A 120,111-nucleotide genomic window follows, 5' to 3' on the forward strand; every position below is an offset into this window, starting at 1 on the left:
GCTGGGTTTCAAAATCTGAACAGTATAAAGGTCATTGTTGATAATAGCAATATTTTTATGACTGATTCTTTTGGCTGTCTTCTAGGGTTTCAAATGGGTGGAAAATTTCCAAAAACTTTCCATTCCATGGGAAGTTAAGATGGGGGAATTTTGGGAATATTCCAAGTTAGAATTAATGGGGAAAAAAATTCCCAGAATTGTGCCACCCTATTGTCTTCTCAATATGATGTTTTACAGTCTGCTTTAGAAGAAAGCTGGGATCTTGTCAAGAAAATAGAAGAGAAATGACCCCCCCCCCCAATAGTAAAGTAGTCTGTTTTATGGAAAGGCCTTAATAAATTAGAATGACTGAATACTTTTGGCATTAATTCAGTTTCAATTTAATACTTCATCCATCATCACAGGGTCTTAAATTAGTTCTCGTATTCAAATGAGCTAATTAGAGTGGTCTGGGGAACAAGGGCTGATACCGTGCGCAGACTCGGCCCACGAAAGGCAGAACCTATAACCTCTCACATGCGTTCCTGCAGATGTAAACACGTGCCCAGAATTTGGCTACTGGCCTTGTGCTCTTTGGTTAAGTCTTGGTTAACTTTCGCCAAGTTTCATCATAGTGATAGCATTATCCAACTATCAATCAAAAGCAACACTGGCAGGAATTTGTTTCTATTGCACAGTTCCAGAAACACGTGAGAGCTGGGAAATATGGAAACTGTTTTACAACCATAAAGATTGCAGTCTATTAGTGATTAGACTTTATCTCTACTGTCAGGTTACTTATTAAACATCACTAAATGTGAGGCAGACAGTGACAAGCCCTTTCACAAACACCTCAGACTAAAGAATGTCCTGACGGTGTTAGTTTATAGAATATAATTGGCAGCCTTGTTAATGTAGGCAGTGGCATATGGAAGTAAATTGATAACAAAAGTCGTTGATGAAAAAAAACACGTTGAATTACACTTATCGAATAAAAACGCATTGCATTAATGCCGCTTTGAATTTTTGCCAACTACAAGGTTTACACACCAAGAGTTTAAATCAGCGTGATAAATTTATGATAACGACAGTCAGTTATGAAAGCTAGTCAGTTGTCGAACCGCGGATTCAGGAGGAGCAGTGTGGTTTTCGCCCCGGCCGTGGAACAGTGGACCAGCTCTATACTCTCCGCAGGGTTCTGGAGGGTTCATGGGAGTTTGCCCAACCAGTCTACATGTGTTTTGTGGACTTGGAGAAGGCATTCGACCGTGTCCCTCGGGGAGTCCTGTGGGGGGTGCTCCGGGAGTATGGGGTGCCGGGCTTCCTTTTAAGGGCTGTTCGGTCCCTGTATGACCGGTGCCAGAGTCTGGTCCGCATGAGCGGCAATAAGTCGGACTTGTTTCCGGTGAGGGTTGGACTCCGTCAGGGCTGTCCTTTGTCACCGATTCTGTTCATAACTTTTATGGACAGAATTTCTAGGCGCAGCCAGGGCATTGAGGGTGTCCGGTTTGGTGACCTCAGGATTAGGTCTCTGCTTTTTGCAGATGATGTGGTCCTGTTGGCTTCATCGGACCGTGACCTTCGGCTCTCACTGGGACAGTTCGCAGCCGAGTGTGAAGCGGCTGGGATGAGAATCAGCACCTCCAAATCCGAGACCATGGTCCTCAGCCGGAAAAGGGTAGAATGCTCTCTCTGGGTCGGGGATGGGATCCTTCCGCAAGTGGAGGAGTTTAAGTATCTCGGGGTCTTGTTCACGAGTGGGGGGATGATGGAGCGGGAGGTCGACAGGCGGATCGGTGCGGCGTCCGCAGTGATGCGGGCGCTGCATCGGTCTGTCATGGTGAAGAAGGAGCTGAGCCAAAAGGCGAAGCTCTCGATTTACCAGTCGATCTACGTTCCTACCCTCACCTATGGTCACGAGCTATGGGTAGTGACCGAAAGAACGAGATCGCGAGTGCAAGCGGCCGAAATGAGTTTCCTCCGCAGGGTGGCTGGGCTCTCCCTTAGAGATAGGGTGAGGAGCTCGGTCATTCGGGAGGGACTCAGAGTAGAGCCACTGCTCCTCCACATTGAGAGGAGTCAGATGAGGTGGCTCGGGCATCTGATTAGGATGCCTCCTGGACGCCTCCCTGGTGAGGTATTCCGGGCATGTCCCACTGGGAGGAGGCCCCGGGGAAGACCCAGGACACGCTGGAGGGACTATGTCTCTCGGCTGGCCTGGGAACGCCTCGGGCGTTCCCAGGCTGGATGAAGTGGCCGGGGAGAGGGAAGTCTGGGATTCCCTGCTGAGACTGCTGCTCCCGCGACCCGACCTCGGATAAGCGGGAGAAAATGGATGGATGGATGGAGTTATGAAAGCTGCTGGCAACAGGTATAATGGTAAGGGTGCCAGCAACTGACTCATGTAATTTGTATAAATAGTGCATTATAAGTATTAATTATGTAAGAAAACAAATGTTTAGCACGATATTATACACTGATGACGATATGAATGTTCATAAACACGACGCGATATTTCACGGCCCAGCACTGTCGGATGCCGTTTCATCTCCACCGTCTTTTCCTTAATTAATTAGGCATATCATACTTTCAAAGTGCTATTTAGGTCCCTTCTGGTGTCATCGCCGACATCGCAGACCTGTCAGTCCCCAAGTCGACTACTATCCCATCCCAACAACCTAGCTGGCCAGCTTGCAAGATAGCGGACCTTGTAGTTGCCCGCAGGCATCTTACGTTAGCAAGATAAGTTTGGTGATAATTAATGCAGCTAGCGAATTACTTACATAAAAAACTATTATTTGGGGGCGCAATAAGTTATTGTATTGACCAGTGAACGACAAGAAACATAAAACACGATCAACGAAAATCTGTTGCAAAGTCAATCAGTACTTGTACTGATCACTTGCTCCATTTTGATCGCGGTTCCCGAAGAGAACTCTATCTGCAGTCTATCGCTCATCCTGCTATTCCCGGATGTAGAGGGTTGAATTTCGGACCGTACTTTAAACCACTGAAATTGTGGCAGCGTCTTTGAAACAGCGAAAATAACGGGACTGAATATTGTAATGCAGAAATAAGAGGACTGAATGTTACTGCTTAAATAATAAAAATGCGAATAAAACACATGGAATATTTTCAACTGAATTTGTGCTTTTGAAATTTATTTTGAGGCGAAATTAAATGAACTGAATTCATGTGGTTGAATTATAAACATGCACTTTAAAATACGTATGTACCGGGTCCGAACTGAATTTTTGAAGCCGAATATTCTTGTACTGAATATTTAAGCAATGAAATTACAATTGAAATGTTTTCAGTTGAAATGTTCAATGTTTAAATGTATACACATATTAAAGTACAGTCCCCAAAAATTCAAAGCGTCATTAATGCAATGCGTTTTTATTCGATAAGTGTAATTCAACGTGTTTTTTTTCATCAGCGACTTTTGTCATTAATTTACTTCCATAGTGGCATCACATCATGGTGTGTTTTTATGACTGCAATTGCCTGGAAAACATTGCATGGTGGTTATCTTATTTTTTTATACTCTACGTTTAAGGTTTCATAGGAAAGCAGGCACACTTCCATTTTTATGAGTGCTTTTTCAGTGTGGATTACGGTAAGCCTGGAGCATGTCCCACGAAGCACATGACACAGTTTGCAAACTGAAAAATGCTGGGTTAAGGATTTAAGGTACCCCAGTTTAAATGGACTTTACCTTTGTTCATTTAGGTGAACGCAGACTATCTTAAATCCAACATATTATCCGGCTTAAGAATTCTGACTTTTTGACACAGTCCCCTGGGTTAACTGGCAGCTCAGCGCTGGATACATATTGGACAGAACACGCCCTGGGTTATTTTGACCCTGGTTCATGGGTTATGCAGTTTAACCACTGGGTTGTTATGACTACCCAGCTCTGGGTACTGATACTGAGTTGTTCATTTATTATTTGGAATGGATTACAAATATTACTAATTAATCACACAGTTTTCAGTGATTATTTTTTTAAATTAGTGTGAAGACAGACTCAAATTATATAACTAAACTGTCAGTTTTGCCTCTGGGATAGTTGATCAGTTTTATGTTACCATTTATTTCTGTAATAGTATTTCATCAAATCCAGGGTAAGATTTACTGAGACGAGAAGAAAATCACAAAACTAACAAAAATGGGCAAAAATATACATCTTATCATACAAGTTGATTGTTTATTATGGGATACATGGAATAAAGTTTAAAGATATAAAAACAGTCTGTGTCACTGGGTTTTGGCTCCTAATTTGGGGTAGTGGTTTAAAAAAAAATCATCAAATCAGAGCTGCAAATGACAATGTCTACCTGAAAAATAATGTCAACTGCTCTACAAAAAATGGTTTTTCGTAGTTCGTGAGAATGACCCATATTTAATTTTTTGTTTAATGATTTTACTTAAACTTGTGATGTACTGATTATTCATATCCAACAAAAATACCACTAAAATACTGCAAGCAAGTCCCAGCTGAATTTCAGTGCTTTCAAAAAGACTAAAACACATAGCAAGAAAAGAGAGGACATTGTATTACGAGAAGAGATGTTAAACTATTATTTCTTAAAATCTCTCACCATGGCCATTAATAGCATCTACCACATATACATATAACTGCATGTACTCAACAGGTGGATCCAAACATATTTAATCCCGACCATGTAATCCATCTAAAAAAAACATTGGCAAATGGCCATAAAAAGAGAAGTATGATGACCACTGAAAGAACACGTCATAACATAAAAGATCTTAAAATTTTAAGGTATAAACCTTCAATTAAATAAAACAAATATTGCAAATTATGATATTTTTATCCTATGCATGCATCTGTCTGGTAATTTTTTTTAATGAAATATGCCACATGAAATAATAACGTTTGATTTCAGTTCGGATTTTTTTGGGATTCTGTGCAACGTCATGACCTAAACTTTCATGTTGCTTACAACCAGGAAGGAATATTATACGTCTGTTAAAATCTATGTTCATATTATTCTTCAGTTTGAGTAACAAAATAATGCATGCGTTATCGTGATTCCAGAGATGACTTTAAGCTAAGCACGATATATTTCCCAGTTCTTAATTATTATTATTATTATTACTAGTAATAGTAATAGTAGTGGTAGTAGTTTTACACTATATGGACAAAAGTTTTGGGACGCCTGGCCATTACACCCACAGGAACCTTTATGGCATCCCATTCTAAATCCACAGGCGTCAATATGGAGCTGGTCCCCCCTTTGCAGCTATAACAGCTGTCACTCTTCTGGGAAGGCTTTCCACAAGATTTTGGAGTGTGTCTGTGGGAATCTTTGCCCATTCATCCAGAAGAGCATTTTTGATGTGTTGATGATGGACATGAAAACCTAGCTTTCAATCTCCGTTCTAATTCATCTCAAAGGTGTTTGATGGGGTTGAGGTCAGGGCTCTATGCGGGCCAGTCAAATTCTTCCACACCAAACTCACCCAACCATTTCTTTATGGACCTTGTTTTGTGCACTGATGAAAGAATGCTGGAACAGAGAAGGGCCTTCCCCAAACTGGTCCCACAAAGTTGGAAGCATATAACTGTCCAAAATGTCTTGGTGCTGAAGAGTTGTTAAGTCAACAGAACATTGGTGACGTTTATGCACCATCCGCCTCAGCACTCGGTGACTCCGCCCTGTAGTCTGCAACCTCGTAGCTGAGTTTCTGTTGTTCCTAAATGCTTCCACTTTGCAATAAAAAGAAGGAAAAAGAAGTCGCAGCACACTCCCATTCATATCTGTGAGGCCGGAGCGGAGAGAGTGGAAATCTTCAAATTCCTTGGAACTTACATCGGTGAGGATCTGACTTGGACTCATAATACACAACAACTCATCAGCCAGGCGCACAAAAGACTGTACTTCCTGAGGAAGCTGAGGAAATTTGGTATGCAAACCAAAACCCAGTACAGTAGAGAGTGTCATCACCAGTTCCATCACCGTATGGTATGGCAACTGTTCTGTGCAGGAGAGGAAGGCTCTCCTGCGTGTAATTAAAACTACACAGTACATTTCTGGAATAACCTTCCCCTCTCTGCAGGACATCTATAACAGTATGATCATCAAGAGGGCCCACAACATAATTAAAGACAATACACACCCCCAACACATCGTGTTCACACCGCTCCCTTCAGGAAGACGCTACAGGAGCATAAAGTCCTGCACCACAAGACTGACGAAAAGCTTTTTCCCTCAGGCAATCAGACTCTTAAACAATGCTAAAAGCTCAAGTTAATCTGACCCCATATTCATATCCAACTCTCACTGTATGTCATTAGCACTGTGCACTTTATTGAGTGATTCTGTAATTTATTCTATTTTATATCTTTTCCAAAGGGTGAGCAAGCAAAGTAAGAATTTCCTTACATGGTTCTAACGTGTACATGTTGTCTATATGAAAATAAACTTCTTGAACTTGATAATACCACTTACAGTTGATTGTGGAATATCTAGCAGGGAAGAAATTTCACAAACTTACTTATTGCAGAGGTGGCATCCTATGACAGTACCATGCTTGAATTCATTGAGCTCTTCAGAACGATCCATTCTTTCACAAGTGTCGCATATTACCATCAACTTTGAGCTATATTGAGGATTTCGACCTACATCACTGTGCCTATTATGGCCAAGTTTCTACCACCATTTTGTCAGTCAAAAAAAATGACAAATTGCAGTGACACACTTGTGGTTGATGGTGAATGACAAATTGCAGTAGTGACACTTGTGGTTGATGGTGATCTTCCTTTATGTAGTCTTTTTGATAACTTTCAAAACTTCAGGTCAGAAATCTACAGAAATCAATTATCAACGGAAATTCAGCAAGGCTGCCAAACACGATCTACAATCATCTCCGAGTCATCTTTTAATACCTCTGCAGTGGTGCAGAAACAAATGTATTCAGTGGGCTGCCAATTCACCCATCTGACTGCTGCAATCCACTTACTGCATATTTCTGGATCTGCTAGAAATCTATGAAATGTTGAACCAGGCTCAAGATTCAACTGCACAACACATCTCAGGCATATGTAACAAAAATCGGCACAAGATCTAAATACATTGCTACTGTTTCTTCTGCGTTGTAACACGTCGCTTACTGCGGGCTTGTTTGACCAGCAGTATGGAGGCATAAGCAACCGCCACGTAATCTGCGATGTCAGCTCAAATACCTCAATAGGCCTATACCATTTTAAATAGTATGACTTTGCGAATAGTAAATGTTGTTGTAAATATTTATTGCTGTTAACAGAATTAAGTTTCAGAACATGAATATCTAGCAAGCCAGTGAACTTGGCACATTAGTGTCTACAGTAATCACCTGCTGACAAAACATTTTACTGTATTTAACTCGTAGTTAAAAACAACCAAGACCTCTTGCATGAATAAATAAAAGTGTAATTTTTAAAGTGCATATGAACATATAGTGCAAAAATAAGACATAATGCACAAGAAACTCAGCATGATGACATAAATATAATGCAATTTCAGCATTTAATTGTTAATTGTAAAAATTGATATAATGTGTTTATATATGTAAATAACTTTGTTGCGGCATTAAATTAGAAAAAAGGATTATATTCAGATTTGTTCAGGACTTGAGACTTTGTTTTGTTGACTCAGTCTAATATACAGTCAAGTCTTATCTTGACTTAAGAGTTGACTTGAGATTTGCCTTTTTTGATCTAGGACTTGACTTGGAACTTAAGCGGTAAGATTGGTTATTTTAAAATCAATGACTTGTTCCCACCTCTGGTATAGGCTATACCTGTTCATTTCGATATTGACTGTATACATTCATTTATGCGTATGCAACTGAAATCGGCTAAAAGTGTTTTCCCTTTGGTCAGTAAGTTAGATGAGAACTGTATTTTCCTGACAAATTTGTTCATATTTTTAAAACCAAAATCCTGGGTGGGAAAAACACCAGTTTTGAATATTGGGTGGGATGTGTCCCAACCACTCCCCCATGAGTAACGCCTAAGGCTGGGTCAAAAACATAAACCAGAGGTTTGGTCAGGCCCAAATACTGGATCAGAACTCAGAAACCCCCGGCATATTTAGAGTGTTCTGATCTATGTGAGATGTAGACAATGTTGCTGCTGAGTTTTCTGGTTATTGACTTCCATACATGGAGATTGTGTACTTTGGAGATGTTGAGACTTCATTCTCACATCTAACAGTGAGTTCCAGTTCCCATCTGGCATGTGTGATTAGCTTAATTGCAAGAATTCACCATCACTGTTCTTCCCCAGATAACAACATTTCTCAGTGTTGCTTCACTGCTTGACTCCAGGTCTCAGGCGCAAGGACGAGACCTAATGATGATTGTAGGCATGTATCAGACAAAATCATTTTATCATACGGGTGAGTTATTTTTTAGTTAAGTGATGTTTGGTTATAGCGTTGAGACAACTTAAGGTAGAACTTACAAACACCTTAGCATTAAGAAGGTTTCGAGAAACATGGCCCTGGTCAACAACAACTTTAGAAAGATGTGCTGACAGACCAAGCATAGGAAAACTAGGCAAATGCCCCCCCCCCACAATACCTGCATGGTGGAGGAAGTGAAATGACCATCAGTTTTCTTTGTAGAGGGCATCCCAAGTAAAGTAAAGGGGCAGGTGAAGGCTATAAGGAACTAGGGGCAACAAGGAGCAGGTGAGGTGAATTAACGCATACAGCAGGTAAAAACACCAAACTTAATAGAACAAGGATCAAGGAGCAAACACAAGGAACTGTAACTGAAATACAAACACATAATAAACAAAGAAAACATAAAATAACAAATGTTAAACAAAAAAAACCAACTAGTTGAACCGCCAACAAAATGGAGTCAGGATAATGGACAACCGCCCATTAAGCCACATGGCAGCCCTGGGAGTAGGGAAACACACTAGGGACTGAGAGGCTACAAGACAGAGGGGGGGGGGGGGGGGGGGACCAGGATGGCCAGTGACACCTGCTGGCCAAATGGGAACAAGAGACATGGGACAGGGTCAGATGGGCACTGATCCTGCCCAACATATTTCTACTCTTCAAATATGAAACCGAGAGCCTGTGTTCGTCTAGCTACCCTAAGAGGGTATGCTGCACTGCATGAGACAGCTACTTTAAAACAGGCAGTAAAAACTTGGCCGTGGTGAACTTTCATTGCCATAAACCTGACTTTTGACCAAGCAAGACACAATTGCTGATATGATGTTAATGGTAGGGCAACATCAGAATGCATGTCTTGTACATAATAACTAACATCTGTAACCAACAGTCTGAAATATAATTCTTAAACATCAAGTAATAAACCCATTTGTGAAGGTGAGACAGTACTGTTGCATCTACAACAAGAAAAAATAAACTATAGACATTATTAGGCTCTGAATGTTTTCCTCGCCATCATGAATTATAAAATTTTGATTGCATAATGGGCTTCTCATTATTTTGATAATATAATAGCACTTATATGAAATTAAAAGCATTACATTAATATTCAATTGATCTTAGTTAATTTCGAAGAGAATAATAAGCTGTTTAAAATAACTTCTGAGTGTTGAACAATGAAACAGCTTTAAAAACTGTGCTGGAAAGCCGGCAGGGTAATGATACAAGCAGCGTGTCATTATTTTATGACGTTAGCAATGAAGCAGGTACATACACTGTGTAATAGACTGATCATACAAATCAATGACAGAATAGATTGCCAAGGGCATTATTCGAACATTGGACTTTCGTGATAAACACCTGTTCACTTTCTGTGTGTGAAATATATATGGGGAGGGAGAGGGCTGGAAAACTACAGAACCTGGGAGGGTAAGGATGGCGAGCATAATAAATCATTGATCTGCAGCTCTCTATGCAGTCTCTTTGCTGTTTTAGGCGGCGATTAAGCAAGAGAAGCCCGTCCATCACAACTTATGGAAGCCGAATAAAACAGAACGCAGAGCACTCAGGATACACAATTATTTAAAACGTTTTAGATAAAAACAAGACAGATGGATCCAGTTGTAGAAGTTGTAGCTTTATTTCTAGGATTTCTGGGTTGGGTGATGGTGGGGATCACCATACCGAACCGTTACTGGAAGGTTTCAACTGTGGACGGAAACGTTATTACTACCTCCACCATCTATGAGAACCTCTGGATGTCCTGCGCTACCGACTCCACCGGCGTCCATAACTGCCGCGAGTTCCCCTCACTGCTGGCCCTCTCTGGTATGTAGCGGCCTGTGTGGCATGTTAACTAGTTTCCGTTACAGGTGTACAGGTGATGCCATTGATTTTTGCATGATTCTCTATACAAAGAAGCTGCTGAGTAAAAATTTAACTACTGGCAAACCGAAATACAACTCGTCGAGACAACTCTGCTTAATTAATTACTGTCCTTTGTAAATGTCAGGGAAATTTTACATAAAATATAATGCCAATTAATTAAAACACATAAATCTAGTCACTTCATTAACTAGCCTTGGGCGTAGGTTTGGCTATGGATGTTAGGGACATTACCAATATTGGGGTGCCTACCGAACCATCCCTGCCAATATCTCTAAATTTTTTTCACGTTAAGATCGATTCCTTCTGCTGAGATATGTCAAGGACGCGTAACGACAATGTTTCGTCTATCTCACTAACTCACTGTTGTCCTCTTTGAAGTTCACGTAGGAGATGAGGGAAGGGAACTAAAAATATTATTCATGCCGACTGTAATGTGCAGGTTCGCGAGTTGTTTGCGACTGCAGCCACTCGATCGAGACAAGAGCGCAGCGAGCGGCTTCCATAATGGTTCGATTTGTTGGTTATAAGCGCGTTACCGTGAGAATTTCAGATGATTATGTTTGGCACAATTTTTACGCGGTTATTGTTTTGTTACTGCACAGTGTCCTAAGCACAGGGTGACAATCAAGCCTCATTCACTTTAACATTCAACATCCTACTGGAAAGCTCAGCGTTAAAAAAAATATCAAACCAATAGGTTATTTTAAAACATACATGAAATATTTCAATACGACTATGCTTGTGTAACCTGTATGGTTTACGCAAATGAATATTTTGCTTTTTACATACTTATGATAGGCCTAATGGTGTAATTTAATCTTTGCACTAAATTCATCTTTAACCGCTTGTCCTGGTGTGGAGTGCGGGGAGTCTGGAGCCTATCCCATACAGTATAGAACCCACCGCTGGACGGGGTACCAGTCCACATACATCTACACACTCGCCTCTTACAGACAGCATCAAGACACGTAAGTTCATGTCTTCGGGCTGGAGGAGGTACCCAGAGGAAACATGCAGACTGCGCATACACAGGGCGTGGGCGCGATTCGAGCTCTCAGCCTGCAGCTATATATGCCATATACACTTATACATACACGTCATATTTGATGAGTTAATAATATCAAAATGACACGTCTAACAAAGGCGACACCGAGGAGAACAGCTGAACTCTGTGTGAGGCAACTGCTAATCACTGGGTCGTCACATCATTATAATAATAATAATAATAATAATAATAATTATTATTATTATTATTATTATTATTAGTAGTAGTAGTAGTAGTTAAAATGGCAAGCAATAAATAAACCGATAGGCCTAAATAACCATACAGGCCTACAACAGTATAAAATTACACATTTCCTCTCTAAAATTAAGTTCCATCGTTCTATACCCCAGAATCTAGAAATCAAAATTTCCACCATTTGAACCGTCTTTAAAATGTTAATAGCATTGCGATCTGCTTTAATATACGAATCACGTCACTAAAATATACTTGAATCCTATTAACTGCTTTAGTGACAAAATAATGTAAACTTTTTTCAGGTCACAGATTATTTATATTTTTGCATCGTAGAACGCATTTATTAATGATTAATTGTAGCCTATATATTCGCACTATGTGATACTAAGGCATTATCAAAACCTTATCAAAACTTATTTTTAATAATTAAAATACATGCATGGTCGTAAAATGTAGGATTTCCAGGAATACATATATCAGTCGTGTCATAAGAAAGGGGACGAAATAAAGATTTCAGGTATTTATATAAAGTAGTCTACCAGTGCGAGGAAACGGCTTGTGTTTCAAACAAAACGAGCTTTGGAGAAGTGGTAGGTAAATAATTCCCTTAAAAGTAAAGTATAAATCGTTATTGTGCAGAAATAGATGTTTTGCGACATAATTAACATAGACATTTTGGGAGTTAATATTCAATTTTAAGTAACCAGTTAGTCGTTTTGTTTTACTTTTAATAAGAGATTTAAAAAATCGGTGGAGAATTCACGTTAAGATTTCGTTTCTGGAAATAAGCTTTCAGTATGTCACCGTTTAAATGATTAGCTTGAGCAGCGGTTTTTAATTTTATTTTAATTTTTTGCAGGGTACGTGCAGGCGTCCCGCGCGCTGATGATCGCCTCCGTGGTGATGGGGGCATTTGGGATCGTAGCCACTATGATTGGAATGCAGTGCTGCAGAGTTGGAGGCGAGAACCTCACTATGAAAGGCAGATTGGCTGGAACTGGAGGAGCGTTCTTCTTGCTGCAAGGTTATTGCTGGAAGCTCTTTGTCAGAATTCACCACATATATGGAAGTTGCTAAATGTACCATATATGGGAAAACGCTGCCAAACCTGTATTACAATTAATCTGGGAGAAGTACAAGTGAAAACAGGATCAGCCGGTCCCAGGAGCAACTGCTCAAGGGCCCAGTGGTGAAACCACTCTGCTGACCCTGGGATTTGAACCACTGACCTTCTGATGTTAGGCACATCAAGCTGATCCACTGGCCACAGACCAACCTCTTCATAAGTTTTTAAATTCACATGCTGTTTTTAAGCTATATTGTACATCCATATTATTATTATTAATTATTATTATTATACTTTTAATAATTAATACATAATAATTAAGCAGTGAGGATATTTATTGCGTATTGTGTATGCTTCAGTAAATATATAATAAATGTATTCATTTGTGCATGTAGAAATAGCTTATAGGCTTAACTCTTGCCAGCTTATCACTGTTTGGTCTACTTGGTAAATATGGTTTATGAAAAGATTTCTTTATCTGTTCTTTTGTCTTATCTTAGGATTGTGTACCATGATTTCTGTTTCCTGGTATGCCTTCAACATTACTCAAGTATTCTTTGATCCACTCTATCCAGGAACAAAGTACGTGAGTGTAAATGTTACTTTTGCAATACTTTTTTATTTAAACTTTTTTTTTTTTTTTACTTAAGCCTTGTGTTTTGTGTCATCTCTGTGTTACAGGTATGAACTTGGGGAGGCTCTGTATATTGGCTGGTGTTCAGCTATCCTCGCTATCTGTGGAGGCTCGTGTTTGCTCTGTGCCTGCAAAGTGGGAAGAGATGACACAAGGTGAGCGCACCTGCCTGATCACATGCTGCTCGACTTTGCATTTCTGCTTTTCACATCTTTTCTGTACACCACTGTGTTTGTCTCACCTGTATTATCTTGCATATAATTATCTATACTATGATTGTGCATATCCAGGGATTTACATAACTAGTATGCAAGTACACATTTGTGATTAAGGTTAAAATGAGGGTAATTTCTTGTCATAATAGTACAAATGCATATTACTTGCCTACCAGTTATGTCAATCCCTGCACAGATCCTGTAGTTTCACCCTTTCATTCTTTATTTGCATTACATTCAGCTTGTTTAAAAACAGTACATACATCCATATGTTCTGGTTCAGTCTCCTGTCAAGCAAACGAAGCTACTTTGCGGTACGTGTCGTAAACTTGGGTCCTTCCTTCTTGTGTCGCAGCCCATACCCCTACCGGAACACCAACGGCACAGTGTACTCCCTCGGTGCACAATCGCAGAGGAAAACTGGCAGCACCTACGACAAGAATGCATACGTTTGATGTCAGCATCTCCGGGAACCATGTCTATCCGGTTCACCCGTTTATCAGAATCCTTCAGCGTTATATAAATTCTGATTATTCGTTCTTTTCACACTCAGAAGGCATTTTTAAATGCTGTCATATCATATCACATGTATGAACCAAAAGCAAGTATAAACTGTTATATATTCCTGGGTAAGGTTCACTGCTACAAATGTAATATATCTGTGCTTAAGCTTTCACTACCAAAAAATCTGGAAAACAATCTGGAATCCCATGAAATCAACACAAGATGGAAAAACCTACAAACTATAATGTAAATACCAATCTAGGCTATCTAATTTTGAATCTTGTTTTCACTTCTTGTCACTGTTTTGACAAGTGCATGCGTATTGACATGTTATTTACATTGTTCTCCATGAGTACAATGCTAAAACTTGGTGTCAATTTCTTTTTATAAATGCTACACTTTTTGTGTATATTTTACTGCTTGGAGTCTGTGTTTGCATTAATGTTGTCAAACTTTACATACAACTTAAACACAGAGTGTAGCTAGAAGTCCTTGGGTCCCTGACAAAATATCACCATGAGCCCCCGCTTGGGTCTGCACTTTCAGTCTGAAGAAAAATGGGTCCCATAACATATAGAACTTGCTAGAAAGGAAGGGGGGTGGTGGGTAGATTTTGCATAACGGGGGGGCTCCTACAGTACATTTTGTGGCCCCTTAATTACAAAGCTGGGTGCCATGAATCTTCAAGATATCCATGCCTGCCAAACCAAATGAATGAAGGCTGCTTTTTGCAGCAGATAAAATATGCCAGTGCATGTTGATCAGAGGCTATTCAACAGGCAAACGTCTTACCTGTTTTCTGGGTATAATAGGTACAGTATGTGGAATCTTTATGTTGTGGTTTTTGGCTTTAATACATGAACACATAATAACGACCATGTGGATCTGTTCACGATAAGCAGCTAAAATATGATTGGATAGATGGGACATACTAAGGTCTATAAAACTAAGCAGATAGTAAAACAATAAATAGGCCACGTTATACCTGTACTTCATAGAAACCTTGATAACTTGATTGGAGTTGATAACGGACTTTTATTTTGCTTTTTAAATTTTTGTTGTATAGGTCATTCCATTTTAATTGTGTAGAATCGTTTAGTATTTCTACATTTCAGAGGCGGACATTTCAGGTCCAGAAAGTAAATATCCAAACCAGGATTTTGTTTCAACCAACCAGTTGAGCATAAAGAGTCAGAGTACTCAATTGGTTGGTTGAAACAAAATCCTGCTTTGGATTTTCACTTTCTGGACCTGAAATGTCCGCCTCTGCGGCCTTTTTCCCCCTATGTGGACTTAATATGCAGTCAGGCAAAAAGGACAATGTTAAAAACTAAAACGTTCGTCAAGTTTAAATAGCATGTTCTTTATATCGTAATAGTTTTATATCAGTGCCTTATGTATATGTCTATGCTACCAATTAATAAATAATGTTTGTATTTCTTTCATCAATCGACATATGGCGATTTGAAATGTCAAGCGTGCATTTATTAAATACCAATTCACTAGTAACTGCCCTGAGCGCTTCCCTAAAGATACACAGATGACGTCTGAACAGCGTAGCGAGCCTGGGATTCACGGTGGTGGGCGTGTCCAGTATAAGTTACAGTATAGTGACCAATCAAACGACACCACGTTCCTGCGGAAACGCACGCGCAGCAGCCCGTACCACTACAGTGTCTGAAAATAGGTGAGCCGTATCCAGGACGACTTCAAATTGTAATACAGTAAAGTTTTGGTTTCTACTTTTGAAAACTACCGAAAAAAGCCGAACGTGGCTATAAGAGGAGATAAAACAAAATGAAACCAAATTGAATATTTAAAGGAGTTCTATGTTGAATACATAAGTGCATCTTTAGTGGGAACCTTAATGTAAAATTCTAGGCTGCCGCTCGGAAGTTTTTATAGGACGGACTTTACTGATCTGCGGACCGTAGACGTTATGGAAGAATATTTATGTTTTTGAATCGTTTACGGTATATGTGTGCGTTTTGCCGGCGTGCGACAAGGGAATAAACCGAAAATGGAGTCAGGGAGGCGGAAAGGGCTGAGCGGTGTCCTGTCTTCCTTGTCACTGGTTTGCGTCTTGTTGGACCTGCAGCTGGACGGTAGGTTGAGCCCGGAGACGTGGTTTTGTTGTGGTGTTGTTATTATTAGAAATGCAGACATCGATACCAGTCCACTGCTTTGTAAAGACCGTAGCAAAGATCTGCTTTGGCTGATATTTGTAACGCTGCAAAATAGACTCCTGAAACTATAAGCAAGGGCCTATATGTCGTATTAAAGTCACTTTAACTAGTTCACGTGTTGATACTGGTCATCGAATTATCCTTCGTAATGATACTTCTGGATTGCTTTGAATTTGGAGAAGTTGTTAGTGGAGCAATATGAGTCTCTACCCTGCGTCCTGTCAGTGTGGAGGTATGAATGGACAGAGTAACTTGGTGTGACCACTTATTTCCTGTCTCGTGATTACCAGCCTTACCCGTATGGCTGATCTCTCTGTTAATATATATATTTTTTGGTTATAGTCTCTGGCATTGCGCGATCCAGACTAGGGTATCCGTGTTGCTGGGTCAGTCCCAAGGGCACATTTTGATCCAAGTCACACGGAATTCCAAAACGTACAGTTACTAAAATAAATTTAAACAAACGGAAACATGGTAAACTTGCAGCTTCATTATATAAGGATAAACAACAGATGATACTTTATCAGTGTATATTTTGCATTATGTATACTCTACATTGTTTTGTTTGCTTAGTCTCTCTTCGTCCAGTAGCACTTACATTAGTTATTAATGCTATTTTAGAATTAGTCATAAAATTTTACATAAGCAGTCTAATAATTTCAGCCAACTAAACACTATTGCCCCGCACCCCCGCAATACCCACACTCGTGTCTGGCAGGTGTTCTGGGTGCGACGCATGTGGAGATCGAGCATCACCTGGAAATGGGCCGGAAACTTCTGGCAGCTGGCCAGCTGGCTGAGGCCTTGTCTCACTACCACTCAGCCGTGGGTGAGTAATGCGGAGTCGCGTGTGTGCGTGCAGCCGTACGATCTCACTCTCACAGGCACATACACCCACGGACATGTAGAATCACTTTCACCCCTTACTGTAGGGCCAGCTTTTGCACCTGCTGCAGGATTTGTGTATTTTAGACCTGGTTAAACCTAAATGTTAAGTAATAGTACAACATTATTTTTTTAACTAGAATTAGTTAGGAAAAGAAATGCTTTGTATTTTTTTAACCATGGATCTACAAGAAAGCATCATTAGACTTACAGATTGACTTTATATGCTTTAACAATGCGGTGAGTTTTCATAACTTTAGCTGAAAGCTCCAGAAACACTTCACCTGGCTGGTTGCAAATCTATTAACTAACTCAACAAACCAGGTTTTGGACGAGTACAGCTATCCGTCGCTACATTCTGAACTGTATCTGTGAGGCTGCACACTGCTGCTCTTAGAAAAGGATCTTGCAGGCCTGCAGCTATTTTGGGCAAAAAAGTATCCCAATTTCATGGCAAAGAGCTGGATTTCTACATTGCTGTAAGTCTGGTATGTGTCGGTGTATTTATTTAATAGACGCCTGCTTTGTGTTCTGTGGTCATGCATAGAGGGCGACTCAAAAAACTACCTGACGTACTACAAGAGAGCGGCGGTGTTCCTAGCCATGGGGAAGTCCAAATCGGCCCTGCCGGACCTTACCCGTGCCATTCAGCTCAAACCAGACTTCCTGGCTGTGAGTCTCCCGTTGATGTTGGTCGCACCGGATGATGTTCCTCACCATGTGCTGTGCGCTGGCTGGCTTTGGCTGCGTCATGGTTGTCAGGCTCAGCAGTACTGATTTCCTTACTCTAAAGCTCTGCGCCACGTCTCTCCCATGACACCCAGGCTCGGCTTCAGAGAGGCAACATCCTGCTGAAGCAGGGTAACACCCAGGAAGCCCGGGCGGACTTCCAGGCTGTGGTAGGTCGCCGATGCCCTAACGTCACTATCTAATATCTAGGCAGTGTCACTGCAGTATCTCCTGTGGATCTTGCAGTGGTGGGGTTACCTATATCTTATCTCTGCATTGTTAGTCTCTCTAAAGTTCTTTCTTTGCAGCCTCCTTTTATCTTGGTCTCCATCCAGTTTTCCTCCTCCTTCATCGTTTTTTTTTTGTCTTTTACTGGCTTCCTTCATTTCACACGTCGTCTCTTTCCTATCGTCAGCCGGAGATAGGCTGGCCATAGCTAGTGCCTGATCATTTCTGCTTGCTCCTGTTAATAAGGGTAACTGTATTGACCTCACCTGCCATCTGGGTTTGGTGTCGCCGTTGAGTCCAGGGTTCCCCCGACCTCACTTTCAGCTCCTTCCCCTCCTCGCCAGCTGCAGGGCTCTCAGGATCACGCGGAGGCTCACGATCAGCTCCTGAGAGCGGAGGAGCTAGAGGAGCTGCAGGAGGAGGTGCAGAGCACACACCTGCATGGAGACTATTCTGCTATGGTCAATGTGCTGGACCGGATCATCGAGGTACCAAACTACATCCCACGTGTGGAGATGCACTCCATGGTCAGCTCAGTCCTTTACATTGCTGTGTCTGTCAGATCTCCCCATGGGATCCAGATTTCCGTGAGCTTCGGGCAGAGTGCTACATCCGACTGGGGGAGCCCCGCAAAGCCATCCAGGACCTGACGCCCACCACCCGTCTGCGGAATGACAACCGGGCTGCGTTCCTGAAGCTGAGCAAGCTGCACTACAGCCTGGGTGAACACCAGGAGGCGCTCAGGTCACTGGGCCTTGCTGCCGCCCACTCGGCCCCTGTGTGTGTGTGTGTGTGTGTGTGTGTGTGTGTGTGTTTGTTTGTTTATGTCCTCCTCTCCTCTTACAGCCACGTGCGTGAATGTCTGAAGCTGGACCAGGATGATAAGGACTGTTTCTCACATTACAAGCAAGTGAAGAAAGTTAGTAAACAGCTGGATTCCGCAGAAGAGCTCATCTCTGAGCAGAGGTCAGTGTCCCTTCAGTCCTCATTAATAACAGCCCAGTGTTATATATCAGTCTAGACACTATCAGGAAGCCTGAGGTACCCTCATGGGAACTGGTATGATTATACACAGGTTTCTACTGGTATTGATGGGAGATGAGAGGCATAGGGATCCTATGCCATCACTGATTGGATTAACTTGGTAGTAAACAATGACAAGTGGGTGGTAAACTCACCCAGTATGTCTTTGGAAGCCTTGTTTTTCCTGTAACTGGTTCACTGTTAATAAACAGGTACCAGGAAGCAATGGAGAAGTACGAGTCGGTGATGAAGACTGAGCCCGACGTCCCCTTCTACACTAACAAAGCCAAGGAAAGGATCTGTCACTGTTTAGTCAAGGTGGGCTTTCGCATGATGCACCGTGACCACAAGGCCTAGCCGATGGGTTTCAGACGGCCTTCAATTCCTCCATGCTTCTCCACAGAACCACAGGAGCTATGAGGCGGTGGATTTATGTTCTGAGGCCCACCAGAGGGACCCCAGGAACTCGAATATTCTCAGGGACAGGGCAGAGGCCTACATCCAGAACCAGGATTATGAGAAAGGTTCTCTCTCCCTCCCTCCCTCCCTCCCTCCCTCCTCACCTAAACCCAAGTCCAGCCCTTTCCAGAACCTGTTCCAATTGCAGTCCACTGCATAGACCCAGTCCCTACTTCTCTCCTCCTTACTTTCACCTGATTGCTACCACCTCATTCTGATGAGCAGTATGTGACTTCAACTCTCTCTCCCTCACTCTGTCTGGCAGCTGTGGAGGACTATCAGGAGGCCAAAGAGTTCGACGATAAGCAGGAGATCCGTGAAGGGCTGGACCGCGCACAGAAGCTACTCAAGCTGTCACTGAAGAGAGACTACTACAAGATCTTGGGGGTGCCCAGGTACACATTGCCATCTCCCTTCAGTCACGTTTTTAGACGCTACTTAGCTCGGACATCCCAAGTTCCTATTGGTCAATCAACTTGTATCCAGGGTTCCCACAAGCGATGTCACATGAATGTGGTAGCAATGAGCTAACATTCAGTACTGTCATGCATGTGTGCCTCAGTGTTCCTATCATCGCTTTGCAGTGACAGGCACTGTTTGACATTCACCGATTTTGGGTGAAACGTTTGATAAGTGCTCGCACATGTTTTGCCAAACATTTTTGTCTGTCTTGCCAACATTTCAGGAATGCCAACAAGCAGGAAATCATCAAGGCATACAGGAAGTTAGCTCAGCAGTGGCACCCTGACAACTTTCAGTCCGAGGCTGAGAAAAAGGATGCTGAGAAGAAATTCATCGATATTGCTTCTGCTAAAGAGGTGCTCACTAACCCAGGTATGGCCAGTACAGGACTAACAGGAGGAGACCGTGTGTGACATCAGCACAGCAGAAACTGGGTCATGACGGGTGCCTTTGTAATGTTAGATCCTACTTGGCTCTTATCCTTCTTGTTCTCTCTCTCACAGAGATGCGACAGAAGTTCGACGCAGGGGAAGACCCACTAGACCCCGAGAATCAGCAGGGCGGGGGCGGAGGTGGGAACCACGGCTGGCCTTTTGACTTCAACCCCTTTGGATCTGGAAACTTCTACTTCAAATTCCAGCACAACTAGATAGTTTGAGGAAGGGGGCCTGCAGCCCCTTTGAAAGGAGTCGTCGAAGAAAATGAAGTGGATTTTTTTTATTTTTTTTTTTATCTTTTTCACCCCTGATTTATATGGGGACTGATTTTCGGGGAGCCCACTGGACTACAATTTGGGCACTGAGTGCTATAGGTCAGTTTTTCATCACCCTGTTAGGCTCGTGCATCAAGGCTAAACCAGTGACCCTCTGAGGTTCTCAACGAATCAGGTTTAGCTGCGGAGAAGGACCGGGCTACTTGTGCCTGTGTATTGAGACCCCAGCCCCTACCACTTAGTTTGGGATGTTTTATTATTATTTTTTTTCATTTTGTGCCATCATAACCTCCAGCGAACGACGGTTCTCTTGTGGTCCTTTTTGCACTTTGGTCTCTCCATGGTCCCCTCGTTTCAGATACCCTGGAGTTTACACTCCACAGTCAGAAATGTAAAGAGTACTAAAGAATAAGCTGTAGATTCTTCGAATTGCATTCTTGTAAAGGTGTCTAAAATCTGTTGTCATGGAAACAACGGAACGCTGTGACTGGCTCCAGTGCAGGCGTCCGGCCCGCGACGGTTTCAGGTGTGGGACTGTGAAACCTGAGCAACTCTCAGGGCAAGGTAGGAAAAAGGCTTGGCCGTGGGATTAATAGGAGCGTTATCTGAGCGCTCAAGCGCTCCTCATACTGTGCAGTGTGGAACGGGGCTTTGCTCACCAGGAATCAAATGCATTTTTAAAAGGAGCTGGATTTTTCTTTCTTTTAACTTGAAGGCATGTCATTCAGAAATTGCACTTATTTTCTTTTTGGCTGTGTTTACTTTTTTTAATTTGGAACCACCAAACTCTCTGTGGGCCACAGGTATCCTCCTCCATTCTGTTTCTAAAAGGGCCACATTGTATTGCTGACCAAAGTAGTATTTGTCATCACTGTAATGCAAACACTGTATACTACAAATAATTTGATTTTTTTTTAAGTCTTTACATGTTCAAAAGGTCAAATACATTGAACCTTATCTAGCACATTGTTTCTTTCCTGGCTTAAATTGTCCCCTTTTCTGTTCTTCGACACACTTTTTTCAGGGCAATATCAGGGTTTACGACGCCCATACATTCTGTTCTCCTTTGAGCCTCAGCTCACAAGAGTTTGAAAATAAAAGCTATAGATCTTCCTGTGGGTTAGTATAAAAAATTGTTTAATAGTTTTTATCAAGTTTAAATGGAAATACACGAGTATGTTCCAGATAAGACAATTAAAAACAGCTTGAAAACAAAAATGTTCTTGGATTTTTTTTTTTCCCTACCCCCCCATCAATGACGATTACCAAGAAGCTTCTAAAGAAATGGATCGGGATGAAAGTTAGTTTATTATGAAATTCTCCAGTCACATTTCAAAACAATCAGTTCTTTTTGGCATCTTTCCCGGGGGTGATAATGTGCCTGTCTGCGTTTTAAGAGGTTTCTGTGGCCTCTCCTTGCCAAGTTCTTGTCTGAGACAGGCAATGTCGACATCTTTGTCTCCTGCATAAAGGAACAATCTGTTTTGAGGCCATTGGTCATCTTTGGCGTTCCAGTGTAATCCCTTGTCGAACGTGGTGCGATTTGATCCATGCTTACTCCATATCACGATGAACGCCAACTGCCATTTCCATAAAGCATCGACATCTCTCTCTCTTTTGCGGGGGGGGGGGTTATAGTGGATGATGAACAAGGGGGTTTGGTAGGACAGGACTTCTAGTACCTGAGGGTCTTTCAGACATCCAGCACCCAGGAAGATGAGTGAGCCCATGATTGCCATTCTGGTAAACTGGGCACCGTATGCAGGTTTTTGACCGAGTCTGTACTGGAGGTCGTATGTGATACAAGGTCCCCAGCAAAGCCTGTGTGAAGGTGGCTGTGGCTTTGTGGATGTGTGGTCTCAGAGGGTCCTGGAGGACAGACCATGGCAGGAGCCGCCGTGTTGCCTGGTGCGTTCTCAGTCTCTCTCTCCCCCCTTACTGGGTAGCATCCTAGGCGGTGAGCAGGCTCTCTGCCTCCACCTCGATGGAGACTACATGGTGGCCGGGGATCATGGCCAGACCCAGAACTCGAGGCTCACCCTGGGAGAACGAATCTGGGGGACAGAGACATTCACACAAGGGCAGAAACTTAGGTCACATTCACGGTTGGTCTGATGAAAGGCTAAGCAAGCTAACAGGACAACCAAGCTATTCTTCATTTAATTATATCTAAATTTAGATGACATTTGTCTGCAAAGGGCTGTGATCTCCAGGGAGTCCCCCGACTTGTGCATCCCAAGATAGGCTCCAGGCTCTCCATGACCCTTATGGAAGATGGATGGATATACAGCAGGCATTTCTGCATTTTCATAGCTAGAAATTTGATGCTGTTTAAATTCCGTGCTATTGCAGTTGCAGTCAGGTATTCTAGGACAACACTGCAGTGCTCAGTCAAGTACTAATGCTTGCTTTCTGGTATTCACCGATTCCATCCATCCATCTTCTGAAACCGCTTGTCCTACTCCGGGTTGCGGGGAGTCGGGAGCCTATCCCGGAGACTACAGGCGCAAGGCAGGTAGGACAGGGTTCCAACCCATCACAGGGCACACTCACACACCATTTACTCACACACCATTCACTCACACAGACACACCTACAGGCAACTTGGTAACTCCAATTAGCCTCAGAATGTTTTTGGACTGTGGGGGGGGGACTGGAGTACCCAGAGGAAACCACACAACATTGGAAGAACATGCAAATTCCACACACGTAGAGACATGAACCAAGGTCCCAGAGGTTTGAGGTGACAGTGCCAACCACTGTCCCCCCCCCCCGCACCAACCCTCCACCGACACCAAAAAAAATTATTTCAAAATATTAAGAGAAATTATATCAAAATCCCCACCCACCACCACACACAGACATAATGCACCAAGCAGGGCCCTTTTAACCAAAAGGTGAAAAGCCTGAAAAATCATATATGGATAATCCACTAAATAACCGGCATTAAAACCTGCCAACGGGGGGCGCTGATTAGTGATGCCCATTACTATTTTTTGGTCTCTGTGGAAAATGATGGACTGGTGGGCTGGACTTAATTATGATTTAAAGCCTGTTGCGTGCTATTTAAAGCAGTGGTTCACAAACTTTTTACACCACATCCCACCTCAGATAATATTATGCCCCATGTACATTATGCTTGATCGTCAAGAACAATATACTGCATAAGACCTGTTATTTTCACTGAACGAGGGTTATCGTTTGACATTAGTGCTGGCTGCACGGTGGCCTGCTGCAGAGTGCTACTGAGGGCAAATGTGTCACTCTTTCTTATGTTTAGTATTTAGATGTTTAATTAGATTACTTGTGCTGTGAACTTCTTTCGTACCTCGTGCAGTTTGCAGTCTGCTATACCAGCAGGTCCCTGGGTTAAAAACATCTGACTTATGGACAGCTCATACTCACGAACGGACTGCCAAAATGCCTACCACATAAAAAATTTGGCTTAAATACAATGGTTCGTAATAACGAACGCATGCACTACTTTACGATGCTATGGAAACACTGCACGGCTTCAGCTGTTCATCAGCTCAAGGTACAGTACTGTATGTTACATTTATTACTGTATAATAATTATGTAATGTATTATTTTTCTGACTTACCTACAAATTCAACTTAAAGACAAACTTAGGGAACAAATCTTGTTCATAACCTGGGGACTGCCTGTACTGTGGTTTTTGTTCTTTTTGAGGTACTTCCACACCGTACACATTTTGTACTCCTGTTTATTTTGCTGGTTGGCCCAATCCGGTTCCTGATTTCAGTGGAAAAGAGAAACAAACTATATCCAGCCTGGTTCCGCACACCACGGTGCTTTGGGAGAAATGGGAATAAGTGACAGATGTGCGAGGATGGGGCGCCATCTTTGTGTCGGGGGGGGGTTTCAGGCCCTCTGCCACTGACCACTCACAGTTACCTGTGGATTTGAGGAACTCCTGAGCAGATCCCAGGATGACGTTGCAGTCACGGTCAGTGCAGAGAAACAGGCCCACCAGTGTGCGTCCATCCGTCATACGGATCCTCATGCTCTTATTAAGCAGATTCTCCAGCTTCTGGCGGGCCGGCGAGGTTGACAGTGAGGACATCTCCATCTGCTGACATATGGTTAGATCCGGTAAAGCCCTGAGCATACCTCACCCCGTCCCATCACAGGCTGAGGGGCAGGGTGAGATTAAGGAGCCCATCTTTTCCTTCTCTTCTATAAAGCTAAAGAGTAAACCTTATGCTCGATCTGTCCTTCTATAATTCCACAGCTCTCTAGCACACCTTCAGCAAACCACAGTCCCCATTTGTCAGCTACTGGCTCTGCTTCCATATACTCAACTCCTCCTAAATTAATATTCATATTAGTGTGCTTATTCAAAATTATGTTATAAATTATTTTGTACTCCAATGAAATACTGTAATAACAATTACATTGTCAGGGATATTAAGTTTACCATATCAATCCCAAACATCCCTGTGTTAGGCACAATTTATTAAAGAAATGAACTTGTCATCAAATATAATATTGACCGTTTGTTTAGATGAGAATTAGCTTTAAATAGATTAACTTAATCTTCAGCAGTCACTCAGACACTCACCGTGTATACTCCTGTTTCACTGTTAAATAAAAATTGGATGGAACAACCGTAGTGCATTAGCGAAATTAGCTATAAAAAAAATGACATCGTGACTATCGTGTATGTTTGACTAACTTGCTGTTTTGATTTTAAATTTACAATGTATGGAATTCAAATAAAAATTACATTTTTGTAACTTATGTCTTACCGCTGTGTGCAAGGATGTACCATTTTCTTCTTTCGGCGATGCCATCGGTACTTCAATTTGTCCTACTTCCCCACTGCTTTCTCGAACCGGGGTGCAAGGCGAGTTTTAAACCGGAAAAGGAAAGGGAGTTTAGACTGATGTATTGTGGGGTTTGTAGTACGAGTTAAACGACGGCGTTGAAGTTTAAAATGTTTTTAATTGATGTAGCAACATTTAATTAATCAAATTATGTTAACAAATTGCTTATACACAAACGACCTTATATTCTTATATATTGGATTAAAACACACTTAAAGTAGTTTTCAGAGGTCTCAAATTTACAAGAGCACTGTAGCTGGTTGTCTAAGCAACGACGCTTATTTACAGATGTGTCTCTTTAAATTAGGACGCGAATGCGTTTCTTTATTTTGCTCTTTTAAAAATTAACGTTTTTCAACAATAAAATAGATCTTAAACAGGGTGAAACGGGTTCTCTGATGGCAGAAATGCATCGTCCAAAGTATTTCACGCCAAAAGAAGTGTCGCTGCACAATACAATTGACGACATATGGGTGTCATATTTAGGCACAGTGTACAACTTGACACCGCTGGTAAACGAACATAATGGTGAGTGTGAAAACAGTTTTGGTTTAAAATGTTTGTTGTTATATAAAAACATTAAAGCATAAAACTAATAAGTTATTTGTTAGCTGGCTAAACTGCATGCAAGATTTTGCCAGTAAATTTAAAATCAGTTCTTTCTTGAACAGGTAATGCTCTGTGGATTCTTTTTATATAGACTAATACTTCCATATATTTTAAATATTGAATTTTTATGTTATAATTGCTATCATTGTTGTTGTTGTGTTGCTGTTTGTTTTTGATTATATTTTATCTCTTTAGGTGATGTTCTTTTAAGGCCTATTGTTGAGTGTGCAGGAAAAGACATAAGCCACTGGTTTGACCCCAAAACAAAGGATGTAAGTCAAGGTTTTCAGATTCCGCCTTTCTTTGGAATAATGCCCTATATATTACTTTCCCCATCGTGAAGCTGTATTTCCATGAGATGTCTGGATGCTTCAGTGCAAAGCTGAAGCATTCAGCCAAAGTGGGTTAAAATTTTAATGATTTATTGAACCAGATAATTTGCTGGAGAAATTAAGCACTTCTTGGAAACTGAACCAACAAACTCTGGGGTATCTTGGTGTACTTAACCAACCTGCTAATCACTGATGATCCTGCTCCTTCAGGTTCAGACCCACATTGACCCTCTCTCTGGCTGTGTTAAATATTATACTCCGAGAGGTCGTTTTGTTCATATACCCCCTCCTTGTCCACGGACTGACTGGGCTAATGACTTTGGGAGGCCATGGTGGAGCGACGGTCGCTATGAAGTGGGCCTGCTGTCTGCCAGAACTTTATGGATCCAGATCATCAACATGCTCACATACCAGGAGCAGCCTCTGGAGGTCAGCCAACCCACCACCGAGTGAATGTCCAAAGAGCAGGCTTTGCAGAATAACCCCTTTCATTAGGCGCGGTATCAATTTCAAGATATATCAGTCAGATTTCATTATCAGGCAGAACTTTTGCTGCAGAAGCCAACATTATTTGCTCATTTCTAATAGCGCCATGACGTTCCAAGGATGAGCAGCCCTGAATCATATCTTCATGCTGAATGGTTATCTCAAATGCCTTTTGCATTTTCTTATTTGATTGAAATTCCACCACATGGAAGTTGTTTTATGTGTGACTTCATAGATGGATCATTTGTATGGATTTGTTGTGAGTGACTGATTTCTTTCAACAATTCCAGTCAGGGGAGCCTGTGACCCTGTGTTGCCCTCGGTGTCCGCCTTGATGTACTTTTTTTAGATAAAAAGCCAAATGCCTAAACAATTTTGTTTATTTATATATGTTTTGTTGGTTGGAAGTTCAATAATGCTAATTGCAACACATGAAAATCAATGGTAATAACCCACAAAGACAGTAATATAAACATGTAACTGCTGGTGTTCCCGTCTAGTCTGCCAAATGCCCTGTAACCAGATTGAGCGCCACACCGCCGTTCACCTGTCAGAAATACTACATTCAGCTGTAAGGTGTGAAACTGATTTTTTTTACTGCCCTGTGCCGCATATGCAAAGCAAAGAACAGAACAATGAAATTTGTATCTTGCAGGTGTGCTGCGAAGAAACTGTGGAAGAAATTCTCCAGCGCTACCTGAAGTACAACTCTCATGCAGGCAGCTACACCTGGAAACATGACTGCCAGGCGCTGGACATGAGCAGGACGCTGAGCGAGAACGGCGTCGTCAACGACGATGAAAATGGCGACTTCTTGCCCTCCGTCTGCCTTTACTTCAATGATGACCTCACCGAATAGCGGGAAGCAGTTAGTGGGGGTTTTGTGGAGTGAAGATACAAAACTTTAACAGAAAAACAAACATATGGTGCCATGTTGTTCTTTTGTCCTATCAGTTTATATCCTGGTTAGATCCAAATGACCACCTTTTTCTTTTTTTTCCATCCTGCCTGTTTCTAAGGCCTGTTGACAGCTCTTCTTTTTTTTATCATCCTTCATTGGTTTCTGATTCGTTTTTACATATATCTGGGTTACATTTGGACAGCTGACTTCTGGGAAAATCTGCACCAAGATTCAAGCTTTCGGAAATCGAGTTACAGCTGAAGACCACCTCCGCTGACACAAATACACAAAAGTAAATTGGAGTGTATGATAAATCTGCAGAATAATAATAGCCAGATAATAATGACTGGTTGCCATGGTAATGGGTCATGTGAACGTCTTCCACCCACCCCCCCCCCCCCAACTACCTCTTAGTGTTCAGACTGTTAGACTCACACTACAGGAAAAAAATATTCTCGTTCACATTTTATCTTTGTTTTCTGCTTTTTCTTTTCCTCTTACCACACAGTTAAGATCCTTATGTACTGGAAGATGAAAGTAGAGTAATTAGATCACGGTAAATCAGGGGGCTGCGGTTGGCAACAGATCCAGTTTACAGGTTGTGCCTCCAGGCATCAAATTCCAATCCCTGTGCAATTCACTTTTAAAAGAGGGGACAAAACACTTCGTAATGCACTGGTCTCTTTTTTGGTTTTGCAAAGAAAAAAAACTCTAATTTTCCTCCAGTTTACCGTTTATTTCCTGGTTGATTATATTCTCCATTGATTAGACGTGTTAGCAGCTTTAAGTGTCCTTATATTTCAGGCTCATTCTATGAAAATGTTTGTGCAATTTTGCCTCCGTAGTGCGGCATGTGTTTTTTTTTTTTTGTAGAGAGGAGCACAGGTTTGCGGCAGCCGATACACTTTGCCCCGGAATTCTCTACATTTGTCATTGCGATACAGTTTTATTTTTAATCGCGTACTGTTTTGGTTTCATTTAGTAAGTAAAGGGCGTTGTCAAAATGAAAATATTGTCATGCCTGTGTGCAAAAATGACACGAGGCGATCTGTATACTGTAGCTCGCATTTTCATTTCCTTTGTGCGACTAAGCAGTTAATTTTTAAGCAAGACAATCTGATGTAAGTCTGGGCATGGCCGCTGCAGAATTCTCCAGTCCCCCCTCCCCGACACACAACCCCCCGCTCTGATATAATTTTATACTGCGGGTGGGGGCCTTTAAGAATATTTAGGTAGCCATATTTGTTAAATTTGTATTGCGCTCTGCAGTGCGGAGAGCGATAGTTATTAGCAGAACTCGAAACACTGTAGTGAGGCGGACTTGAGTCCCTGACACACCGACGAATAATAGTAAACACGCAACAATGTAATTTACACGCAGTTGAACACCCCTTTTTCTTGTAACAATGTGAATATTTTTGAAAAGGGAGGGAAGAGAGGAGAGAGAGAAAGGAGGAGGAGGAGGGGGGGGCGTTCTGAAATAATATAGTCAGCCATTTTTTATGTAAGGGGATTTTTTTCTTATTGGGGGGGGGGTTGTTAAAAAATAAATATAAGGGCGGCCATCTTTGTTTCTCTGCCTTGTAGTGTAAAATATTCCAAAACGCCCCCCACTTTTGTGTGTCGATTTGAATATTAAATAAATTTCATAATTCGAGAGGGATACATTTTTTGTTTTCGTGCACCAGGTCGGTGACAGGGATATAATGTCATCTCCTCTCCGGGTCTGTGAGGAAGACGAGGGCATGGTGGTTAATTCCGAGGGAGGAGATTTTGATGAAGAAGAAGACGACGGAGACCTAGACGAGAACGCAAGCGACATAAACTCGCCGGCGGCGCCTAGAGAAACTGCAACGCGAGCCGCGCCAGGTACAGTACTGACTCTGGCTAAAGACTCAGGAGCGCGCATACAAAATACAAACCGTAGGCACTTAGAAGCGCTTCGGCTAAAACAAAAGAGTTTAAAATTCAAATATTTTTTATTCGGACTAGTTGTCTAAAGCTGCGAACGACTGGGTTCTATTACTCCGGTTTTCACTGTTCGCTTTTTTTTTTTTTTTTAGCTCCATAAGAGTTAAAATCCAACTTTAGCCAAACTTGGGACTTTGCTCTTCTTGTTGTCCCCCTATAAAGTATTAACATGTGCTGAATAACCTTTAAGATTCCCCATTGCACTCTTTGCGTGTACGTGTATTCCTCATAATCAATAAAGAAATAAATCCAGTTTTCTTGGGTATATATAACCCCACTTGCAGACAACATGGACTCCCCCCCCCCCAGCCCCCAATATTTTTGCCATTGAGTCTTCGGTGTGTTGTAGGATGGTGGTGCAGGCTGAAAGCGTGAGCAACAGAGCAGCAGCTGACTGTGCTTGTGTGACAGACTGTAAATAAACTTGACCCTACCCACTGTCGCACTGACAGAGACGGTTCAGCACAGGACAGCCGACGCTGGACGCTGCTCTCGGCTCGACCGTCTCCCACTCCTGCGTCTGCTTCGGGACGTTTCCATACTCCCCCTCCACCGCCACCACTCAGTTCGTAACCAGAAACACATCCATTTAACCCATTCGCAAATTATTTCATAAAATGTCATTGATCGTGAATATTCCAGTCTTTTTTAAGAAGCGGAGAGAGGCTGAATGCTGTTCTTTTTTTTTTTTTTTTTTACTGGGGAGGGGGGGTGCAATTATAGAAATAAAAAAATGCAACACAACGTACGCGTTAAGCGTTAAAGTTACGTTGCATTGAACTGTAACGCACTTCGGACTCGCATTACTGCTAATGCGATTGCTGGTATAACAATATAAGATCGATGTTGTCTAGGGGATAAAATATTGCGATATTTCCGTGGAACAACCGGAGAGAAGTTGAAACTTACGCTACAGTGGAAGTGTCAGCGTCCTGTCTTTACCTTAATGATCATGTATGCAAAAAACCGTAAGTGTATGAACACGTTTTTAAAAATTTTATATTGTAGGACGGGGGCGGACAGCTGAGGATGGATGTGCACGCCTGCAGCTGATAGTATGGATTTATTTGCAAACGCAAAGATAAGCGTAAGGCCATTTGTGCGGGCATCACTTGTTAAAAGCTCTTTTTTTTCTTTTAATGTGGCACGAAAGCAATAGAAGAGAGGTGGCGTGCGCGCTAGTCTGTCCTTTAACCCCCCAGCGGGCGAAAGCAGCGGGTAGTCCCGAGGTCGCGGCGCAGGTGTGGGAATTAGCAGTGGGTGGGAGTCGCCTCAGTTCACGGCTTCGTTCCGCTCGGGGCCTCAGAATCACCGAGCCCGGAGTGCGTGTCGCTACCGCCCCCGGCTGCGCTTGGCAGCTTCACGGGGAAAAAGGCGAGGAGCGAACACTGGCGAGCACTCCATGCTAATAGCCAAGGAGCGCAATAAAATCTAACTAATATTTCACATATAATGGCGGCCGATGGCAAGACATTTGGTTTTACGGCGTGTTTTTCCCCTTTTTCTTCTTCTTCTTCTTTTGAAAAACGACTTAGAAATGTGCGCGCGCTAGCTGCGTATTTTTTATTTTTTGAGGAAATGTAAAAATGAAATGGGAATTAAAGACATAGCAAAGATAAAGAGACGCGTCGGTCGAAGTATAATACAGAGACGTTTTGTTAATTAAGTTGCTGTTGCGTCTGCCAAAAATAGCGCAGCCCATTGTGTCGTGTTCCATTGTGCATCTGATATAGGTGAAAATCACTTATGTTCCTTAAGATATGGCTTTTATTTAATCCATTTTAAACGTAAATTTTATTCATGCATCACCGTTATAATAATGATATTTCTGTCGTTAACTGGCAGTCACCCCAAACAGGATTTGGCGCTTTAAGAAGTCTTTGTGTGAGTTTATCAAGATAATGTGAAATGTCGAGAAACGTTTCATATGATGCGACTTTTTCAAGTTCATGTTCGAGCAAAAGGCGAAGAAGCATAACTGGATTCAAAATGAGAATAAAACAAATGCATGAAACATGTATGTTTGTCTTGTGTCACATACTTTTACACTAATTAATATTTCATATATTTTGTGCTTTACTACGTTATCCTTTATAGTTAATGATATTCAAAACAGTCAAGACAAATATATCTACAGAGTGATGTGTGCATGTAAACTAAGAGCAAGGAATTCTTCCTGCAGTGTTGTTGACTCAAGTTCTGAGAAGGTCTGTGATGTAGTACCTCTCAGCTAGGTAACCACAGTAAATTGCTGTGGTACATGGTAATTGTCTAGCTCTCTAATTGGTTTAAAAGTGGTCTGAATGTAAATTTTAAGAAGAGAAACTACAAGTGAATGTCCAGCTAAATTAGCCGTCATTGGATTACAGCTGCCTGTTTGTACCATATAGCTTTCCAATGAAAAGTCTTTGCTTGGTTCCTCTCATATAAGGTGTTTATAAATAGATCTAATGAATTTTTTGATGATGATACTCCTTGCTTTGCTTTTTGACAAGACACGGTAATCAGCAACGGGACGGGTTAGTAACAAAGGGGCTCGGATTACAGGCCGAGTCTGCGTACCTACGTTAAGGGCCGACGTCATCACTCACACATGGTGGTCTGTGTTATCTGAGCTGGGGGCTGATGCTGTGATTTAGCGGTAACTCTGAATCCCTCCCTCCCATCCCCCCCCCTACTCTACGTGTAGCTGACTGCGACGAAGAGGGAGATGTGTCCGACCGGGAGGGGACGACGAAAAAGAAGCGGGGCCCCAAGAAAAAGAAAGAGACAAAAAAGCGAGACAAAGAGAAGGAAGGGAAGTCAACCAAAGTACGAAAACACAAGAAGATTGTAAGCTTTCCCTTCTCTTGCCTCGTACTTGTCTTTGTCTTAAATATGTTCTGGGTGGTCGTGTCTGAGGTCAAGTACAACGTTCACCTCAGCATCTTCTTCCTGACTCTCCCCCCCGCTCCCGACTCTTCGGTCCCGCTGCCGACCAGGACAGCGACGTAGAGAGGGACTCGGACAGGGAGTATGGAGAGAACTCTGACAGCACGGCCAGCGACTTCGCCGGCGGGGGCAAGAAGAAGAGAAAGAAGCACAAAGAGAAGAAGGAGAAGAAGATCAAGCGCAGGAAGAAGGAGGAGGGCGACAGCAACCAGGAGGAGACGCCCAAGGTGGCCAAACTTGCTGTGATTTTCCTGCATGTGCAGTTACTACGATACAATAAATGAACTGTATTTACTGAAATAACCTGAGCTGTGGCGTGAGTGAGCTTGTTGGTTACTTCTATAGAACAGTGTTTCCCAATCCTGTCCTCGGGGAACCACAGTTGGTCCACATTTAGCTGAAAGGGAGCAGAAACGTGGTTCCCGAGGACCGGATTGGGAAACACTGCTGTAAAAGATTTAAGTGCCCCGGTTAGATTGAATATCTTCGCACAATGTAATAGTCTATGATCACACTCTCCACCGGGGGGTGAGAAGAATCTTCCACAGAGGGTCAATGTACCTAGATTAAATGTCTTTGTCCAGCCGCTTGTGGCTTTACCTCTTTTTGAAACGAATATATAGGATCCAGGTGAACTTGGGTCCTGACCTAATGGTAACTTCATGAATTAGAGTTGAAGTAGAACAAATTTGAGTTGGTGGTCCTCAGTGAGATGGGGTTCCCTCCGCTCTGGAGCTACATGGATATAACATGTATTTGCTGAGGAACTTTAACGTCTGTGTGAGGATAAAGAGATGTGGAAAGACTGGGTGCTAACCTGGTCAGTCCACGTTTGCATGCACTCTGAGTGATTCTGAGGCCGGTTTGCATGCAGCCGCTGGAGCAGAAAACCTCAGCCCAGCTGGCACGAGACTGGGGCCTGGAGGATGTGGATCACAGCTTCAGTGAAGAGGACTATCGCACGCTGACCAACTACAAAGCCTTCAGCCAGTTCATGAGGTACTCTGTGGCGCACGGGTTGGACGGCCCTGTTCCGTGACTGTGACGGGACAGCGCAGGTTCTTGAGTAGTAGATTTAGTACCTCAGTTCCAGCGTTGTGGGTTTTGGATCTCGCCCCTTTGTGCGTCCCACTCATCTGATTTTTTTTCCTTGTGTATGCCGGTTCCTACAGAACTTTCATGGCGTTCAGAAGAACTCTTGGGCTGTGTTAGGTACAAGTTATTCATTTGTGACTTGGTGTGTGTGTGTGTGTGTGCGGGAGCGTGGACTGGAGTGGAAATCGGTGGTGTCTCTTTCCTAAGCTGCCCGGGTCACTTTAGCTGATTTAAGCGACTCTTGTATATGGAAGGTTGCTGTGGATTTCACACTCGTATAATGGGAGTGGTCATTGATCCAGTTGTGAGTTGACTGTGTTAATGAGGGAGTTGTTTTCTTTGATCTTGTTGAGCTCTTTCCTCCATCACTAACCCAATAGCTCTAAGGTGACACATAAAGATGGGCAGTTTGTCTGGTGTCCAGGACGATGGTGGGTCAGGAGCGGCCTCCTGCTGCCTCTGACCAGACAGCTCCCTCCTCTCCCTTCCTCAGGCCCATGATCGCCAAGAAGAACCCCAAGATCCCCATGTCCAAGATGATGACCATCCTGGGGGCCAAGTGGCGCGAGTTCAGCTCCAATAACCCGTTCAAGGGTTCAGCTGCTGCCGTGGCGGCGGCCGCTGCAGCAGCCGCCGCCGCCGTAGCCGAGCAGGTCTCCGCGGTGACCGCCTCCGTGGAACCCCTGCCCCAACCACCCCCACTCCGCAAGGCCAAGACCAAAGAGGGCAAAGGTCAGTGGGATGGGAAGTTTCCGGATTTCCTGTCCTGTAGGTTGGAGACTGTTTAGAAGGCAGAGGCTCATTAGCGTGTTGCTAGCGCAGATGTCGCCAGTGGTTTTAAGATCCTTGCTGGCTGACCTTCTCTCTGGTCTCTCCCGCTGTTGTCTCCAGGCCCTGGGTATAAGAAGCGCAGTAAGAGCCCTCGTGTGCCCGAGAAGAAGAAGGCCAAGGCCAAGAAGATGGCCCCACTTCGCATCAAGCTAGGAATTATGGGTAACAAGAGGAAGAAGAGCAGTTCGGTGAGATGCTACCTCCACATTTACGTGTGCTTGCTTGAGACGTCTGTGCGTTGTTATTCTGACCCTGTCTCTGCCCCCTGCCCACAGAGCGAAGACGTGGATGAGGAAGACTCTGAGCAGGAAGACTCCAGTGTCCACAGTTCCTCTGTCCGCTCCGACAGCTCTGGCCGGGTCAAGAAGAACAAGCGTGGTCGTCCGGCTAAGAAGAAGAAAAAAAGTAGGTTACCTCACTCTTACTTTAGCTCTCTTCTTCCCACACTTCCTCTCATTCGCCTCTGACATAATTTCCTCTTCCACTTTTTTATTTAAAAATGCGAACAACCAAATATATATATATTATAAAAAGATTCTCTGAACCCTGTACAGGTGCTGCTAGGAAATCATAGACAGGTTGTATTTGGCGAGTACACATGAGTGTTTCTGATTAGGGGTCATGACCTGAATGATCTGATTTCTGCTGGTGGAGGGGGTCGGGTGTTGGTATATGAATAAGACTGAAGGAGTAGATTGGGCTGTGGTCCCTGATGTCTATGGCAGATCTAGTTCATTTCAGTCAGCATGAAAAACACAAGCAATTCATTGCCGAATCATAATAATTTAACCTTTTTAAGTGTGCATCACATACGCAGTCTGTGTGGTCCCTGCATTCTGCAGGTTTTCTTCCGCAGTTCAATATCATGTAGGTCGCTGAATTGGTGTTTCTAATTTACCGGTAGCGTGTGAGTTTGCGCCCTGCAACGGACTACCATCCCAGCCAGTGTGCGTCCTCTGGTGCTGCATGAGAAGTGGTTGGTACACGGGTGGCTTTATACATGAAAAAAGGCCTTAACAGACAAAAAATATTGGTAAAGACTAAAACTGGATTGTTTTTACATTATCTTTGGTCGCTCTGCATTCCTCTGGCTGTGGTGACACTGACACACATACAGTATTGGGTTACAATCATTGCTGTTGATCTTTCGGAGGGGCTGTTACTGTTCACTGTTAGAAAAGGCTGATAATTATCCCTTTCTGTTTCATTTCTGTCTTGGGGATAATGGTGGCTCAGTGTGTGTGTCTTTGGGAAAGGATCCAGCCTGACCAGTAATGGCAGATCAATGCATGGGTATTATAGTTTTCCTCTCACCATTCGTCTTGGAGCGGTGATAGGGGATGAAGATGGTGATGGCTACGAGACGGACCACCAGGATTACTGCGAGGTCTGCCAGCAGGGCGGCGAGATTATCCTGTGTGACACCTGCCCCCGAGCATACCACCTCGTCTGCCTCGAGCCAGAGCTGGAGAAAGCCCCTGAGGGCAAGTGGAGCTGCCCCCACTGTGTGAGTTACTGATCACCTGCTCTGGTGTTGCTGGAGAAGCCTACCTACTCATCCAGGGTCCGTCCAGTTGCCCCCAGATCCCAGCAATCTGGCCCTGCTACATGGGGAGATTTTGTTATATTTACGGGACCAAATAGCTGCAGGATGATTGACACCCGTGGTGTAAATAGGTCCCTTCATAACCGCCCTCTTACCCCTCTTGTCGTATAAAGCACCTTATCTTCTCCTTTGTGCCCAGGAAAAAGAAGGTATCCAGTGGGAAGCGAAGGAGGAGGACTTTGAGGACTTTGAGGAGGAGTGTGATGAAGGGGGCGTGGTCGAGCGTGGGGGCGGGGCCACAGGAGGGGAGGAAGAAGAGGACGACCACATGGAGTTCTGCCGGGTCTGCAAGGATGGTGGCGAGCTGCTGTGTTGTGACTCTTGTCCCTCATCCTACCACATCCATTGCCTCAACCCGCCCTTGCCTGAGATACCCAATGGGGAGTGGCTGTGCCCACGTTGCACTGTGAGTGACAGCGTCTCAGGCCAATCAGCGATGAGATGTCTGGGCTGGTGCAATTGGTGGTGAAGCCAGCAGCTTGTGTTTTTTTCTCTCTCCCCTTTAGTGCCCCCCGATCAAAGGCAGGGTGCAGAAGATCCTCCACTGGCGCTGGGGCGAGCCGCCACCCCCCGTGCCCGTGCCCCCCGCCCCGGACGCTGACCCCCAGCAGCCACCCCCGCCCCCCATGAAGGGCCGTGCCGAGAGGGAGTACTTTGTCAAACTGATGGCCCAGTCCTACTGGCACTGCACCTGGATTACTGAGCTCCAGGTAAGTTTGGGAGAGAGGGATGAATGAAGAGAGGGAGAAGATGACAATGGGAGAGAGGGATGAAGGAGGACTGAGAGAGACAGGTGTGGATGGGTAAGAGGCATGTAGGAACAGAGAGGAACAGGTACAGATGGGGGAGAGGGATGAAGGAAGACAGAGTCAGGTCTTGAGGGATGAAGGAAGAGAGAAACAAGTCAGGATGGGAGGGATTAAGGGGGACAGAGAGAGACAGGTGAGAATGAAAGAGAGGGATGAAGGAAGGCAGAGCGAGACAGCAAATCACAGATATAGAGAGACAGTGTTATATTGTTAGGGGACAGGTGTGGATGGGAGAAAAAGATCAAAGAAAGGGAGAAAAGTATGAGAGAAGAGAGAAACAGACAGAAGAGTGCAGGAAAGTTATGAAAGTACAAAGACAGTGAAAATGTGAGGAGGAGTGCAAGATAAATATCTAGTGCTGCTCAGCTTATCTTCAGCAAGGATCGTGTTTTGGCGTCGAAATGGCACAGCAGGCTGTGAGGCCAGGGGATTCACTGAAACGCTGTCAGTCTCATCTAAGATACATTTATGATTGGAGAGGAAAACGCTCAGCTGTTTATAAATGCTGTTTATTAATCGTTCCATGTTTATGGAGCCATGGTGACCCGAGCAAATGCTGACCTGCGAGCCCTCAGACAGGCAAAGGCGGCTGTATATGGCTGATTTTTGGCCATAACATTTAATAATGTGCTTCAGCTTTTCTTCCAGTCCCATCTGCTGAAATTAAATCATAAAGAACTCCTGGTTTTAGTTTTCATTATCGGTCTTTCTTCCACCCCCCATGGCCCCTGCTTGCCTTCCTGCCCCCAGCTGGAGATCTTCCACTCCGTGATGTTCCGTAATTACCAGCGTAAGATGGACATGGACGAGCCGCCCAGCCTGGACTACGGCTCGGGCGCCGAGGATGACGGCAAGAGCGAGAAGCGGCGAGCCAAGGACCCGCAGTACGCAGCCCTGGAGGAGAAGTTCTACCGATACGGCATCAAGCCCGAGTGGATGATGGTGCATCGGATCATCAACCACAGGTGTGTGTGTGGGTGTGTGTGTGTGTGTGTGTGTGTAAGTGTGTGTGTGTGTGTGTAAGTGTGTGTGTAAGTGTGTGAGTCATCCTGCTCGGGTTCTATAGGTCTATAGGCAGCACATCGAATTTAAAGTAAACTTGTAAATATCTAACTCCATGTGCACCTTCAAGAAACACCTCAAGACCTTACTGTTCCGTGAATTCCTCCACTAACCTGAAGCCTCTTTACGTTCCCCGAACGTTCTAAAATTGCTGTTCTGGTCCTTGAATACTCTTCATAGGTTCTTGCTATGTTTCAAGTGTTTTCTATAGCTCTTGCTCTGATGTTGCTTAGACTAACTGGACATTCATTGGAAGCTCAGCCTAACTGCTCCTAGTCGACTCCTTGACAGCAAGTATGTTTGTAATGAGAAATCTGACTCACTTGTATGTCACTTTGGACAAAACCTTTTGTTGAATATATAAATTAAATGTAAATATAACTAGCGGTGCGTTTGATTTTTGTCTGTGTATGTGCGTGTGTGTGCGTGTGTGTGTGTGCGTGCTTTACGGCAGTGTGGATAAAAAGGGCAATTACCATTACCTGGTCAAGTGGAGAGACCTGACCTATGACCAGTGCACTTGGGAGAGGGATGACCTGGACATACCGGACTTCAATATCCACAAGACCAACTACTGGAGGCACAGGTGAGAGATGCGGCATGCGTCCAGTGGGGGACATCCTGAGTGGCTGTAGGTCACGCTACGTGTCAGGAAGTCTTTGTGCCATCATCAGTTTGGTGTCAGTCTGGCCTTTCAGCCTCCTGGTTCCCCTCATTTTGCCCCCCCCCCTCCATTAAATGCCCCCAAGCCCTGCTCTGTTTAACAGCCCTCCTCTTTTTCCACTTCTTTTAATGCCCTACCTCTTTCTATTCTGTGCCCTTTCCCTTGCCCTCCACTTGGGGGCGCTGTTTGGCTGTCTGTGATGATGTCCTAAACCAGGGTTATTCAAATCACGGTCCTCGAGGTCCAAGCACTGCTGCTTTTCCAGCCTTCCTTTACCTGTGAGCCAGGTGTGAAGCCTCTGACCAATCAGAATCAGTCGTAATTAAACTAACTACCTGGGAGAACTGAAAACAAGGCCTGGATTTGGAATCAAGGTCCAGATTTGAAGAGCCCTATTCTAAACTCTCGTGGACTTACGGGCTGAGACAAGCCGTCGTTTGTAAAAGATCTTATTCGTGATGATCCATGTTTACTTGTGTCTCTGATTTGTAACCACATGTAGAGAGGAGGTGATGAAGGAGGATCCAGAGAAGCCGAGGAAGATGAGGAGCGTGAGGAAGGACGAGGGCGATGAGCCCCCGAGCTATCCTGTTAATGACGTAAGTCCTCCTGTTTGCCTCAACCTGTGATTTTGAACTCTTGCCATTAGCCCTTGGGGTTCGCATTCGCTTACCGTTCCTGTTACATTTGCACACGTTGCGATGCTTTGCCTGCAGCACTCGAGGTGCTTTTAGCATCTGCTTAACACTTGCCTACGCTGTTCTTTAGGGGATAGGCATCATGGGCAGGCTCTGGTAAGGGAACGTCCTTGTTGGAATAGTCTAGATCTGAGCTCTGAAGTGTTTCTCTTTATAGTTTGTAGTTCTCTCCTTTTCTAAGCATTTCTAAGCACGTTTCATGTATAAAATTCAGTACCTTGGATACATGCTGTCACTTTAATTCCTCTTTCTTATTCCTCGAATAACCTCCCCATCTCCCCTCCTCTCCCCACCCCTTGGTTCTCTTTTCATCTCCTTTTCTTCTTCTGGCTGTTCGTCTTCCTTTTCTGCTCCTCCTCTTTTCTCTGGTCTCTGTTGCTCCTCATTTCCACTCTCCTTTTGACCTCAATATGTCCCTCCTCCCTTTACTCTGTGTCTGATTTCCGGTATCCCCCCACCTCTGGTCTTTGCTACTCTCCTTTCTCCTCCTGCTTTGGTCCATGACTTTTCTCATTTGATCGCTGATCTCCTGCTCCTATCACTCCCCCACTCTCTCCTTCCCTTCCCTCTCTTACAGCCCACGGTTAAATACGAGGAGCAGCCTGACTTTGTGACAGTGACGGGGGGCACTCTGCACCTCTACCAGCTGGAGGGGCTCAACTGGCTGCGTTTCTCCTGGGCCCAGGGCACCGACACCATCTTGGCTGATGAGATGGGGCTGGGCAAGACCATCCAAACCATCGTGTTCCTCTACTCACTCTTCAAGGAGGTGGGGCTTCACCTGATTCCAGTATGCTGACAATACACTGTAACAACTAAGCTGCTGTTACTGACAGTGATATTATGTCACTGGTGCACTGTACTGAGTTTCACATTGTTACTGACTGATATAATGTACAGTCGACCCTTTCATATGGGGGGTAGGGGCACAGGCCCCTCGCAATCTGTGGAAAAACATGTGAAATGTTTTTGGTGTCCTTGGTGAGCAAAGACAGGTGAAACTATATGAGATCACTGTGAGATCACAGCGAGATATCACTGATATACAGTGGAAACCGCTTATAGTGATCACAGTTATAGTGATCAACTGCTTATATGGATCAAAAAGCTTGGGACAGAATCATTCCTGTACAAATACTGTTGAAATAATTTGCTTATAGTAGGCAAGTAGTACACTTACTGTATTTGTTTAGGGTTTTTTTTAATATATGCCAACATATGGAAAAAAATTAAATTATGGTAATTCTCCTTTTTTTTTACTTGCCTACTTTGCCTTGCGGTAACCCGCCTGTGTCTGTCTAGCTACCTGAGGCTAATGCTGCGCACACAGAAAGCATGACAGGAAAAAGAAAGTCACTGTCTCTCAGTGACAAATATAAACTCTTCAAAACTTATGATAAACTGCCAAAAAATTAGCTAACGAGATGCAGCAGCGAAACTACAATAAGCTATATTTTATGTACAATATAGTACTGTATTATAGCGTATTTGAATTGCACATAGTTCAGTAATTTAATTTGTACAGTACTGTAATTTGAAAAGCGTTTGAAACAGCTGTACTGTATTTTTACATAATAGTCAATAAAATTCAGCAAATAGTGACGTTGTCCGTTTTATTACCTTATATGCATGTAATAAGTATACAGATGTCAATAAGATGGTAATCTGCCTGATACAAAGAAAAAGAAAAAAATCAGTTATAATGACAATCCGCTTCTGATCAATACTGATCAATTTCACCCAGACAGACGTGATCACCGTAAGCGGATCCCACTGTATATCGAAAGCGTGACGGGGAATGTCTAGTTATCTAGTTAGTTGGTCCCACCTCCTCTAGTTTCTTCGACCCGCCTACAATCTGATTGGTTATCTCTCTGAACGAATCATATTTTGTTCTGCCCTCAACATTTTTGTGCAAGGAAAACTCCCATGAGCAAACCCCAGGATCAGCAGAGCAAGGTCCCTAACCTCTGATTGTTCCAGGACTCTGCTACTCCTGACTTACTGACTAAGACACAATGCTGTAGCTCCTGGCATTTCTGCTGACTGATATTGCAGACTGGAGTCTTTAAGGACTCCGCAGGACCCCGCTATGGGGTCACTCACTGCTGTTTGGTTGATTTTCCCATGATCCCCCCACTCCAGGGTCACACCAGGGGGCCGTTCCTGGTGAGCGCACCACTCTCCACCATCATCAACTGGGAGCGCGAGTTTGAGATGTGGGCTCCTGACTTCTACGTGGTCACCTACACGGGCGACAAGGACAGCCGCGCCATCATCCGTGAGAATGAGCTCACGTTCGACGACGCCGCCGTCAAGGGCGGCAAGAAGACCTTCAAGCTCCGGGTGAGGAAGCGAGTGAGAGGGAGAGATAGCGCCACCTAGAGGGCATGTTAAATAGCTGCGGAGACAACGGACGTGATCGGTGCCGCTGATGCTGCCTGCTGTCCTCGTGTCCTCTGCAGAGAGAGGCGGCCATCAAGTTCCATGTGCTGTTGACCTCCTATGAGCTGGTGACCATCGACCAGACAGCCCTCAAATCCATCGAGTGGGCGTGTCTGGTGGTGGATGAAGCTCATCGGCTGAAGAACAATCAGTCTAAGGTGTGTGAATGTATGCATGCGTCTCTTCATGTATGCATGTATGCATGTATGCGCATGTGTGTGTGTGAGTATGCGCATGTGTGTGCATGTGCGCGAGCGTGAGAGCCATATTCACACCCCAGGGTCTTATTTTCGTTCTTCTGCTTTTTTGTCCTTCTTTCACTGCATATCGATATATGTATGTGTCTGTGAGTGTCAGTGCCGTTCAGCTGCGAGTGATTATAAGTATGATGCTGTTGTGATTATAGATGATATAGGGTAACACTTTACATTAACTGCACCTTCATAATGCATTCATAGAACATTCATTAGCAGCATGTAAGTACTTTAACATCCTAACATACCTTAAAAGCTTTAATATACATCAATAACAAACATTATGTGATAATATATTATTATCATATAATGTTTGTTATTGTCTGTTATTAATGTATATGCTAAGGGATACTTAGATGCTGCTTATGAATGTTCTATGAATGCATTATGAAGGTGCACTGAAAGTTCTATGACTGCATTCTAAAGGCATTATGATATACCTAAGGTGGGCTAACATTTTTAACCTTGATATTATAAAAATCCTGGCTATGACCGTGATGATGAGTATGACTGAATGCGATTGTACTGTGATTGTTAGTGATCCTGGGGGTAATTATATTGTGATCCTGACTATACTCTCATTGTGAGTGTGGTTATACTCTGAGTATGATTTTATTATGACTGTGCTCGCCTGATCTGTGATTTCGGGCTCTGGGTGCCTTTCCTTTGTCTCTCATCTCTTCCCCTTTTCCTGCCATGCAGTTTTTCAGGCGCCTGAACGACTACAAGATCGATTATAAGCTGCTGCTGACGGGGACGCCGCTGCAGAACAACCTGGAGGAGCTCTTTCATCTGCTCAACTTCCTCACGCCCAACCGCTTCAAGTAGGGCCACGCACACACACACACACACACACACAGACAGACAGACACAGACACACACACACACACACACACATACACACACACACACACAGACACACACACACACACATACACACACACACAGACACACACACACATGTACACACACACACGCACGCATGCACACACACAGACAGACAGACACACACACATACACACACACACACACAGACAGACAGACACACACACGCACACATGCACACACACACAGACACACACACATGCACACACACACAGACACATACACGCACACATGCACACACACACACACACAGACTTGTACTCGTATCTTTGTGGGGACTGGCCATACATTTCTATGGGAAAAACTCTAATCCCAACAATGACAACCTTAACAGCTTCCCAACCCTCACAACCATAAGTAACCGAACAAAATACAAGGCTTCTGGCATTTTTAGTTTTTGAGGACAGTCACAGATTTTTAAAGTTGAGTTTCCTCATGTGGGGACTGAAAAAATGGTCCTGACAACGTCAAAATAACAGCTTTTTATCACATTGTGGGGACATTTGGTCCCCACGATGTAATGTAAGCACGACCACACCAGCGCATGCAAACATGCATGCATGTGCATATCTTTGTACTTGTGGGTACTTTCCATTGACTCTTGTCTTTCTGTAAATAACCCTACACTCAAAGAAGCCTAAGATAAAAATGGCAGTGTACAAAAAGTTTTCACACACATTTCCACACCTCATCTGGTCGGTCAATATTTTCATGAAACAGTCCCTTTTATTAGGGAGCCCTGCGCCTCTTTTCCCTCCAGATCCTCTTCAGCTATATGCTCAGAGATGCCATCCTGCACATTGGTGGATACTGAACTATTATTTTGGTACTTGAGGCCTTTCTGCCAGCTTCGGCGAGTCTGGCCGTTCTCCGCTGACCGCTCTTATTTCCAGCTACTGGCAAGATGCTTTTTGTCTCTACACCAGTGGTTCTCAGTCCTGTTCCTGGTGCCCCCCATGCCAGAATGTTTTCATTCCAACCCTGCCTTAATCAGGCTTATATGGTCCTTAATAGGCTAATAATGAATGTGGCAGGTTGAAAGCAGGGTTATACCAGGGTTACCCAACAGGTGGCCCCAGAGAGTAGAGTAGATCGTCACCCCCAGGAAGATTTTATCAGGGACAGTGGCCCTTGGAAAAATAATCAGCTACCCTGCTCTTCACCCAATAATATTTCATACAAGATGGTAGAACCTCCACGTATGACACCAACAGTCACCCCACACTCAAAGTCCCTTAGGTGAGGCGTCTTAGCCGTCATGGTGCTTACCCAGGCCAGGGGAGCTTGGCTGATGGGCAGGGTGCGTGACGGACCAATGGCGCTAAGCCGGTCTCACCCCACAGCAACCTGGAGGGCTTCCTGGAGGAGTTCGCCGACATCTCCAAGGAGGACCAGATCAAGAAGCTCCATGACCTTCTGGGGCCGCACATGCTGCGGAGGCTGAAGGCCGACGTCTTCAAGAACATGCCGGCCAAGACGGAGCTGATTGTGCGGGTGGAGCTCAGCCCCATGCAGAAGTGAGTGGGGGGGAGAGGGGGGCGATCTGATAAGGATGGAGGCTTACATTCTCATCCCCGCAGGCATTAAGCGAGCGCCATATATAGCGGAATAGCGCCAGGCATTCCCAGAGGTCTGTGTGGCTGTTAATTCCCAGGGGGTAGCGTACTGTGTGAGGCGCTACTCTGAAATACACAGACACAGATGAATAAAACGGTTTCAGCTGTGTCTCCCTCTTCTAGCAGATTAAAAATAGCGCTATGGGTGGTGAGGAGATGAAATCTATGTGATCTCCCGTTTCCTCTGTTTTGCTGCCAGATCATTAAACTTGTGATCTGAGGATCACTTATTCTTTAAGAAGGTTGCTCAAAAAGCTAAGCTCTGTGTTTTCTCTGCGCTGTTTATAGAAGCTTGTAGAAGCTGGTTATCCCTCGGGTAAAAACGTTTCATCCGTCGCTCCCTACCCCCATCTGCCTGAACAGGAAGTACTACAAGTACATTCTGACGCGGAACTTTGAGGCCCTGAACTCCAAGGGTGGGGGCAACCAGGTGTCCCTGCTCAACATCATGATGGACCTGAAGAAGTGCTGCAATCACCCGTACCTCTTCCCCGTGGCTTCTGTGGTGAGCACGAGACCTGCCTGTGGTCTTTATCTCTCTGTGTTCCCCATGTCACCTGCCTGTGGTCTCTGTGTGACCTCGCCGTGTTCTCTGTGCTCACCAGGAAGCCCCAAAGACAGCCAGCGGGGCATACGAAGGCACAGGCCTCACCAAGTCCTCCGGGAAGCTGCTGCTGCTGCAGAAGATGCTAAGAAAGCTGAAGGATCAGGGCCACCGTGTCCTCATCTTCTCCCAGGTGACCTGGACCGCGGGCAGCTCACCTATATACACATTTATACGCTTGACAGATGTATTGATTAAATAGCTGCACGTGTGATCCAGAAGCTACAGGTTCAAGGCCCCAGAGTTACTCTTTGTAACCTTTTCAAATTTACATTTATATGACGTTTGCATATAACCCAAAGAGGTTCAGTGATTATATTGTGCAGCTATAAAAGGTCAGGTATAGATTGGGTGAAGGTCACCTTGAGTAAAAGTCAGCAAGGCCATCCTGTAATATTTACTTAGCCCAGGAGGGGTCAGAACATGACTGGAGCATTAATGGGGGGTGTTTTATTGAGGAGGGGGAGTTTGCTTGATGGGAAGGGTCCTACCCTTCTGACATCCCACCTTCTGTCCCACATCACCAGATGACCAAGATGCTGGACCTGCTGGAGGACTTCCTGGACTTCGAGGGCTACAAATACGAGCGGATTGACGGCGGCATCACGGGCGCGCTGAGGCAGGAGGCTATCGACCGGTTCAACGGTGAGCATACCGCCCCCTTCTGTCCGCTTTGAGGGATCCGCCTTTCCTGGGCGTCTTCTTACAGATGTTCTCCATGCCTGCAAATGCATGCTTGGGCCGGCAAACACAGTAGTGGAGCTGAGTAAATGTTACACAGTCACTTGGAAGGATTCTCATTGGATTAACAGCTTCCTGCCAGTTGTATAAAACACGTATAAAGCCTTATCCTGGATGACCCATATTTATTTGTGCTATTAGTCATTGTGCTGTTGCTGTTCTGTATCTGCACTGCTGCCTGGTCTGTATTTTATGGCACCTGTTAGTCATCTGTTTGCGTTAAAGCGTAGGAATATTTGCAGATGCGCAGGAGGTTAAGGCTCTGTGGGCCTTTGAATGCGTCACCTTGGCTGATTTTCCTCCCTTCCTCTCTTTCCTCTCTGTTCCCTCTTTCCTCCTGCCTCCTCTTTCTTTTCTGTTCCCTCTCTTTCTTCCCTCATTCTTTTTCCTCTCTCCCTCTTTCTTCTCTGTTCCCTCTGGTTCCTCCCTCCCTCTTTTTCCTCTCTCCTTCTCTTTCCTCCCTCCCTCCCTCCTTTCCCTCTCATTCCTCCCTCTTTTTCCTCTCACCCTCTCTTTCCTGGCACCCTCTTTTTCTTTTCTGTTCCCTTTCTTCCCTCACTCTTTGTCCTCTCCCCTTCTCTTTCCACTCTGTTCCCGCTTGTTCCTCCCTCACTATTTTTTCCTCTTTCCTTCTCTTTGCACTCTCCCTCTTTTCTCTCACCCTCTCTTTCCTCTCTCGCTGTCTTTCCTCTGTCCCTTGAGCAGCTCCGGGTGCCTGTCAGTTCTGCTTCCTCCTGTCCACCAGGGCCGGTGGCTTGGGGATCAACCTGGCCACCGCAGACACCGTCATTATCTTCGATTCCGACTGGAATCCCCACAATGACATTCAGGTACCCCCCTCCCCTCCTGTCTGTCCACCTGTCCCTCGAGACTGTGTGCAGTGCACAGAATAAGAAACACACAAAACAACACAACACGAAGGAAATAATTCCCCTTGTGGAGTAGCTTATAGACTAGCACCGTGTCTCATATCCCTATGGTTGTGGGTTCAGTTCCCATCCCTAGTCTGTATCTGTGGACTTCCTGTGTTTTTCCTGGGTTTCAGTATCCCGCCTGTGTTCTGCCTGGTTTCTAAACTGCCTGTAATGTGTGATTGTTTAACTCCACTGGTGGACTGGCATCTCAGTTAATCTGCCTATTACACTGATCTGCTGGGACATCGGTCCCAGTGTCACCATGACTCTGCGCAATTATGGAACATGGATGGATAAATGGTTGGTTAGATGGGTAGATGTATGGTTCTTGAGTAGGACCCATATTACTGACAAAGCAGTAGTGATTGAGTGTTTGATATCAGCTCCTTCAGCACCATCAGTCAGAGATAAATGGCCAATACTGCTTCTTTTTTGTCTCTGATCCTGTAACTTCTCATCTTTGTGCCCCCTCCCCCAGGCGTTCAGCCGCGCCCACCGCATCGGTCAGGCCAACAAGGTGATGATCTACCGCTTCGTGACGCGGGCCTCCGTGGAGGAGCGAATCACACAGGTGGCCAAGCGCAAGATGATGCTGACCCACCTGGTGGTGCGGCCGGGCCTGGGCTCCAAGGCCGGCTCCATGACCAAGCAGGAGCTGGACGACATCCTCAAGTTCGGCACCGAGGAGCTCTTCAAGGACGAGATCGAGGGTGAGGGGTGGGGAGGGGAGGGGAGGGTGTGTTGCGGAAACCAGTCTGATCACATCCTCGGATGATGTGCAGTGCAATTCTGTCCTTAAAATCACTTTGGAAGGCAACACTTAATAAACCCCAAACACTGTTGCCATTATACCTTAGGGATAAAATGACTACATATTCCAAACCTGCTCAACTTCACTCATTATTATTATTAGTACAGTCATATGTCGCTAAATGACAGGCATATGTACTGAGAAATGTGTCATTAGACAAACCTAGAGAGCATAGCCTAAATTAAGGTAAAAAGTACAATATAGTAAATGCACTATGTACTGTACATAATTGTATGTACTATACTTTTAAACGACTGGAAGCGCTGTAGGTTTGTTTACATCAGCATCACCATAAGCACGTGAGCGATGTGTTGCCCTGTGTTGCTAGACGATAGGATTTTTTGAGCTCTGTTATAATCTTGTGGGTCTACCGTCGTATATGCGGTCCGTCGATGACGGAAACGTTGTCATGCGCCGCATGACTTTATTTTTCTGTGCTTTGAAAAACATAATTCCATGTGGCTAGTTATTGATAGAAGATGGTAATTAAAAGGTTGAATAGGGTTTTTATGCAGTCGATCAGTAGATTGGTTAACATGTTAGTTTGGTGTATTGTGGTACTGATGATGTTTTCAAAAAGAAATGACAAAAAAAATAATAGCTATGGTTCAATAAAAAAGGAAACTATCAGTAATTAAAAAGCAAAGGTCAGATGAAACGGTCTCCTCTCTGACGCTGACAGTTTGGGTGCTAATTCTTCTGGAGTGAACATTTGTATACTGAACATTTGTATACTGAACATTTGCAAATTCAGGGAGGGGGGTATAAACATAACACCTCAGTGGAGAAACATGGAGACCAAACGTGAAAGATGAAAGAAATATTGAACTTCCTGCACCCTGTCCAGCGGGGGACAACAAGGACGAGGACAGCAGCGTGATCCACTATGACAGCACTGCCATCGAGCGTCTGCTGGACCGCAGCCAGGACGCCACCGACGACTCGGACATGCAGAACATGAACGAGTACCTGAGCTCCTTCAAGGTGGCCCAGTACATGGTGCGGGAGGAGGATAAGGTAAGCCTGGGGTCGAGGAGATGATCTTTCAGCTTGGGTGAGGTAGGGTGGTGGGGCATGTGAGAGGCTGGGGGGGGGGGGCTTTCCCTCATCCTCTCCTCCGTGTGCGGGGCGGTGTCTCACCTCTTCCAACCCCCCCGTATCTCTGAGCTCAGATCGAGGAGATCGAACGTGAGATCATCAAACAGGAGGAGAACGTGGACCCTGACTACTGGGAGAAGCTGTTGAGACACCATTACGAGCAACAGCAGGAGGACCTGGCACGCAACCTGGGGAAGGGCAAGCGGGTTCGCAAGCTAGTCAACTACAATGATGCCGCACAGGAGGACCAAGGTATGCCTAGTGGGGACAGAATCAGAGGGGTTTGTTCCTGTAGGGGTCAGAGATACACTCATCTGAAAGGGGCGGAGCTAGTTTGGGAGGTTGATGCTTGAATGGGAGGCGGAGCTGAGTGTTGTATAGGCCTGAAATGGGGGGTTATAAGGTGCATGAAGCAGAAATCAAAGGTTGCACACACCTGTAGGGGGCAGTAAAGAGCCGAGGTACACATATCTGGGGAGATATAGAGGACAAGAAATACACACAGGAGAGAGAGCCGAATGGTACCCAAATTACAGCTAAGACCTGGAAGCTGAGTTGCAGAATCTAATCATCCTCATGCAGGTGTTTTCTCTGCTGCAATGAAAATGTTTGAAACTCCAGGCGCTGAGACTGACCCAGCTGGACCGTCTCTTTGTTGTGAAATCGTCCCACAGCTGTATTTCTTTGTTACGAAGCCGCTGTATCGCTTCAGCTTCACCTGCTGCTCTTTTATCACTTGCTGCCTACCTGTTCGCTCTGCTTGTTGGAAAAACAATGATATGTTTTTTTTTCCTCCCCCACACCTAAACACCCAAGATTAGTTTATCTTAGAGGAGTGTGGCCCACTGTCCTAGCCTATTGACGGGACACTATGCTGTTTCAGAATGGCATGCTGATATTTCAGATAACCAGTCCGAGTATTCGGTGGGCTCCGAGGAGGAGGACGAGGACTTTGATGAGAGACCGGAAGGTGAGGAATCAGGATTTGGGGGATGGACCCCACGCAGAGCAGTACCGTTTATGGGAATGGAGGGATCAGTGATTCTGAGGTATTTTTTTCTCGTGCCTCATCTCAAGGTCGGAGGCAGTCACGGCGTCAGCTGAGGAATGAGAAGGACAAACCACTACCCCCCCTACTGGCCAGAGTAGGGGGTAACATTGAGGTACAATGATTGCCTCTCCTTATATGCATGTTCCCCTGTTTGTGTGTCTCTCTCTGCCTTTCTTAATATACAGTATGTGCCTCCCAGCCTCTCTGTCAGTCTCTGCCTCCCCGTCTCTTTCTCCCTGCCTCTCTGCCTCTTTCTCCATCTTTACTTTCTCATCTCTGTCTTCCTCTGTCTGTGCCTCCACATTTTTCTCCCTGCCTCTGCCTCCTAATCTCTCTCTCCCTGTCCCTGCCTCATTCTCCCTCTGTCTCTGCCTCTCTGTCTCATTCTCCCTCTGTCTTTGCCTCACCATCTCTTTCCCTGTCTGTCTCTGCCTCCCTGTTTTTCTCCCTCTGTCTCTGCCTCCCTGTTATTTTTTCTCATGCTCTGCCTCCCTGTCTCTCTTCTTTCATCTCTGCCTCCCTGTCTCTCTTCTTTTATCTCTGCCTCACTGTCTCTTACTCTCTGCCTCACTGTTTTTCTTCCTCTGTCTCTGCCTCCCTGTCTCTTTCTCTCTTTGTCTCTGCTTCCCTGTTTTTTTCCCTCTGTCTCTGCCTCCCTGCCTCTTTCTCCCTCTATTTCTCCCTCTCTATCTGTTTGCCTGTTCCTCTTGCTCACTTTGTCTCTGTCCACATATCAGGTGCTGGGCTTTAACACACGTCAGCGTAAAGCCTTCCTCAACGCCGTGATGAGGTGGGGCATGCCAGCCCAGGATGCCTTCTCCTGCCAGTGGCTCGTCAGGGACCTACGGGGCAAGAGCGAGAAGGAGTTCAAGTAAGGATGAGCAGACAGAGAGGGAGGGGAGAGCTGGGGGAAGAGGCCACCTACATCATAGATAACATACCTCAAGCACTGAATACTCTTATTGCTGTGTTTCCAGTCTTTCCCTGCTCTTTCTCCATTTCATTTTACTCCCATCACTTGATCTTTATTTCCTCTTCCATGCTGCCCTCCATCCATCATTTTCTCCATCTGAGTTTAAGCTAAGAGCCCCTTCGTTCAGTTAGTGCAGATAAACAGGGGGTGGTCACACTCAGCATTAGCATCTTAGCGTAGCGGCGTTCGTCTGTAGCGTCTGACGGTAGAGCCCGCTCCATCCCCCGGTCCCCAGGGCGTATGTGTCCCTCTTCATGCGGCACCTATGTGAGCCGGTGGCCGATGGCTCAGAGACGTTTGCGGACGGCGTGCCGCGGGAAGGCCTGTGCCGGCAGCCTGTGCTCACTAGGATCGGCGTCATGTCGCTTGTGAAGAAGAAGGTCAGTGCTTTGGGGCTTGTGCACACGCACACGCACACGCACACACACACACACACACACACAGCCACACACAGTCCACATATTGATATTATTATGGGGAGTCTCCATTCATTCCTATGGGTATAACCCTAATCTTAACTATGATAACCCTAACCCTAACCCTAACCCCCCACCCAGCCCTTTTGGCAATTTCAGGTTTTTGATGGCATTCCAGGTTTTTATAAAATTGAGGTTATTCTTGTAGGGAACAGAACATGTCCCCATAGGGTAACAAGTTACAGGTTTTTATCACATTCGGAGGAAATCTAGTCCCAGCAATGTAACAATTACAAAAATGCCAATTCAAACACACCTTCAGTCATATCCGTACATTCTCTCTTTTTAGAGTAACAACCTTCCAAAGAGGGCTGAATATTTTGTCTAATAATATAATACACATAAAAAAGTAATTATAAGATCAGAAGAAGACCGAGATTTCCTTAACTGAGGTATAATTAGATCTGTGGTCATATGTGCTCATAAACCAGGGATCGGTGTGCCTTTTGCACCACATATTAGAAAACACACATAACTGGCAACCCTGAACATCAGACAGTGGTTATGGAGACCTGTATGTTTGTTGTATAACCTGCCACAATGCACCAGTGGAGGCCTGTCATACATTTACCTGTACAAGTTCACTTTAATATTGATAGTGTTGTATGGGAGAGAAGCTGTGTTATGTATTGACAGCTCGGTGTTTTCTAGAAAGACCCTGGGTCAGACATTGTTCCAGGTTAGTGAAATGTGTGTAGTGATCTCACTTCCTGTGTAGTGATCTCACTTCCTGTGTAGTGACTCACTACCTGTAGGCTTGTCTGCAGCTCGTTAGCCTGCGTTTCCCTTTCTCTGCCGCACCGCCTCTTGGGGGCGCCATAGTGACGGTGATGTCACGCAGGTCCAGGAGTTCGAGCACATCAACGGCAAGTGGAGCTTGCCGGAGCTGAAGCCGGAGGTGAGCATGGACTCCAAGAAGTCGTCCCGCGCGTCGTCCCCCGCCATCAAGACAGCCACTCCCACACCCGAGCCCAGCTGTAACAACACCCCCTGCACCTCCAAACCCGGTGGGCCCTCATCACTGCCGTTAGCCTCATATGCTATTAGTAACAATATAGAGACCAATTGGAGAAGTTTACTGAGGATGTGCATAAGAATATGACTTCGTAACAAAGTAACACTTTACTGTTAAATCGTGCATCTGTATTGCTGTACAGCCTACTTAAATCTAGTCATTCAGTTATTTAATTGTGGGGCTGCAGTTCATTGCATAATCTGTTATAATGGCATTATCAATAATTGCTTTGGCACAGTGTTTTTACTTCCTTTAAAAACAACAAAAATATTTGATTTCGCCTTTGTTGTTGATGCAGTGTTTCAAAAACGATCAGGAAGTGATAGAATAGTTGAGTATTCAACTGAAAGCTCAATCCTAGATAATTATTTTGGAGTACCATACAACCCTGGATTCGGGCCAACAAGCATTGTATTGCTGTATGCTGTACAGTACTGCCCCTCATAGGCACCTAGATGTAGTACAAGATATACTGATACTGTGTATTTTAAAAAAATTCATTGCAGTGCACAGCCACTAGTGGGTGCTCACGCTCCACACAGTCAAGGGCAAGCACCCACTGTTGCTCCTCATCACAGTGCAATGCTGACACTGACCTCTAACGCCCTGCGTATATCTGCAGCTACACCCTCCCCACCTGACAAGCCAGAGAGGAATGGCAAGGACGGAGAAAAGGAGGAGGGAGAGAGCCCACTGGAGGCAGATAAGGAGCAGGAGAAGGAGAGGGAGAGTGGCGAGGGCACGGACTCTGCGGAGGTGGGAGATCAGGGAAAAAAATTGAATGGAATCAATTTATCTACATTTAATAATAAACTGTATGGAGAAAAGTACTGGGACACCTGGCCTTTACACCTACAGGAACTTTAATGACATCACTTTCCTAAATACATAGGCGTCAATATGGAGTTGGTCCCACCTTTGCAGCTATAACAGCTGCCACTCTTCTAGGAAGGCTTTCCACAAGATGTTGGAGTGTGTCTGTGGGAGTTTTTGCCAAATCACCCAAAAGAGCATTTGTGAGGTCAGGCACTGATACTGGGCATGAAGGCCTGGCTCACAATCTCCATTCTAATTCATCCCAAAGGAATTTGATGGGGTTGAAGTCAAGGCTCTGTACAGGCCAGTCAACTTCTTCCACACCAAACTCACTCAACTATGGTCCTTGCTTTGTGCACTTGGACACAGTCACACTGTAACAGAAAAGGGCCTTCCCTAAACTGTTCCCATGAAGCTGGAGGCATAGAATTGTCCGAAATGTCTTGATACGTTGAAGCATTAAGAGTTCCCATCACTGAAACTAAGGGGCCTAGCCCAACCCCTGGAAAAAAACAACCCCATACCAATATCCCTCCTCCACCAAACTTTATGGCGTTCTCTACACCACTCCATCCGATGCTTGCCATTGCGCTTGGTGATGTGAGGCTTGCATGCAGCTGCTCGGCCATGGAAGCCCATTCCATGAAGCCCCCGGCGCACAGTTGTTGTGCTGCGGTTAATGGCTGAGGAAGTTTGAAACTCAAGTTATTGAGTCAGCAGAGTGTTGGCGACTTTTACGCACTATGTGACCTACACACTCGGCGACCCCGCTGTGTTACTTTACGTGGTCTGCCACTTCGCATCTGAGTTCCTGTTGTTCCTAAACGCTTCCACCTTGCAAAAATACCACTTATAGCTGACCGTGGAATATCTAGCAGGGAAGAAATTTCACAAACTGACCTACTGCAGAGGTGGCATCCTATCACAGCACCGCGCTTGAATTCACTGAGCTTTTCAGAACGACCCATTCTCTCACAAATGTTTGTAAACCTGACTGCATAGCTAGGTGCTTGATTTTAAACATCTTTGGCAATGAGTCTGAATGATTAAAAGGTGTTTCCCTATGCTTTTGTCCATTTAATGTATATATAGGTCTGCCTTTTCAGTTTACTACAGTAGGAACCTTTTGCTTCAGTGATAAAGCTGTGATCATGTGACAAGCAGAGGACTGTCCAGCATGCAGGCTGTGTGTGTTTTTATCCAAACCAGAAACTCCTTAAACTCCCATGTTCCACAGGTTGAAGGTGCGGGGTTCAGGTTTCTCTCTGGAGAGGAGTTTGTTAAGCATGATTAACAATGTGACCCCACCATGGAGCTGGTTTCAACGCTTAAATTATAAATTGTTACTGTATCTAGGTCCACACGTCCATTTAACTATTGGCAAACCTTTTAACCTGTGGCTTCCCCTGTTTTCTTGTGAATGCTGTGTTTACTGGTGTGTCGCTGATGCCGACTCTCACCCAGCCTCCGCTCAACGCTAAGGAAGCGCTGCAGGACCAGCCCACCGGGGAAAAGCCAATCGCAGATGAGGGCGTGGCATCAGGGGAGGAGTCTAAAAAGACAGGCAGTGCCTCGGCAACCACGGAGGAGAAGAGGCTGGAGGAGGAGAGGGCCGAGTCTGAGCTGGCTGGGGATACGAGGGCGCCGGCCGAGTCCCCCCCCTCACGGGATGGGAGATCAGGTGCGGGATCACTATGGGAACCGAAGAGGTTGCTTAAAGTTCACAGAAGCAGAGTCATGTGGCCTAACAGGAGGTAGAATTCCATGCAGATAAACATCCTGCTGTGGGGTAGGCTTGGCTGGTCCTTACTGGTTCGTTCTTGTAGGAGAGGCGGAGAAGGCGGAGGAGGAGAAGACGGAGGATTCTTCTGTGTCCTCGGAAACGGGCGAAAGCAAGGAGAAGCCAGAAAGCCAGGCCACAGAGGTTAAGAAAGGTGACCGACAGCTTTATATTACATCTTACTCTCATCCTGGCATCTCTCAGAATGTCCCAAGCTTTGTTTTTGGAATTAGGTTTTGGTCCAGAGCCGATAGTATGTCCTGAGGCACTAGGTGTCATTTGGAATGTGGATGCCATGACGTATGTAGTACTGTGTAGGTTGGATACCAGTCCACCTAGCAGAATGCTAGGTCCAGCGGATGGACACGTCTCTCAGCCTGGGGCCCTTTGTGCTCTGTGGTGCGTGAGGCAGCCATACGCAACCACTGCATTTGCCTCCACCTGCAGAAGACGTGAAGGGAGAGAAGGAGGCAGGGAAGGAGATAAAGGCCACAAAGGAGGAGGTGCCCAGGGGCAACGGCAAGGGCGAGCGCCCCCGCTTCATGTTCAACATCGCTGACGGCGGCTTCACAGGTAAGGACATTGTGGTAGGAGTCTGTGTGAGTTTCACGGGTAAGGATGTAGCGGTAGGAGTCTGGACGGGCTTCATGGGGAAGGGCGTTGAGATAGGGGTCTGGACGGGCTTAATGGGGAAGGGCGTTGAGATAGGGGTCTGGACGGGCTTCATGGGGAAGGGCGTTGAGATAGGGGTCTGGACGGGCTTCATGGGGAAGGGCGTTGAGATGGGAGTCTGGACGGGCTTCATGGGGAAGGGCGTTGAGATAGAGGTCTGGACGGGCTTCATGGGGAAGGGCGTTGAGATAGGGGTCTGGACGGGCTTCATGGGGAAGGGCGTTGAGATAGGGGTCTGGGTGAGCTATCTGGGTAAGGCCGTTGTGATTGGGGTTGCGAGGAGTTTCATGGGCAGGGGCGTAGAGGTAGGGGTCTGGATGGGTTTCACGGGTAAGGGTGTAGTAGTAGGGGTCTGGAGGAGTTTCATGGGTAAGGGCGTGGCAGTAGGGATCTGGACAAGGTGCTGGTCACAGCTGATTGGTTCTTAGCGGAATTGGTCACCTGTGGCAGTGATGGCACGGCGCTTGACAATGTGCCTAATGACATTCTTTGTTGTGGGGTTATGTGTCAGGAGGACGCCAGTGTATGTGCTACCTCAACAGGTCTCACTGTTGTAATCTGGTAAATAACACCAGGCATGAACATCCTAATTAAACAAACTGATGGTGACCATATGGCCCCGCATGTCACACAGACCTATGATTGGTGCTGAGTGCTTCCCAGCAACAGGTTCCTCCCCCCAGTTATTTCAATATTATTCTTGGCCTGTTTTAGTCGTTCTTACCCGTTATCATTACATCAAACCCCACCCACGCATTTAACTGATTCATTGTAAACTGTACAGGCTTCTTGCGAGTTGCAGTTAGTGAGTGTAGCGGATCTGCTTTAAATGTGGTGCCCAATTCCGTGCTGTGTTTGCTCTCCCGGGACGTCTAAGGCAGATTCTGTGCCGCGCTGTTCAGATCCCCCCATCGTTTTGATGATTTCTGTAGAGCTTCACACGCTGTGGCAGAACGAGGAGCGAGCAGCCATCTCCTCGGGGAAGATGAACGAGATCTGGCACCGGCGGCATGATTACTGGCTCCTGGCGGGCATAGTAGTGTATCCTTGACGACCGTTGCTATGGACACTGCCTCTTTTCATCTCCGTGGAGAATGCGGCACTCAGAGAGTCGTGCCTCAGGATTTCGATTCCTGCAAAGTGAACCCCTGCATGCTAGTTAGTGTGGCAATAAGTTTAATATTTTCTTTTTCTTTTCATCCATCCATTTACGAAACTGCTTATCCAGATTAAATCAACAGTTGGAATATTTTGTATTAGCGATTTTGTCTATTTCATTATTGCTTTAGTGTAATTTTACTACGTAGGATCAGGAAACACGCACACACACTCTCACTCAGCCAGCAAGGGTGGGGCCCAAGGCCCCCTGCCGCCCTCCACCACTGACCCTTGACCCCCACAGTCACGGCTACGCAAGGTGGCAGGACATCCAGAATGATCCGCAGTTCGCCATCGTGAATGAGCCCTTCAAGACTCAAGCCAACAAGGGAAACTTTCTGGAGATGAAGAACAAATTCCTGGCCAGACGGTTCAAGGTGCGTGGAACAATGGGGGGGGGGGGGGGGTCAGGTATCAAACAATGTGTTTCAAGCTGCAAAGAATACGTGTGAGTGTTTCTGCGTGCGTGTTTGTGCGTATATTAGTGCGTGACTCCATGCATGTGCGTGTCATTACATAACTGCAGCAACAGGATGAGGAGCAGCCTGAGCGACTGCTGACTGGAGGGATATCAGCAAGTGTAACTTCCTGTTATTGTCTGCCACACATGTTCCACATTCTGATCCTTACATCCCCATTCTCTCTCATTCTGTCACTCTCTCGCTGTCGCTCTCTCTATCACTCATATGAGTGTTTGTGCAAACAGCGGTCTAGACCACCCCGCAGTTAAGGGAAAGGATTTTTAAATATTTCTCTGATTAGTTCCAAGAACACTATGTTTTGGAGAGTGTTTTGAAACAGTCTGTGTGTGCTGGCTTCTCACTGTGCATATTAAGGGTACCTTAATTATCCTGTCAAATGCTCTACTTGATGCTGTTTGCATCTTCATGTGGTTTTGTCACTTGCTGTTACATTTTATAATCTGTCAATTTGTCAGTCCACCACGGGTCCTCGGGCTCTGCCCGACGAAAGGCTTCCATCCATCTGAATTTGTTTGTAATTTTAGGCTGAACTTTGGATCTACGCAGTCTGTTTGCAGTCTGTGGGTTATTACTAGTTGATTTGCTGATGAAGTCCTGCTGTCAGTTTCTTGCAGGGGTCTGGGTCTCCTGCCAAAACTTCATTGGCCATTCCACTCTCTCCGATTTACTCCGCCGGGCCACCTTGCCAGGGTTGACCTCCTCGCTGTTCTCTCCACCCCCCCCAGCTGCTGGAGCAAGCCCTGGTAATAGAGGAGCAGCTGCGGCGGGCGGCCTACCTGAACATGACGCAGGACCCCACGCACCCCGCCATGGCACTGAACGCTCGCTTTGCCGAGGTCGAGTGCCTGGCCGAGTCACACCAGCACCTGAGCAAGGAGTCGCTGGCGGGAAACAAGCCGGCCAACGCCGTGCTGCACAAAGGTGCGTGTCAGGCTGTGTGCGTTCATGTCGCTAAGAGTGCTTGGTCCATATCAAGCTCGTGGAGACCCAGGAGACCCACAATGGTGTCTGGAAATAATAAACCCACTCATGCCAACACCATGTGTCTGTGTCAGCTTGCCAGCGATTCGTGTGTCATTGCAGTGCTGAACCAGCTGGAGGAGCTGCTGAGCGACATGAAAGCGGACGTGACCCGGCTGCCCGCTACCTTGTCCCGAGTCCCGCCCATCGCCGCCCGCCTGCAGATGTCCGAGAGGAGTATCCTCAGCCGATTAGCTAACAAGGGCACCGAGACCTTAACGCCCCCGGTAAGACCACGCCTGCCTACAGCCACTGAACAGCACACAGCTGTGCACAAGCACATTCCACTTATTTTTATAATCGCTCTCAGTGATCTCATCTGAGCTAAAACGAAATGCTGAATTCTTACATGAAGAAACCACATTGTACATTTATGTTCAAATATGGTTAATTCCCTGATTACACCCAGTATGTGGCTCAGCAGGTTAAGCCTCAGTGCCTGTGATCGGATGGTCGCTGGTTTGAGTGCGGCTTTGGCAGAGTAGTTACTTGTCATATGGCCCTTTGAGTGGGGCCCTTAACCCCCAGCTCCAGGGCCACTGAGACAGGTGGCTGCCCCTCGCTGCCTAGTTTGCTCTCACCTACGTATGTGTCTGTGTCGTGGAGAGCAAGATAGACCAGGTGGAATGAGAACTTCCCCATTGATGGAGTGTCATTATTATTATTGATGGGTTACATTGCTTTAGTTAACAGGATAACTACATAAAGTAAACTTCACAGGCCAGTAAAGTCATAGTCTCATAAGGAGTGATGAGAGAATTCCCTTTTCAATTAGCTCTATCTGCAATGCACCGTTTAACCACTGGATGCATGACAGCAACTTTTACAGGGGATGACCCTGCATCAGCCAATCCATTCCAGTCAGAATCACATATAAGCCTGGTCCCCCAAAATAAGAAACACTGAAAATAATTACCTAACCCTTTGTAAGAATTCGACCAATTGTAATGGAAATGCAATTACATCCATATTTGAAATGCACACAAGCACATATATGACAGCATGGGGTCTGCAGAGACACTTCAGCTCCTAATGATGTTGAAGCTCCACCTCTAGCTGAATCTGACAGAGGTCAGGCAGATCTGAACGCCACAGGATGGCGGCGGCCATTGGGCAGAGAGTCCACAGCCCATCCACATGTTCTTCCTTTCTGCAGCCCATCCCCCCGGGACCTTACGCCACGCCACAAAATTTTGGGGCACCCTTTACTCCTGCCCCGTCGGGGGCCATACCTCTGGGAGGGGCCAACTACAGTCAGATGCCTCCTGGTTCCTTCATATCAGGTCAGTTTGCAGGTTTCCATTGCCAGTGTGTGTGTATGGGGGTGGAGGGGGGGGGGGCAGGTGGTGGAGGGATTCCCAAAGCCGGATACAAGGGCAGGTCGAGAGTTGGTGACCTTCAGCAAACCTCATCGATACTGCGATATTCTATTGCATTTGTTATATATCTTACCTGTTTTATGCAGTAAGCAGCAACACTATCCATGTTCGTTAGTAATTGTTAGTGAGGCCCGCTTCGGAAAACCCAGCTGACGCAGTCCGGCATTCCGGTGGGAGCCCACGGTCCTGCCATCGCAGGATGGACCATGATTCTGGAGCAAGTCGCATGCTTTAATGTTGCTTTTCACACTCTGGAGTGCTTTGATGTCGCTTGGATATAATCTCCGTGGAGCTGGTGCTGGGGAAGCACGGGCTGCAGTGGATTTGAGGGGGGGGGGGGCGGGCCCCCCGAGCATGAGGCAGTGACATGGGCGGTGGGCACTGCGGGCGACATTTCGCATCTTCTGGACCGTCACGCCGGATGCGAACCTTGTATCAATGCGACTCCAATTCCAGCTCCCAAATTTGTCAGAGCTGACCTCTGACCCAGTGCCCCAGCCAATGGGGCGGCTTCCTTTCCTCTTTCTTGTCTCCTTGCCTTCATCACCTCCCGTGTTCTCCAGCGCACATACACGGGCTTTATGGTGCAATGTGCGGTTGTATCGTTAAAGCTGTCGAACGGGATTGGTTGTGTGCCCCGTCCCCAAAAGGGGGGGTGATCTGGAACAGAGTTCTGATAGGATCGGAATGTCACATGTCTTTGGGGGGCACCAGAGATCACAAGGGGTGGGGGGGTGTGGGGGGGGGGGGTTGTTGGCTTTGATCTGGTTTCCAATGGTGTTGAACATGGGTGTAGCATTGCTAGTGAGATTTTCTGTAGGAGACGCGATGCTGTGTCTGATGCTGATGTAGCTGTTACTTTTTTTTTTTTGCTGAAATTGCTTTGACGAAATATCAGTTCTATTATCAGTGTAAATGCAAAAAAAAAAGTGTGTTAATCTGGATAGTCAAATTTTATATTTATGGCTACTTCTCATGCAGGTGATTTATGTATTTATATATAAGTGTGGGGATGTTAAATTTTATAGCAGTGATTTATTTATGATATGTGTATGCTATAATTCACACATGTTATGTTGGTTTGCTTGACTCTTTGCTCTGTGAACGCTGGAGAAGAAACACAAAACTTTATTAAAAAAAGATCCACCAGTCCAAGTCAGTGTGTAGCTGAAGGACTAAAGGCACAGCGGCCAGGTGCATTCAGTTGGTTCCCAGGCACAGCAGCGCTGCACACCTGTCAGTATTGTAGCGATTAAGTGACTCCAATCTCAGAATCTCCCCTCTGTTCGTGTTCCAGAGCTTCCTTTGAAGGTCTGCCATCAAACTGTTGCCTTTGTGTCATTCTCCCCCCATCTCGTACTGACTTTGGTTGATTCCCCCGAAACCATGACGACAGCTCTGTCTCGATAAAGGCACCTTACCCCTTAAAGCCAGGATGGCCAGGGTGGAATCGCAAGGCCGAGATAAGAGGCTCGCGGTCCGAAGACGCGCAGGCAGCGCCGCGTAGCAGCCTTCTCCAGCGGCCCAAGGTCTCGTACTATTTCTGCGCCGTGAAGCGAATCCAAACCCATGTGGCCCAGGGGTCCTCGATCTGAGCAGATTGTGCCAAGACCAATAGCACTGGCCGCAGCCTAAAAAAAATCGCGGGGGAGGGGGGGAACATCACGTGAAAACTCTAATTGTGACTGTGGTGACCCGCTCTTAAACGCGGCCAACCGCGAAGAGAACAAGGCATGCTGGGAAAAAAACCCCAACAACAACATTCTGTGACCCTGTCTGAGTGTTCTACTCCCCAACAGAGCCCTTGGCGGACCGACATCCCATCATAATGGGCGCTTGCACATCTCAAGCGACTCGCCTGTAATCGGTGCCTCTTTTTGGCGCCCCCAGGGCCTTCTCTGTGCCGTCTCCTCACGCTACGTGGGTGGCGAACAAAGTAAGTCTGATCCTGCAGCCTCGGCGCTTGGGGCCCGACCCCAAGGGCATAACTTTTTTCCTGAAGCGTGACCTGTTTTGTCGTCGCTGCGTTTTTGAGGAAATGAGGAACAGAGATATTTTGGACGCTTCTGGGAGTGGACAACCAAACAGCCTTCCTATTTTTTATTTTTTTTTGCTTTGGTTTTTTGGAGCAAAATTAGCTCTGGACAATCACCCCATCTCCCCAGCCCCCCCTACCCCCCCGCACCAACCGCCGCACTGGTTGTTGTTACTGAGTGTTGCTTAGTGCTGCCGCCGTGCACCCCCCACCCTCCACAACTCCCCCACCCCCTCCAACTTCCCTCCCTCCCCAGTGCCCACAGTCTGCCGCTTGTCTGCCCCCACAGAGGCCGGCTCCTGCCTGAAGACCAAGGAGCACGATGTCCTGCAGCGCCAGCGTGTGGTGGACCTGTGGAAGGACGGCAAGTCGGAGGGAGCCATTGGGCAGGAGCTGAGAATGCCCAAGTCCACAGTGCACAGCATCATCGTCAAGTACCGCCTCAGCAACACTGTGGAGAACCTGCCCCGGAACGGTCGACCCAAGAAGCCCTGAGAGAGAGAGAGAGAAAGAGAGAGAGAGAGAAGGGGGAACGGAGGAGATGTAGAGGATCAACAAGATAAAAACAGGAAGCCAACGAGGGAACCAGGAGGGATGTCTCCTCCTGCTTCGTGGAGGATGAGGGGCTACCGGGTGGGATTTGGGGGGGGGAGGGATAAACACAAACCGTGACGATACGTATCTGAGATAAACAGCCTCATGCTCAGGAAGCACAGGGAGAATCAGGGGGCCCTTTGAGACAGTGACGGGTCCACTGAGGACATGGAGGAAGCGCCTGTCTGATGGAGAGCAGAGCATCCGAGAGGCATGTGAGGGGGGCCTATCTGTAGCGTTCTTCCTCGCTTGTTTTTTTTCTTCGCTCTACGCCTTGAGAGAACGAAAGGTCGCCCTGCCCCGAGAGCAGGATCCTCACTCGAACCCAGCTCTCTCATTCCTCCGGAGAATTCTCATCAACTACTTTGACCTCTGTCCTTCTTCCCCTGCCTCTCCCTCACACATGCCCTGAAGATATTTCTTTTGCAACTCTGGGATGTGGAATACTGGATTTAAAAAAAAAAAAGCACGTTATTTTTTTAAGAGCGGCTAAACAAAAACCAACAGCTCAGCTCCTGCCTCCAGCGTCTGAAAGTGAGTGAGCGGACAGTGGAAAGGTCCTCACTGGAGTGTCATATCACACCTTTCACTCCGCACTTGGAGACTTGAGGAGGAGGACCGTGCACTGGAAATACCAGCAATTGGGAACCTGAACTGGGAAGGATAGAGAGACAGGACTTCATACAGAGAAATGGCTTTGCTATATGTCAGCGTGTTTGACAAGGGATTAGGGAAATGGTATATTCACCTCTACTGGCTGGAAGTGCGCTCGTGCGTGCGTGTGTGTGTCAGAAAGGTTGGGGCTGTGTTGTGATTACAGGTGTTGAATGGTTATATCGCTCGCCCACACATGTACACACCCACACACCCTGTCTCTTGATAGTAATTAGGGAGAAATATCGTTAGAGGTTTTTTCTCCATGCACTCTGGCTCGGAAAGCCTGCTGGACTATATCGTCCTGGAAACAGCCCTCCAATCACTCAGCTTTCATTCCAGCCCATAGTTCATACGAGCATAGTTCAGATGTGTGCATGTGTTCCATTGCTAAGGGATACGGTGCTGTCCCTCCACATAGAAACACTAAGCATTTACTGCCAGGGGTGCTGTACTTCTCCTTTGATAAACAGAGGGAAAAAGACAATATATTCATGCAAAGCTTTTTCCTCTTTTATTTTGAAAACCAGAGAAAAAAGCACGGGGTCCATATTATTCTTGGAGGCACATGCGTCGTGCTACATTCCACTCCACCTCGCGACGCCTTTTCCGTTTTCGCTTCCTAAAGCCGCCATTCTCCTTCTCACCAACAAACCCCCGTTTGGATCATTCTAAATTTGGAAGGAAGTGAGGGGTGGTGGGGGTTTACACACCTGAGGAGACCAAACCCCAGACTTCGGGTGGGGACCGGCGCATATTCCCTGCCCCCTGACGCCCTCCGGGGTCTTTACCAAGGTGTGGGTGGTCCTGAGGGCGCCCATCCTCAGGCAAATGGGCGCCGGAGTCTGCGGCCGGCCGAAGCCTTATCTCGCTGCTGCACGGTACCTCACACCCACGCCTGCCTCCGCTCCCTCCAAGCTCCTCACGGGAGGCAGGAACGTGTAGCTTTTCCTCCGGAATATTTTTATTGTCCGTCGTCTTTTTTTTTTTTTTATTATTATTGTTTACTTGCTCCTAAATTGTGTCTTCTCAGTCCTAAAGGCATGTGCCCAAGTCTCTCCAGGACCAAACCCAGAACCTCAGTGATCCGTCCATTAGCATGTCCTGCGTGCATGTGTGTGTGTGTGTGTGTCCCGGCAGCAAACCACAAACATGACCTATTTTTATCTTGAGTTTTTTTTTATATCATTATTATTATTATTGTTATTAATATTATTATTATTACTACAGTACACTATATTGTATTCTGAATGTATATGTAAACTTGCTCATTAAAATATTGTCACCAGTGGCTCCTATTCGTATTTCAGTCTGTTCCTAAAGCACCTCTCTGCCCAATTCTGTCGTTTTTTTCCTCATCCCTCCGTTTCTCTCTTGATCTCTGTCCCATGCACTCTTTCGCAATAAAGCGCCGCTTCGCCATTCCCACTGCCTCAATCTGAATCCAGCTCAGGATTAAATCGGGCATCTCCCAAGGACGGGAACCGTGGGGGGGGGGGGACTTGGCATGTTCTTCCTGTGTCCCATGTGAGTGTGTCACATTTGTGTGCATCTGAAACGTTCCCCACGGAGCCGGGGTGCGTGAATGGTTCTGTTGCCATGGTGACATGGCGCCGCTCTCTCGCCCCCACAGTGCTGAACGGCCCCCCCATGCCGGTGAAGAAGGAGCGAGAGTCAGAGCTGCTGATGAGCCGGAGGGAGCAGCGGGCCGGGGAGGTGATCTGCATCGACGACTGAACTGAACCGCGATACTCTGTCAACCCTTCTACCTGCGCACGTGCACACGCACGCACACGCACGTGCACACACGCACACACACACACGCACGCACACACACACACACTGGGTCATACCTGAGCTACATGCAACTGCGAATACATGCGAGACTCCCATGCATGCAGACAAACACACGCACAGTCTGATACTGTATCTACCCTTTACACGTGCTTACACACACACTCGCTACCGCACGGTCACATGACACTAAACTGCAGGAAGCGACTAGTTACCCAGCAACATTTAGGCCTTACGAGTGTCTTGGCAACTTAGTGTAACTCGGGAGTTGACCTGAGAGTTTCTGAGGTCTGCGTCACACACACACATACCTGGACTGGGTTAGTTGCCATGAATCATCCGTCACTGTTGCATTTTTCATTATGTAACTATGTGGTATTTATGGTTCTTAACAATACATATATATAACCTTCCAGTACTTGACACCGTTTTGGTGATTTTGGCGGTTTCTCTGAGGTCTATGAATGGATTTTGCAGCCTTTAAATAAATGACAAGTCAATTATTTATGGTAGAAATGGCACGCGATGCTAAACATCTGAAAACTGTAAAATGACAAAACATGCATCCTGAATGTGCGTTAGTGATTCAAGTGAATTGATGATATTGACCCTAGTTCTACTGAATAAATTAGCACTCCACAAGGAAGTTACGTTTGGGACTGCACACACATACATGTACTGCACACATACGCACACTCATTAACTCACCAAATACTCACTATAAAACATAAAAACACTCCACATTCTCACTGCATTCCCAGTGCTAGGAATACTGCCCATGCACACACACAAACACACACGCACGCACGCCTGTGGCCCATTCTGTCATTCTATTCCTTTACTCCTTCCATCCCTTCATCTTCTCTTCCTTGCCCTCCCTCCTTTCTACTTGTCTGCTTTGAAGGGGTCACAAGCTTTTGAAAGCCAGAAACTGTTCCCCCTGTCTACACGAGGTGGAGCTGCATGAAAAAGCCTATACATTTGTGCTTCATATTATTTGTTTTTTCTCTCTCTGTTTTCTTTTTTAATTTCCGAAGCATGCTCTCCACAGTGTATTATTTAACTGGAGCAGATCTTAGTGTACGAAGCCACGCCTGCAAGCCGTAAGCGTCCACATGCTTTTTTTAAAGGCCCACTGGTCCTTCATTCCTTTGAGGGGTATTAAGATTTGCTGTCCAATGTCAGACTGGGCACTGAGTTTGGGGGCAGGGGGGTGGGGGTATTGCTTTGCACCTCAATATCTAGATTTCATCCGCAGAAATTGTCACACAGTCTCCAGGGTTTTGGACTGATGGCCCGTTTGCTCCAGTGATTCAGTGGCGAGGGAGAGAAATGCAACTAGGCAGTATTTATTGAACTAAAAACACGGTGTGGTCATGCTTGGGAGTCTTTAAGCACTGTTTCGGTGGGAACCCCCACCACGTCTATCCGGGATTACAGTTTTGGGACTGGGGAAGAAGTACTATTTGATTAGGCAACACTGACGGGTTTTTTCAAGTTTTTGAATGTTTTCATGTTCTTTGGACTATAAAAAATACAGTATTAGAGCATCTGCCCTTCTTCTCACCTTTACATCCCTTCATTCCTTACTTCACCTCCATCGATCATCTGTCATTATCCTCTAATTTCATCATTCATCTTCCTTTTTTCTTTTTATGAATTCTGTGATATTCTTTGCATATTTAAACTTGGTTCATCGTTTCCTTGTGTTTTTATTGTTACTACGACTATGATTATTGTTGTCGATGTTGTTGACGTTGTCCTTGTTGTTATTGAAAAAAGCTTCTACCAAAATCCAAATTTAAATGATAATAATATTAATAATTAATGAGCAGTACACTTAGTGCACAGTGCGTCTTTCTATCAGACGTGTTCTAATGAAACCAGAAATGAAGAACGAAGAGGTTGTACTAACTTCAGAAACGAATAAAATTCAAAACAATTTTCTCCTCCTGGTTTACTTTTTAGATTTGGGGTTAAAATAACACTTGTACCATAAATTACTTACATTGTCTTGAATGCATCGAGAGAGTCAAAGATCATTAACATTATTCTACAGCTGCAGTTAACCTAGTTCCCTCTTCTCTAGAAACACTGATCATTTGAATAAAATTCTCCTAACAAAAGAATGCAAAATTTTAGTGAATACTGTAAATTATATAATTATTATCTCAGCAATTATATTTTTCCGGTGTATAAAAAAAATCCCAAGAGACTAAAAATTCAAATTTCATAATACAAAATTAAATGTTAATACTTTTATCATTTAAAACAAAGTGACAGAAGGTTGGGCTGTGTGTCATTCACCTTTCCTGTTTCTGGACACAGTAGTTTCCAGCGAAGAGTTTGAATGTGTTGACTAAACTTTTTTTTGTCAGAGAGGGATTTGTGATCCTTTCACTAATGTTTTATTGAATCAACATGTTTTTTTCTTGCTCTTTTGTTATCCCCCACAATTTTCCTTTCAAATGTTGTGTTTCTTTTTATTTCTCGATATCAGTCAACTTGTGAGTCGTGGTGCCGAAAAAAATCAGTGACTGTGTTGTAATTGAACATGTGCAGGCGGCGAGCGGAACATGGTAATGATGCATCTCCTTTTTTGTTTTGTTTGTAATAAAATACAATAAATGGCAAGTGAGATGTCGTGTATGTCTGTGCTTTGGTGACATGGACGATGGTGGAATGAGTGTCATTTAGCTGAGCAGGCTAAAATTCCACCTGATTTCACCTCCTTATATAATTTGACTTAACACCCAAAATTTAGATATACCATTTCTTCAGTACTAGTTAAGTATCTCGTAACCAGACCCTAGGCTTACCTTGTACATCCATTATCTAGCAGCATAAGCATAAGCATGAGCTGTCACTATCCATCATAATAATAATCGAGTCATCTGTCAATTAAACTAACGATTAATCGATTAATCGTTTATATAATGTATGACCCTCACACATACAGTAATTTAGGCACCTCAGTTCACTTAAGTTGCGTGTTTTTGGAATGTGGAAGGAAAACAGAGGATCCAATGTAAACCCAAGCATACACTGTTAGAACGTTAAAGCTTCATGCACACAGAGTGATGGTGTGTAGCGGGGGCACTAACTTCTGTACCAGCCTCAATGCCAGCGGGCACTAACTTCTATGCCAGCCTCAATGCCAGAGGGCACTAACTTCTGTACCAGCCTCAATGCCAGCGGGCACTAACTTCTATGCCAGCCTCAATGCCAGAGGGCACTAACTTCTGTGCCAGCCTGAATGCCAGGCCTGTATGATGTATGACATAAATATCTATACTGCATGCTACGCACATGCAATTGTCACATCGGAATAACAACAATTAGCTGGTATAAGACTATGTTACACTAACACGTTATACTCTGTCATAGGAAACAAACCTTAATGTTCCTTCTCAGGATTAACTTGGACTAAAAAAATCAGTGTAAAGTTTATTCTGCTTCAGAATTATTTTTTTCTCCTTGATGTTGGACTCGCTCATATAAAGTGTGGGATGTTTGTGAGAAATTTAACAAAAAGGAATAGAAAGGTGAACAAGAACTGGCCACCAAAAGACGTGTCTTCCGCTGTGTGGAAATAATTTGGATTCCACACAGACAATATTGAATAAAAGCAAGTGCTTCGTCAGAACTGCTTTGTGTCAGCACAACTTGCGGGAACACCACTAAACTATTTAACAGACTCTGTTGGTAGATAAGTTCTATTTGGCTATAGGTTTTTGAATTTCCAAACTCCTTTTTCGTTTTAAAAATATCACAATATTAATCACGGAACCTTTAAATATTGGAATGTGAATTTCTTCCAATAATGTTCTGCCCCATACATTCATAAAATAAAATTGTACTCAGTTATACACAACTATCTTCCTTCTGCCATGTGGCCGAACAATCAAGAAGGGAAGTGTTAATCGATGCTTTTTAAAAGTCGAGTAATTGGGCTAATTTGAGCAATTGTGACTGCTCAAGATAAAAACAAACTAAATTTAAAATAAGCATATAGCTTTTACTTACCTCTGTGTTCAGTATGCCTCACCTTCCTGAGCTCTCAATGCACTGGCTTCCTTGCCTTGAAGTGCTGCTGGTCATCTTGTCACCACATAGTTTTTTTTTGGTAAAATCATGCAAATCTAACAACATCCTTGGCACTGTTTGCCCTCCTCATAGCGCCCCCATCTATGACAAAGTAAAACTGGCAGGCAAGTCGATGCCCCCTCAGAAATTGGTGCCCCGCATCACTTAGCTGTTCTGTGGTGGCACTGCAGAGAGTCTCGGACGTGAGCCGGCTGGTGTCGCCGTCTCGGACGTGAGCCGGTCGGTGTCGCCGTCTCGGACGTGAGCCGGTCGGTGTCGCCGGTCGGTGTCGCCGTCTCGGACGTGAGCCGGTCGGTGTCGCCGTCTCGGACGGTGCACGCTGCGGTGTGCTCAGATCAGCCGGCGGCTGCCTGTGTTGCATACAGTAGGGATTCCCAACCTTTTGATGTGAACTGGTTTACGTCGTACAAAAATGTGATGGACCAGTAAAGCAGCTGGGGGGCACTGGTGGATCAACCAGCGATTTTTCAAAAGTTTCATCTTTCAGATGTGAACAAAACTAAAAAAAAAATTAGTTTCACTCATTTCTCAATTTACGGGTAAGCATGTGAGTAAAGGGTCTGGCTCTTCCATGCTCCCCGTTAATGAAGGGCTTCTTTCTTGCTTTATGGGTCTTTAGTCCTGCTTCTAGGAGCCTGTTATGAATTGAACTTCACACCACTTAATGTTTCCCATTCTCTTTGAAGGTCACTTGATGTCAACCTCCTATTCAAGTGTAATTGTCGAATAAGTTGACAGTCATTAGAAAGTTCCTTCCGCCCTCTACCTGGCTGATTTTTGGTTACTGCCAGTGTCTCCTGCTTCACCTTGTGCTTGTGTACTGCTGTTTTTGAGTTGAACCCTGAGATTCACTGGTCATGTCTCCAGCTATGTATTTACATACCCTATTATGCAATGTGAACATTTTTATTTTTACCGTGGCTGTATCTAAGTCAGCTGCTGATGCCCTGTATTGTAAAGAGATTTGTTAACCAGACGCCACAGACTATTTCAGGCCAAAAACCTTAAAACAAAGCAACCCCCCCCACCCCCATTATATAACTATCTGACACATTGCCAGATGTTGATGCTTTGATCTTCATAAATGTGGGGAATGTGGTTGTTTGCAGAAGTTTTTTCTTTTGTGCATTTAATCATTCTGGGTGCAGGGGTGGGAGGGCTGTGGGAAGCAGTGAGACAGCGCTGCTACGAGCTTCATTTGGGTTAAAATGCAGAGGAACTAAACATTTAAAACTAACCCTAAAAGCAGAAGTACTCCGCAAGTAAAACGACTGGATATGAGCTAGAATGGAAGCTGAAGCAGATTTCAGGATATAAAATGGTTCACATGGAAATACAAGCAAGCCGTTTTTTTTATTTTTATTTTTTGGAAATACATAAAGTTATAGCATTAGTACAGTGATTTTAGTTATTCGAATAATGAATAAATGCTACAATTCATGCTTTACCAGAATGTTTTCAAATACAGCAGTGTTTCCCAAACCGGTCCTCAAGGACGCACAGACAGTCCATGTTTTTGCAGTAGGGAGCTTGGAGGGAAAAAAACGAAGACCGGCTATGGGTCCCCAAGGACCGGATGGGGAAACACTGATACACAGGCAATTCTCGACTAACGTAAGTGATCCATTCCACAAACCCTTATGCAAGTCAAATTTTACACAAGTCAGATTTACCTTCCCATACCACTGAAGACCGCTTATAGCAAAAAACGTGCAAACCAAAAATATACTGCCGATATGTACTAGAGAACACCTATTAAATAAATGAAAAGTTACAGTGTAAATTTGCTTATAGATAAATGCCGTCTTCTTATATTAGTGCTTCCGAAAAACTAGATATCTCCAATATTTTCTGGGTACGTCCGGATTTACTTTTTAAAACTGAGAGCTACCTGTAGTTGTAGTAGTAGAGCTTTATTGTCATCTCAACCATATACATTAAAGTACACAGTAATGTATATGCCGACATGACAAGCATAAGAATAATAGTTGCTTAATTTGATGTTTTGTTTCTTTTTTTTAGTTCATCTTATAAAAAATAACACTATACAGCAGGAGTAGCAGGAAGCGGAGAATGGTCGCAGAAAGCCTGCTCACGCAAATTAATTTATTTTCAAAGCAGTGCTTGGTGGCACAGTCTCCCATTTACATCATATCATGTATTACAGCCCCAAACAGTTAATAGAGTAGTATGTTACACAGAGGATAATAAAGGCATCTGCAGTTAATACCAATTGGTCTGAATTAATAAAGGGGGGATATGGGTACACAGGTTTAAAAATGTCAATATGAATTTTAGTCCAATGGACTGTAGTTCGTCCAGATGAAAGTGGCATTTCTAGAAGTGCTGACCCGTTACGAAAATGAATAGCAGTGGACCGAAGCGACCCAGCCCTGCAAATCGGCCAACGGCTCGGTTCAGCGCAGCTAAAGTTTTTCTTCGAATACCGTCCTCAGACCAACTGTGCTCAGGGTGCAGAGCACCGGTTTGAAAGTTTTGATGAAGCAAGTCCTCCGCTTCTTCAGCCTGGGCAGCACACAGGGCCGAAAGCCACCCTCGGGATGGGAAGCGGTTGCATTAACGAGGGCTGAGGCGTTCTGGGTGAAACGGAACATGAAGGCACAGGGTTCCGTGTCAGAACAGAACATGAAAGCACCACAGAAGTTTAAGTCCGATACCGTCCCCTTTTAAGAGGCAAACGAGAAGGTCCAGGGTTGGAGGGAATGTCAACACAGACACACGCACAGGCTCATGCATGAGGAAGGATGCTGAAGATGCTTTTGGGGTAGAGAGTAAGGTAAGTGAACTCAACGGCGGCAGCCTCAGGTGACCTTGAAGAGCCCAAAGTAGTGATTGACAGTGTTCAAAAGGGTGAATTTAGCGCCAGTGGTGACCTTGAGCTCATCCCCCTTCTCCAGATGCAGTAAGCCCGACACTTGGCACGGCTTCATGTAGTGGAATGCATGGGAGCCTGAGGAGGGCGTGGTTCCGTAGCCTTCCTTACACTGGAGCACCTTCACTTTGCCCACCGACACCTCCAGCTTCACGTAGGGGCTCTGGTTCTCGTTGAAGTGCACCTGGGGTGGGCAAGGCGACAGACCACTAAATCACTGACAACCTTTAATCTGTGTACAGTCCACATTGGTTTATGTCCCAAGAGATCAGTTGCGTAGATGTATAGTCATGCATTGCTTAAAGGGGATGAGTTCTGAGAAATGTGCCATTAGGCCAGTGGTTCTCAATCCTGTTCCTGGCGCCCCACCTGCCAGAATGTTTTTATTCCAACCCTACCTTAATCGGGCTTATATGGTCCTTAATAGGCTAAAGCTGGTTACAGACCGAACGCGGCAGGCGCTGTGCTCGCCGCGGGGCTTCTGCGCAAAGAGTAGGCGTGGTTTTCAAAACTCTCTCCTGTCATTTCGCCTCGCGGTCAGTAGCGACGATGTATATTTCGCATTCAAAAAGACTCTACGCTTGTGTGATATAGCTCTGGGAACTCAGACACGGACAATATAAGTCTTTCCTCCATTTCGATTTCTGTGCCCGGTTCGGTGCCTTGTTTCTATTGATCGCGCGACAATGCGTCATAGCGCGCAGCGGTCAAAGTTCAACAAAGTTCATCTTTGACCACAGCGCTGGCACAAGCTCCCCGAGCGGCGCGTAGTGTACGCCGCATTCAGTCTGAAACCGGCTTTAGCCTATTAAGGACCATATAAGCATGATTAAGGTAGGGTTGGAATGAAAACATTCTGGCAGGTGGGGCACCAGGAACAGGATTGAGAACCACTGCATTAGGCGATTTCACTGTTGTGCAAACATCTTAGTGTTTATACACAAAGCTAGACTGTATAGCCTACTCTGGAAGTACAATTATAAATCACCCTCTAATAACTCTAGTTAAGCCACTTAGAATAAATCTCCAGACCTCTCAGTTGGTCAGCAAAGTTCTCTCTTTTATTCGAGGAATCCAGCAAAGCACTCCTGTCACACGCTGGCACCAGGTACCAAAGACCCCGAGCACAATGAGCAACCAGTTGATAGACCATAATTCTCAATTCCAGATTGATTGATTGTTTGTGATTGGTCACAAAACACCAACAAACCAAGCTCAAACGTATAACAAACACAATTCTCTTTGTACTACCATATAACATACTGCGTATGACCTATTGTGACGACTTCATAACTGCAACTCCCTGTGCACCAGTTGGAGTAGCTTCAAACCCCTTCCTGCAGGTGGCTTCCTCAGCTTCTCCACTGCCCGTCTCTCCAAGGTCTTCAGAGCCTGTGAACCCGACTACATGCAGGCCACCGCGAGAGAAGGACACGCAGTAATCAAAACAATCTCTTCTTGCCTAAGACATAACAGACCTAATATGCCTCCCCTCCAGGACCTACCGATTTTCTTTCCACACTACTGCACACCTGGGCTTTTATAGAAGTAAAAAGAGAACACTCTAAAATGATAAAATGTACAATATAGTAAATACAGAAAACAGTAACATTGTTGTTTACAGTCAACTCCGGAAAAACTGGCACCCTTCATGGAAAATCGCAAAAATTAATATTTAAAAGGAACCACACATGCAATGAGCAATATTTTGTGCTTAAACAACTGGGTAAGCCACTTTTTTGTCAAACAGGCTTTTGTAACAAAATAAAGTTTTCCTTTTGTAACGCAAATTTTCAAAATAAGGCAGATTCCAAAAATAATGAGGTCCCCCAAAATGTCAGTGTTTGGTGCGGCCTCATCTGGCGAGAATGACAGCACTCAGCCTCTTATTGTAGTGTTTATCAAAGCCGCAGAACACAACTCTTACATGCAGAATATTCCCAAAGATGTCTTGGGGTGCCTCTTGTGAGGGCCATTGCAAAACCTTAATTCTCTGTTTCTGCAGCCAATACTTTTGGTTGATTTTGGCGTTTGCTTTGGATCATTGCCCCAGTCACAGGCCAGTTTCAGCCTTCTTGCAGAAGCAGACACATTTTCGGCTAAAATGTTCTGATATTTAATGGAACTCATTATGCCACTGACTTTAGCAGAAGCCCGTGGACCACTGGCAGCAAACCAGCCCCAAAGCATGAAAATGCCACCACTACATTTCACTGTGGGTAACAGGTGCCCTGTACAGTTCCCCTTTTCTGGCAAGCATGGCAATGGTGGGCTTGCCCAAAAAGCTCAATTTTTGTCTCATCATAACACATGATTCCAGTTGTATATCCAGTGATGCTTGGTGAAGTTGAGATGCTGGCATTTGTGTGTCGGATTCAGGAGAGGCTTCTGTCGTGCCACTCGTCCATAAAGCTTCTGGTCATGGAGGTGTCTTCTCACAGTTGACTTTGAAACAGTGAATCGCCAAGATTCAACTAAACTTTCCAGTCATGAAACTGATCTTTGGGCTCCTCTTTGCCTCTCTCATTATCCTCCACACTGTACGTGGGGGCAATATGTAGAAGTGTCCCCTTCCTGGCATGTTTTCAACAGTTCCATGACTTTTCAAACTTCTTTATTATGGCCCTGATTGTGCTTACTAGTAATTTTAATTGAATACCTATTTTTTTGTAGCCATTCCCCGATCTATGCAGCTCAACAACTTTTTTCCCTCATTTGCATTGAGAGCTCTCAATTGGTTTTGCCCATGTTGATGGATGACAAAATGATTTTACCTGTTTTCTCATATTTATACCCCAGAAAATGGTCGTAGACAACAGTTCCTAGACACCAAAAGTTCCTACACCCTAAAAGCAACATCAAGAAACTTTTTCCCCCCAAAGATGCAAATTTATTGCAGAGTTATTTATTCTTCAAGGGTACCCATTATATTGCCACATATTGAGATAAACTACTCAAAAGATATAACAACATTTTTGCAGGAATTATTTTTATTAAATCAACAATTTCTCCAAACATTTAAGGAGCATTAGAATCATTGTATGCATTATCTATATTATATTAATGGTTTTGTTCACTTTTTTGAGGGGTGCCAATATTTCTGGAGTTGACAGTATTATCAAGTATTAGGTACTGTACACAGCTGTGTGTGCTATACTTTTATATGACTAGCTTTGTACTTGGTTTGTTAACATCAGCATCACCACAAAAATGTGAATAATGTGTTGCTCTATAATGTCACTAGGCGACAGGAATTTTTCAGATCCATTATAATTTTACGGGACCACTGTCATATATGCGGACCGTTATTGACTGAAACTGTGTTATGCGGTGCATGACTGTACAGTAGCTTGTCTTCCTGTAGGCCAGTGTTGTGTATTCCCTACAGGTTTAAGGTCCTGTAGCCCAATTGTGTGTGTGTGTGTTTGTGTCTCTGTTAGTTTCATAGATATACTCTAGGATTAGAGCTCCTATAGGCCAACTTTGCAGAAATACTGTAGGTTTAAGTTCCTATAGGCCAGTGTTGTAGATACACTGTAGGATTGAGTTCCTATAGGCCAGTTTTGTAGATATACTGTACGTTTGTTTCTGTAGCGCAGTTGTGCAGATATACTGAAGGAATGTGTTCCTGTAATCCATCTGTGTAGATGTACTGTATGTTAAGGGTGGATCGGTACACAAAATTCACAGTTTGGTACAAACCTCAGTTTTTGGCTTCATGGCTCAATGCATTTTTGGTACAGCACGGAAAACAGAATTTGTTTTATTATTTAATTATTTGTTATTAGGGTTTATAAGGGCCAGAAACTTTCCATGAGAAGTTAAGTTGAGGAATTTTGGAAATATTGAACTCCACGGAACTCCTTGCGAGCTGTCAGATATAGCAAAGAAAGCGAACTGTATGAATAATACAACATAGAATATGACTTATAAGCAGTACGATTTGATGCAGATGCTTATTTTGGGATGTTCTTACATACACATAATTACAAGCACTTGGATACACAATAATATCACTATTAGTCCCATATAGAAGTTTTTCCCAGTTATAGGTTAATCTGCAATTTTGCAAATTTCCAGTTTATTCCCATTAATTCCCATGGAAAGTTTCCAACTTTGAAAATTGCCAAAATTTTGCAACCCTATTTATTATTAAAACTGCAAATACAAACACAATTAGGAACAGCTATAAACCAAAAGCAATGTGTCTGCCAATATCCTTGAATGACAAAACCTAAGAGATGCTTATTTGCACATTGTAAAAGTTATACAAGTTAAGATACAAAAATAAGACCGCATCATAACAATCATAATGAACTAAAATTCCATCTAAATCCCACGTTGTCCAATACTGAGTATGGTCATATATCTGTAGTGATAAACACCCCCACAGCTGTAGTTTTTTCCCAGCCTGGTCTGAATTTCCTGGAAAGAGTGCCGTAAATACCATGGGATTCGACCTTACTCTGGTCATACACACACTTGGATGATGTCATCTCAAATGTGTTACCAGGTTTGATGTGGTTTCAGCGGCCTAACAGAGTGGGATATACGAGTAACAGAGCCGATAATCTTCTGGTCTTATCAACTACTCTCTCTGCAGTACTTGTGCAGTTTACTGGGAGACCAACGTTCCCATGAGGCTGATTATAACAGACTGTATCCAGCATCAGTTGCAACTAACTCAGTCACAATTAGCATCATGCTTTTTTGTGTTGAACATTTACTTGTAAATTTAGATTATACCTGTGTCAAGAAATATATTGTTTAACTGTGTGTTCTGAAACAAAAATGATGCAACCAAACAGCACACAATGAATAGGTGTACCGTTACAGCTATACTGTAGCTGTAGGTTTGTGTTCCTGTAGCCCAGTTTACAGATATATGTTAAGTTTGTGTTACTGTAGCCTGTGTTTGCCCTGATGTCCTTTAACAGCTGCCTGCTTTATCACTGTGTGGTCAGAATGTTGTACAATCACCCCTTCAGATTCATGAAATTGACACTCACAGTTTTGGTTATACCCGAGTTGGCCATGAACAATCAAATGGAAATATTCTTGGTGCTTGCTGAAAGATCGTAGAAACTCACAGCCGATGCATAAACCAAAGACTGTGGGAGTGACAGCAGTAACTGCAAAGGCATGGTAACCCTTAAATTATAACCGAGACTGTGGGACTGACAGCAGTAACTGATCAGAAGTTGACTTGAAGGTTCTGACAGAGACTTGAACGTGCAGTAGATCAACAACATAAGATGGGACAAGCCCATTTAAGGCTCTGAAGACGAAAAGTAAAACCTTATATGTGAACCTAAAATTGATGGGAAGCTGATGTACAGAAGCCAGAACTGGTGAGTTACAATATTTTTTCTTAGTGTTAGTCACTAATCCTGCAGCAGCGTCACTCCGTAGAAGCTGGAGTCACCACTGCCTGACTGCCTATGTATCAGGTTCTATGTATAATGCATTACAGTAGTCCATGCGTGAAAAGATAAAATCATGAATAAGGGCGTAGTCACACTTGGCCCACTTGCCTTATACCGTGCTTGAACACGATTGCCCCCCCCACACCCCCATCAGATGGATCCTTCAAAAGCTCAGCATATCCCAAGATTCACTGCGCCAAGGTAAAGTGGGTGTGTCCCAGCTAAATGATAGGAGCGGCACTTTGTGACTGAAGGGGAGGGGCGGGAACAGCTGGTGACACAAGCAGGAAATTATCCATAGGCCAGACCATCCCTTTTCTCAAAGCTTTCCATTCGGCCTTCGAGGAATGCAGCCTACAAAGACTACATCTCCTTAGACCGCATCCTTCAAAAGATGCAGAACCTGAATTCGGACACAGCCATAGGAAGAAAAGTGCTACCGCGCAACAGAATTTAATTCATGATTAATATCCTTGTTATGTGGCTTATTTAGAGTAATTTTGGGCATGATAAACATACAGATTTATCAAGTAGGCGGCGCAGTGTTTTTCATTTATTCGTGCTGTACGACATTTTACCAAATATGGTTTGTGCAGACTAGTGTTGCACAGGATACTGCACAGGATACTGGTAATGAAAAGGTACCATAGTACCTCAAAAGTTCTTCGCGTCGGTATTACATTTCTTTAGTACCTGTACTAATTAGACTATTACAGATATTGCTAACGCTACATATTGCTAACGCTAACTGAACCATGGACTCAATATGTTTGAACCACTGCCGAAACGCCATATGTCAGAATAGCAAGCATGCTATAACACTAAAACATCAGCTAGTTAAACAGGATCTCCCTAGCGTCAAGCCAGTGATTTTTGTAAGGTATCATAGGTCTTAGAACACAGCAAACAGGCTATGTTAACAACATCAAACTAGCACCTGCATCTACAGGTTATTATACCATGCTGTGTTTTAAGCAGTTAAATAATCAAGCATAATGAGCTGTGTGGGGTTTTTAAATATTTATTGAGGAGATGAACGGAAGAAAGCAGCAGATACTGCTGTAACCTTTATGGGTACTTATGTTACCTGTTTGCTATTTTTTTAAGTGGAGAATAATGATGTCAAATTTGATCACGGAAGAAACATATTTTACAGTTTTGTGTGCTTGTGTGTTTTTTTCCCCATTCATCAGTGCAGCAGTCTCTCCCCCCCCCAGCCCCCAATACTCTCCTTACACGCAGTGCTCCACCCCTGTCGCGGGCATTTTTAATAACGATAAATTGGAAGTACACAGCAATCAGGGTGGATATACCCTTTATGAATTTAATAGAACGTCTTACCATTCTCCTTGTAACTGAATGAATGAAAGCAATCGTAATGGGATGCTTGGTAATATTAGTGTACGTGCTGGAGTAGAATTGTTTGTTAAAATTTTAAAAGTACCAATTTAAATGTATTTAAAATAAATGTCTCCTGAAAATCAATGGATGGATGGATTCGCTGCTCTATTGAAGGTAAGGAGGTCAGTATAAGGGGTTGGGGGGGTGGCGTGTCTCACCTGGCAGTACAAGAAATAGACCCCCCTCCTCTCCACTCTGAAGGTGCCTTCCTGGGGGTCATAACTCACAGCCTTGGTGGAGTTCAGCCGTTCCTCAGTCCAGCCCTTGATGACTCCTTCTGTTCCCACTACAACGCCCAAAAAAAGGGAAGAAGATGCAGAGAGATTCAGTGATGTACCACCTGAAAAAATCACGCATTAATAAGTAACCTTTAAAACAATACTTTTAGGAATTATCTTACCTTCTACAATGGCTTGGTCTTTAACTTGTACAAACAGACAAAGATAGTGAATCAGGTTAGAACATGAAGAAGCACCTCTGTATTTTATCATAAAATAAAGATTTGGAGAAAGGGCATTTGTTTAAACTAACTTTCAAAATGAGAAGCCAAATCCTGATTTTTCTTCTTTCTCCTTCCACTTCCGGAATCTTTGGGGGGGAAAAAAGAACGAAAAGTGGAAAAAATGTTGAGAAGGCAGGCAGAGCTTTTCTTTTTAAATATTTACCTCAAGAAAACTTCAAGAAATCCCACACAAGGTAGAAAAAAACAGAGGCTGGACATCTGCACTATCATATCCGCGTGCATATTTCAGGATCTGGCTTTTGCTGAGAGATTAAGTCTACAATCTGATAAACATTTTGAAAAATGACTTTCTTCAGTGTTCCAGTGGAAAATCTGTAAGCATCAAAGGGACTGAATGAGTGGGAAAAGAATGGCTACTAAAACATAATTTGGTAATGCTTCATGATGCATTCATAGAACATTCAGTGCACTTTCATGATGCATTCATAGAACATTTAGAACACCATTATGCATTCCGTATTCAGTATTCCATTCCAAACTCTTTTAATGAACAAAAAATTACTGCTTTAATATACATTAATGACATATGATTATACAATTATAATGTATGTTATTAATAAATATTTCAGTTGTCGTGTACATATTATATACATATTACAAGCAAAGAGCAATAGCAGCAGAGCGTTTAGAAAGGGCATTAAGGTGGTGCAACTGTGCCAGGCCCTTGCCCCAGTGCCGTGACTGATCACCGCCCTTAAATGCCCGTGGTGCTGATGCGTACATCGGGAGATCACCGGGATCCCGTTCTATCCGCCAACTCTAAAAATAAAAAGGGGCTCCCTCATGTCTCACTGCTGAATCAGCAAGCTGCAGGACCTCAAGCGTTTCTTTCCAGTTTTACAGCAGCAGTTACACACACGTTTTTTTTATTCTGCACTACATTCCAACTACCGTTTGACGCTCCCTCCTAAGTAATGACATTTAAACACACTCAAAAAGGTGTGGAAACAAGCGTTCTGCTCAGCGGGCGTGAAAGTATATTCGGGTTTGGAAGTAGCCACCGGAAACAATTAGAAGTGCCCTTTGCATGTGTAAAATAGTTACTTAGCTTCATATGTGAAGTGTTTCCATGCACCCCAACTTCACACAAGAAAAACTGCACACAGAATGATGTACTTAATGCTCCCTGTGTAATTCTGATAGAGCAATGGAAAGAAAATCAGAGAATGTTCTTTGGAATTGGGGGGGGGGGGGCATTACTCTCTGGCAAAAGTAGGTATTATTTATTTCTGTCACTAAGGTCACTGGCCCTTAGCAACGTTTATGGTTACAGTTAAAAAAAAAACAAAAACAAAACCTAAACAAAATTATTTCTGGTTCAGCTCCCAGTGCCTCCCAGAAAACATCTATAATTTGTGAATCTCAATCTGCCTCTGCCCGCTCCTCCTCACTGCAAATAGCAGTGTGCCTGTCTATTTGTGTTCAGAAACCACTCACTCTGAACACGGAACAGCCAATGCAAAGCAAAGGCAATCAGCCACCAGTCTCAGTTTCTGAAACGCTCTCCCCCTCAAACTTCGATAGCTTTGCATCTGCACACAACACTTGGATCTGAAATTGGTGGGAAATTTTAAGAATGCAATTTTCTGGCAGGAACCACCTGTATGACGGTGGTAAGAGAATGATCGGAGTATAGGCACAGCTTTCAAGGATAAGAATAAGCTTCAGTGGATCACTGGCATTAAAACCTATGTCCCAGGAGGGCCCCCTAAACTGAGACTCCGAAAAAGGCCCAAACAGGACCCCTCAGCTGAGACCATGAGGAAAGACCTAGACAGGGCCCTGAAGGCACTGAGACTGACAGATCACAAGACTTCATGTCACAATCATGAGTTGCTGTGGAAACCTATCAATCACATGCTTCACTGGTATGAAGATTCCATAAATATTCAGTACAGGCTAAACTGTCAGGGTAAATGAATATGTCACATGCATGTGTGGTTAGGTAAGTTATGATGAGGAAAAAAGAAACTCATTGTAATGTGTCTTCAGCTTTAACACGGATGAGACCAGGAAGATATTCCAGTGTTTCCTTAAGACTGCAGCACATCGGTTTCAAATATGCTGACAGTAAGTAAAGCAGACAGAGAACATCCTGTAATCTGTGGCATTTACAAACATGGTGGGACAGACCCCTGGGAGTCACTGACTTTGAATACCCTTGTTCCTTCTCTCCACCTGTTCCTCCCTCATCTGCACGTACCTCCTCTTGCTCCTCGGTGCTCCTTACCTGCGTGCTCCTCCATCCCTTCCATTCTACACATTTCCTCCTAACCATTTCCTCACCTTCTCTGCACTAAACATTTTTCCAAAATATCCTCATCTCCCAGTACCTGTCCGTCCCAACTTGTTGAGCGCGTCTCTCTTGACCCTCTGGTAGTCCATCTTAAGTTGCTTTTCCAGCAGAAGGTTCACAATGGCCTCTCGCTGGGCGTTTACCTGGAAGAAGAGAGGGAGAAATGGAGGAAGCAGTAAGGGTGCCAGGAAACTGTCATGCGTTTATAAACTTGCAAGAAAAGGGCAAAACTCACATGATGTTGTTTTGTTTTTTGCAAAACTGCTTCATTCTCTAGATGACTACAGACATGAACAGACTGACACTTTTTTTAAACCACAATTTTCTATTGCTTTGCATTCCTGAAGTCATGTGGGGGTGGATGCAGTGGGGAGTGGGGGAGGCAGAGCCAAAGGCAAAAAAAATCTTATAAAAAGCTGGTCACAATTATGGACACTTGTGTTTGTCTGCGTGGTGTGCTGACCTGCAAGACTTAAACCCATAACACAATCAGATTTAATCTTAGGAAACGAGTCAGACCAGTTTACTCATTATGATTTATTTTCAGCCTACAGCTGTAGCATTTGACATTACTTAACACCAGCTTGGCACGACCTACCCGATACCTTATAAAACTTCAATGGCGGACTGATATCAAAGAAGGCAGAGCAGTTCATTTGGATGGACTGTCAATTTCACTTGAAAATACAACCACAATGAACCAGTAAAAAACTTCAAAGTATCAACTTGTAACATTGTGGGCAAACCAATTAAAACTAGTATGAAATACCAGGGTTTTTACCTAACCCATTCATTTATTGGAAATTAACATCTGGCCAATTGATCAACAAGACCGATCACCAAGAATAACCATTTTCCCTCCATTTCGATCCTCCAATCACAAAAATCCCAGCTACAAAGAACCCGCCTAGCCACATGATTGGCAGTTTGCAGGATTATCCCGAGGATCATCACCATATCTCTGCCAGCAGTTAATCATCTGAAAACCCCAAGCATGTCTTTCTACTCAGACACTCAGATCGGATTGGTCACACCACACAATAGGAAGTAGATGCACAAGTTTGTCATGGGGCTAATGACACCTTTGAATGAGTCAGGTAGCTGAGATGTGATGGAACAGCTGCGCTCGCAAAAAGCCCAGAACACTTTGTCACGTCTGGCTGGAAGGAAGCCATAGCTGAAAAATAAATCTCAAAGCCGATATGAAGCTAGCAAAGCACATAAATGATTATACAGAAACAGCAAGGACATGTGGTCTGTTAAAAATAAAAACTTCAGAGCTTAATTCCCAGCCTTGAGGCCTTCAAACCGAGCAGTGCTGTACCAGATACTGTGCCAACAAGTAAAGATTTGGAGGGAAAACATTATGTTGCTATTTTACTTCTTCATATTGCATTATTTCACTGTGCTGGTTGTGTGACACAACCAGCACATGTGCTCATAGGAAACAATCAGAAGATAATATCAAGATGAAACCACTCCTTTAGTCCGTTACAGTGGTCGCATTTTTACAGTTTACAGGCTAGTATTTAAGAACAGTAATCAATGGCCTGAATTACTTAGCAAGAACATCTGAACATACAATGCAATATACTCAGCATCTTCACCACAGACCTTTAGCTTAGTTCATAATGGAAAAAAGCCGTCGCAGCACCTGACAATATTATATAGCACATGCATGCCGTGCTTCAAAACTGCAATAGGCTAAAGTGTCCGCACTAGCTATAGATCTCCTTAAAACTAAAATGGGAACGAAATTTAACAGCCGTCGAACAGTAGCGGTGTCCAGGCCGAGCAATAAGACTATTCACGGGTCCGGCGCATGTGTCGGACCGCTGCTAACCGCACATGGACCAAATCACAGGCCAAAGTGGAACACATCGGCACTTTATATCGGTGCCATCAGACAAAACTATCTTCATAACCGTATGACCACAGGTCGCTGGAATCGCTGACCAACCCCAGCGAACTTTCTTGTAAACGCAATACACAAAAGTGATTGCAACAGTGACTGACGCAGGCAAATTAAAAAGTCCACAAAACAACTGCCTCCTACTGCTGTTGTTAGTAATAATAATAATGATATAAATTATAATAATAATAATTATTATTATTCTTCTTATTACTACTACTAACAACAGCAGTAGTACGCAGTTGTTTTGTGGACGATTATAATAATAATAAGAAGAATTGACTTACTTGTTCGAGATGATATTGCAGACTTTTGAAAGACAGAGACAGGCTCCTGGTCTGTCCCCATGCCCACGCCGTAAACGCGACGCTGCCAACCGCCAGCATTAAAGCGAGCACAGCCGCGCAGGTCCACACGGACCGCAGCTGACGCATCTGCCGCCTGTCCTGCATAATCCGCCGCATATTCATGCTCGGCTACGCCAGTTACCCAGCTAATTGTGCGCTTTGGTTTCCTTCATTTTAGAGGACTGCATTAACTTTCAGGCGTTCTTAAGGTATGATCAGTTTTAATTTTTGACCTTTAACTTTTTTTGCAACTTCGGTTTATATCCCGTTCGACTTATTTGCAAAAGCTGATATTGTCTCTAAAATCGCAACAGGAAAAGGTGCCCTGCATTACAGTCTTCGGATATTTATTTCGTGCTTTCGCAGAAGACCAGGTTTTCTGATCAGCATGTGAAATTATGAGCACGGGATGAAACAAAAAAAAAAACTACTCGTTGCAGGCTGTCTGCCAAGTCAAGTCGTCTGCTCCGCCTTTAGTCTCTTTTTTCTCAGGTTGAATGGCCAGCTGTGCTCTGTGGTCGTCAGGTTCAGCGACGGGCTGATCCGGAATCTGGTGCTTTGGACTGAGACCACCACATTTTACAAGCTGTCCTCCCTGAACTACGCCGTGTAAAAAAGCCCGCTGACCCCTTGTATTTCCATCGAGCTGCACCCGGCTCGGCCCGGCCCCTTCGCATAAAAAATAGTCAGTGGCGTAGTAATTGTGGAAAGGACTGCATGTTAAAACAGGAATTACGGAAAGTAACGCGCCGTGCATAGCTGTGTTATTAGTGGCAGTAATTTCCCATGAAATGCCCGACTAAGATTTATAGCTGTATACGACGATTACCACGTTGCAGTACAAATTAGATCATATATAAACGACGTTTATATTCTGGTTGATTATTATATTACACATTATGTAATCCCATCTTATATGTGCACATTCATTCATTCGTTTTATTTCACCGTTTGTCATAAAAATTTATCTTGAAACATTGTATTGTCCATTATGCAAACCGCAGCAATATTTAAGTTGCATGCAGGTTCTTTCCTGTTGTCAGTAAATATAGTATACGAATAACAGGCCGAATTAAAACCACATATGTGAATGAATATTTGCATAGTATGGTTACAAAGTTCAGAACTTTATTGTGAACGTGTCACAGATTCAGTTTAAAATACTAATACACAGATCTATAATTCGAGACTATCAGTGAGCTAATATATATATAGGCCTAGGCCACAGAAAGGCTTGGTCATCGCAATCCGAAAGTAAGCAAGCAATGGGGGGTGCGGCCTGAAAGTACAAACTTCACCACCGTGCGCGCGCTAATTGAATAGCCTGTTTACGAGCAGGCCGACAAACATTCTCTATTAAACTAACGCAAATCATATATGCGATTGATTGTAAAGCTATTGTTTTAAAATGCAAAAGAAGACATGGTCTCCATCAATTGGAAAAGCATTTGACATCCGAGTGGATAAAGCCAAAATTGGTCTAACACATCTCAAACAACCCCAGCGCATGACAAATACCTTTGTGTTTTCGGTAAATTTATCTATTTTTGTTACCCAACAAATTGTAGAATTTATAACTCATAACTTTAATCACTATTTAAGCATTGGTTATTTAAATGCTTCATAGTGCTTAATATTTTATGTAAGCCTATGCATTTAAAATATTTAAAGTTTTTACAAAACATGTGCTTCTTACGCCTTACGTTTTTAACTTGTTTTTGATTGTCCGGATGGTCAGTTAACGGCAATTCTGGGCGTTATTTACCTACGTGCACAACTTCATATTAATAGTAGCTTCAGTTTATTGCTCAAAACAATAGCACATTCTTCTGTTTATCTCGCGCTCGCATTCTCTGCGTTTTGCAGGGGCGTCAGAAATCCCACATGGCTACGCCCTAAGCGGTTTAATCCGCACTGTATCTATTCGATCAAACCGTGATTGCATGTGTAACTGCTCGCGTGTTTCCCCCCCAGTATTTACGTATGTAGTGCTCCCCACGCATAATAATAAATTCGCGTCCTTTATAGATTTGTACGGCACTTCTCCTCTTTTAAACATACGTTGTTGTATTCCTTGGTTGAGACTTACAGTTCTGAAGTTATATTATTTTCATGGATGGAATATTAATTTCTTCAAGTAGGCCTATTTCTTTTTTTTGTACTAAACTGCTTATAAACGTGTTGTTTTTTTTTATATCGCGCTTGTTAGTAAGTCTTTAGGACTGCAGTAGCATCCAGTACAGCAGGTGGCAGCAGAACATCACGCCTGAAGTTGCTTGAAAACGCCGTGAACCTAGAAGTTCCGATGGGGGGCGACAAAACGCTCTTTCATTACAAGAAAAAATAAATCCATATGATACTTTTTATCGAATCTAACCTATGAAGAGCAAAAATATCATCAGGGGGTATGATGATTCATTGCTGTCTGAAATTCTTTCTAATGCTTTCCTGAATGTAATGGTAATTTTAATAATATAATATGTGTTACAGTGTTTGATCACTCCAATTTCATGTTAAACATACATGCTCGTTGCTAGGGACACCAAAATAGTACCACACTTTTGCCTCCACTTCAAGGGTAGATGAACTGACACCAACTGTCACACAACTTTGAAACAATAAAATGCAAGATAAATTCTTGACGATGTCTGTAGACTGTATGCTTTCCATTATTGCCACGTGATTGGTTATTTGGAGGCACAGGCTGTCTGTATTAGCAAGCAGGTCTGCCTAATAAATTGGTCACAGAGCATACTTAGCCAAGTGTGCAGACTGAGATATGCTTTTGGACTTTTTATTGGATAAGGGGAGTAGTGGATGGATGATCCCTAATTGAAATATGCATGAAATATTACAGGATATGGGGTGGCATTGTGGTGCAGTGGTTCGCACTGTTGCCTCACACCTCTGGGATCTGGGTTCGAGTGCCCGGCCATGGCTCTGTATGTGTGGAGCATGTTGTCCCTGTTTTGTTATGGGGTTTTTCTCCGGGTTCTCCGGTTTCCCTCCACAGTCCAAAAACTTGCTGAGGTTAACTGGAGTTGCCAAATTGCCCATAGGTGTGTATGTTGTGTGACTGTGCCCTGTGATGGGTGTCCACCCCATCCTAGGTTGTTCCCCACCTTGCGTCTATAGGCTCTGGAACCCCCTTGACCCTGGTTACAGAAAATGAATGGATGGATGGATATTACAGGATACTGCAAAGAATATCATATTCATCCAATTCCTTTAGCGGGGTGTGGCCTTTTCCGCATCTTTAGTAATGCCACACAACCAAAATTTCATTCATTGTTTATTTTTCTTTTCAGAGGACAATGACAAAGGTATGTGCTAAAAATGCCCCAGGAACTTCAGTCTGAGCCAGTGGCAGAAACTCATTCCTTCTAATTTGTACTCTCACTCTACACCACAGACACCAAGAATAACCATTCACAGATTACAAGTAGAGTGATTTATTTTATCCTGGCATTTGATTTGGACATTGAAAAAACCATGCATGTATGATCTGTTCTGCCTTAAAAGGGATTACAAAAACTGCACCATGTCACACACAAAAACTGCTTCACAGACATACAGACACACTTGTCAAAACTTGTGCTTGCCTTCACACTTGCAGAATGCTTCTGTCCCAGTAAATTTACCCAAATGCCATTTTATACCTGATTATATTAATATATTAAGAAATATCATATAAGCTAATGGCTATTGTAGATCATTCGATTCGTATGATTCACACACGCGAATAAAGCGCATTTCAATACCATGTTTTTCTAATAGTGACCTGTACCAAGCTGAAACAGCAAAGCTGCATGTTACAATTACAGTTATTACACCAGTGCAAACAAATTATGTACTAATTATTGATACGATTTATTTACTTTATTGCAATATGTACTCTAAATAAAACTGTTCATACTTGTGTACCAGGTTTCTCCATCCTGCAAAATACATGGAAAATTTGTACAGGAAACGGAATCTGAAATACTGTTTTAAGGATCTGAACCATGCAATACTCAGATCAAAGAATACACTTCAAAATGCCAGCTCAAGACTCTGCAGGGATTTTAGGAACTGTGGCAGTTTGGATCAAAAACTGGCTAACTGACCTCCGTTCATAGTGGGGTACCGCAGGGTTCAATTTTAGGACCACTACTGTTCCTAATTTACATTAATGATATTGACACAAATACATACAGTAAATTGGTTAAATTTGCAGACGACACCAAGGTGGGTGGTGTAGCAGATACTGATCTAGCAGCAGAGAGGCTTCAAAGGGATCTGGATTTAATTAGCGAATGGGCTGATACTTGGCAGATGAAATTTAACACAGATAAATGTAAGGTAATCCATGCATGGAGCAGAAATATAAAATACAGATATTTTATGGGTTCCACTGAAATAAAGGTAGCTGATTACGAGAAAGATCTAGGTATGTATGTTGATGCTTCCATGTCCCACTCTCGCCAGTGTGGGGAAGCAATAAAAAAGGCCAATAGAATGTTGGGTTATATCTCTAGGTGTGTGGAGTTTAAGTCAAGGGAGGTGATTTTACACTTATATAATTCCTTGGTAAGACCCCACCTAGAATACTGTGTGCAGGTTTGGTCACCACACCTCAAGAAAGACATTGCTGCTTTAGAAAAGGTGCAACGAAGAGCTACGAGAATGATTCCTGGTCTTAGAGGAATGTCTTATGAGGAGAGGTTAGCGGAACTGAATCTGTTTAGCCTTGAGCAAAGGAGACTAAGGGGGGATATGATTCAGGTCTATAAGATTCTAACGGGTCTGGATGCTGTTCAGCCAAATTACTATTTCAATATTAGTCTAAATACTAGAACTCGTGGCCATAAGTGGAAATTAGCGGGAGAACATTTTAAAACAAATTTGAGGAAGCACTTCTTTACACAGCGTGTAGTTAGAGTATGGAATAGTCTTCCTGCTAGTGTAGCGGAAGCTAAAACCATGGGTTCCTTTAAATCAGAGCTAGATAAGATTTTAACAACTCTGAGCTATTAGTTAAGTTCTCCCCAAACGAGCTTGATGGGCCGAATGGCCTCCTCTCGTTTGTAAATTTCTTATGTTCTTATGATGCGGTACACGCCTAGGAGCTGAGCTGATTTCTTCAAACCCCTTTTTTACAGACAGGAGTTCACCATGCCAACCTCACTGATCTTCGCAGGTAAAACGAGGTGATGGACAGGTGCCCATTTCTCCGAGATTGAAATGGCAGACGAAAGTGCCAAAAAGAAAACAAATTCAATAAAAAACAATAACAATATAAACAAAATAACAAATGAATTAAAACGCTACAAAAACATAACAGACTTTGGCAAATACCATAGTCCAAATATGGCAATGGGATCAGATTTTTGTACTGACACCTGGCCGACTTCCAAAGCACTGAACCCATATTCTTTAAATAGGAAGTTAACCTTTGAGATTGAAACCTGTATACCTCTAGAACCTCAATAATTTAAACAGTGCAATAAACTACAAATTATACAACCAAACACCATTAAACGTAACTTTCTATTTTTTAAATTAGGTTTTAAACCTAATGGAAAGGACATGCACTTCATCACAGTATCCCGTAAACAGTATACAGCGACCAAGTATCTGCTAGGATGTCCATGTTGGCTTAAGTGCAATTACGATTACCTCATACTCAAAACTCTTCCTACATAATATCAAATTCACATCTATGATGCATCTTCTCAAGTTAAATCTAACACTTAAATTTGTTGATCTCTGTGACATTTCTTCAATTATGCACTTAATTTAATACCTAATACCTTAAGCACAGAATATGTGCAATACTTTGAAACCTATGAGAATACATTGGTGCATTTTAATGTTTCTTACCAGCCAAATAAGACTAAAGTGAAACATTAATATTTAGTTTCAGTTTTGGGTTATCACCTATTAAAAACGGTGCTTTATCATGTAAAGATGTCACAGGACAAAGCAGAAGTGCTTAAAAATAGCCTGCATGCTTTGCATGGGCATTTTTTCATCCCTGCCTCACGTTCTTCTGTGCCTGTAAAATGTGGGTGCCGGGTGAGATGGTTCCCTCAATTTTTCGGGTCTCCCCGTGCCAGGGCCTCCAGCGCGGGCCCCTCACAGCGCATGCAGTGATAGTCCAGGCCAGTGGTCACATCCCAGCACCCTTGGCTTAGGTAGAAGTCCATGGATTCTTTGTTCCAATTCAGGACTGCAAAATTCAGCTGATTGCATCCGGCTGCCAAACCCAGCTGTAAGCAACACAATAACAAAGTGCAATGGGTCTGTGTTTAATTTGTGTAAGAACTTTGGCTGTGTCTGTGGTTCACGATCTATTATCACATGTTAAAGCCAAATAATTCCTGTATTTTTATACACACACACATATGTTCTTGTTTGTTTGTGTTTGTTTGACCTCATGTAACAAAAGATACCCACCTGAGCGATTTTGCTCATAAGTGCCTTGCCAATGCCCTTTCCTGAAAGTCAAGAACAGACACGTGAGACGGCCAGTTGGATTATATGTAAGTTGTGCCTCATCTTAGCGAGACGACAGAAGTTCAGATTTCCAAGGCTGAAATGTGCCAGTTGAACTCAGCTTGCAATGATGTCCTATTAGGTGCTTTCCCATCGCAGGAACCTTTTTCAGGAACCAAAACCATTTTCAGGAACTGTAGTTCTTCGGAGGTTGTTCTTGAACTGTTGTTTTAGACCCTACTCTGGAGTAGGAACTGTTCGCTTGATGAAGAAATACAGGGCGGGGCATGTAGTGATAAACGTTGCTGATTGGTTGACCACAAGCACTGACGCTAACTTGGAAGTTGCATGGAAATGCAGGGAAAAGAGACAGAAGTAGCAAAAATGGAGCAGAAGGAATTATTTTTGTATCTCAATTACATTAAAGACTTTAATTAAATACCATTTTTTGCTTGTATCTCCATATTTTTGCATCGGAAAATGTGATTGATGACCAACATTCTCCTGTCTAATATCAGGGGTGAAACTTGCCAGTGCTTATTAACAGAATAATGTTACATCATTTTTATTATAAATAATGAACTATAAAGATGTCGCAGGGTGTAGAAATAAAATATTTAAAAATGCAATTTGTCCTGTATTTTCAGACCTATCCCCCGAATAAGTAACAACTAATAAAATTACCTGTTCATCCTCCATTGTGATATGTGAAGTTTAACTTATGAACTTCTTGCGTCTCCCATTCTTATTTAGGTTACACTTGCTGTTGTGTAGTGGGTGAGCAACACACAAAAGTGGCCAGGAACTACAAAAGTTCCCAGTCGAGACTGCAGAAGAACTCGGAACCAGGAACCAGGTTCCTTAATTGCAATGGGAAAGCGCCTATTGATCCTTGAAATCAGCCTTGGAATAAAATTATTATTACTGTGTCACACCCACAAGATATTTTATTTTGAAAGCAAACCCACAGAGATATTCAAGATCTACAGACCTACAGTACAGAGATATTTAAGATGTCGTGTCTGTGATCAGAAGGTTGCCAGTTCAAATCCACAGGTCAGCCAAGTGATTTCACTTTTTGGCCCTTGAGCAAGGCCCTTAACTAGAGATGGGATCTACAATTTTTCAGTTTCGATCCGATTCTGATACACAACTGCCGATTCTGATACAGATTCCGATACAAGAGATCTTTTTACTTTAATATTTTAACATCAGATGTATATACTTTATATATTAATATTTTTAAACTAGAAAATATAAATGAAAAAAATGTATCCCAAAAAATCTTAGGCTACTAAAAACATACATAATGTGAGTGCAGCGTGCTGACCCACTAGCCTCGGACCTCGAAGTTCTTTTATACGCGACACATCTCAAAGCTGAATAAATAAAAGGTCTTGAATCCGATCTTTTCGTACTATTTATATTTTTACTGTAAACTTAAAACTATACAAAACAAAAGACGAATTCAAAATTCAAAAGACGGTCAAAAAACTGTGATGCTTCCACTGTCTTATGCGTTCCTACGCTTTTATAACAAACTCAGCAGCCAATCAAATTGCATCACGTGGCAACTACGTCCTAAGGTTCCTAACTCTTACATTATAACAAAAATATAACTCAAAATTCTGTTAAAACTATTACTAAAATATCAAACTCAAATAGTCAAATGTGCATATTTAATTACAGCACAAAAAAATGGCTCTAACACATAACTTACTTTCTCACCTTGTCTGTACATCTTGTTCTAAGCACTTTTGAGGCATTTTGCAGTTCTGTTTGAATATCTTCCAAGAGAGTATATGCAAGTGGTGAATGCTTAAAATGCCCCATAATTTTTCTCTCACTGGCAACAGCGTCACTTATACTTCATTGTGATAGCAGCCCCTCCGGTATCACAAGCTCTAGCGAGTGTGCAAAACAGTCCAAAGTAGTGACTCAAATATCATCGATTGCTTGTTGCAAGCTCTTTGTCTAGTGGCATTTTCTACTAAATGCTACTTCCACCTCTCAAAACTTTATTGTTGCAAATTGCTGTGTTACTAGTGTAAAATACTTTCCAATCGTCACTCTGTTATCTGATGTTCTTTACGTTCCTCCTACTACAAAGGGTATGCACATGACATCACAGCAGGAGGAAGCCACTGCGCTCACACCTGTTGAGTGGCAAAAAAAGCAGAGTGGCAGCGTTAGCGTTCATCTTGAATGCTACGAAAAGCACATATAAGATGGGAAAGTGCTGTCTTGGGCTTCATTGTACAAATTGATTCAACAAGACTGCTGAAAGCTAAATAAGTACATATTGGACATAGATTGGCCGCAAATAGCTCATAGGAGATTTACTTACACAAAAATGTTCTGAGGGCACAGGGAAAAATGATTGGTTCAGGGAGACAACCAATCAGAATATAGAGGAGGTCAGTCCAAGCAATTAGAGGTGGGACGAACCAATCAGATGTCTTGGTCCCACTTCCTCTACAATCTGACTGGTTATCTCTCTGAACCAATCAATTTTCCTTCTGCCCTCAGCACATTTTTGTATAAGTAAAACTCCCACGAGCTCACATATTCCCAATATGTCTAATATGTATGGATCGGTGCCGATACCGTTACGATATTTGGATCAGTGCCTCTCTACCCTTAACCCCAAATCCTCCAGGGCCGGGCTGTTCTTGCTGTCTCAGTCATATGTATGCTAAATAAATAATCATAAATATAGGGTTGGCAGGCTGGCAAAAGCACAGTACATCCTACAGTAGGGTTCAGCCCCACCCATGTGTCAGTAGATGTCTGTGGTGAAGGGGCCCAAACACCATGAACACATCTATATGGGTTAGAGGTATTTCGCCCAACTAGGGGGTCGTGGGATGTCGCTTAATGACATCTGCAGCCCACAGAGAAAAAAATAGCTGACAGCACACATTTCAGAGGAAGTGTCTGCTAAACGTTGTCTACCAAGTTGGCTTAGGCATCATATTTTGAGGAGGAGATGGTACAAAAAAAACCCTGCAAAAAACATCAGTCTAACTATTAAATTAGGGCTGCATTTAAGCTCTGCGAAGTGTAAGATCTCCAGGAGCAGGAATGAGCAGCCCTGGTCTAAACATATGAGATACATTTAGCCATGAGATTGTGTACTTGCCATTGGATATTTTCTGAATAGACCTAGTGGGAGACGAAAATAAACACTAACCATTACGTCAATTTATTAAGCAGATGCTTCTTTCTGAATCGACTTAAAATTGAGAAAACAGGGTCAGACGGTCCCTGGAGCGATTGTGTAAGGGCCATGCTCAGGGGCACAGCAGTAAAATCTCTCTGCCAGCCATGGGATTTGAACCAACAACCTTCCGGTCACAAGCACTAACCCACAGAGCCACACACCACTCAATGATAATAAACAATAATAATAGTAATACAGGAACAAGTTCAGTTCACTCACCTCGATACTCAGGCATCACATACAGATCCTCCATGTACACAGACCGTCCTTTCCATGAACTGTAGGCAAAGAAATACAGGGCATATCCCACCTTGGAATGTCCTGCAAATGATTGGAATGACCATAAGCCTTTGTAGTGACGTCCGTATGCTCACTTAGATATAAATCCTGCTTATACTTAAGTGCACAGTCATGTGATTGCATACAACAAATATTATCAAATAAATATTAAACAGAAGAGGTTAATGACTTTCCACTTGCACCATCATAGGTGCCAAGTAGGTTCATCACCTTTCTGCCCTGCTAGAGCTGCCCTGGTCAACTGCAAGTGAAGAGATTGTGAAGGTCAGAATGTCCGGGAACAGGTTCAGCTGTGAAGCCGTCGGCCACACAAGCTCACAGAAAGGGACCTGATCACCCATTATCAACACCCAACCTGAATGGCAGCAGATCCCACCAGCAATGTTCCAGCATCTAATGGAAAGTCTTACCAGAGGATTAGAGGCTAATATAGCAACAATGGGCTGAGCAAGTTCATATTAATACCCATGGTTGTGGGCTGAAACTAGAATAAAGAAAAAATAAATCTGAATAATTATGATCTTCATTTAGCAAGATCATGCTCAAAGCTTTTTACATTTGGAAAACCTGGGAGCTCAGGCATACGGGGTCAGACACAAAAGCATGAGACTGTGTCTGTAACTCTTTCCGTTTAACAAATTCAGCTATGATTGCCTTCAAAACAGTTCCTTTCTGAGCTGACACACAGCTAAATACAATGCTGCCAATGTTCAAAGCAGTTCCCCAGGTCAAGTTCTTTAAGGCTGTTCAGGATCTCCTCTGTTTTTGTTTTCTACCGACAAAAAAAAAAGGGTTCCTTTGAGCAGTGACTTGATCTTTGGGAAGAGGTAGAATCAGAATTCTTCAAACACTTTCCCTGTCCAAATTGACTTGCTCAAACACCCAACCTTCAGTCTTTTCTAATCGCATCTCACACTTTTTTAATGTGGTCATCGGGAGCATCTTGGTCTGGACTTTCACTTTCTGGACCTGAATTACTGAACTCTGGTAAGAACGCACCTATATTTGAGGATGTGTCTACTTGCACTGATTGATGCAATTGACCTGAACCTTGCAACACTGTGACAGGTCAGAACATGTTCTACAGCCGACTCTTTGTCTCTCCCCTCCCACTCTTGGTTCCCAAGCTATAAGGTCAGTCGTTATTTTGTGTCGGATGTCATATGATGTGTCTGGGCTCACAGATGCACAATAAATACACATTAAATTTGGGTAAAGATGAACTGTCAAAGCGGTTTCACAGTGACACCGGGCTTCTAAATTAGCTCTAACATTAGAAAACATTACCGCCACACAGTGAAATATCTCTAGATACATCATTAACCAAATTACAGACTTGCTCTCACCATCTTTGCTCCTGTGCTGCTCAGGAACCTCGGCGATGATGGACTGGAAGAAGGGGTTTTTAGAGAAACCATCCTGTTCAAGGTCTGAAAAAGGATTTCAGCATTTCAGTGGCTTATACTTACATCACCTACATATCTCCCTCTCGCGTTTATCTCAAATTAAAATATTCCTGCAATAGTTTTCTTGTACTTGCTCTAATATATAAGACAAGAGAATCCACTAAACCACCACTTCTGCAAGTTAGTGAGGAACATTTACAAAAATATTTAGAAGATTGATAGATGTAATAATGTACCTCTCTGAGCAATTTTCACTTGGTCAGAAACCTTTTCATGTTTGGCCAACTCCTAGGAACAAACAGATTCATATTACTAGTGTACAGTTCATCGGAAGATGTTACACATCAATTAATGTATCCTTTATATAGTTAAAGGCGCAGATAGTTCTGTGCTTTTGTCTTACTGAAACAGCTATTCCACTCAGCACACACACACACACAAACACAATGTGGTAAAATATAGACAATTCATCAAACATTTACTACACAGGATTGGAAAAAAATATATACGGGATTGCTGCACTGTCATGGAAATGCTATCAGCCAAATCAAGATAGGACACATACCAAATGCGCATCTATAGCAGCGAGCTAGCTAGTTATTCTGGTTTCATGTAGTTATTTCTGGAAGACATCTCACACTCGGGAAAATGAAACGGCACATCAGTAATAGATCGCACCAAAACGTACTGAAATGACACACCAGCACTTGTGTCATGTGTATACCATGCTGTTCGTTTGCTACAACATCCAAGCTTACGCTGTGGCCATGAGTCCTCCGTGCGCAGACGGAACACGTGCCACCCTGCGCGACACGCCTATCCCCACATCGGCTCACCATGATCATCCGGTAAATGTCCTTGCAGTCTTCTAAAGTGGCAACGCGGATCGTGTAATCCATGTCACGGTAGTTCGTTTGCACTCCGCAATCCCACGCAAGAATCGGTTCAGTGAGTCGTCTTTAAAAATCGATAAATCTCATGAGTGGTCTCGCGAGAAATGTCCAATTGCAGCGCCGCACCACCGCCACTTCTAGGCCACCACTTCTAGACCACCAGCTTCTGGACGGAAGTTTATGGGCGGCGCCACCAGTGTGTGAATGTGTGTGTGGATGGGTGAATGCGAGGCATAAATTGTAAAGCGCTTTGGGTACTCGTAAGAGTAGAAAAAAGCGCTATATAAATGCAGCCTATTTACCATTTTTTACGTTCACTAAAATTTAGATTTATATGCATGCTGTATCTTAAAAAGGAACGAAACTGACTTTCAAAACTTTTCCACAGGACTGTTTTGAACAAAAGTAACGGCTATCCGTATAATACCATTTATCCGTATAATACCATTTTCCACTATCTCTATAATATATAATAAAGTATAGTATAATGTAGTATGCTATAACTTTCTACACAGTTCTCATAGGTTACAGTAGTGGCGTACAAGACTCCGTTCTGATACCGCAGCGACGAAACTTGCGCCTAAATACAGCGGTGACGTGAATTTGACGTAACTTCCGGCATAACACTGCTGGCTTCCAACTGGTGGCCCAGAAGTGGTGTTGTGGTGGCATTGCGGTGCTGCATTTGGATAGTATTGGGGGGTCTCGATGGACTTCACAACCTCCACCGACCGCTCTCGGACTAAACAGCGCCACTCCTTCGCACTGTGATGACTATGGGAATAGAAGAAAACATTTGAATGCTGATTTGGTATTAGACACTCGGCACAAGTGGAAACGACATATCAAATTATGTTTATTGTAGTAAAAATGCTTCATTGCTATCAAGAATGTGAGCGAAGAATGTGAGAAATCCATTAAAATGTGGTTTAGTTGGATTGTTTGCTGTACCGCACAATATAGGCCTACGTAAATGTACAGTCCATATGTTTTATACCATCAGACCATTTTCCAACTATTTTTTCTAGCACAATGACACATTTTTATATAGCCTATTGCTTACAACATACTTGAATTGGCCAGTAGGCCTATCTGTTAACTGGAACTTTGGTTCCTTGTGTCAGTGATGGGTTATGGAAAAAGCCGGTTAAAAAAATCTAAGTTTATTTTACGCAACTTGCTTTGTGTGAGGATATGGCATTTGGAAAACTTGCATTCTCTGATTGATTGCTTAATTATGTTATCAACTGGAATGATTTTCCATAGTTGTGAGACTGATAAACACTTTAATCCCGGCGGAACATGGATGTTGTACATGGACATCTTAGTCGGTATATAAAACTTTATAGGTCAGTTGTGCCAATTAACATTTTCCATAGTTCCGCACTTTTTAATTAACTGGTGAAGGGTTAAACTGGGCACACGATTCCTTGCATTGGTTCATATAAAAAAAACCCAACTAAATGTTCATCTCGACGGCAAAAAAGCAACACAATAGACAAACTATATTAAAAACTTAAGAAATAAGCCAGGAACTTCAAACACAATATTTATCATAATTTAGCAGACCACTACCATAAAAATAAACTCAAGTTCAATATTAAAAAGTCCAATGTACCTGTGACAAACAGGACTGCACCATAAACAGATGAGGTGTGATTTTAAGATAAAAATAGAACAGAACAAAAATTGTTGCTAAAAATAGACAGTTATACCCTACAGAAACCAAGCATTGAGGTTTGGTGGGTGGGAGAGGAAATTAGTAGGACTACGCCCATAACGATCTGTCTCCAAACCATGTGCTGTGAAAATAAGACCTGGCCTGGATTATGGATGGGGGTTCTCCTCTGAATAAAGCCCTTTTTGTTCGTTGTAACCGCACTAACAAATAATAATTTCCCCAGTCATCGGACGGTGACGCTACACCGCGCACGCTTACGCACAAACCGCTTTCACCGCCCGAGCGGCACCCAATCAAGCTATAAACGACACTAAAAGCAGCTTACGAAATATAGCCGCCGGGACATTCATTTATAAGTCGACAACACTTAAGAGGGTTTACAAAAATCGTGAGTTATTATTTAATACAAACTACACCCTAAAGCCAAAACGTTGCTATATAAAATATGATAGATAGATAATAGCCTATATAAGATAGATAGATAGATAGATAGACAGATAGATAGATATAGATAGATAGATAGATAGATAGATAGATAGATAGATAGATAAAATATTATGTAGCATCAAACATCTGTTAAACTAAAGTCAATACAGGGACGTGAACTAGCAACCTTTCGGTTTCTTTAATGAGGTGGCTTCTCAGTTCTGCGGAGAAACCAGACGTTGTAGGCTATCCGACACGCAAATAATCAAAATGGCGAGCGGATGCTTTTGGGAATTATAACATCTGTGAATGAAAATTCTTTTGTAGCATAATGCGGCTTAGAAACGTCACCAATGGAACAGCTGAACTTCTCCTTGCGACCTGACTGGCACAGGAAACTGCCCCCTTTCCTGTTTAGTCTTGACGTCATTCGCGTCTGAAGAGAAGCGCTGCTTTTTTTCTCCTTATTTTCTGACATTAATCTACGGCAACCCCAGAAACCGAATATATCTGCGTGTAATGTACTTCTATTAATGGTGGAATTACTTTCTACCGATGTTTAATTATTACTTAATTAAAATGGAACTGGATTCATGAAATGCGGTAGGGTGGAATCGAGCTGTTCACGTTAAATAGTCTTATTTAATCTGTGTGTGTGTCTAGACACACACACATATATATACATGCATACATACACTATATAGGCCTATTTAGTGTGTTTATTTAAGGCGGTAACTTAGATTATATTTGTTTTGTTCGTTTATTGCTTTAGCGCCTTTTAAAAAAAGAATCCAGATTCGTTTATTAATATGAAGGTGGCTGACGTGTTTCCTCAAATGCATCGAAGGCAGAATCTCGCAGTTTCTTTTCAGCTCATTTATGCTTCTTGCCTCGAAAGTCAAAATTTAAACGTTTCAGTAACTCATGAGAGTGAAACAATTATTACATATGACTGAGCTGTATTTAACTGGACTAGTTCACACGTTTTTTTTAAATTACAATTTAGGATTTCCCACGCTGTTCATAATAATCAAAATCATCAATCGAAAATTTGTTCATTTGTTGACGCAAATTGCAACAGTATTTTGTGTGTTTTTTTTTTTTTTTTTTTACTTGGGATCCAACTGAGGAAAGATTCAGCTAAAACGCGTTATTTCCACCATATTTGGAAATCTGCAGTTCTTCGTCACTGCATTTTTTCCGGCTAAAATAGACCAACTGGTCTGGCACTGTCTAACCATCCTGGTCCAGACTTGGCAGCGAGTGGCAGTCATGTGACTCAGAAGACTGGTCACCGCCTATTACACAGCACCCAGAATATGCTGAGATTAATGCAATACCGAGTTTATACCTTTTAGCTAATCATCGCAATTAGACGGCGGCGAAAAGTATTTCAGTTATCAAACGGAATGATGACTGTACACAAAAGATGACGGTTACCTGCCTAAAAACAACTCCCCATCCTCGCCGTTTCCAGTAGTCACCAGTAACTGGAATTGGCAAGTAGTTATGCAGGAAGTTTTAAGAAGCATACCCTGGGGGGCGGTTTTCCCGTCGCTTTTACTTTAAGTTCAAAGTTGTTGTTTTGGCCACACGCCAAAAAAAGGACCTGTGAATACACTGAAAATAAATCAAGGACAGAATAATAGACCAGGGGATTCATATTTTCTAAAGTGATTCTTCCATTGTCCTTTTCTTGATAAGAACTTTTACTGGAATTCATAAATGCAGTGAACTCCGGGAGTACAAAAGACCCCTACTGTACCTCCATCCACACAAACAATTAGTTAAAACTGAAATGAGGCTGTTTATCTTTGTCTTCAAGCAAAGCTTAAATACATAAAGAAATTATCAGTTTGCTGTACCACTGGCAAATGACTGTGCATTTTCAGCTGGAGGTGACTGGACATTTTAGTTTCTGTAACTTAACATGCAGCGCATCGTGCTGCCAATCAAATGGTTGTAGGTTTGAATCCTAGGAGTACATAATCATAACCCTTCCCTGTACTGTAGTTCACGTTGGATAAACACATCAGATTAATAAATGTAACCAGCTGCAGGGGTACATTTACATCTTTTATCCCAGTTCTCTGCCTGGGCGGGGGGGTGGAATAGAAACAGCACCTTATTTGCACACATCACATGGGTGGGGTAGTGTATGGGGCAATTCACAGGAGGCCAGCGATCACTGTCGTGTTTGTTCAGGGGTGCCAGGTCCCGGGCCAAACTGAAATTACACAGGATGCACTGTTCTGCATTAGACACTCACATATGTTAACATTTACTGCAGTTTCGCCAGCCAAACTAAACCTTAAACACCACCAATTAAATAAGATATATATATATTTTTTTTTTTGCCAGTAAGTAGACAAGCCATGTGTGATTGATGCTGGCTGGAAACTAGTCGACATTTTCCTCAGGCTCAGCTAATTCTTAAGTGAAACTACCCCAGCTGGAAGAGCCAGTCAATCCTACGAGTGACACAGGTGACCATCTAGAGCGCCCTCTTCTGGGGGGGTGCGGATTTAGCAGTCTGCCAGTGTCACCCCTCCCTGCTACAAACGTCAATGAAGCATGTCTTGGGTGACTATATGATTGGCTTGCCGGTAAATTCAGCAATAGCTCTAGGTGTAGAAGAAGTTTAGAAAAGTCGGCTGTAAGTTGGTTATGAAAATTTTTGAAGGCACTGGATTGCTTAGGTGGGCTAGTATCTGCTGCACTGATTCATTGCTTTAAGTCAGACACTGGATAAATACCCCCTCTCCCAAGGAGGGGCAGCGCGTCCTGTCAATATCTGATGGCTTCTTGTTGAATTTGGCAATCGCTGAAAACCTCAGCAGCACAAACTGACTCCTGTTGCATTTTTTTTTTGCATCTGCGCTTAACCTGATGTCCCGGACATACTGTCCCGGTGTCATGTTGCTGTTGCGCAGATCTGTGCTGGATTACTGTACTTTGGGGAGATCCCTCACCTTGGCTTAGGAGAGAATCCTTAAATTAAACCTGGGAATTCCTTACTCCATACATTTATTTTAAGTGCAATCCAACAGCGATACAGGAAATTTCTGCATGGAAAGAGTGCCGATTGTTCAAATCTTTTATTTATGTTGCAAACATATAGCCTACTTACCCTATATAATGAATAAATCTATTCAGGAAAACCATTATGCTTAGGGGGTTTAGGGGGAAAACTGTAAATATCACAAAAAACAATCCAATAATAACATTTACTGTCACGTTTATTTTTATCTGCCATCGAAATATTAGTATGAAACGAGAGGGGAATTCCGAATCTGATATAAAGAAAAGGGTTCCGCTTGTTCTATAAATCAGATATATATGACGCCATAGTCTTATGGTTCAAGTAAGATGATGATCCTATTCGATCCATATGTGTAGTTTCTTTTAGAAAATCTTTTTTTACAGCTCACCTGATTATCATATGCTGTCGTAATTCACCGCCTCCCTCCAACCCGACGCGCACTACGTAACTCGGGGGCGCGCACAATCCGTACAAAAGCGGCGCGGGAGTAACAAGCCGAGCCAGTCAAGTTTGTAGTAGTTCAACAAGCACCACTTCTCACCATCACGGCACCAGTGCACGGCAAGCACGCCTGTGGATCCGCATATCACAGTTCGTTTCATGGAGCACTAATACTGGCCTGTTTCATGCGTTGTACATCTACGACGTGTTATTTTTTGCTGGTTCTTCAAGATAGATTTCTGATCAAGATTGAGCGCACCTTTCCCCCCACACCAAACACCGGTACGGGCATTGTCTTCGTGTTATTTCGAGGTCTAAAACAGGATTCACAGAAACTCCTGATCAAACGGGGAAGCACTGGATCTAATACATTTCAAGAAGGACATTGAAGAAAAGAACCGCTCCGAGGTAGGTTACTTTGTAAAGTTACCGTTTGCTATACTGTGCAATATTTTCACATCGGTTTTAAGCAACCGAAACATCTTGGAATACTTTTTGTATTACGAAGATAATTTATAGCATTTAAAAGTGGTTTGATCTGTTTACCTTACTAGATGGTGTGATATATATTTTTAAAACTAGCTACCGTTAATAGCTTAATTATTTTTTTTTTATTTAAAAACAGACCTATTATACGAGATGGTGATGCCATGCCCCATTGTTTCACATGGTCGACGCGTTTTGTATCGTCCTCTGACGCAACTGATGTATTTTGCTATATAACGGCAAATGTTATGTAGGTGAACGCAATTAACGCACAGTGTCGGATCTTTCCTGGGTTTAGTTAACTTCTAAAAGCCGATTGTGTGGTCATCGTAATTATTTTACGCACTTTGTACCGGATTCCGGGCTTTTACACTTCAAATCAACCGGTAATGAAACGGAAACGAAGATGGTGGGCGAACATCATATAGCCCATCTTCAAGTTTATTTTTATCAAAATGTTTTTGCTATGTGACCGGTGGCTGTTAACATTCGTGTTAAGGTAAACATTTTTCCTTACTTAGTTCTCATTTTAAAACACCTGAAAACCAGTTAACGTGTTTTATACCCATCGCACCATTTTTAATACCGTGCCACGTATTTAAACAATCCGGTTTTTGACTTGAAACTCTCCCATGGCAGCCTGTGTAGCCTGCAGAAGAGAAACTTAAAAATTTACTCAAGTCGTTTATTAGTGGCAAAAGTCTTTCTATCTCCGTAGCACATAACGGATTTATTCTGAGTTTAAATTTGATTTTAATTTAAATTGACATCCGGTCAGCTCATTTATATCGAACACTTTTGCCTTGTAACAGTTTTTAGTCTGGAATTCCATTTTGATACAATAGCAGGAAATGGCCTGTTCTGCCTGGTGGGAATAACGTAATCATTTTGCAATCTGCAATAGGCTTACAAAGTAGCCAGAACCCTGTGGAAATAGTAACATAATATTGGTCACAGTACCTAAAATTAACTATAGTGATGTCATTGTCACATGTCAAAATGTCAAAGTATGATGAAATACCAATTTTATATCTTCCAGAAATACACTAGCCCACATGTCTTAAAGTTGTCACAAGAACTTAGTCTGTCTTGTGAAAATTCACGATCTGTCATCTGTATCACGAAGGAATTTCCAGGTTGTGTGTCAGTGTTTTCCGAACCGTTTAGCTGTTCTGTGCACCTCTCTGTGTCTGGATGTCTGGACCAGTTTTGTTTGTGTTAGATGCTCAAAGCAAACTATTGTTTTTAGATGGGGTGGGGGTGGCGTTGTGAGGGGTGGGTGTAAAGCTGTTTCCTGAAGGGAGAGAAGGTCCAGCAGTGGCAAGGTGCCATGAACCAGTCGGCGGTATTTTGTCAAAGCGAAGTCTGGGCCAGTGAGGACATCGAGAGAATTGGACTGTGAAGAGAGAAAGGGGCGCAGGGGATAAATCGCAACACAGCTATTGTTTGGCTGTGTGTGCATAGTGTACCAGAAGTCTGTTAGAGATCGGAGTCAAAGGATCAGCAAGCTTGTCAACAGGTGAAATTCCCACGGCAAGTCTGTGACATGAAATGCAAACGTACCATTTTCCAGACTAGAATCTTTACTGCATGTGAAGTTCAGCATGAGATGGGACCCATCCATGTGTGGTGCCGCATTTAGGCTACAATTCTTGTGATTTTCGAGGTTTGACAGTAACTTGAGCAGCAGCTCTAGCTGTAGAGGAAGTTTACCAAAGTCGGCTGTAAGTGGTGATGAAGAATCTCTGTAGTACTGGACTGCCTTTGCGGCTTGGTCTCTGCTGCACTCGTTCACTGGTTTAGATCAGACACTGGAAAAAAGCCCCCCCCCCCCTAAAGAGGGGCTGTGCTTCCTGGTAATATCTAATGGTTCCTTGCTTTGATTTCTGGAAATGTAGGTTAAATTGACTCCTGTAGTGTTCTTGGCATCTGCGCATGACCTGATGTTCAGACTGTTCCAGTGTCATGTTGCAGCAGTGCTGGACAACACTACTGAAGAGGAGATCCTTCAGCTTACCTTAGGAGAGAGCTTTGTCCTGTCTGGACTAAAGAATTTAGTCTGTCATGTTCTTCTTATCTTCTGCTGTTTTGGGTTATCAGGCTATAAATTATATTCTTGAACCTGCAGTATCCTGGCTCTATCGTCCCTGTATCGAGATTGAATCCCTAGTTTGTCACTGAATGCCCTGGAATTTCAGCCATGCCCTGATACATCCTCTGTGTGCAGGAGGAGTGAATGCAGCTCCAGAGGAGGCAGGGATCAGCAGGGGCGAAGCAGCAGACCAGCGGCGGGAAGACTCCCCCGGAGCCGACCATGTCCCTGAGCGCCTTCCACCTGATGCAAACGCTGAAGAATTCCCCGGCCGCCATCCGCCGGCGGCTGAGGCGTGACCGCACCGAGAGCCTTTCACACGGGGACCCGCTCTTCAAGGTCTACTACCTTGGCACGGAGAAGATCTTCTCCCTCGACCTACAGCAGGCCCAGGATGCCATAAGCCGGCTTCTGGAGGGCGCCCCCGGCAGGCCGAGCAAAGAGCATGCACTGGTGGTGCGGCCGCGCTACGTAGAGGTGAAGGAGATCAGCACGGGCCGCCAGCTCACCAAGACCTTCTTGCAGGACATCGCATACTGTGCCGCCGACTCCACCCACCCCAACGTCTTCATCTACATCTGCAAGCAGCGTGGACAGCAGCTGCACTGCCGCGTGTTCTGGTGCAGCCGCGCAGAGCGGGCCCGCGACCTCACTGCTTGCCTGGCCCACTCCTTCCAGCGGGCGTTCAGCGACTGGCAGGATGCTGTGACGGTCCCCGCCCAGGTGGAGACGCTGCCTGTGCTAGAGGAGCGACCCAGCACACCCTCCCCGCCATCACGGAGCCTGACTTTGCCTGCCAGCCTGGGGAAAGGTGAGTGACCAGGTCACTTGTCATCTTGTCACAAGATGATATTATCATGCAAAATAATGATTGTTCGGCAGGTCTGTACAGACTTTTGACTGGTACTGTGTATATACAGACGCTCCTCTACTTACAAATGTTCAACTTTCAGACACACGAATGAAGAGGACTGTAAGTCCAAATTGTGTTTGTTTGGGCTCCTGTTTCCTGTCTGCAACATCAAGGTTTTTTTTTTCTGTGCGCCAATTCCGCCTAGTATGACTTCTGGCCGCTACTCCCACCGTGCAGCAGTGTAGCGTGCGTACTCCCAGCATCCTAGTTCGTCGTACTTGCGTATACCCTTAAAGTGAAGCTGAATAACGACTTCAAGTTACAAACAGCCATTAGGAATGTATCTCATTCGTAAGTAGAGGAGCGTGTGTGTGTGTGTGTGTGTGTGTGTGTGTGTGTCACTCTACATTGGTTTCTTTCATCGTGAGTAAGATGGGGAATGAAACTACCCAACTTCTCCACAGGGAAGAATGAAGTACCTGTATTTTGCTGGGTTATGTGCTGAACTCACTGTTTGACTTTTGCTTGTGAGATGCCATTTTCCCACGTCTACCTCTCTTGTCGCTGCAGTTCGCTGGAGGAAGAGGAGCTCCTTGTCTACAAGCCCCCTGAGAGCTATTCTGAGGAGAAGCTCAGAAGGTTCCGATAGCCGGGTCTGGCCCTGAGGCAACTGCTGCACGCTTCGCGCCAGACTCGCATGATTCTGCAAGAGCGACCTAGAAATTTCACGCTTCTCCTACAGGCTTTCTTGGGACACCAAGGGATCTGTGTTTTTCATGGGTCCAAAGTGTGGTGTGATTGGCCCCCACCGTTACCTTCCGGTCAGGGTGTGTGTGTGTCTGAAGTTTGGATGACAACCTGTTGAGTGGCGCTGATGACCAGAGGCTTTTCTGATGGGTCTGCCAGAGCTTGGAAAGATCTGGAGTATCTTCTGAGTCTCTCCAGCCGTTGCTTGTTGTCAGGCTGGTCTGGGAAGTTCTTCACGAGTCAGATGGATTGTTTTGCAAGTTTTAGGTTCCTGAGGGTTGGGTTATGCGGTGTGGGAGGGTGGGGGTCAGTAGCTGGATTGTAATGATTATCCAGTCATGCCAGATCAAGGGGAGGGGGGATTAATGGTGTTCTGGAAGGCTGGTATTTAAGGACCGCTTTTTGAAATAGTCACTGTGTTTACAGTTTCAGTGAAATGGTTCGCAAGCTCTGCTGCATCTGATCTGCAGTGCAGTGTAACATGATACAGAATATTTCAAATGTTTCTGGTCATTGCATGAGAAAATTAGGTCAGTACCTCAAGTTGTTTTATGCCCCAACCCTATTATGTCTGTGCTCCATTTTTAACTGCCTGTGTCCCCCCTTCCCCCCCCCCCCCAACCTGGAATGTACACAATGTTCTGATCAAGCACATCCTCAGTCTGGAAGCCTTTGTGATCCCTGGGTTTGATGCTCACGGGTGTCTTCTTGTTTATTTATTCCAGTAGGACAGCATCCAGTGACACACTGCTGGCATTAGCTGTTAACACTGCAGTGTCTGTGACTTTTATAGGCGTCGCCATAAACTTCAAAATTGCTGTATATTTTTACAGTCGGAGGAGTTTATTTCCCTCTGTGCCAAAAAGCTAATTGAAATTGTTTTATGGTTAATTTTAATGTATTAATTTACTAATATGCACTGTATGTATTCTGGACTACAAGTTGCAACTTTTGTTGCCTGTGTTTTTAACTTTTAAAATGTTTCTGTATTCTATTTATGCCTATTTAATAAAATTTATTATGAACTTTTCTTACCGTCATTCTTTTTTCCTCCTTTGCCCCCTTTTTTTTTCTTTTCTGCATTTCCTTGCCCCCTATGACGGCGTGGTGAGGTCTAGCAGTGAATATAGCACACTTAGGCTTAAAACAAATTGACTTTAATTTTTGGTCATGAATGGGAAGCCAGAAATGGTTGTATCAGGTACATGAAGTTTTTTTTTTTTGCCCTCATAAATGTTTTATTGTGACTGAATGCTGTCATGGCAGCCGGACGCTGTACTTTGTACTCTCACTACAGATGCACTATACTTGGGATCCTCATGCGTACTGGTGCTCCATGACTCCGCCCCTCACAGGCTATTGGTTAGAGGGTGACGTCGTCCCTCGATGCTTTTGCACCTCCCACAGACTCCTAATGTGCAATCTCCTCAGGATGTCCACCTCCTCCATGACTAAGAGAAAGCAGATGGAGAGGCTTGTTATGGTCTTCCAAGGCTTTCAGCGCATGGTGTGACTTTTGGCATCAATCCATTCGTTCCAGCATCCAACAGCTTTCACTAACTGCATTCGGTGTCTTTAAATTTCTCCTGGGGTGCAAGTGGGTGCCCTGTGATGGCATCCTGCCCAGCCTGTTCTCCAGCCTTCTGCCCTGTACTTGATACAGGCTCCAGACTCATCACAACGCTGTACAGGATAAGCGGTTTGGAATATCGATGGGCACCTATCAGTTTACAGCTAGGATGAGGGATCTTCAAAAGGCTCTCCCTCTCGCGCTCACACCCACAATGGTGGAATTAAGTTCTATTGATGTGATACATTTGGCGATTGACCTGAGATGAGAACTATAATCAACTGCTTGCTTGTGTGTGAAAGAATGTTATTTAGGTGTATCACAAACAGTAATATGGACTGAGGTAGCACAGTGATGTAACACTGTTAGTTGACACCTCAATGCTCTGCACATTGTTTCATTATCGTGACCGGTATCGGGCTTTCTGTACAAACCACGCCCTCCTGCTACCTCCTCCTGTTCTCTTTCACCTCCGAACACCTGACATGCATCGACTCACCCATCACCTAGTATGCATCATCCTTGGTAGTAAAAAAAAATGTGGCCTGTCGCATAAACGCAATAAAAAAAAACAGCCCCCGTACTCACTGAAACACTGACACATATTGCTTGAGCAGTAGCACAAGAGATTAGGTGGGTGAAGGTTGCCACCGTGTGGATGACTCTGGTATTGTCACGGTCCGGCCAAACCCACCTTTGTCGTAGAACGGCTGGTCCCTAGAGGTGTAGACGAGGAGCATCTCCAGGAAGTTAATGATGGCACCAGAAACTAGGAATCTTTCCTGGAGGGAAAGGGTTTGGAGATAGCACATGTCCAAAGAGAAGGGGTTGACAGGGGGGGGGACGGTGCATAGGCCAACTAACTCACTCACAATGTCCCACACCCTTGTACCTGTATGGGAAAAACACATTGCTCTATCAGTATAATATTTCCTGTAATGTTTACATGTTTTAATATTAACCATTACTATCAATTTTAAACCTAATATTTGTTACTCTTTTTGTAATAATGATTCAGGGTATTTGGTTAATAATACCACAAAAAAAACACAACCTTGTGAGCACCAGTCTGTGATGGATTTGAGCTTCATAGGTGTGTCTCTGACCAGCGAATCAGTGCCCCCGATGTTGACCAGTCGTTCGTGATTGGACCGTATCCACGCATAAGGTCGGCCATATTTAGCATAGCCGGCCAGCAGGAAAAGGGTGCAGTTCATTTCCTGTGTGTGGCAAACAGTGGCCAGGGAATCACCAGCAGACAATCTGAACAGCCCGAGGCTACATAAAAAGAGCAGTAAAGACATCACTTACAGGCACGGCAATCTCCCTCTCACTGGGCGAGGCTGGGAGAAGATGGGCCTCACCATTCCTGAGCCCAGAAAAGCCAGACAATACCAGCTAAAAGTCATTTATGATTTTACTTCACCATGATAAAAATCGATATATCTAACGCATGTACTGCCCAGTACTCTATGCAATCCTTACATATAACACCTAAGGATGAATGGTGATGTGTGACAAGCATATGAGAGGACCCATGGTCATGAGACATCTATGGCAATGGTCATAGTCAGTATAATAATGCTTCATAACAGGTCTTAGGCATGTCTATGTCCCTTGTGCCTCGTTCTCCCTAGTAAAAAGCCTCTTAGCATTTCATGATAAAAACTAAGGGAAATGTGACTCAATCTGTGGTTTGTCATTAAGCACTAGACATGCCACCACCTTGATGCACCTGCCCAGAGCGGTTCTCAGGGAAGCCAGAGGGTTAGCAGCAGCCCCTGTGTTTCTTCGATGGATTTTAAGAACCACCCGTTCCAGCCTCCTATGGGGTCACCATGCTCTCCTATGGAACTCGTCCACCTTTACAGCTTTGCTGACGATAAAGCATTCTACCCCGCGGCCTTTACTCTACAGAGCCTTCCGGTCACCTGCTGCTCTGCTGGTGAGGTGCCTGTGGGGGTGGCTCTCCGGGGGGAGGAGTCCCAGCATCACTGCTGCTGCTGTCAGAACTTGGGCTGGTGAGGGAGGACGCAGCAGATACAGGGAAACCAGGAGAGAACCATCCCTGGAGGTAAAAAGCACACAACCTGAGCATAGGGGTCGCAGCTTTTCACAGTCTTACTCAGATAAAAAAAAATAATTCCCTTAATCAAAATGTTCCTATTTATTTAATGTAGGAACACACTTTGTCCTCATTGGCTAAAACTATTCACACAATCCAGATGCCCACCTGGTCTTCATTTACCACAGTCAATAAAAGTTCCTCTCTTCCTCTGAGCCATGGCTGGAAATAACGGAAGCCCTGCAGAGAAACAGATGGGATTTTATTTACAGGACGTGTTATTGTGTGCAGGGAGGAGATACCAAACGAGATATCAAATGAAACTTCAATAACCACAGTCTTACTTGTATTGTGTGTTTTTATAGTACAACGCTTACTTATTCATCGATCAGCAGACTAATCAAAGCAGAGCACTTTTGCTCTCGCGTGGCTGGGAATTAATGTGATTTTCTGGAGGGGATCCCTGACTGTTGGCTAAAACCTTTCATCACCTTTCACCATCAACCATCAGTATTGGGGTGATGATGGTGAACTGAGGTATAAATACTCCCCTAGGTTAAATTCCAGCGAAATTTACCCACCGTTAATCAACAAATGAATTTTCAAAATAAGACAAAATCTACCGATCCCAAAGGGAAATTCGAGAAAGATCTGGCGGCAATAGGATTCAAACCCACACCTCCGAAGAAACTAGAGCCTAAATGCACCGCCTTGGACTCGGCCGCGTGACCACAAGCATAACAAATCTGCCATAGTACGTAACAGGCACCTAGTACAATAACTAATTACTTAAATATGTATATATTGTACCTGCAGGGAGCCCAGTATTGCCAGGTCAGACAAAAAGTGATTTAGTCTCTTCCTCAGCTCCTTCTCCCGCTTCTGTCTCATCCCGAAAGCAAAAAGGCGAAACTCAGAGCGATACTTCATTACATTTCCATTTCACGCAGAATCATCACTATTGGTAGGAGAATTAACTCTTCTATCCGTGCGATAAATAAATCCATATTTAATTAAAGCATTCTGGAAATTACAGGAACAAGAACGTTATTAAAGCCTTCCATCATCTGCAGTCTCCTAGCAACTGGAAGCCATAGCATCGCTGCCGAGTAATATTACACCATGCACGAAAGAAAATGTTACAAAATATTATGTATCTGAACAAGATATGTTTAAAATGAATCGTAGATTGCTACCTCAGGGGTACCTTTATCAACATTACTATGGCGACCACTTATGACCATGTTGTATTTATTCACATTAATAATTGCATATATTTTTATATTTGATATACTTACATTAACGGCAGTCATATCCTTATAAAGAGAAATATATCACTACCATCCGTTTTTACTAATTGGCAGTACGCTCCAATGCATCGCTACTCGATTGTGCCTTATTTCCGCGATCCTCCCTCCCCTTTTCTGTTCTTAACCTGTTAGTAGCCTATCGCGTTTTATTCGCCCATGACTCCGTCATTACCTTACGAATATTTATATTGCTCCATGTATCCCGATTTTGTTTCTACTGGCTGACCACCTTCCACAGAAATGGCTGAAGTGGGGGATTGTCTACATAGTGCGTCGTTATAGAAAAACGCAAAAGCAGAAAACAACAGCAGCAACAACAACAACAATTATTAATATTATTGTTGTTCTAGCCATTATGTGCGTGCTTACAGGTATAAACGCTAGTTAATCTTGTAATAACTAGATATTTAGAGAAAACATAAAATACGATAAATAAAAAAAATCGCAGAGGCCTAAAGTTATTATACATTAATAATTATATATAGACCCATTAAATTCTTTGATTACTAACAAATAATCAGAAAAAACTAATCTGTAAACCCTAGTTCCAGCAAATCAATTTGGGCAGGGATATCAATTTATTACCTAACCCTGGATGTTAACCGCTGAAGTCTGAACCTGCCAGGATGGCGATAAGCAATTACCTGCCAGGTGTTTCGGTCTGTTTAGCCACAAAAATGGCGCCGGGAATGAAATCCGTCCCACTTTGTTTTTGGCAAATTAAAAACAAATCCTAGACTTTAAATGGTTTCTCAGATGAGACATTCATTGGCCCACATCATACCCCGTATTATTAAAATACCTCCTAAAAAGCGAATATGGTAAGCTTATTTAGAACTGTATCCCAATTATTCATTCTAAATCGTCTCAATTTTTAATGAACATTTTAGCGGTGGGTAACGTACGTACTGCACTGGGTTACTACTGTGTAGATTAAAGCTAAAGTCAGTTTAACGTTTAAACTAAACTTTTTAAATTAAGCTTTTATTGACGTGTTGTTAGTGTTGTACAGTTTGATTTTTAAAGTACATCTAACAGCCTCATTAGGGTGAGACCAAGGCTCTTAGGAAATTCATCACATTTGACAGTCTTGCTACAGTCTAATGTTTTAAACTTTGTGGATTTTTGTCCTCCAGTGTGATGTTGCTTTGCATCTCACAAATCTCTGTTTCCACAATCATTCCATCTGGTAAGTTCTCTCTGATTTTCATCAATCAAATGCAGAACAGCTGCACATATTTCAGTGGTTCGCATTTTGTTTGTTCTTTTTTTCTGTCAAGGAATGTTCAAGATGCAGTGTCACGACCGCCATTTCTGGCTTAATGTTCAGTCGCAGTTTCTTGGCCAAACGACTCGCTTAGGCTTTGAAGGTTGGTTCATGTATCTTCCCAAATCAGGGCTCAGTATGTTATAATGACACAAATGATCATTTATTATCTGGATGGAAATAGTTACAATTTTTGTATTCTAGTTCTCTAGTGACTTATTAGCAGCTTCTATATGCTAAAAGATTGCTCTCATCCTGTAGTTCCTCTTTTTTTGGTGTATGTGTCAGAAAAACATTACTCATTCACTGTTATTCTCACCCTTGAGTTTTTTGTTTTTTTTTGATAATGTGCCCAATATGCATATGCACGCCTGTAATGCATCTCTGTCCCAGACAGCAGTGGTGTTCACTACCTGTCTATAAAGCGAGCCGCTGAGTGCGGGTACAGCATCGTGTTCAGTGCCGCTGGAGACCTGGTCTTGCGAGCCTCCTTCCTGGCCTGCCATGTGAACAGTAAACTGGGCCAGGTAAAACTAACTAAGCAGCCTTCAAATAAGGCACTAATTAATTACACTGAGGATTTTGGGTAACACTCTGACAGAGAAGGTTTTGAAAGCGGTTCAGTTTTGGCAGTTGTGATGCTGAAGAATGAAGATGGGACCATAGCTAAAAGACACTTTCATCTTAGGAGAGTGTAGATATCATGCTTTCTCGTTCTAGAAGGGTGCAGAATTCTGGCTGCGTGTCCGTGTTGTGAATGAAGATGTTGACAGCAAGGAGGTAGTCTACCCCCTGCTCCTTTCCTGCCCTCTCTTCCAGGCTTGGAGCCCCCGGGAAGTGGTCTGTGAGGAGGGTTACATGGAGGTATGTTTGATTGCTTGTGTAGCATTCACATCTTTGCCTGTAACAGTGTACTTTCTAGTGGTTATTGCTCTGACTGTACTGTATGAATAAAATCTGGCTCTTCCCGTTTGTCCAGGTTTCTGTAACAAGGTGGCTCCCCCATAACAATCACTTAAATAGGGAGAAGGATGTCAGACCTCCTGAGGTATGTATCTTCTGTACAGTAACTAGTATGGTAGTAATGACAATGCAAATAAGGCTGGTGATGAAAGCTCTTCTTAGAGGAAAAACCATTAAAAAGGACGTGTGGTGCTCTTGGCCCTGCATTGGGCCATGCATTGAGTCCTTTTTCTGAACAGACAGCACCATCTAGTGGGGTCAGAAAAAACAACAAGCGGTTCATGATGCTTCGTTTGGCCATCACGAGCTGTCAGTCCTTGAGGCATAGTAGTGCCCCCTTCCTGACCGCCTCCTCCTTCTCCACCCATCCCCCCCGGAATGTCGTCTTTTCAGGAGGACGGGCTTAGCCAGTGGCAGGTGGCATTCCATGTCCCACACCAGACTTTGGCAGAAGGCATGTCTGTGAAGGAGGCCCATCTCCAGGGCTACCACATCAATGCCAGGGGTGACCGCCTTGTGATGCACTGTCTCTACTCCTCCCCACTGTCCTATGTGCTCCAGGTCCCCAAAAATGTCTCCATCTTCCTTTTTCATGACTTGCATACTGCCTGAGCTAGTAATTAGCACCTAGTTAAATAAAAAAATATTTCCACGTTCCATGAGAATGAAGCATTTGAAAATGCATTAGTGCAGTATTTTTCAACCCAGTCCTCGGGGACCCCCAGAGAGTCCAGTTCTGCTCCCTCCCAGCTCCCAGCACACCTGAACCAAATAATCAAGCAATGAAGAATGACAGATACTTGGTACAGTGCAACTGTGAGAACTTGGTTGAGAAATACTGCATTAGCATTGTAAAATGACTAATTGAATAGTGTTGATTTGTCTCCTCTAAAAAGAACAGAATAAAAATTTCTGGAGTTCCCTTCTCATGTGCATGTGATCCAATCCTATGTGCCTTAACTCCAGGACCATGGGATTGAGGTGGAGGCTGTTAGTGCCACGGTCTTCTACCAGCATCAGAAAATCCCCCTTCTAGCCAACCTCTCCGTGGCCTGCCCTCTGAGTAGGCCTGCTCTCTCTAATGGCTTTTGTGTGGATTATTTTTGCTTCTGAAATACAATGTCTATGAATGAGAGGTCACACTCTCCTCGTCATCTTCCTCTGCCAAGGCAGAGCAATGGTGGATGGAGAGCATCTATCCTGGATGTTCCCCCAGATCCTGAGCCCTCTGGTGCAGGGCTGGTTCAGGGACAAGGGCGTGAGGATGGGGGTGGACGGGAGTCTCCTCAGTGAGTGTCAGATCCTAGAGCGCGGCTATGAAATCGGGTTGCGGGAACATCTTGTGGAGATCCGGATTCCTTTTGGAGCAAAAGGTGGATTCATTAAGGTTTGTTGATGAAAACTGATGCACCTGAACCCCAAATCCTTGTTAAAACCTAGATGGGTCTTTTCTGTGATGCCGGAGTTGTAAGGGTTGGTGTGCCCAAGAAAACTGAGCAGCCAAGGGTTCCCAGTGATGGTGAATTTCTTCTCCAGAGCAACGTTGTTGACCAGAGCTACTTGCAGTCCTTCTCTGTGGACTTGTACTTCATTCACCAGTGGGAGGAAGGCCATTGGGGGGTGACCCAACATCGCTCCTTCAGATCCTTGAACACCACATACATTCCTGGAAGGCTCATTCTCATCAACAGTGAGTCTTAATACCCCCCTCCCCCCTTATAAAATCTACTCCCTCATCAGGACCAGATCTGTGCTCTCCCTATTTTATTAGTATTTCATTTATATTTAAAGGTCCCTAATCCCACCCACTTTAAAAATTCTGTTCCTCAAGTCTTTCCCATTTGTTGCTCTTGACTGTTGTGGAAGACCACAATCATTTCTGGTAAGAAGCTGCCAATATTGTGCTCCACTCCTCTTTGAAAACATTAATGAAGGACATCTTCATCGTGTCCTTGATCTTTCAGTTTGTATTTCAACATTGGGTTTGAGGTCAGAGCTCTGCACACTTAAATATTTTTTCAAGCTTCAGAGTGATTCGGAGGGTGTCACACATGACTGCTGGTCCTACAGAGTTTTACTATGGACTGTAGATACTAAAAAGTTGTCATGTTTAGATCAGGTGTGTTTTAGATCAAAGTTTAGGTTTATATCAATATTTATCAACCCAGTTCTTTGAACCCCAAAGGGTCCATGTTTTTGTTCTCTCCCAGCTCTCTTCCCGAGGACCAGATGGGGAGAAACCGGTTTAGATGATTGACTGTAACGCAAAAATGAGTCTTTCCTTAAATGATCCACCCATCTTCCCACTGCCAGTCAAGGTCGTGTTTTAGGAGGGGGCAGGCTCTCAAGAAATTATAGGGTAAAAGGTTGGGGTACACTGTGGATGGAATGTCAAAGAGCTCAAATGATTCAATGCTTAAATTTTTTGGTATCTTTGTAGATTAACACTGATTTGTTTTTCTTTTGTCTCCCGTTCAGACACCATTCCGGGACAGGGAATATTTTCGGTGACCTTTGGAGTGTTCTCTCCAGAGGTGTCCCTACGCAGTGTAGCTGTGGGGGGTGAAGCGCCTCTCAGCTGGGCCCAAGCCCGCAAGGCGGGCATCCAGGTTTCCCTTATGCCCTTCGCCAATGGCAGCCATGCTTACCAGCTCCAGGTGCCCTTCATGCACCCCCATGTGTTTCTGGAGGTGAGGCCCACCTGACTGCACATGTTTCTTCAATCTCTGGCACCTTAACAGTTATTAGACTGCTTGACTTGTTACAGATTAACATAACTATCGATGCACAAGTGCTAAAATATGGCTGATTATTTATTAGTGAAACTGGCACAACACCACTGATTAACAATCAATTTAGGTAGGCCAGTGCCTACCCAATATTGTAAAAAAATGTATAAATGAATTATTCAGGCAATGAATAATGTGCCTACATCGACTGTGAATAACATGTCGTTAAACTTGCAGTCAGGGTAATCTAGCCAATGAGCGAGCTCCCTTCTACCAGGAACTCTACACATCACCGAATCACGTCGTGACATTCATAACTCACATCTCAGTGTCAGTAAACAAGGTCAGCTATCATTAGCTGTTTACAACTGCTAGCCAAGTAAATGTGCTACTGCAAGTATAAGAAGGCAGCTGAAGTGTTTCTATGTTGTTGTCCCACAGACATATGCTGTATTAGCCTAAAACTGTCAAAATATATCGCACACACGTCTGCATGGGTAGGATGTAACCAACGTGTTAGCACAGAGATACAATGAAGCCGTGTTATGAAATGATTAATGTCCGCTAACGTTAGCCAGCAAGGTAGATGGCAGACCGACTCCGTTTTGTAGTGTAGTGGTTGTTGTCTGTACAAATTACACTATCCTTCAGTATTTGCTAGCTGGCCACAAACACCAACACAGCCTTTTGCATCTCCACGACACGTATTTTGAACACAACTAGCAAACTATCTTCTGGCTGACGTTACTTAGCCAGTCATCTAGCTGAATGTATCACTGCCACTGCATTCTTCATTTCTAGATAACGGCACAATGCACTATGCCAACCGTAAATAGTTGTACTTGCATGAATCAATTTACGAACCAGTAGTTTTTGTTTTTTTTGTGCATGTGATTGTTCTGTGTCTTGACGGTAACCTAGCCTGTGTAGTCACCTTACACAGGACACATACAGAATCAGACTAGTCTTCTACTTGTTGCTACTGTTGAATGTATGACCATCGTCATGTCAGCGATTACAATTTGTTTTTCTATTGTATTATTTCCAGAATGGTAGAATGAAGCACACTTGGCAATAGGCATTTTTTCCAAAAATGGCTGGACAGGAAACAGATCAGATAGACAGGACAGAGTTAAATAGTCTTGTGTGTGGTTTGGATATGGTGCCTTCCCTTAATTTTGGTTTACACAATGCCCCTGCTGCTGAACTGTTTACATGGAAAAACAGAATTTCTGACTGTATGATTGGACACACTTTCCCCTTAGTATATCGGTGGGGGTTACAGAAGGCACATCCTGGAAATGGCATTTTCCCTTGACGTTCTCCCCAGCAACGCGGCCTTTTTCCATCATGCCACTGTGGTGTGTGACTCGCAGGATGCAGGTAGGCCTTCTCATAGCACCATACTCCCCCATCCCATGCTTAATCTAGCCCCTTCCTTAGCCGTTCCCACCCTCCCCCCCCATCTCAGTTCTGCCCAAGCTTGAGGGCAAGTGCACTGACCAGGGCGTGCTGGTGCTGTTGCATTATGGGAACTTGGGCTCCGAGTGGGAGATGTACATTGACGGCCGCAGGATGGACTGGGAGGTGGTGAAGCTGGGGGGATACGTGGTGAATTTGGAGGAGGAGGAGTACTTCAGCGTGGAACTGTCCATGCACAGCCTGGGTGTGGTTTATGAGGTGAGGCAACAAGATTTAATAACAATGAAGACAATCAGGTACTCAATGAATTTGTTGTATATGGGAGTAGCCAAACCAGGTCTCGGTTAGCTGGTTTATATGCAACCTCATACTAAATTGCTTTATTAAAGTCATGAATTTTAAAATGGTGTTTCAGATGTCAATTAGACTCTAGTGTAAACCCAAAGATTACTGAAGATAGGGCTCCAGTTCACAAGAACCTGGGTCTGGGCACCTCATGTTCCAGATTTTTCTCTTTGGTGTTTGTGGGGACTGGTCTCTCTCTACTCCCAACGCAGAACATCAGCCTGCAGGCTTTGAGGATCAGGGTGGAAGTGAGTCTCGTGAATGTGGATACAGAGCTCGTGGAGCACACCTTGGTCCAGCGGTGCACCTTCCCAGTCCGGGAGTTTCTGCGTAAATATTACTGTAAACAATTCATTAGATATTCCAAATCTATATGGCCTATATAGCCCTTACCCTGCCATGAATCCATTCGTATTTCACTGATTTTCTCATTCTGGAAGCCAATTTCATTTTATTGGAAAATTTGATCATAGGCCTGCATGAAATACAGTATTTATTTCTTTAACTTCCACCAATAGAGGGTGCAAAGTACCATCAAACCTGGGTGACTCTTCATCCTCTTTCTGTTGGCTGCTGCTCAGGTGCCCAGTGCTGACTGAGACCCATTTCCTTGCAGTGTGCCTCCCAGAAGGCAGGGCAGTGGCAGTGGTGGACACGTCCCGCACCATACCCCCTGTCAAGCCAATGCGCACTGCCCTACTGGACCTGAGCTGCAGGCCATCTGCAGCAGACGGCACCCGAGCCCTTTTTAACTTCTCCCTGGATTTGTGTGGCACTAAGACGTCAGTGAGTACCGGGACCTGCCAATCTTTGCACTTGAGGTTTGATGTCGCGTGTTTAAATGCTTTAGTACAGGGTTTCCCGATCCAGTCCTAGGGGACCTGCAGACGGCCCCCGTTTTTGCTCCCTGCCAGGTCGTCCACATTTGGACTGTCTGTGGGTCCCCGAGGACCGGATTGGGAAACACGGCTTTAATATAATGAACCCCCTCATTTTTACAGCGTAGCTAAAGCTGTGCATATATCCCCATGTAGCTTCCTTTTCATTTAAAAAAACTGCTATTTAGCTTATTTGGAGACATTCTTAAAACAGTCTTGCCAAAAATTCCAGCTTGTGACTTATAGTTCTCATTGAGACTGGGTCAGTTCTTTTGCACGATAACTGGTAAACACCATAAATTAATTGTCTCTATCCCTCTGATTTCTGTTTGTCAGTATAGTTCAGCTGTGTGAGATATGCTCTTATGATTTAAGACTTTCCCCTTAACACATTAAATGGTTTTAAGGTTGTGATGTATCTGCTGTTCAGACATGACTCTTTCGGCATTCGACCAATCACGACTCCTTATGTAGCTGCATTTTGTAATTGAGATTTACTTACAACAAAGTTAGTCCATTATGTAGTTCTTCCGTTGTTTTGGTATTTTGCCAAACCATCCATTACACGAGGATCTCTGCCCCACCTGCACCAGATGGAGGGGAATCACCTGGTCTATGAGAATGAAGTGGTGTATATGGAGAGAACTGCCAGGCCCCTCCCACTCATCCACCGGGACACTCACTTTAGGTGAGACTGTCCATATTGTAGAAGGAACTGCCAAATGGGCCGCATGAGCATTCATTGGGGTTCTTAGTTTTATCTGAGCCTGTAGACTGAGATCCTTAGATCTGTCATTTCGTCATTGGCCAGTTTTTCTGCCTACAGACTCATTCTGCAGTGTCGTTACCTGGTCAACAACAGCATCACGATCCACCACCTACCCACTGTCTTCCCATCCTCAACCAGCAACCCCACACAAGGGAGCCCTGGTTATCTCTGGAGCAAAAAGCCCCCCTCTGGCAGAGGTATGCTGGAGGGAGCGGGGGTGTGTAAGTGGAAGATGCTGATGACATTATCTCTGTCTTCTCTTGCAGCTCAAAGAAGTGTTTTACAACAAAGGATGGCAGACAGACCAGGTTAAGTTTGTTTTTGTGTATTAGACCAAGATTCTTCTGCGGTTTTACCATGGATATGGGTGCGTTTAAAATGGCTTATTGCAAGTGTTCAAAAAGCATTTGAAATGGTCAGCCAAATCCACCGCTTCCTGAAATGAAGATTCGCTACATTATTTGGTGAGATCAGTCCTGCAGAAGTGTTCACTTGTTAAAGGTCAACGTTGAGGCCTAAGATGGGTCCACCTCGCTTGTCCATACATGGTTTTGACAGAAAAATGTTCAAATGTTTTGTATATGTACAACTCTGGGGAACATCTTTTTTTTTTTTCCCCTTCAGTCGAGATGTCCCTGCTCATGGTGTCGACATTGGGGATGGTGTCCATCTTCCTAGGGATCCTGGCGATGATCCTTTGGCTCAGGGCCTCTTGTCTTTTCAACACTTGATTGATGCCAATAAAACTAATAAAATTGTGCAGCACAGATGCAGTGGTGTCTCATTTTTGGACATTTTTTGGCATTTTAATGTGTACCATTGGAATTATCAGCGCTTTTTTAACCTATTTATGATGGAGGAGGGTCGTAAGCTAAAATCCTGCCTGACACATTGTAGCGAAGTTCTAAACATGCCAAATAGTTGGTGCACAAGATGATACCCAATACACACGGCTAAACAAATTCAATGTGGTTTCATGAACAGCAGGATGAAATCGTATGACTTCTGTGACCTCCCCAATCACCAGATCTAAACATCTCTGAACCTTTACGGAACGTTCTGGAGAGCATAGTGTGAAGTG

The 120,111-nt window shown here is 44.0% G+C and overlaps 10 protein-coding genes across 33 annotated transcripts; 6 read left to right on the plus strand and 4 right to left on the minus strand.

Moving 5' to 3' along the window:
* Nucleotides 1–9,769: 9,769 nt before the first annotated feature.
* On the plus strand, nt 9,770–14,370 carry cldn15a (claudin 15a). Its single transcript, XM_023832455.2, has 5 exons — nt 9,770–10,226; nt 12,386–12,550; nt 13,093–13,174; nt 13,274–13,381; nt 13,797–14,370. The coding sequence occupies exons 1-5, from the start codon at nt 10,010–10,012 to the stop codon at nt 13,894–13,896; spliced, it is 672 nt and encodes a 223-aa protein (XP_023688223.1). The 5' UTR covers nt 9,770–10,009; the 3' UTR covers nt 13,897–14,370.
* A 1,205-nt stretch (nt 14,371–15,575) lies between these two features.
* On the plus strand, nt 15,576–21,847 carry dnajc3b (DnaJ (Hsp40) homolog, subfamily C, member 3b). 2 transcript variants are annotated; one of them, XM_023832452.2, is made up of 12 exons: nt 15,576–16,050; nt 16,850–16,960; nt 17,564–17,688; nt 17,841–17,915; nt 18,324–18,461; nt 18,536–18,717; nt 18,820–18,939; nt 19,209–19,314; nt 19,400–19,520; nt 19,721–19,850; nt 20,141–20,289; nt 20,421–21,847. In XM_023832452.2, exons 1-12 carry the CDS (start codon nt 15,966–15,968, stop codon nt 20,564–20,566), a joined length of 1,488 nt encoding a protein of 495 aa, XP_023688220.1. In that variant the 5' UTR covers nt 15,576–15,965; the 3' UTR covers nt 20,567–21,847. The 2 variants fall into 2 exon arrangements, with proteins under 2 accessions (XP_023688220.1, XP_023688219.1); XM_023832451.2 differs by having other exon boundaries at nt 15,577–16,050; nt 18,318–18,461.
* A 71-nt stretch (nt 21,848–21,918) lies between these two features.
* On the minus strand, nt 21,919–25,558 carry naa38 (N-alpha-acetyltransferase 38, NatC auxiliary subunit). Of its 2 annotated transcripts, none has more exons than XM_072717386.1 (3): nt 25,400–25,558; nt 24,546–24,720; nt 21,919–22,683 (listed from the first exon to the last, which is right to left on the minus strand). In XM_072717386.1, the coding sequence occupies exons 1-3, from the start codon at nt 25,442–25,444 to the stop codon at nt 22,580–22,582; spliced, it is 324 nt and encodes a 107-aa protein (XP_072573487.1). In that variant the 5' UTR covers nt 25,445–25,558; the 3' UTR covers nt 21,919–22,579. The 2 variants fall into 2 exon arrangements, with proteins under 2 accessions (XP_072573487.1, XP_072573486.1); XM_072717385.1 differs by having other exon boundaries at nt 24,546–24,723; nt 25,400–25,553.
* cyb5d1 (cytochrome b5 domain containing 1) lies at nt 25,418–28,396 on the plus strand. Its single transcript, XM_023832453.2, has 5 exons — nt 25,418–25,497; nt 25,847–26,005; nt 26,282–26,358; nt 26,629–26,847; nt 27,560–28,396. Exons 2-5 carry the CDS (start codon nt 25,876–25,878, stop codon nt 27,761–27,763), a joined length of 630 nt encoding a protein of 209 aa, XP_023688221.2. The 5' UTR covers nt 25,418–25,497; nt 25,847–25,875; the 3' UTR covers nt 27,764–28,396.
* Nucleotides 28,397–28,908: 512 nt separating this feature from the next.
* On the plus strand, nt 28,909–67,373 carry chd3 (chromodomain helicase DNA binding protein 3). 8 transcript variants are annotated; one of them, XM_023832445.2, is made up of 41 exons: nt 28,909–28,926; nt 29,494–29,674; nt 32,466–32,608; nt 32,758–32,934; nt 33,582–33,706; nt 34,296–34,534; nt 34,694–34,821; nt 34,909–35,038; nt 35,962–36,140; nt 36,379–36,645; nt 36,746–36,949; nt 37,799–38,013; nt 38,565–38,696; nt 39,277–39,373; nt 40,050–40,241; nt 41,618–41,818; nt 41,938–42,075; nt 42,874–42,995; nt 44,400–44,573; nt 45,036–45,177; nt 45,278–45,409; nt 45,804–45,921; nt 46,723–46,847; nt 47,410–47,641; nt 48,590–48,759; nt 48,915–49,092; nt 49,724–49,810; nt 49,918–50,003; nt 50,629–50,762; nt 51,100–51,244; nt 52,182–52,347; nt 52,978–53,111; nt 54,636–54,852; nt 54,998–55,105; nt 55,399–55,524; nt 56,556–56,664; nt 57,026–57,158; nt 57,989–58,184; nt 58,347–58,510; nt 59,440–59,566; nt 61,987–64,236. In XM_023832445.2, exons 2-41 carry the CDS (start codon nt 29,512–29,514, stop codon nt 62,190–62,192), a joined length of 6,261 nt encoding a protein of 2,086 aa, XP_023688213.1. In that variant the 5' UTR covers nt 28,909–28,926; nt 29,494–29,511; the 3' UTR covers nt 62,193–64,236. The 8 variants fall into 8 exon arrangements, with proteins under 8 accessions (XP_023688213.1, XP_023688212.1, XP_023688216.1 ...); XM_023832444.2 differs by lacking the exon at nt 28,909–28,926 and adding an exon at nt 29,056–29,171; XM_023832448.2 differs by lacking the exons at nt 28,909–28,926; nt 61,987–64,236 and adding an exon at nt 64,579–67,373 and having other exon boundaries at nt 29,320–29,674.
* A 2,817-nt stretch (nt 67,374–70,190) lies between these two features.
* On the minus strand, nt 70,191–85,258 carry tnfsf12 (TNF superfamily member 12). Of its 2 annotated transcripts, none has more exons than XM_023832480.2 (6): nt 83,585–84,428; nt 81,423–81,528; nt 79,098–79,154; nt 78,967–78,990; nt 78,725–78,852; nt 70,191–71,923 (listed from the first exon to the last, which is right to left on the minus strand). In XM_023832480.2, exons 1-6 carry the CDS (start codon nt 83,765–83,767, stop codon nt 71,669–71,671), a joined length of 753 nt encoding a protein of 250 aa, XP_023688248.1. In that variant the 5' UTR covers nt 83,768–84,428; the 3' UTR covers nt 70,191–71,668. The 2 variants fall into 2 exon arrangements, with proteins under 2 accessions (XP_023688248.1, XP_072573488.1); XM_072717387.1 differs by lacking the exon at nt 70,191–71,923 and adding an exon at nt 72,779–73,143 and having other exon boundaries at nt 83,585–85,258.
* Nucleotides 85,259–87,080: 1,822 nt separating this feature from the next.
* LOC111854521 (thialysine N-epsilon-acetyltransferase-like) lies at nt 87,081–96,513 on the minus strand. Of its 4 annotated transcripts, none has more exons than XM_023832537.2 (6): nt 95,809–96,503; nt 95,287–95,338; nt 94,991–95,074; nt 93,564–93,665; nt 90,083–90,123; nt 87,081–89,895 (listed from the first exon to the last, which is right to left on the minus strand). In XM_023832537.2, the coding sequence occupies exons 1-6, from the start codon at nt 95,947–95,949 to the stop codon at nt 89,716–89,718; spliced, it is 600 nt and encodes a 199-aa protein (XP_023688305.2). In that variant the 5' UTR covers nt 95,950–96,503; the 3' UTR covers nt 87,081–89,715. The 4 variants fall into 4 exon arrangements, with proteins under 4 accessions (XP_023688305.2, XP_023688306.2, XP_023688307.1 ...); XM_023832538.2 differs by having other exon boundaries at nt 95,887–96,499; XM_023832539.2 differs by having other exon boundaries at nt 95,775–95,818.
* Nucleotides 96,514–101,555: 5,042 nt separating this feature from the next.
* Nucleotides 101,556–106,742, plus strand: LOC111854454 (low density lipoprotein receptor adapter protein 1). Of its 2 annotated transcripts, none has more exons than XM_023832406.2 (3): nt 101,556–101,942; nt 104,248–104,923; nt 105,536–106,742. In XM_023832406.2, the coding sequence occupies exons 2-3, from the start codon at nt 104,257–104,259 to the stop codon at nt 105,628–105,630; spliced, it is 762 nt and encodes a 253-aa protein (XP_023688174.1). In that variant the 5' UTR covers nt 101,556–101,942; nt 104,248–104,256; the 3' UTR covers nt 105,631–106,742. The 2 variants fall into 2 exon arrangements, with proteins under 2 accessions (XP_023688174.1, XP_072573489.1); XM_072717388.1 differs by lacking the exon at nt 101,556–101,942 and adding an exon at nt 101,987–103,539.
* A 105-nt stretch (nt 106,743–106,847) lies between these two features.
* Nucleotides 106,848–110,820, minus strand: LOC111854458 (uncharacterized). 3 transcript variants are annotated; one of them, XM_023832420.2, is made up of 9 exons: nt 110,646–110,820; nt 110,158–110,229; nt 109,516–109,587; nt 109,214–109,350; nt 108,594–108,651; nt 108,337–108,502; nt 108,155–108,174; nt 107,977–108,064; nt 106,848–107,163 (listed from the first exon to the last, which is right to left on the minus strand). In XM_023832420.2, the coding sequence occupies exons 1-9, from the start codon at nt 110,658–110,660 to the stop codon at nt 107,069–107,071; spliced, it is 723 nt and encodes a 240-aa protein (XP_023688188.1). In that variant the 5' UTR covers nt 110,661–110,820; the 3' UTR covers nt 106,848–107,068. The 3 variants fall into 3 exon arrangements, with proteins under 3 accessions (XP_023688188.1, XP_023688186.1, XP_023688187.1); XM_023832418.2 differs by having other exon boundaries at nt 107,977–108,174; nt 110,646–110,818; XM_023832419.2 differs by lacking the exon at nt 110,158–110,229 and having other exon boundaries at nt 107,977–108,174.
* A 35-nt stretch (nt 110,821–110,855) lies between these two features.
* zpax4 (zona pellucida protein AX 4) lies at nt 110,856–119,797 on the plus strand. 8 transcript variants are annotated; one of them, XM_072717392.1, is made up of 19 exons: nt 110,856–111,028; nt 111,794–111,846; nt 111,938–112,027; nt 112,318–112,451; nt 112,645–112,788; nt 112,904–112,972; nt 113,281–113,448; nt 113,854–113,950; nt 114,057–114,274; nt 114,424–114,577; nt 115,366–115,577; nt 116,882–116,999; nt 117,088–117,296; nt 117,596–117,725; nt 118,000–118,169; nt 118,855–118,949; nt 119,088–119,227; nt 119,297–119,338; nt 119,655–119,797. In XM_072717392.1, exons 2-19 carry the CDS (start codon nt 111,798–111,800, stop codon nt 119,759–119,761), a joined length of 2,346 nt encoding a protein of 781 aa, XP_072573493.1. In that variant the 5' UTR covers nt 110,856–111,028; nt 111,794–111,797; the 3' UTR covers nt 119,762–119,797. The 8 variants fall into 8 exon arrangements, with proteins under 8 accessions (XP_072573493.1, XP_072573490.1, XP_072573494.1 ...); XM_072717389.1 differs by lacking the exon at nt 110,856–111,028 and adding an exon at nt 111,072–111,478 and having other exon boundaries at nt 112,648–112,788; XM_072717393.1 differs by lacking the exon at nt 110,856–111,028 and adding an exon at nt 111,072–111,478 and having other exon boundaries at nt 112,744–112,788.
* Nucleotides 119,798–120,111: the final 314 nt, after the last annotated feature.

Source organism: Paramormyrops kingsleyae, chromosome 10, assembly GCF_048594095.1.
Source record: "Paramormyrops kingsleyae isolate MSU_618 chromosome 10, PKINGS_0.4, whole genome shotgun sequence".
In the NCBI taxonomy this organism is placed as follows: Eukaryota; Metazoa; Chordata; class Actinopteri; order Osteoglossiformes; family Mormyridae; genus Paramormyrops; species Paramormyrops kingsleyae.

Bases quoted from the DNA above. Each gene is read 5' to 3' on its own strand.
- cldn15a (XM_023832455.2), top strand. From the start codon at position 10,010: ATGGATCCAGTTGTAGAAGTTGTAGCTTTATTTCTAGGATTTCTGGGT. The intron at 13,175-13,273 runs GTACGTGAGTGT...TCTGTGTTACAG, and splicing joins CCACTCTATCCAGGAACAAA to GTATGAACTTGGGGAGGCTC. The intron at 13,382-13,796 runs GTGAGCGCACCT...CTTGTGTCGCAG, and splicing joins GTGGGAAGAGATGACACAAG to CCCATACCCCTACCGGAACA.
- dnajc3b (XM_023832451.2), top strand. From the start codon at position 15,966: ATGGAGTCAGGGAGGCGGAAAGGGCTGAGCGGTGTCCTGTCTTCCTTG. The intron at 16,051-16,849 runs GTAGGTTGAGCC...CGTGTCTGGCAG, and splicing joins GTTGGACCTGCAGCTGGACG to GTGTTCTGGGTGCGACGCAT. The intron at 19,315-19,399 runs GTGGGCTTTCGC...GCTTCTCCACAG, and splicing joins TCTGTCACTGTTTAGTCAAG to AACCACAGGAGCTATGAGGC.
- naa38 (XM_072717385.1), bottom strand. From the start codon at position 25,444: ATGGCATCGCCGAAAGAAGAAAATGGTACATCCTTGCACACAGCG. The intron at 24,724-25,399 runs GTAAGACATAAG...ACCATATGTCAG, and splicing joins GTACATCCTTGCACACAGCG to CAGATGGAGATGTCCTCACT. The intron at 22,684-24,545 runs GTAACTGTGAGT...TCTGTCCCCCAG, and splicing joins GGAGTTCCTCAAATCCACAG to ATTCGTTCTCCCAGGGTGAG.
- cyb5d1 (XM_023832453.2), top strand. From the start codon at position 25,876: ATGGCAGAAATGCATCGTCCAAAGTATTTCACGCCAAAAGAAGTGTCG. The intron at 26,006-26,281 runs GTGAGTGTGAAA...TTATCTCTTTAG, and splicing joins GCTGGTAAACGAACATAATG to GTGATGTTCTTTTAAGGCCT. The intron at 26,848-27,559 runs GTCAGCCAACCC...TGTATCTTGCAG, and splicing joins ACCAGGAGCAGCCTCTGGAG to GTGTGCTGCGAAGAAACTGT.
- chd3 (XM_023832445.2), top strand. From the start codon at position 29,512: ATGTCATCTCCTCTCCGGGTCTGTGAGGAAGACGAGGGCATGGTGGTT. The intron at 35,039-35,961 runs GTAGGTTACCTC...TTCGTCTTGGAG, and splicing joins GGCTAAGAAGAAGAAAAAAA to CGGTGATAGGGGATGAAGAT. The intron at 59,567-61,986 runs GTCAGTTTGCAG...CTGCCCCCACAG, and splicing joins TCCTGGTTCCTTCATATCAG to AGGCCGGCTCCTGCCTGAAG.
- tnfsf12 (XM_023832480.2), bottom strand. From the start codon at position 83,767: ATGAATATGCGGCGGATTATGCAGGACAGGCGGCAGATGCGTCAGCTG. The intron at 79,155-81,422 runs GTACTGGGAGAT...TCCCCCCCAAAG, and splicing joins CAACAAGTTGGGACGGACAG to ATTCCGGAAGTGGAAGGAGA. The intron at 78,991-79,097 runs GTTAGTTTAAAC...TGTTTGTACAAG, and splicing joins TTTGGCTTCTCATTTTGAAA to TTAAAGACCAAGCCATTGTA.
- LOC111854521 (XM_023832537.2), bottom strand. From the start codon at position 95,949: ATGGATTACACGATCCGCGTTGCCACTTTAGAAGACTGCAAGGACATT. The intron at 95,075-95,286 runs GTACATTATTAC...ATCCTTTTTCAG, and splicing joins AGTGAAAATTGCTCAGAGAG to ACCTTGAACAGGATGGTTTC. The intron at 93,666-94,990 runs GTGAGAGCAAGT...AATCATTTGCAG, and splicing joins GCAGCACAGGAGCAAAGATG to GACATTCCAAGGTGGGATAT.
- LOC111854454 (XM_023832406.2), top strand. From the start codon at position 104,257: ATGCAGCTCCAGAGGAGGCAGGGATCAGCAGGGGCGAAGCAGCAGACC. The intron at 104,924-105,535 runs GTGAGTGACCAG...TTGTCGCTGCAG, and splicing joins GCCTGCCAGCCTGGGGAAAG to TTCGCTGGAGGAAGAGGAGC.
- LOC111854458 (XM_023832418.2), bottom strand. The intron at 109,351-109,515 runs GTGGGCATCTGG...TTTTACCTCCAG, and splicing joins CTGTGGTAAATGAAGACCAG to GGATGGTTCTCTCCTGGTTT. The intron at 108,652-109,213 runs GTGACCGGAAGG...TTCTGGGCTCAG, and splicing joins CCTCACCAGCAGAGCAGCAG to GAATGGTGAGGCCCATCTTC.
- zpax4 (XM_023832411.2), top strand. From the start codon at position 111,402: ATGGTTTCTCAGATGAGACATTCATTGGCCCACATCATACCCCGTATT. The intron at 114,578-115,365 runs GTGAGTCTTAAT...TCTCCCGTTCAG, and splicing joins AAGGCTCATTCTCATCAACA to ACACCATTCCGGGACAGGGA. The intron at 115,578-116,881 runs GTGAGGCCCACC...CTTTCCCCTTAG, and splicing joins ACCCCCATGTGTTTCTGGAG to TATATCGGTGGGGGTTACAG.